The following is a 143,445-nucleotide window of genomic DNA, read 5'->3' on the forward strand; positions in this document are numbered from 1 at the left end:
TTGCCATGGCACAGGGGCAGGGAAAATGTATTGGCTGTGTGCAGCAGTGAATAGAGAAAGGCACTGCCCCAGGCAGCTGCTGCCATGTGGGCACAAGCTCTGCTGCCCAGGAGGGTCCCATAGTGCAGGGGTTTGCAGATGGACACGTAGCGGTCATAGCACATGATGGTGAAAAGGGAAACCTCTAATGACATGAAAAACACAAAAAAAAAAGAGCTGTGTAGCACATCCTGAGTAGGAGATGTCCCTGGTGTCCCAGAGTGAATTGTGCATGGCTTTGGGGACAGTGGTGCAGATGGAGCCCAGGTCACTGAGGGCCAGGTTGAGCAGGAAGAAGAACATGGGTGTGTGCAGGTGGTGGCCACAGGCTACGGCGCTGATGATGAGGCCATTGCCCAGGAGGGCAGCCAGGGAGATGCCCAGCAAGAGGCAGAAGTGCAGGAGCTGCAGCTGCCGTGTGTCTGCCAATGCCAGCAGGAGGAAGTGGCTGATGGAGCTGCTGTTGGACATTTGATTTCACTGGCCTTTGGGAGCTGTTCATGGAGAAAAGTCAGTGACCGGTTAGGAGAAACTTCTTCCAGCAAAATCAAAGCCTTTTTCAATAGACCCTTCTCCTGTAACACTCTGACACCCTTTTCAATTTCCAGAAGATTTTTCTTCAGCTCCAAGTTTGGATCCCTGGCTGGTGCTGCCTGACTGGGACTTCAGGTTCAGGGCAGGTACACACAGAGGTTTTTATAGTTCAGCCTTGCTGTGCAGATATAGGAGAGGGACAGGGAGCTGTCCTCATGTTCCTCTCTGAGTCTCTGTTAACACAGACAGCCCTGTCAGCATCTGCCCTCTCACTGCCAGAGAACAGGAATGGTAAAGTCTGTTTAAATGTACTAGTGTTATTTACAGCTTTTCTTCATCTCCCCTGCTGATTATTTTTGGATGACAGAAACTCTCTGCATTTCTGCTGCCCTCAGGGAGAACAGTGAGTTCTCTGAGGCAAGGTGGTAAGTGGAGAAGAAGGGGAGGACGTCTGTCACCCTGTCCTGTTCCAGGATTCTCTGGGCTTTCACCTTTCCCAGACAGAGGAGGATCACCCTCCCATGTTTCCCTTAAAAACCATCTTGACATTGCTGAGAGCAGATGGATCCCCACAGTCCACCAAATATCCATCCCCTTTTCAAGGTCTCAGCCCCACATTTGTACCCAGGACAGGGCTCATTTCACCAATCCAACAGCATTTTCTTATCATAGACCTTCTGTGTCTCACTGTGGGGGTTTTAGATAACACAGAGATGCTACAGGACAGGTTTGTATCCTGGAGGGAAGTTCAAAGCTTGGACGGAAATCTCAGGGAGATTCCAGGTGTCCTTATGATGGCATTGGATGAAGGGAGATGCAGCTCCTTCCCTGGCTGCACTGACAGCATTGCCCAGAGCCGGGCACTGGGGACAGCGTCACCCTGAGCCAGCTGTGCCCCCTCCAGAGCCCCCAGTGCTGGGCAGCTGCGCCCAGCCCTGTGCTCTGCAGAGGGAACTGGGCCCGGGGCTGCAGAGCTGCCCCACGGCTCTGCTGCAGCTCTGCCTGCACAGGAGGGGCTGCACGCCTTGGAGCCCCAGCCCTGAGGGCAGAGGCTGGGCTGGGGGACAGGAGGGAGGAGGCTTGTTCAGAGGGAGGGGCTGCACTGGAGGGGATCCTGTGGACATCTCTAAACTCTCCCTGCCACAGCATTGCTGGGTTTTGTTTTCTCTCATTCCCTGATCTTCTCTCTGCTTCCTGCAGATTTCCCTCCTGCAGGTGTTTCCCAGTGCCTGATCTCTCCCTGCCAGCACTCACAGACCCCAAATCTCTGTGCACTCTCCTTGGCCCTACAGCACCCTGCCTGTTTGCAGGGCACTGGCTGGGGCAGGTTCTGTTTGCAGATGGGACAAAGGACAGCTCAGATAGGTTCAGCAAAGGGGATGCTGGTGCTGTTCATGGGCAGAGTGGCTGAAAGTACATTAGGGATCTCCTGTGAATCTACAGAACACAAAAATAACAGTTCCAATGTCTCAGGAACTTTTAAAATTTTGTAATTAAAAATTCATAATCAATCTTTAATATTAATCCCCCCACTCCCTGCCATTCTCCGATATTAGGAATCTGAAGTCTTTGGAAATGTCCTAATTTTTAATGAAATCCTTGTATTGGAAATATTTTATGACTGACCAGCATTTCTCAGCATGTCAAAGCTTCATGAGCATTTCACCTCCCCTGCACCAGAAATACTCAGAGTTGTACTCACAGGGTCTGTAGACATTGAGATGTTCCAGGTGTAGGAGATCACTCCAGGAGCTGCAGCTGCACTGTCCTGCAGCCAGAGGTTCCTGTGGCAAATGCTGGCAGTGATTCTGCCCCAGGCACTTCTCAGCACCTTCCCAGCCCTGACTGATTGAAGCTCTCTGTGCCTCTGTGCTGTGCCCGGGGTGGCTGCAGGCAGTGCCCCAGCCCTGCTGGGCTGGGAGAGGAGCTGCTCCTCAGGAGAAATGTCTTTTTGAAGGTCTTCTTGGTTTGCCAGGAGCTGCTTCTGTGCCAGGAGCCCAGCCCAACTCAGCAGCACAGACACAGCACAAGGACTTTAATGAGCCTCTGGGGCTTTGGTGTTGTTTACATCAAACTCAGTCCCTGAGAGAGTGTTCCAAAAAGTTCTCAAGAATTCAAACTTAAATTGAAAGTCTGAAGTTTCTTGAAGGTTTTATGGTTCCCACTAAGGGACATGACTGAGAAAGTGTCCCCGGTTAGTTCCGGTTAGAGCAGAACACTGGAGGCAGTGATGGCAGCTGGGGACAAACAAGGCAAAGGTGTCTCTGGTGCTGAGCACACCTGGATGTGTTTGAGGAATGCCAAGGGCCGAGGCCTGAGCCCCAGCCCCTGGCCAGGCAGATCCTGTCCCTCCCTCCTTGCTCAGGGCTCTTCCCGGGATGGGCACTGGCATGTGGGGATGTGCAATGCCAGGGACAGGAGCATGGGGCGGCCCCTGCCAGGCTGCTGAGCAGGGACAAGGAGGCAATGAGGCCCCAGCCCTGCAAGGGTCACTTGTCCCCTCCTCGTGGCCTCAGGCCCAGGCCCAGCAGCCATGGCCAAAGTGCTGCCCAAGTTGGCTCTGGCAGGGCTGTCTTGCAGCTGCTGCCCATCCCTGTGCCCTGTGCAGCCCAGGCTGTCCCACGGTGTCCCTGCCCTGCGCCTCTGTCCCTGCAGGCTGTCGGCATCCCCCGGCTGCCCCACCTGGCTAGGCCCTTCCTTTGCTGACAGCTCTGCCTCCTGCCTGCCTCTGCCTGCCCACACAGAGCCTAGGGATGACCCAGACTCCTTCTGGGGGCCATGTTGCACCACAATCCTGCTCTGAGAGGGAAATTCCTTTCTCTTTGGGTCCTGTCTGGCCCTCCCTATCTGTCCTTTGCATTAATTCTTTCTTTCTCTGTCTGTTCTCTACTATGTAAAAAAGATCCACCACCTCTGAAACCACCGTTCAGTCCCTTCCAGGGCTCACCTCTGCTGTCCTCAGTCCCCATTCGACTGAGCACAGAGCTCCTCTGTCCCTGTACAGTGCTCATGTGCTTGAGGCCTCCAAACCCCACCTTGGGAGATATCTGGGCCCTGTCCAAGGTATTGGCAAATGAAATCATTCTGCTCATAGTCTAAGAAAATCACCTCAGGACAACACCAGTCAGACCTGTGTGTCCTGGCTACTTTTGCCTTGGAGCAATCCTTGGATAGATCGAATTTTTTAGGCCGAATTTCAGTTTTGCCCATGGGCACTTTGATGTGAACAACGATTCTCTTCCATTGGAAGGAAAACAGAGGCCCAGTGTTTCAGGGGCAGATGAGCAGCAGCCACCAAGGGCCAAGGTGAGCCAGACCTTTCTGGAATTGCAGCTTGTGCCTGAGAGAAATCCTTGGATACACATAATTTTGAAGGTAGAATACAACTTTTGGCCACTGGTCCCTTGATGAAAAGGCCATTTCTTTTCCATCTGAAGGAAAGCAGAGAGCCCCAGAGTTTGATGGTAGATGAGAAGCAGCCCCTGGGAGGCCAAGCCAGCCAAACTCATCTCTCCTGGCAGCTTTTGCTTGGGACCTATCCTTGGATATATGAAATTTAGGGGCCAAATCTCAAATTTGGCCACAGCCCCTGGACGAGGAGACTGTTCTACTTCCATCACAAGGAAGGCAGAGAGCCCCAGTGTTTCCGGGGTAGATGACAGGTGGCCATCAGAGCCCACAGTGCCAGAGAGAGCTGGCAGGTTTTGTCTGGGAGAAACCCTTCATATCGTGAATATTTTAGGAGGAGTAGCAATTTTGGCCGTTGAGGAATAAGAAGATTCTTTTCCATAGGAAGGAAAGCACAGAACCCCAGTGCTTCAGGGGCTGATGAACTGCAGGCACCAGAGACCAAGGCCAGCCAGACCTGTCTGTAATGGCAGCTTTTGTGTAGGAGCCATCATTGGACATAGGACTTTTGAAGGCGGAATCCCAATTTTGACCATGGGCACCTGGAGAAGAAGGATGGTTCTTTTCCCTTAGGATGGAAAGGGCAGAGCCCCAGTGTTTCAGGGCAGAATTCAGGCAACCACCAGAAGGCAAGGCCAGCACAACCTGTCTGTACTGGGAGATCTTGTCTGGGAGAAAAAACCCTTGAATGTAGGAATTTTGGAGGACAAGTACCAGTTTTGGCCATGGGTGCCTGTGCAGGAGGGACAGTTCTTTTCCATAGGAAGGAAAGCACAGAGCCTCACTGTTTGAAGGCAGGTGAGAGCCAGCCCTCAGGAAGACAAGGTCAGCCAGACGTGTTGGTAATGGAAGCTTTTATGTGGGAGAAATCCCTGGATATTGGGAAATTTGGAGGGGGAATCCCATTTTGGCCATAGATGCTTGAATGAGAAAGGCAGCTCTTTTCCAATTGAAGGAAAGCCCAGACCCCAGGGTTTCAGGGGTACATGAGAAGAGACCCTCGACATGCCAAGGGCAGTTGGACCAGTCAGGCCAAGCCAAGCAGGCCTGTTCCCTGTTCCCTGGGATCCATGGGGCCCTGCAGTGTCACAGTGGTGTTGTCATATTGGATCCTTGGTTCCATGAGGCCCAGATGTCTCACACTGGCCTCTTGTTTCCATGGGGCTCCAGTGTCACATGGTCCCTTGCTTCCATGAGGCCTTGCAGTGTCACAGGGGTCTCCTTGGTGCTGCAGTGTCACAATAGACATTTGGTTCCATGGGGACTCACAATGTCAGAAGGGTCTCCTTGGCTCCATGAGGCCCTGCAGAGCCCCTTGATCCAACAAGGCCTCCAAGTGTCATCATGGCCTCCAGGATTCCATGAGGCCCCGCAATGTCACAATGGACCTTTGGTTCCATGGGGTCCTGCACTGTTTATGGATCCTTAGTTCCATGGGGCCCTGCAGCGTCACAATGGTCTCCATGATCCCATAAGGCCTTGCAGTGTCACAACAGGCCATTGGTTTCATGGAGCCTCACAGTGTCACAGTGTTCCCTTGGCTCCACAAGGCTCTGAAGTGCCACAAAGGCCCTTTGGTTTCTCAAGGCCACCAATTTTAATAATGGCCTCCAGGTTCTATGAGGCCCTGCTGTGTCACAATGGCTCATGGTTCCATGAGGCCACACAGTTTAACAAGGGACCCTTGGTGTACATCAGGCCATCCTGTGTCACAATGGACTTCTGGTTCCATGAGCTCTCACGCTGCCAGCAGCAGTCTCCTTGGTTCTGCAGTGTGTGCTGGTTTGACCAGGAAGAAGTGGGAATTCTGGGATGCTGTGGTCAAACCAATGGGTGCTCAGATTTTGGTACTGGTACCTGATGTGGCCAGTGGGGTTTGGACACACCCCTGAGATCACACAGGGGTTAAAAACCAGAGCTTCGGCCCTGGGAGTTCTCTCTTGGGACTTTGAGGCAAAGAGGTCGGATCTCCCTCCTCCGTCCCGCTGCTGCTGCTGGGCGGGGGAGGGGCCTGGGCCTGGACAGAGGTGGGGGGTGAGGAGGCCCTTGAGGATGGAAGGGTGGAAGCACTAAGAGCCATTGAGCCACCCCACCCCCCCCAAGAGAGAGAGAGGGAGAGCCGGCGACAGAATGTGATAGCAGCCAGCCGAGGAGGAGAAGGAGGGAGTGCGGCAAGAAAGTGCCCGGCCAGAGCAAGGGCCAGAGCAGCGTGGGAGTGCCGGAGCTCTGGGACAGGCAGAGAAATTTTTAACCCTTTTCTTACATGATTGGGACCTTGCAAAAATGCTGATCCTCCTTGGAGCTGAATAAGAAGAGAGATAAGAGATAACGAGGACTAGGCCCGAGGAAAGTGGAGAAGATTGGCTGAGTGAGGGAAGAGATGGAGTGGCCTTTTGGCTGGACTTTCCATGTGTGGCCATAGACTGAACCATTTTTTATTCCTGTGACACAGAGACTGCATTTAGGGGGAGGCAGTGCCTCAGAACCGGGAGGGTTCATTGTGGGCACGCCTCGGCCCCAGGGGGTGAAAAAATGGGGGGGACAGATTTCCCGAAGGAGAGACTGTGCCTCTTTTGGAGTGAGACAAGGCATCCTTAAAAGACAACCCTAAAAGCAGCTCTGGTCCATGCACAGTGGTGAGAGCACTGGGCATGGAAGGAAAGATGTCATAATGGCAAAGTACTTTCCGGGCAGTGCTGAGCGACATGGAAGCACACGAGGTTTCAGCGTGTTTCCAGGGGAAGCCTATGGTGCAAGAAGGACTCCTCTCCTCTTCATGAACTGAAGATTGAGTATTCTGAAGGGTGCTGGACTGAGAGTTGGTGATTTGGGGGAATGTATTACATCAGAAAATTTGGTGGGGAGGAGGAGGAAAGTGCTTTTTGTAAGGTTTTCAATTTTCCCCTTGTAGTTTTTCCCTTCTTTTCTTGTAGTTTAGTTAATAAAGTTTTCTTTATTTCCAAGCTGGAGCCTGCTTTGCTTATTCCTGGTCACATCTCAGAGCAGACACCAGGGAGAGGGTATTCTCATGGGGCACTGGCTCTGTGCCAGGCTAAAATCATGACACAGTGTCACCATGGTCCCTTTGTTCCATGAGGTTCCACAGCAGAACACGGTCACCTTGGTTCCGTGAGGTTCTGCAGTGTCACAATGGACCCATGGTTCCACCAGGCCTTGCTGTGTCACAATGGCCCCTTGGTTCCAAGAGGTTTCTCAGGGTCACAATGGTCTCCTTGGATCTGCACTATCACAATGGAGCATTGGTTCAATGTGGTCCCAATGTGCCAAAATGGATTTTGGCCCCATGGGGTTCTACTGGGTCACCATGGACCCTTTGTTCCATGAGTTTGCACAGTGTCACAGCTGACTCCTTGGTTCTGTGAGGCCCTGCTGTCACCAAATCTCTGATATATCAGAATAAGGCTCCTTAACACTCATTTTCTATTTCAGAGAGAATCATTTATTCAGGCTTAAGGTCCAACAGGGGATAACTCCTAACCTTATGTGGACATGTAATTCTTCCAGTGTGTTGCTTTTATCCAGTCACTAAATGTGAATTACAATTTACCCATTTCCATAAAACCCACCCCAAGTTCCCAGATTCACTCCTTGTTTTCTCTATCCCTGCACCCTTGAGCCAGATGTCTTATCTTCCAACCATCCTTGCTGGCAAAGCAGCCCCTGCATGCCTTGTTCCTGCGCTGAAAAGATCACAGGCAGGGGAAAAATGGAATGAACCCTTTTGGTATCAGCCCCAGGCTCTGTGTGGGCAGGCAGGGGCAGGCAGGAGGCAGAGCTGTCAGCAAAGGAAGGGCCCAGCCGGGTGGAGCAGCCGGGGGATGCCAACAGCCTGCAGGGACAGAGGCGCAGGGCAGGGACACCGTGGGACAGCCTGGGCTGCACAGGGCACAGAGATGGGCAGCAGCTGCCAGACAGCCCTGACAGAGCCACCTTGGGCAGCACTTTGGCCATGGCTGCTGGGCCTGAGCCTGAGGCCACGATGGGACAAGTGACCCTTGCAGGCCTGGGGCCTCATTGCCTCCTTGTCCCTGCTCAGCAGCCTGGCAGGGGCCGCCCCATGCTCCTGCCCTTGCCATTGCACATCCCCACATGCCAGTGCCCATCCCGGGAAGAGCCCTGAGCAAGGAGGGAGGGACAGGATCTGCCTGGCCACGGGCTGGGGCTCAGGGCTTGGCCCTTTGCATTCCTCAAACACATCCAGGTGTGCTCAGCACCAGAGACACCTTGGCCTTGTTTATCCCCCCCTGGCATCACTGCCTCCAGTGTTCTGCTCTAACTGGAACCTGGGGACATTTTCTCAGTCGTGTCCCTCAATGGGACCCATTAAAACTTCAAGAAAATTTGGAGTCTAAATTTTACTTTGAGTGCTTGAGAAGTTTTTTGAAGATACTCTCAAGGACTGAGTCTGATGTAAACAACACCAAAGCCCTGAGAGGGTCATTAAAGTTTTCCTAGTCCAGTTATGCAGAAAGATTTCAAAGAGCAGTAATAAAAGATACATTCCTGTTTTAAAGGGTGTCTGTTATTAAATTTCCCTGTAGAACAGAGGTGATTGCAGCAGTCTGTGATTGATATTGACCCAGGGTCTCTCCTCAGCAGCTCTGGCCTGCTCACAGAAGCTGCACCTTGAGCTCTGACCCAGCGTGGACAACCTTGCTCCACATAGCCCAGCCCCATCCTGTCTGTCCTCACTCCCCTGGGCCCTGCTGTGCTTGCAGAGCTGGCTGCACCCAGCCTGAGGGGTTTTCCCTTTCTGTACTTTTTGCAGCCATCTCAAACTGCTGAGTTTCCCCAATGCAAACAGACACACTGCTCAGGTGTGTGCCAGCCCAGGTGCCACCAAAGGCACTGCAGAGCTGCCCTGGGCCAGCTGTAAGGGTGGATCATCAGCCCAAGCTGCACTGGGCCCCTGCAAGGGGCTGTGGCCATGGGCACTGCACTGACCCCACTGCTGGGTTTGGCTGCCACGGCCACCATGAGAAATTAAACTGTCCTTGGAAACACTGTGGAGGACTGGGACATACTGGGAACACTGGGAACGCTGTGGGAGACACTGGGACATACTGGGAGTGACACTGGGGAGGACTGGGACATACTGGGGACACTGGGATATTGCAGGGAAGACTGGGGACACTGGGGCATCGTATGGATGACACTGGGGGGAATTGGAAGGGACTGGGAGTAAACTCAGGGTTATTGGAAGGGACTGGGCTGTACTGGGAAGAGTCTGTAGGGGCACTGGGGTTGAACTGGGTTCTACTTGGGATGAACTGGTCTGTACTGGGGTTGTACTGGTCTGTACTGGGGATGAACAGGGCTGTACTGGGAGGGACTGGAGAGGTTGAATGGGCTGTTCCCGCCTCCGCCGCACCCCATTTGCCGAGACTCCCGCCCATCACCGCCTGAAGCCAATCAGCGCCAGAGATCGGAGACCCGGGGCCGGTGCCTATGGTAGCCACGACGCCCGTCATGCCCCGCGCTCCACAGAACCCCGGGATCCGCCCCCTCTTTGTCCCTTAAGTGTCCCCCAGACCCTCCAGGATCCCTCAGTGCCCCTTCAGCGCCCATTCGAGACCCCCTAAAAGCGTCCCCGGACCCCCTGAGTGCTCCCAACCCCACAGTTTCCCGGTACAGCCACTTCTGGGAGTTCATCTCCTCTCATCCTCCGCTGCCACAGAGCCCCTCAGAACAGTCCTGCGCCTAAAACTCCTGCCATGCCCCTGCCCTAAAGAGCCCGCTTAGTGCCCCTCACAAGTTCTCCCGAACCGTTTACGTTCCCCCGAGGACCTCAAGTCGCGGCTCGGACGCAGAACTGTTCCCCAGGAGCCTTCCCGGACCCCCAAACAAAGCGTTCGAGCCACTTCCGGGACTACAGCTCCCATCATGCTCCGCGGCGCACGTCCAGTGCTGTTCCAGTCGGGACTTCATCTCCCGTCATGCCCCACGCCCCACTGAGAGCCATTGCAGCTGTGCCTCGAAGTCCCGTGATGCCCCGTAGCCATGTTAAACTGGATAAGCCTCGCGCCTACAACTCCCATCACCCCCCGCGCCCCAGAGAGCCCAGTCAGAGCCCCCCAAGTGCCCGCCCAGACCCCGAAGGGCCACAAATTCCCCTCCCTGACCTCCAAGGGCCCCCCTGGACCCCCAAGTGCTGCCCCGGACCCCGAACTGTCCCTCGGAATCCCTGAGTGCCCCTCCAAGTGCCCACCTGGCTCCCCCAAGTGTCCTCCAGACCCTCAAGTTCTCTCTGAATTCCCTCCCCAGACCCAGAACTGCCCCAAATGTGCCCCAGAAAGTTCTCCAGGGACCCCGAAGTGACCCCTTTTACCCTGTCTGTGAAAATGATGAAAAAGATGACAAAAGGATTGAAAATAGGACTAATTAGCATAAAGAAGGGGAAATCAATAGCCACACTGCTCAATGAATTAATATTGGGAATTGTGTTACTTAGAACTAATGACCAATAAATTTGTTGCCTGCTAAAAAGGTATGGACTTTATAATATAAATATTAAAATTTGGTAATACAAATATAGAATAATTATTTTATAAATAAGAAAAATAATTATAAATGTAATTATTCGGTAAATTTCATTTTTAAGGGGAAGTGCATAATTATTTTTATGTTTTGGGATGTCAGTCTGTAAGAGACGGTCCAAAGATCCCTCATCTGCCTCACAACCGCCATCAAGGACGGAGATTGGAGCCCTCCCCAAGGACTGAGACTGAGACCCTTCAAATTCTAACCCAGGGGTGTTGGCCTGACTGGAGCGGGATGTCTGCCATGGGAAGCGGGATGTTTCCCATAGGAACCAGTCCTGAAACAACGGGCCCCGCTCACTGCTGGCACCAGTTTGTGCTGTTCAGAACTGGACTGTCTGTACCTGTTCCCAATGGATTTATTCTCCACTGTTCCCTCCATGTGTCATCCTGCTCCCCTCCTGGCGGTAGATTATAAAAGAGCCCTGAGTTAACCAAAGGCTTTGAGACTCTCCCCGACGTGACCAGATGGATCTATTGGCCGGACCACGAGGATTTCATCTCTCTGTTGGCAGCTATTCCCCCCCTCCTTTTCTCTGTCTCTCTATCCTTCATCTCCTTTCTAATCCTTCTTCTGCATCTGCTGTGGGCACTCAATAAAAGGTGCATTTGTTTTGGTTAGTACTGACAGTGCCCTGCTGTGTGTCTTTGCACCCTGAGATCAGTGAAATGAACCATCGTGACTGCCCTTGTACCAGGGGATGGTGACACGGCCTGATGGGGTTGCTGCCCACAGCGTGTGAATGTGATCTTCTTGGTGGGGACTGCACTGCTTCATCTGCTCTTGCTTTCTGGTCTGCCTATCCCAGAATCACCTTTGCCACCTGCTTTTCTTATATTGTGGTTCTCTGCAGTTCCTTCAATAGTCAGCCCTTCTTAAGTTCACTCTTGGAATAGGGGATCATCACCTCCCCAGCATATCGAGTGCATTTGAATGCACTGAATGCATTTTGCCTGCATTCAAAATATGGTCCCTGTTTTTGATTTACTGTGGAATCTCTGTTTGTATTTTCTACCTCTGTCGAGGCTGGGATTGAAGGTACATGAGATGATATTTCACGTTCAGATTCAGGTGGTTTTTGTTTCTTATCAGTGACACAGCCTCACAACCATGAGTTCTGCAGCCTTTCATCTAAGGCACAAAATGGCTCCCTCTCTCTTGTTACAAGGCCTGGATGGTGCCAAGGAGACCATGGTGACACCATGGACACTCATGGAACCATGGGCATTGTGACACAGCAGGGCTTCATGGAACCAAGGAGTCAATTGTGATTCTACCAAACCTCATGGAACCAAGGGCCCATTGTGGCACTGAAGAACTTCAGGGAACCAAGAGTCTCTTGTGACACAGGGGGTACTCATGAAACCATAGAAACCATTTTGAAACTTCAAGGCCTGATGGAACCAAAGGGTCATTCTGGCACTTCTGGGCCTTGGAAGCAAAGGGACCACAGTGACACAGTGGGGCTCTGTGGAACCAAGGGGCCGTGGTGACATTGTGGATGTGTCATTGAACCAACTGTCCATGGTGACACTGCAGGGCCTGATGGAATCATGGACACCATTGTGACACTGCAGGGCGTCATGCAAGCAAGGGGCCATTGTCACACTCTGGGGCCTCTTGGGATCCAAGGGCAGGTGTGATACCATGGAAATTATGGCAACTGTGGCACCATGAAACCAAGGAGAACATTGTGACCCTACAGGACCCCATGGAACTAAGGATTCATGGAACAATGCAGGACACATGGAGCCGAGGGGCCATTGTGAAGCTGTAGAACCAGAAGAGCCCATTGTGACACTGTGGGCCCTCATGGATCCAAAGGTCCATTTTGACATTTCAGGGCCTCATGGACTCCTGGAGACCACTGTGAAACTTTGGGGCCTTGTTGAATGAAGTGGCCCTGCAGGCCCTGATGGAACCAATGAGACCCCGTAGAACCATGGGTCCATTGTGACCCTGTGGTACCAAGGTGTTGTGGGTTGACCCAGGCCAAATGCCAGGCATCCATGTGGGCTGCTCACTCACTCCCCTCTGCAGCTGGACAAAGAGAATTTAATAAAGGGTTTGTGGGTTGAGATAAGGATTGGGCGAGATCACTCATCGAATATTGTCCTGGAGAAACAGGCTTAGCTTAGAGATGTGAAATTCATTTATTACTAACAAGGTCAAAGCAGGAAAAGGGGAAATAAAATAAGCCACTCACCTCCCTCCTTCCAGCTCTACCTCCTACCCCAGCAGTGCAGGGAGACAGGGAATGGGGTTTATGGTCAGTTCATCACCCATGGCTTCTGCCCCTGCTCAGGGAGAGGAGTGGTTCCCCTGCTGCACCATGGGTCCCTCCCAAGGGAGACAGTTCTGCAGGAGCTTCTCCAACATGAGTCCATTTCAGGGCAACAGCCCTCTGCAAACTGCTGCAGTGTGAGTCCATGCCAGGGACAACAGTCCTTCCCAAGCTGCTGCAGCATGGGTCACTCTTCCAGGGGGTGCATTCCTCCAGGGACAGGCTGCTCCAGCCTGGGAGCAGGGCCCCTCTCTCCATGGCTCTCCTGCAGGGTGCCTGGGTCTCCAGGGCCTGGAGCACCTCCTGCCCCTCCTTCTGCACTGACCTGGATGTCTGCAGAGTTGTTCTTCTCACATGTTCTCCCTCTGCTCTCCTCTGAGTGGAGTTAAAACTGCACCACAATCTCTATTTTGATTTATTTTTAAATGTGTTATCGCAGAGGCATTGCCACCATTTGTAACTGGCCCAGCCTTTGCCAGCAGCAGGTCCATCTTTGAAGCCACCAGGAATTGGCTGTGCCAGAGACGGTGGAAGCTTCCAGCAGCTTCTCACAGGAGCCATCCCTGTGCCCCCCTGTGAAATACAAAGCTGTGTTTCGTGTCAGGTACATACAGGTAACGTGTGTATTTGTGATTGTGATATGTGTGGAAACCGACCATGGGACAGTTATAAAGATGAATTCTAATAATTATTGAGGAAAGTAAAGTAAAGTAAAACCTATCCTTTGTTCATAATTAACCTTTATAAGTCTTAAGTTTATTTAGGAGCTTTTGAATTAAAGCTTTAAGGATGTTGCTTTTTGACAGGAACTTTCTGCTTGTAGCTAAGTCTTAAAGAGTTTTGCAATAATAACCTTTTGAAGTATAATTTTAGAATATTGCTTGTAGTAAGGATCTTTGAAACTATAGCTTTAGAATATATATAATGGAAACGTGCTTATCTCACACCTTAACAAAACAGTGAAAAGCAGCTTGAGAAAGGAAGATGAACATCAACTCAAGGATTATTAGTTTTGACCAAGGGAAGCTGGACATCACTGTTATGAGATTTATAGTCTCTGCAATTAAAAGGTGGACCCACATCTGGATTCTGGACCACACCATCTGGGAGATTTCTTCCTTCTTTTAGAAACCAAACCATCGGCGTCTGGGGATACTCATTTCTGGGATACATCCTGAGAAAAACTAAATCACAGTAGTGAATAGAATTGTGACATCAAAATTGTGAATAGAAACTGCTGATGAATAAAAATTGGGAACAGAAACTGCTGAGAAAGCTGATGAGTACCCCTATAAATACCTGTAAGCCTCAACTATCAGTGTGCAGTTGGAGGGAAAACTTCCCCCACTGTACCCAGCACTGTATTGCTCATACTTTACCATATTAATTAATGAATTGATTGCTGCTTGAATATTGGCCTAGTCTCATTTATAACAGAATTCACATCAGCCCAGGCCAGGGTGGGCAGTGGCCTCTCAGTTCCATGGACTGGACGCAGCTCTGGACACTTCCCTTGGAGCGATGGCAGGGAGAGAACACTGGGGCTGTCACCGTTGGGGTGTCACACACAGGGGACACTGGGGCTGTCACGACTGGGGTGTCACACACAGGGCAGTGCTGGGGCTGTCACTGCTGGGGTGTCACACACAGGGCAACAATGGGGCTGTCACTGCTGGGGTGTCACACACAGGGCAACAATGGGGCTGTCACTGCTGGGGTGTCACACACAGGAGACACTGGGGCTGTCACCGCTGGGGTGTCACACACAGACGGGGAATGCTGGGGCTGTCACCACTGGGGTGTCACACACAGGGCAACAATGGGGCTGTCACTGCTGGGGTGTCACACACAGGGCAACAATGGGGCTGTCACCGCTGGGGTGTCACACACAGGGGACACTGGGGCTGTCACCGCTGGGGTGTCACACACAGGGGACACTGGGGCTGTCACCGCTGGGGTGTCACACACAGGGGACACTGGGGCTGTCACCACTGGGGTGTCACACACAGGGGAACTCTGGGGCTGCCTCGCTCCTGCCGTGTCCCCAACAGCTCTGCCAGCACCTCGAGGGGACTCAAAGGCTGAGCCAAAGGGTGAGAATTGCAGGAGGGGCTGAGTAGGGAGGGACCCATTACAATCATTGAGTCACAGAATCACAGAATTACTGGGTTAGAAGAGACCTTCAAGATGATCAAGTCCAACCCAGCCCCAACACCAGCTCAACTAGACCATGGCACCCAGTGCCACATCCTGTCTTTTTTTAAACACATCCAGGGATGGTGACTCTACCATCTCCCCAGGCAAACCAATCTAATACTTTATCACCCTTTGTGTTGAAAACTTTTTCCTAATGTACAACCTAAATTTCCTTTGGCACAACTTAAAATTCTGTCCTCTTGTTCTGTCAGTTGTTACCTGGAGAAAGAGACCGACCGCCACTTGGCTACAACCACCTTTCAGGAAGTTGTAGAGAGGGATAAGGTCACCTCTGAGTCTCCTTTTCTCCAGGCTAATTAACCCCAGCTCCCCCAGCCACTCCTCACAGGACTTGTGCTCCAGACCCCTCACCAGCTTTGTTGCTCTTCTCTGGACACGCTCCAGCCCCTCAGTTTCCCTCCCAAATTGGGGGGCCCAGAACTGGACACAGCACTCAAGATACAATACAGGGGAAGAATGCCAGGTACACCAGTTCCAAGTGCAAGGGAAGAATGACCTCCCTGCTCCTGCTGGCCACACCATTCCTGATCCAGGCCAGGAGCCCTTGGCCTGCTTGGCCACCAGGGCACACTGCTGCCTCATGTTCAGCTGCTGTTGACCAGTACTCCAAGGTCCCTTTCTGCCTGGGCACTGTCCAGCCACACAGGCTGCAGCCTACATCTCTGCAGGGGGTTATTGTGGCCAAAATGCAGGACTTGACACTTGGACTGAATAAACTTCATCTTATTGGAATCTGCCCATCCATCCAACCATTCCAGGTCTCCCTGCAGAGCCCTCCTATCTTCTAGCAGACGGACACACGCTCTCAGCTTAGTGTCATCTGCAGATTTACAAATGAAGGGCTCAATCCCCTCATCCATGTCATCAATAAAAATATTGAACAGAGCTGGCCCCAGCACAGAGCCCTGGGGACACCCCTGGTGCCTGGCTGCCAGCTGGATGCAGCACTGCTCACCACCACTCTCTGGGCCCATCCAGCCAGTTCTGGGCCCAGCACAGAGTGCTCCTGTCCCAGCCCTGGGCTGCAGCTTGGAGGCTGCTGCTGAATTTTACTGCTCCAGAGGCTTGTTCAGCCTTCAGCTCTTCAGTGCAGGAATTCAGTGTCCCAGGGCTCATTAACATCCTGAACACCTCAACAAGCTAAGCCTGTGGGAATAATTTGATTTCAGTTTCCAAATAATCTGTGGTTAATTTGACAGATTTCGGAAGTGTGTTCAAACTGAATGTATACTATTTAAAAAGAGAGCGAGAAAAGATTTTTTAGGTCCTGTTTAGATTTCTTTTTCCTGTTAATTCAATTATATATGCAATCTCCAATTGACACTGAATCCAAGTACCTCCTCATGCAGTTTGAAGAGATAGGAAAATCAAGATCCTTCATGGCTGACAATCAATCAGACTCTGTCCCTACCCCCACCCCACCATTTCCCCCATCCAAGCCCTGGCACTCAGAGCAGCCTTGTGCAAATCTGAGCCCCCTCCAGCCCAGGCTGCACCTGCAGCTTTCAGCTCCTTGGCTCCAACTCCCACCTGCTTTCTTTGGAGAAGGAGCTGCCCGAGACACAGAGGGATGTTCATTTCTTGTCAGCCAACAAAGCCAAGGGAAAGCACAGCTCCATCAAATGCAAAAGTCATTCTTCTCCCGGGCCCTGCCCTGCCCTGATCTCCACACCTGTCCTGTTTCCTTTATCCCTCCTTTGTCAGGGACTTTGTGGGACAAGGGAGCTCTGCTCTGGCTATGGAGGGAGGTCCAAGTGCAGCCACTGGAGCGGGAGCCACAACTCATCAGGTTTGTGTCCTTTAAGGGACCAGGAACTGGTGAGACTCAGAGGCACAGAAAGGATTCTCTTCACGTCACACATAAAAAATGTGAAATGATTAGATTTAATAAACATCAAAACACTTCACTGAGCTCCTTGTGACATCCCAGCAACATCTGACATGTCCACCATCCACAAGAGATAGCCATACAGGAAGAATTTTAGACAAATACTTAAGAAGAGGTGATATATAAGGTAAAAGTAAAAGTAAAATGCTGACAAAGATTTTATTGAATCTTCTAAAAGATTTGGAAACTCCCTGAAGTCAAAGCATGAAGCCACTCATGGGAGACTCATTGCAATGACCAGAGAAAAGCTGAACCAGAGGAAATCTGGGAGGAGGGGGAAGGACATAGATCCAGCTGGTCTAAATAAAGACACATCCTGAGACACAGCCATTTAAACAGGAGAGCTGGAAACACCTGAAAGAAGAGGGTCATGAAATATTAGACTTAATGTTGGTGGGAATGGTAGAGAGGAAGATCAGTATTCTTCTCCTACCATCAGTAGAAGAATCCAGTACATGCAGAAATTCCTGTTCCTGCGGGAAAATTCCGTCATTTCTTGAAAGCACTCAAATGACCTAGGTAATAATGACTTGCTTATATATTATGAAACTACCAAGGATTAGCACCTAGGCCATTTCCAGGCAGACATCAGTTGTGTGCCCATTAACAGGCAGTGCCACTTGTGCCCTGAGGTGCCCAGCTGGGATTGGATCTCTCTGAGGGCACCTGAGGGAGAGCAGAGCACCTTGCAAGCTGCAGGTCCCTGACAGCCCCGCAGGGCTCCTGTCCCATCAGCATCTGCTCTGCTCCAGTCTGAAACAGGGCCCAGCATGGTGCCAGGATCATCAGAGAGCTGAGGTGTGTGCTGGAATTCAATGCCCTCCCCATCCCACAGCGGCCCTGCATCTCCCTCCTGCAGCCTTGGTCTCCAGCAGAGCCATGGAGGCTCTTTGGGCTCTGGACTGTTCCTGCAGCCCCCAAGGGCAGCTGAGCTCTGCCTTTGGCACAGTCAGGCCTGGCCAGCACAGGCCCTGCTCAGCAATTCCCTGTGTGTGCCTGGCCTTGCTGTCAGCCCCAGCAGTGGCTGCATGGCCCCTTTGTGGCCCTGTGCTGGCCCAGCCATGGTGGCCCAGCCCCTGTGCAGGCCCAGGCCAGGCCAGGAGCATTGCGGCTGGGAACGGCCCCTGTGCCATGGTGCCCACAGCAGCCGTGGGGCTCTGTGCCCCATGGCCTCCCTGCTGGGCAGCCTCTGCCAGCTCCTGCAGAGCCCAGGGCACCTGTGGGGGTGCACAGACAGCCCTGCCCCGGGCTCTGCCAGCCTCTGGGCCAGCAGAGAGGCAGCCAGGGCTGGCCATGGCCAGGAACAGGCCCTGAGCCCTGCAGGAGGATGGAGCTGGGCCACAGCCAAACTCAGCCCAGGCCAAAGCTGGGCTCAGCAGCCAGGGCTGCCAAGGGCTGGGCACAGAGGCTGGCACTGACAAATGTCCTGGGCCCCCTCCCTGCTCTGTCCATGCCACCAAGGGCACAGAGCAGCCTCCTCTCTGGGCCACTTGTCTGTTTGCAATGCCTTGCACAGGCGCTGGCCCTGCCCCACAAGGCCTGGGCTGAGTCCTGCCCCGGCACACTCAGCCAGGCTGAGATGGACACTGATGGTTTCTGGGCCAGCCTCTCTGAGCCCAGCCCAGCTCCCTGCAAGCTCTGCCAGCTGCCCTGAGCTCTGGGCAGCACCAAGGGCCTCTCCCCAGCCCAGCCCAGCCCAGCCAGCTCTGGCCCCACAGCTCTGCTCAGGCCAGGCTGCTCTGGGCACTGCCCCACGGCCTCAGCCCCTGGCAAGGGCACAGCAGCAGCTGCAGCTGCCACAGCAATGGGGGAAGCCCCATTCAGCCCCAGCCATGGGGGAAGGTGCTTGGCCAAGGCCAAAGGAGGCTCCCTGGCTGCCCTGGTCCCCTCGGGCTGAGGTGCTGAGAGCTCTGCAGCCCCTGCTGCCATCCCATCTGCCCAGGGCAGCACAAGAGCTCCGGCCTTGGGGCCCTCAAGAGCTGCTCCTGCTCCAGGCCCAGGGCCCATGCCAAAGCTGGGGCAGCCACAAAGCTGTGCCCATTTCTGTAAATTGCTGCTCTGATGGGGATGGATCCTCAGCCACTTGGAGGTTGATGATGAATTTTAATACTCTAGAGGCCTCTTCTTTCTTGAGATCTTCAGTTATGGAATTCAGTAAAAAAGGGTCATAAACGTTTGTTCTAAAACACCCGAAGAATAAAAGCCCCAAGGAGTAATCTAAATGTTCAATTCTACTGTGGTTAACTAAAAAAAATTCAGAAGTGTATTCAAAGTGAATATACACTATTGAGAACAATGCAAAGAGAACTGTTTTGTCCTCTTTATTTTCCTGTTTATAGATTGATATCAGCAATGTCCAATTGATATTGACCCCAGCACCTTCTAACACAGCCTGAAGAGATAGGAAAATCAAACTTCTTCATGGCTGACAATCAATCAGACTTTGTCCCTACCCCCGCTCCACCATTTCCCTCATCCAACCCCTGGCATTCCTATGGATCAAGAATAGTGTGGCCAGCAGGAGCAGGGCAGTGAATCTTCCCCTGTGCTCAGCACCTCGAGTGCTGTCCGATTCTAGGCCCCCTTGGGTGGGCAATAGAAAGAAATTTGTAGCAGGGAGAGTAAAGAAAGCAAAGCTGAAGCCAAGGAATTGCTCAGGGCAGGTTAGGGGTGGCTGCCAGGCAGCCCTGGCTCTGAGCAACAGCGTCTGCAGGGGCACAGGAAACTCCCAGCTGATGGGAACAAACTTTCTGGCTGACTGCAGAGGCCAGGACAAAGCTGAGTGGTTTCCCTGGTGTCCCCCAGCCCTTGCTGGCCCCAGGGGCTGATGGCATTTGTGCTCCCTCAGGTTCATGTCCCCACACCAACAGCATGGGGTGCTCCTGCCTGCTGTGTGCAATGCAAACAGAGGCTGCTGAGCCAGTGCTGCCGTGTCTGTGCCTGCAAGGATGGGGCACCTGAGTGAGCTGGGGGAGAGGCCAGGGCTGCAGAGAGGTGATGTGGTTGGCAGCTCTGTTGCCTTCTATTCCAAGGCAGGCGACCTGGTTCTGAGGTACAGCTCGACAGCCCTCTCTCTCTAGGGCCATTCGGGCCAATGACACACGCAGACACCAATGTGGTGGACGGTCAAATGGCGTTTATTACTTCTTCTTCTGGGATCTTATAGTCTTGGGGGTCTCTACGTCAAAAAGGGGTTTGTCTTTCTTATCTATGGTTAGTAGGGAATGGAAAAGTACTGGATAAGGAGTGGAAAAGTGCTGGGTAAGGGATAGAAAGTTGCTGACTTCAGTGGGACAGCGCTCTTATTGTTAGTTGGGGCCACATTCCTATTGTTAGTTTCTTATCTATGAGTACCTGGGGGTCTTATCTACGGGAAACCGAGGGTCCTGCCTTTCCGTCACATCCCGTCATCTTCCGCAGCGCCTCTTCCCTAGCTACCACACAGCTCCATCAGGATGCTCTGGGACGCTGCCCTGGGCTGTCCAGCGCACTGGGGATGGATCAGCCCCTGCTCTGCTGCTCCTTCCCGTCTGCCCCAGGGCCCTTGCAGAGCCCCAGCCATGCTGTTTATCCCCAGCCTGCCCACGGCCAGCCTGAGGCTGCTCATGGGGGTTTTCTGTGCTGAGCATTGGCCTGGCCGTGTTCTGGAGAGAGCCTGGGCAAGGAGCCTGGAGCCCCCAGGCCCTGGCCTGAGGCGTCAGCGCTGCCCCAGCAGTGCCCATGGCCTGTCCCTGCTGCAGCCCCGGCACTGCCACCCCCAGGGCTGTGCCCAGCCCTGAGAGCACTCAGGCCCTGCAGCAACACCAGGGCCACCAGGGCAGCGGGGCAGGGCCAGGGCAGCAGCACTGGCAACACCAAGTGCTGCTGCTGTTGGGCACAGGTGCTGGGCCAGCACTGATCTGCCCCCAGCTCTGCATACAGACATTGCTGCTGCAGCTTCAGAGAGGGCAACAAGAGGGGGAACTCTGGTTAAAACTTTGCTGGGAGATCCTTTATTTCCTTTAAAGCCACAAAGAGCGCAGTCCCTCATTGAGAAAGTCTGTGGCCACAGGAGAGGTGGAGGGAAGCAAAATGAGAAATGGCACAAAAAATGAGATATTTTTGTGGAGAAGATGAAGAAACTAAAACACAGAAAAAAACTTTCAAAATGAAAAAAACAAGAATTCACAAAGATAACTTCTATTACAAGTGATTTGTAGAAATTGGCCAGCAGTTTAATGTTTCTGATACCATCCAATCATCAGTCTCCTCACTGCAACCTTGAGCTCCTGGTTCCTCAGGCTGTAGATGAGGGGGTTAAGGGCTGGAGGCACCACTGAGTAAAGAACTGACAGGGCCAGATCCAGGGATGGGAAGGAGATAGAGGGAGGCTTCAGGTAGGCAAACACTGCTGTGCTGATGAACAGAGAGACGACAGCCAGGTGAGGGAGGCAGGTGGAAAAGGCTTTGTGCTGTCCCTGCTCAGAGGGGATCCTCAGCACAGCCCTGAAGATCTGCCCATACGAGAAAACAATGAACACAAAACAGCCAAATGCTAAACAGGCACTGACAGCAATGAGGCAAAGTTCCCTGAGGTTGGAGTGGGAGCAGGAGAGCTTGAGGATCTGGGGGATTTCACAAAAGAACTGGTCCAGGGCATTGCCATGGCACAGGGGCAGGGAAAATGTATTGGCTGTGTGCAGCAGTGAATAGAGAAAGGCACTGGCCCAGGCAGCTGCTGCCATGTGGGCACAAGCTCTGCTGCCCAGGAGGGTCCCGTAGTTTCTACGTGTCCATCTGCAGGGGTTTGCAGATGGACACGTAGCGGTCATAGCACATGATGGTCAAAAGGGAAAGCTCTGCTACAATAAAGAAGAGAAAGAAAAAGACCTGTGTAGCACATCCTGAGTAGGAGATGTTGCTGGTGTCCCAGAGGGAATTGTGCATGGCTTTGGGGACAGTGGTGCAGATGGAGCCCAGGTCGCTGAGGGCCAGGTTGAGCAGGAAGAAGAACATGGGTGTGTGGAGGTGGTGGCCGCAGGCTACGGCGCTGATGATGAGGCCGTTGCCCAGGAGGGCAGCCAGGGAGATGCCCAGCAAGATGCAGAAGTGCAGGAGCTGCAGCTGCCGCGTGTCTGCCAGTGCCAGCAGGAGGAAGTGACTGATGGAGCTGCTGTTGGACATTTGCAATGTCTTGGCATGGAGATCTGTAAGAAAATTAATCATGGAATAGCTGGGTTTGGACCTCAAATATCCCAGCACAGCTTGAGGGAACTTTCCCCTCACTGCCTGCCCAGGCCTCTGCTGCCTGGAACTGTCCTGCCAGCAGCTGCTTCCCTGTGCCCAGGGCTGGGCCCTGCCAGTGCTGCCAGAGCCCAGCCCAGCCCTGGGGGCTCAGCTCTGCCCTGCAGACCCCTCCCAGCTCTGGCACTGCCCAGGGACAGTGCTCTGGCTCTGCAGGCTCTGATGTCAAAGTCAGAGCAACCCTGAGGAGGCTGGAAAAGCAACAAAGATGCCGCCCTCTGAGGGGCCCTGTGCTGATTTCTGTCACTGCCTGGTTTATTCAGGTCTATAGGTTTTTTTTTTTTATTTATTCTTCACCTGAACTGAGAGATGAATATCTATATGCAATTTCCCATTCAGGCAAAACAGAGCAGTAGAATAAAAAACCAGGATTTTCCCATTTATGAAACCCCTGCCTATCTCTGCTCCCTGTATGATCTACTTGGAAATGTTCTGCAGTTAAATGCCATGCTGGGAGCAGTCCTGAACAATGCAACATCCGCACCACACAACGAGAACACTTCTGAGCCTTACCAGCTGTCTCCTCCCACCCAGATCTTGTCCCCCAGTGCTGGGAGCAGCTGCCAGGGCTGGCTGAGAGCTGTCCCTGGCAGGCAGCAGAGTCCCTGCCCCAGCACAGCACCCTGGGCTGCAGGACCCTGCTCTGCAGGACAGCCCTGGGCACTCCTGGCTGATCTGCCCAAGAGACAATCAGAGAATGTACTCACAGGGTCTGTAGGCATTGGGATGTTCCAGCTGTAGGAGATCACTCCAGGAGCTGCAGCTGCATTGTCCTGCAGCCAGAGGTTCCTGTGCCAAGGGTTGGCAGTGATTCTGCCCCAGGCACTTCTCAGCACCTTCCCAGCCCTGACTGAGTGAAACTCTCTGTGCCTCTGTGCTGTGCCCGGGGTGGCTGCAGGCAGTGCCCCAGCCCTGCTGGGCTGGCAGAAGAGCTGCTCATCAAGAGAAATGTGCTTTTGAATCTTTGCTTGGCTACCGGGAGCTGCCTCTGTGCCAGGTGCCCAGCCCATCTCATCAGCACAGACACAGCACAAGGACTTTAATGAGCCTCTGGGGCTTTGTGCTAAGGCCTGAACATCAGTCCCTGAGAGGGAGCTGAAGAAACCTCTCCAGAACTCCAAGTCAGAATCCAACTCCAAAGTTTCTTGGACTTTTAATGGGTCCCACTGAGGGACACCACTGAGGGACACCACTGAGAAAGTGTCCCCAGGCCCCAGGCAGAGCAGAGAACTGGAGGCAGTGATGACAGGTGGGGACAAAGAGAAGCCAAGTCTTGGTGCTCTGGGCCACAGCAGGGTCTGTGCCACCAAGGGCTGTGAGGAGACACCTTGTCCTGAGGCACTGGAGCCTCCTGGCACAGCCCCATCCAGGCTGGGCACTGTCAGCCCCTTGTCCTGCCCTCAGCATCACCCCCTAGCCCACACCCCAGGGGCCTCAAGGATCTGCTGGAAGGAGTCCCTGGGGAGCCTTGGTCAGGAATGGCCCTGGGGGCTCCTTCATGCTCCCTGCAGGGACTGCAGGTTTTTCAAAGGACTTTGGGTTTTGCTTTTGCCTTGGAGTCTCTGAGAGGTTTGTGTAATCATGGCCTCCAATTATCTGCTTTAATTAGTCCCTGGAGAGGCTTTGTCAGTAACAACACTTAGTGGGGCTCATTAATGCTTCAAGGTACTTCAGTTATTTTTGGTACTTGGTGTGAAGAAAGCGAAGGGAGATGACCCATCCTCTGATCAGCATCGAACTCCAATTTATTGATCCACCAGGCACATTTTATAACAGTGTTAATTAAGCTCATACATATTGCAAAACCCGAGCTCATCATAGGCTACAGATTAAACACTAATCCCTCCTTTTGTTTTCAATACCTGTAGTTTGTTATTGAAACCAAGATTTGCTTTCTCACCCTGATATGAATGGTTCTCAAGGCATCCCTGTCTGCCACTTTTACTTTCCCAAAACAGCCAAGGACGGAATGTTTACCTGTTATGAAAAAACAGCCTGAGAACCCTGCTGTTTATAAAAATGTGCCTGAGAACTTTGTTGTTTACAGAAACAGGCTGTGAGAATTTGCTCCTCACAGCTGCCTTTTACTTTTCCATCAGTTGTATATGATTATGGCATGTCTGAACAAAACTCTATAAGCCATTTCTGAGCAAAATTCTCCAACAAATTTCCCCTTTTTATTTTTATGGAGGTTAGTCTGCTAGGGTTTTTCTATTATTCTACTGACCATATCTTGAACACAATCAAAAGCACAAGGCAAAACAAGCAAAAGCATTTAAAAGCACACTCAGTATCTCTATAAGGTTCCCCAGCCACAGTCCGAGCAATGGTTTTTACCCCAAAGGGTTAAAACCACCCCCAACTGAACCATAATGTCCTCCCTTATCAGGCATTGCAAGGTAGGTGGTAATTGGACTAAGAAAAGAAGGCTGTTAGTTTTTGTCATTCATGGGAACCCGGAGAGGAGGCGAACAGCTAGGGCTAATAATGCTGGAATCAACCCCAGTGTCCAACAAGCTTGAAAATTATCCTTCTGCCCTTGAAATTCCACGTCCACCCTTTTCTTGGGTTTCTCAGAAAAGTTCAAAGTCAGTAAGGTAAGTCCTCCGGTGGATTCAAAGCCATTTCCCCCTCTCTTGTCCTTTTACAGTCTGTAATCCCTTAGTCATTTGGCTCAAATGAAGTGGGAGAAAAAGGGGTATATGCCATCACCATATGGTCCATATCAATGATGCCAGGCAAAACAAATAGTCCCAACAAATGCAGATCATAAAATAAACATTTAGCATAAATCCATCTAACATCACTCAAACCCAACAGCACCCAAACTTAAAGCACTTAAAATATTTAAACTTAACAGAACTCAACATCACCCAAACTTAACTTTAACAGAACTTAACTGACTTTAAATTCTACATAACTTAAACCAAATATAATTTGATCTGAACAGAATCTAACTTCACTTAAACTTAATAATACCTTATAGATAATTTAACTTAAGCTACTTAATAACAAATTAAACTTACTATAAAAATAGAATATAGCATTTACTATAACTTACTTACAGGCCTGATTCTAAAATACTAAGCTAAAACAACTTTTTTCACGTGTTTGCTGCAGCATTTATACCAAAAAGCACACTCATAACATCTCACTCATACAATCACTCCAACATCTTTAACATTTTTAAATTTTTCAAAGTACAGTTTTGGAGTCTGATGTTCTACCGACTGAGTTATTTGGGCTTCTGATATCTAAAGTCTCTGTTAATACAGGTGATTTTAAGACAGCATAACGAATGCTGAGCCAAATCGGCCGAAATTTGACCCACGCATTCACTGCTGATTTCTGTTTCACAGTCTCTGCTAGGAAGAACAAAAAGTCCCTCCAACCCAGGTGAGAGACGTCCCAACAGCAATGGTCTCTGGTGTCGCTTGTTCACCATCACTGGTCTCTTAATTGCAGTAGGGATCTTTTCTTTTTGTTGACAAGAATCACATTTATTGCGGCTGTTAGGTCTAAAACCGAAGATTTTTGCCAGCCGCGGGACGGAGGGAGAAACACCGGCGCTGGAAAAGCACTCCAATCCCGCGGCGCGTGTGTCGGAGCGGGCGAACATCCCCGCACTGGGCTCTTTGTTTTGCAAAACTCGCCGGCAGGCTGACTCACTGTGTGCACTGCACCCGTGGCTCCCCCCGCAGCGGCGTGGGTCGCTCCCCCTGCGGCGGCTCGGCTCCCGCCGCTGCAGCGCAGCATTTCAGGCGGTCGCTCGCCGCGGCTGCTCTCCATGGCGCAGCGCCCACGCCGAGTTCGGAGCGGCACAGCCCCGCAGATGCCCCGAGCTGCGGCTGCTGCCTTGCACTCAGAGACATGCTGAAGCAGTCTATTGTGCACTACCCGCCATAGCTTACTTAACTTCTTGGCAGTTTTATCACTCTCTAAAGTAGCCTCCCATAATAAATCACCGAATTCACGCCACTCTGTTAACTCGTAAACCCTATGGGGGTTAATAAAAACTCCCCTAGCATAGCGGTAAGTCCAAAGTCCTTGTAAATCCTTTTGCAAATCTACCCCCTTAACCTGCCTTTTTTGTAAATATGCTGTTGTGGTGTGCTGTAATGTCCCATTTTAGACTTCCAGGTCACTTCCCCAGGTGTGCCTATACCTCTCTCCCTTCCCCCTTGCCCCCATGCTGAGTGAGTCCTGTCAGTCAGGCTTAACATTCCAGCAAGGCGTCGTGTGGTTGGTCAAGTTCAAAGGATGCCCCTCAGGCCCAGGGGTCATTGGCCTGTCTGGGTGTCATCTTCCTCTGAGACCCTGCCCCTCTCACCTGGTTGGTGGCTCACCTGTACCTCCCCTCCCCCTGTCCCTGAGCTTAAAAAGATGAATCAGACCATGCGGCCGGGATTCTGTTGGAGCAGTTGCCCACATTCAGACCTCTGTAACCATGGAATAAACCTCTGGACATTAAACCCTCCAGCAGAATCCTCTCCTTTTTCTCTTCACCATCGCCTGAAATCTTTCTCCTGAGGTAAACGGAGTTCCTAACAAGCCTGTTGTTCAGTGCCCGGCTGCAATCTCCAGCAAGCCAAGGTATCTCTGGGGTGATACACCGCAGTTGGTGCCTTTGGCCCAGCAGCAAGGGTCAGACTGGCCCAGGCACAATCTAACTGGTAATATTGGGATTCATATTCCAATAATATGCTGCTTGCCTTTCCATACCTAAAATCGTCAGCGCTGATTGCAGCCTCTTCAAGGCCCGTGCAGCATGTATCAGTCGGGCTCGCCTGTATGACCCTCAAGGCATGACGCATATCAGCTTCTTTTTTATCCCTTTTGTCGCGTTTACTGCCGTCCCACTGCTAGGACCTGACCTGTTTCTTCGCTCCTTCGTTGTGCATTGCCGTATCACGATCAGGTGTCACCATTTGTAGAAAGCGAAGGGAGACGACCCATCCTCTGATCAGCATCGAACTCCAATTTATTGATCCACCAGGCACATTTTATAACAGTGTTAATTAAGCTCATACATATTGCAAAACCCGAGCTCATCATAGGCTACAGATTAAACACTAATCCCTCCTTTTGTTTTCAATGCCTGTAGTTTGTTATTGAAACCAAGATTTGCTTTCTCACCCTGATATGAATGGTTCTCAAGGCATCCCTGTCTGCCACTTTTACTTTCCCAAAACAGCCAAGGACAGAGAAAAACAGCCTGAGAACCCTGCTGTTTATAAAAATGTGCCTGAGAACTTTGTTGTTTACAGAAACAGGCTGTGAGAATTTGCTCCTCACAGCTGCCTTTTACTTTTCCATCAGTTGTATATGATTATGGCATGTCTGAACAAAACTCTATAAGCCATTTCTGAGCAAAATTCTCCAACATTGGTGTTTCTGTTTTGATAAAGACTCTATTAGATTTTTGTGCAATCATGATCCCAATTATCTTCTTTAATGAGTCCCTGGAGAGCTTTGTACTGACACTCAGTGGGGCTCATTAGTTCCTTGAGATACTCAAGGATTTTAAGGTATTTTATGGATTTAAGTATTCTTTTAGATAATTTAAGGATTTTCCTTTCCACACTGAGTCTCTGAGAGGTTTTTGTGCCATCCTGGCCTCCAGTTCTCTCCTCTAATGAGTCCATGAGGTGCCTGTGTTGGGTATCTTGCCCCTTTCTGTTTTGCAACAAAGATGGAACTGAAAGAATTTTGTAAGACTTTCTAAAACCATCCAGACAAATATGGGACAATTAACAATACAACAACCACCACTAAGAGAATTAATAGTCTGGTTTTAGTTAGACCTCATCCAGCCCTTTAGTCCTTTGGATTGGAAGAGTTTATTGACCCAGTCTTTGTGTTCCACTTGAGGCTTCTTGAACCCTTCCTTCAGTACCTGAATGCTCTTGTGGATTGACTCGCTGTGACTGGAGAGGTTCATGCAACACATGCCTCAGAGTCTACACAGCCATGTCCATGTGCCCAGAGTAAAAACTCTATCGCTGTTCTGCAAGGTGGCATGTCTGATGGACTCTATGTCTGAGAGCAGGCCACTCAATGTGAGGGAGGTAGCATTGGTTTGTTTACTTAACAGGCATCCAAGATGGTCTAATTGTCCTAAAGCTTTAGCTGCAGCCGCCCAAGGTAGTCCAAACTGGGGGTGCTACCATCCCATACCTGGATTAAAGCTTTCAAAGCCATCTCTTTCATATCATCCAATACTTCTTCAGGCATACCTGCTGCTTGGTCATCTGGTAGGCTGTGTTGTCCTTCTCCAGCTGGATGGTTGATGGTCAGTTCTGCCCTTGCCTCATTATTAGCATAGTCTGCTATTAATTAATTTAGTAAACACTTCCATCCCCCTTCGCACAGGGTGTATTCTGTAGTCAACTACAACATGGTCATAATACATTTAAATCATAGGGGGTTAAGACATGTGCTGTAAACATGGCCCTCATTAGGCCATTAAAACAAGGTAAGTCCTTCCTATGGTCTTTAGCTGCCCTACACAGCTCCTTGATTTCCCCGCAAACCAGTGGCCTATATCTGGGATTATGCCCCTTTCTTTCATAACAGGTGTAATTTCGAGACTATTTGCCAGTCTCCTTCCTTAACTGTTTCTTTTCGGATCCTTTCCAAGGGATCTTCTGGGGTTGAGGGGTGAGGTGGCTCTGGGGAATCCAAACTGTCTTCTGGGGAGGAAGAATAACTTGGAGCAGAAACATTTGGATTAGAAATAGTGTGACAGTTGGGCTTAATGTCTTTGATTATGGGGTGTATTGTTGACGGAGGGTGAGGCAAAGGGCACTGCCATTTTGTCAGGTGTTGGGGAGGAAGGGACTTTATCTAGGATGCCAGACTTCCAGGCTGGCCTTCTGGAGGCATGGCCCAGGATGGAGATGGAATGATTGAAAGGCGGGGCATGACCCGCAGTCGTGGGGTGGAGTCTGGAGCTTCATTCAGGGCAGAAGAGATAGTTGTGGTAGAAGGAAGTGGAGGAGCCAAGATGGAGGGAGGATGGTCAGGGTCAGGGGTATCTGGAAAATTTTTAATGATCCACTTCATGATTGATTTTAATTTGTTCTTTGAAGACATTTGGTCATGATCAGTGAGAATTAACTTAAAGCATCAATATACATACCTTTTTACTTTGGACCTCTGGCTGCCCATTTTTTTTCTCTCCTCCTTAGGTGGAACAGCCACTGGAATACCCCAAATCAGTTATGGGATGTGGAAGCATATTGTAAAAACACAGTGGCAAAATAGGCAATAATTGTCCTGTGCTTCCCCAAACCCACCTGCAATCCTACACAAGTGAAACTGTCGTTGTCCCTGTGGATCCTGGCTGAGGTCCCTTGAAGAAATGATGAATCTGCCAGCCTGGTACAATCCAAAATCCCGGGGAGCACTGGCCTATCCATCAGCTAACCCAGCTGACATGACTGAATGTCAGAGTCCCTGTTCAGGCCCCAATTGTCGCAATGAGGGTGGCTGTGACAAATCTTTCTGGTTCCCCAGCTTCAGGGCAAGGGTGGTGAAAATGAAAAGGAGCAGATGCTGGGAAAGATGAAACAGGAAAGCCTCATAAATATGATTGCCTGGCAAAAGATTTTGAGAATATGGAAACTATAAGTGAGATTGAAATGAAAGCAAGCTTTGAGACACCAAGTCTTAGTTACTGAACAAATGGAAAACAATGACTGGCTGAAGGTAATCCTCTTTTGATGAAACAATAACCTCTGCTTGCAGACAAGTCCAAGGGTCAGAGCAGACCCTACTAGCTTGGCAGAAGGGGTCCAAAGAGTAGTTTTTAGGGTTTAAAATGTAACACAGTATGTTAATGTAATGATTCTTATAGACTTTATATAAATGCTATAAGATTTGTATCTTGTGCTAGATTGGTTAGTGAAAATTAGAATATGCAGAACAGAGGAAGATTTATTGTATTGTAAAGGGAACTCCCCTCCTCTTTCAGGCATCCATTTTGGGTGCCTCTTTCAAGCTCCTCTTTCGGGCCTGCTCCAAGCTGTGGCTGGCAGTTTCAAACAAGGCCCCTGCACCCACACCCTTTGCAATAAACCACAAGTTCCAAGACCTGGCTTCAGACATCTCTTGTCTCTGTCCATCCCAACCATCCTAGCCCCCAGAGCTCCTACAAGCAGGATCAACGGAGTTGCCCAAAAAGAAGTTTAGTAACAGAGGGAAAACAATAAACATAGAAAAGTCGAGCACAGGATGAGGGGTAGGATTCAAAGACCTGAGACAAAGGCAAAGGAACAATATAGACACTTGCGGATGGAAAGCTAGAACAATAACCCTATAGGGGAAACAAGTAACCAGTAGGGGAGGAGAACTTGGACAACTTATCATAACAACACTAAAGGCTTATGGAGGAACTCTCAAACTCCCCCTAAGTTAAACAAATTATTCCAATGGCTTGAAACCTCATGCCCAGTTCTTCTGGGTAAAATCTGACTATGAGTTACAGCTGGGCTGACTCCCACATTGCTGCTTTGCTCTGGTCCCTTGGGACCATGTGGCCAAACAGAGCCACAATGGTGTCCTGGGTTCCATGAGGCTCCACAGTGTCACAATGGTGCCTTGGATCCATGGTGCTCTGCAGTGTCACAATGGCCCCTTCATTTCACAAGGCTCCCAAGTGTCACATTGGTCTCCATAGGAAGAAAACCATGGAGCCCCATGTTTCAGGAGCTGATGAACAGCTGCCACCAGAGGCCGAGGCAAGCCTGACCTGTCTGTCCTGGCATGTTTGCTTGAACCAATCCTTGGATATTTGAAATTATGAATGCAGAGTCCTAATTTGAAACATTTCTGCCTGGAGAAGAGGGATTATTTTTTTCCATAAAAAGAAAAGCACAGAGCCCTTTCCAGTGTTTGGAAAACAGGTGAGTGCTGGCACTCAGGAGTCAAAGACCAGCCAGACTTGTCTGTCCTGACAGCTTTTGTCTGGCAGCAATCCTTTAATACACAGAAATTTGGAGGTGGAATCCTAATTTTGGCCATGGATGACTGGAAAAGGTAGACCGTTCTTTTCCATACAAAGGAAAGCCCAGAGCCCCAGTGTTTCAGGGGCAGATGGGAGTGGCCTTCCACATTCCAAGATCAGCCAGACCTGTCAGGTGACTCCTGGGAGACCAAGGCAGCCACACCTATTTTGTGTTCCCTTGGTTCCACAGGGCCCTGCAGTGTCACAATGGTTCTCTTGCTTCCATGAGGCCTTGCAGTGCCACAATGATTCTCTTGCTTCCATGATGCCCTCAGGTGTCATAATGTCCCCTTGATTACACAAGTCCTTAAGGATCTTAATGGTCTCCATGGTTCCACAAGGCCCCACAGTGTCATAATGATCTATTTGTTCCATGAAGGCTTGCTATGTCCAATGGCCCCTTGGTTCCATTGGGGCCTAGTGGTGCAACAATGACTCCCTTGGTTCCACAAGTTGCCTTAGTGTCACAATGGACCCTTCCTTCCCCGAGGTAGGGTCACAATGGTCTCCCTGATTCCATGGGGCCTTGCAATGCCACAATGGTCTCTATGGATCCACGGCGCCTTGCAGGATCACAACGGCCCTTTGGCTCCACGAGGCCCTGAAATGCAGCAATGGCCTCTTGGTTTGACAAAGCCCTGCTGCTTCACACAGGCCCCTTGTGACCATGCAGCCCAACAGATCCACAAAGATGTTCTTGGTTCCACAAGGCCCCACAGTGTCACAGTGGCCCCTTGGATCCATGGTACCCTGCAGGGTGTCAATGTTCCTCTGTGATGGTGTTCACAGGAGTTTTTGGACTGGGGAAGAGACGAGGATCTGACTCAGGCTTGATTTGTTTTTTTATTATATATATTACATTAAAACTATACTAAAAAAACAAAAGAGAAGGTTTCATCAGAAGGCTGGCTAAGAATGGAATAGCAAAGAAAGTATAACAAAGGTTTGTGGCCTGCCTCTCTGTCCAAGCAAGCTGGGCTATGATTGGCCATTAATTACAAACGTCCAAGGTGGGCCAATCAAACATGCACCTGTTGCATTCCACAGCAGCAAATAACCATTGTTTGCATTTTGTTACTGAGGCCTCTCAGCTTGTCAGGAGGAAAAATCCTAAGGAAAGGATTTTTCATAAAAGATGTCTGCGACATGTCACCTTTTTTAATTTTAGTTACATTAAAAAGATAAGTGTTTGTAATTTTGTCTGCTGTACCCATGCAGAGGAAAATCTTGTTGCCAATCAAAACCTCAATCAAGTGCTGATGTGGAATGATCAGGGAAATTCTTCACCTGTAGAACATAAAATTCTATCATATCACTAAAGCAATCTTACAATATAAGAAAATGCAAAACAATGCAAAGAAAAGTCATTGCTCCAAGTCTAGACAGCTGAGTTTCAGGAGAAAGTCCATGGACTGAAGATGTTCCTCTTTGACATCTCTGGAAGTCTCTTTTGGTCCTGAAACAGGCTTGCAGAATCCTGAAACAAAGAACTGCTTAATAAAAATCATCAATGATTATCAAAAATCCATTGGCAGTTATCACACAGTTTTGAGAAAATTTCTAGAATGTCTTGGCCACAGCCCTTTATTGAACCACTTGAGCTAAGGCTTATCTTTGGCCCTTCAATGCTTTTGAGCTGCTACTAGCTCTTTCCACTCTTTTTATTTTATTTTATTTTTTTCCCCCGGAAAGAGTAGCAGCAGCAGCAGAGGAGCCTGAGAGGCCCTGGGGTTCCCTGGCCCACATGGAAGGATCAGGAACCCCAGACCTGGCCCACAGAACATCGGCCCAGATCCTGATGGGAGAAGCAAAGCCCCCAAACCCAACAGCCGGCCGGGCGGTGGCCCTGGCTCAGGGAACCGAGCCAAACAGCCCAGACCTGGCCCACCAAGCAGCCTCTGTGTTCTCACAACCCAGCACCCTGCTGCCAATGCCTGGGCAGCACAAGTGACCAAACGCTTCCTCCTCCCTTGACTACCAGAAGAGACCAGCACCTGTGGAAGAGAAGATTTCCCAAGAATCGTCATCTCAGATCTAGGGATGTTTTGTCCCCACAGCAAGCAAGCAATGGTCACTTTCTGCTGGTTCCCCTGCCTCTGCAATGCAAATGTCAGTGTTCCTGCTTCCTGCCCCTCGGCAGCACCTCAACCCCCTCTGGACTGGGGATCAGAGGAAGAACTCCGGGGAGTCACCTCCCCCTCGCCACTGGGGCATTGCAACCCCCAACCCCCACATACTTCATCCTATCAAACTCAGCAACATGTGTTGTCGCCCTGGTTTTCTAGGATTTCTAAGCCTTCTGATGTTGACATTCTTGTAGTAAACTTTCCCACACACTTACTGTAAACAACTCATTGTTTTTTCATTCCTTTTTGGAGGAGGAGAGATTTGATGGACTGTTGGTTTGACCTGTGGCATTGCAGAAGTGTCACTGTCACCTTCCAATCCACTGTCACCCTTGTAAAACTATAAATAGTGCAGTCAGAGAATAAAACTTCCCTTTTATCCTTTCACCTGAAAGCGGTGTGTGCTTGTGTCCTTTCGTGTCGGTTGGGCCCAATGTGTGACATCCATTTGCCAGGTCTCATTTGTACTCAACCCTCTTGTGTTAACTCCCAGACCTAACCTGCAGCCCCCATTATGATGACTACATATGGGACAGGTTTTGACTATTGCCCATGCCTCCTTCATAGATATCTGAAATTCTCTATGGAGACCTTTTGCATTTTGGTGAAACATGGAATGTGACTCTCTGGCCATAGTCTGTCTGGGAATTGGAGTCATTTGTGTGACTGAGACTAGTTTATCTGCTCATGCATTACCCTCTCGTAGACCAATATCCCATTTGTGACTTCTGATATGGATAACAGAAAAGGGATGTTTTCTCAGCTTAATCGCCCTCTGTAATTGAATAAACAGCTCATGTAACCTCCTGTTTTGAACATCTTTTATAGAGGCATCCTCTATTTGCTCACACACTCCTGCAACATACAAAGAATCTGTCACTATGTTGAGGGGCCCTGAAAAATGCATCATGGCCCATAGAACAGCCAATAGCTCCATTGTTTGTAAAGTATCCAACTCGGAAGCCTGGAGAATCTGATGGTGCCATTGTCCCTTTTCCTGCCAGGTCACTGCAGCAGTTCTTGATTTTCTTCCTGCATCCGTGTAGGCTGTTATAGCATCTGACAGGGGCTTCTGTGATCTTTTTGGGCATTGAATCCAACCCCACTGCCCTACCCAGTTCAATGGTATATTGGGAATATCACCAGTGGCAATCACGCTTCCAGCTCCCAGCAGCACCTCTTGTAACTCCATACTGTTTATCAGGTACCATGTCAACGTATCTTTCTTCATTGGTATCCATATCTGATCAGGCTCCTTTCCCGTAATCTGTAATGCCTGTTCACATCCCTTCTTTAGCAGGTCAGCAAAAATTTTGATTTTTTGAAGAAGGGTTTTATGCTGTTGAAGTGGAGGACATACCCATTCTAAGGCCCACGCCTCCCCCGTTTTTCTGTTTTTCTGAATAAATGAACCCAGTAAAAATTTAGTTCCACACCAAACTGTCAGCTGTATGGGGAGGTTAAGATCTCGTCTCCGGGCACTGCCCTGTGTCACACAGTCCAATATCTGCTGAAGTGTCTTAACCTACTCAGAGGTTATATGGACAGGTTGTGCTGGGTCAGTCCCTTTTAGTAAAGGTCGAAGTTCATCTAACAACTCATTTGGGATGCCCACAATAGGGTGCAGCCATTGCAGATCACCAAGTAACTTTTGAGCATCATGCAATGTATGTATTTTAATATTCAATTGCAATTTCTGGGGGGTAACAACCTGATCAGTAAGTGTCCATCCCAAATATTTCCAGGGTGCAGATAACTGGATTTTTTCAGGAGCTACAACCAAGCCATGTAGTTCCAGGGCCTTATGTATTTCTTGAATTTGTTGACCTGTGAAAGGTTGCGGCTGCGCAAATAAAAGATCATCCATGTAATGATAAATGGTCGTTTTGGCCCAGGCCTGTCGCAAAGGTTGTAAAGCATTGTCAACATACAGCTGACACAAGGAGGCGCTGTTGCGCATTACCTGTGGAAGAGTAAGCCATTCAAATCTCTTGTCTGAGTCTTCTTCCCTATTTAAAGCTGATAAGGTAAATGCAAACCTCCGAGTGTCTCGAGGGTGAAGAGCAATAGTAAAAAAGCAGTCCTTAAGATCCACAATTAACAGTGGCCAGTCCTTTGGCAACATGACTGGGTTAGGCAAACCTGTTTGTAAGGCACCCATAGGCTCCATTTGTTCATTTACAGCCTGTAAATCTTGTAGTAAACAATACTTTCCCGACTTCTTTTTAATAACAAAAATAGGGGTATTCCAGGGGCTTACTGACAACTGTAAATGACCCTGCTCATATTGTTCTTGTACTAGTACATGTGCTTGTTCCAGACTTTCCCTTTTTAATGGCCATTGCTTAACCCACACTGGTGTGTCCGTGTTCCAAATGAGTGGGATTGGGAAAGTCCATGCAATGGCCATTAGCCCAAAGGGTACTCATTTGTCAGCACTACCCCCATTTGAGCCAAAATGTCCCGATCAGTGAGGCACTGCACAGTAGGGGGCAAAGGCATGACTGAGAAAACACTCCGTAAAATTTTTCTGTTGATAATTTCTGATAACATGGGTGATTTTCTTCCAAGTGTTAAGCCTCCAACCCCGGTAACTGCTACTGTGGTTGGCTGTAACAGCCAGTTGTGGGGCCAGCAATCCGGGCTGATAATGCTGGAGTCTGCACCAGTATCTAATAAAGGTTTGCCTGTCACCGTGATACTCTATCAATACAGCACGTTTTGGCCGATTGTTTAAATTCATTGTTAACAGAGTAAGTCCTCCAGTGGAGCCAAAGCCCGTTCCCCTCTGGACTGTGATTGATGAGGGGGCAATGTTTTAGTCATTTGTTCCAATGGAACTAATTGAGCTATCCTCTGTCCTTTTTTGATTCGTATCGGTGGAAAAGGAGTATGTACCATAACAAAATTTCCCCAGTAAAATCAGCGTCTATTACCTCCGTTAAAACAAATAATCCCATCATGGTGGCTGGTGATCACCCCAGAACACAAGCTCCCACACGCTGTCCATCAATGATGATTGGTCCCTTTATTCCAGTCGGGACCTTTTCTGGTTTGGTGATCATCAATGTTACCGCTACTGAGGCTGCCACGTCGAGCCCGAGGCTCCCGACGGTGGCTGGTTGAAGGGGGGCTGGGCTGAGGTGTTGACAGCTGCTACTTGTGTCTGGGTGCGGTGGCTGTTTGCGCTGGGCCTCCCGGTTCCCGAGCGGCGTTGGCAGGCTCCGGTATTGTGGGTATCCGGGTGACAGCTGTGACACCAGATCCCAGCTGCTTGGCAGGCTCACCGGGTATGTCCCATGCCTCCGACCGGTAACATTTAAATTGGCCAGTAGATGAAGATCGTGGACTACTTGTGCTGCTACTTGTAGGGGTGCAAGGTTGGCAAGGACTTGACTCTGCGATGCCGCTGCCTGCTCCTTCAGTCCTGTCCCTAGCTCTTTAATAGCTTCTACTAACATCGCCTGAGTCCCTACAGGCACATTTGCCATGCGTTCTAAAGCTTCTTCTATAGTCCAATTAGCTCCTAGGCTATTTAACACACTTTTCGTAGCCTGGTTGCTATTTTGAAGCGAACACTGCTTCAATAGGGCCCCTTTCATAAAATCTGCCACTCCAGATCACTCGATAGCAGCGGCCACCTTATCTACAGAAGATCCAAACGATTCACCCCTTCCTTGCTTTATACCCATGTATGAGGGAACCCTGCCTGGTTCTTTTATCCTGTCTATAGCTAGCCTCACCAGTCGCATAGCCTCTCGGCATTTATCAGGACCGATTAACGCTTGTGCTTCTGTTTGAGCAAAAGCCCCTGTGCCAAATAATTCATCTAAGGTTATCCCCTGTAAAGGGTCACCTGGTTGCCGTACCACTGCTATGCACTCCTGGCAGAGTGCTTGCCAATGTGCATTAAACAGAAGCTGCTGATGTTGAGTAAAAATAAGAGTTGCTATTCCTCTACAATTGGCTGGCAATAACACCTGGGTCCCCCAAATATAGCCAAACATTTGCTTTGTGGGCTCAGGGGTCACCCCAAACTGACTAACTGTGGTCCGTAACTGTGACAACATTTTCCAATATAGGGCAGTAATTGCTGCCTGTAATCCACCCCCGTCCAGAGGAGTATACACCACGGGGCAAGCCACTTCCATAGCTGCTGCCATAGCCTCACTATCCCCCAAATCCGTGATCTCTTTTGCTACCGCTGCCCATGCCTTCCTCCGCTCTTGTGCAATGGCCCCCGCTAGGTCCCTCTCTGCCCCAGGGATCGGCTCATTGCTAGGAGAGGGAGTGGAGGGTCTGGCCAGGGCACAGGCAGTGCGGATGGTGCTGTTATGGGGGGTGAGTTGCTGCTTGAAGCAGGAGCCGATGTTGGTGGCAAGATAACTGTGGATGTGGCAGGGGGTAATGGGCAGATCTGACAATTCCCCATAACTTTTATTCTTACCATGAGCCGCAGTAGCTTGCTGTGCAGCCTTCTTTTCTACCTGATATTGTACTAACTCATTATGCACCACTCGCCATAACTTTCCTTAACTTCTTTGGAGTTTTATCATCATCTAAAACCACCTCCCACAGCTTATCTCCAAACTTTTGCCACTCACTTAATTTATGGACTGTATGAGGATTTTGAAAAAATCCCTGTGCATACCCGTAAGTTAATAACCCATGAAGCTCTTTCTGCAAATCTATGCCCTTAACCTGTTGCTTTTTTAAAAAGCAAGTAAATAAATCATATGCTGCTTGCCTTTCCATTTTAAACATCAGCGCTGTTGCAGCCCCACAAGGTCGAGGCAGCACGTATCGGCCGGGCTTTCCTTTGAAGTCACTCAGGGAGCGGCACCTCCCCCGTTTTCAGCGGTGCTTTTTCACCGTCCTTGCTGTGACAGGACCCAAACACCTTCACCGATCCCCCGTGGTCGCCGTTACCGATATCACGTCGTTGGGGTCACCATGTTGTTGCGGGAGAAATGCAGCACGCAATATGAGTGATCAGCAAATCTCAAACTTTATTGATAGGTACACATCTTTATGTTGGTGTTAATGAGGCTCATACATATTGCAAAGGCGAGCTCACTATTGGTTAGTTACTTATCAGCCAAGTACGCCTACTTCTGCGTTCTTGTGGATATTTTATTGAAACTTTTCTTCATATTTCTGCCAAAGCTGTTCTCCCCTATCCTGCTGTTGCACCAAGGGAACAATGTCCTTGCCTGTCATTGGACACTGACTACTGACTCCTATACGGCATGGAGACTGCTCCTGACCAGCACTGGACATTAGATTCAAGTACAGGAATCTGACAGAATGTATTTCTAACCTGCTGCCTATTAAAATCACCTCAGAAGAGAAAAGATGGATTCTAATTTTGAGATAATTCCTATATCAACCCACTGAAATTTGCATGTGGCAGAGAAGCATTTTAGTGGAGTGCAGACCCCTGCCCTCCTGCTAGCTCAATAAAAGGGCTTTTACAAGGCAATGCATTTGTCTGCTGATTTCTTTGAATTAGGGAGACCCCTCAGGACTGCTGAATCCTGAGGGAACGCTGGCCATCCCCTGTGTGTATCTGCAAAAGCTTCAAATCAGCTGCCCCAGCTTCCGGGGCCTCTCTTGGCCAGCATCCTGATGTGGATGCAGGGCTGCTGCCAGGCACTGCTGGGACCCAGTGGGTCAGGACCAGCTGTCTCGTGTCCACGGAGCAGTCCTGACACAGCCAGGGCCATCCCGAAAGCAGACAAATGCTCATGGGTCAGCAGAGAGGAACAAGGAGCACTGGGCTGCTCTCAGGGTATCTCAGCATGGTGCTCCAGTGGGAGGAGCAGGCTGGCCACCCACATTCAGGGCATCCCCTGCATCAAAAGGATGGGCATTTTGTCCTTTTCATCCCTCCAGCCCATAACCAGGCCTGACATCTCCTCTTCTGGGCTGGAGTTTTTCCAGTTACAGTCAAATTCCCACCAGTTAAACCATAAAGTTTCCTTCATTGTCTGCTCTTCATGATCTTGTTGACGTGCACAACAGTGGACCAAATATGGCAGGGCCTTAGACAGGACTTTGGTCCTGGCACACAGGCTCCTTGTCCCTCTGCTGGCCTTTAGTGTGCTCAACAAGATTGTGGAACTGCACAGTGCTGTGGAGCTGCGCCTTCAGCACAGGAACCTTTCCAGCCTGACCTGCCCTCGTTCCTCTGGGTCTGTGGGAGAGAATGGCAGCAGGGGCCAGTGTGTCCCAGGGCCCCGGATGTGCTTCAGCTCCGCAGGGATGCAGGCAAAGTGAAGAAGCCAAACTGTTTATTAATGGAAGGCGAAGCAAAGGGAGGAGTGGGGAGGGAAGAAAGGGGACGGGCAGGGTCTGAGGGCTGCGGGGAGGCACGGAGTTGTCAACAGGCAGGGAGAAGGCAGGAGCTATTGGAGCTTCCCATAGGCTCAGCTGTGCCAATCATCAGCTGTGCTTGAAGCTCCAGCTGGTCTATTCTGTCTCTTCTGGCCTCTCAAGTTGCTCTCCTCTTCCATGGTGTTTTTAGGACTTTTAGGAGCAATGGTCCTTCTGAGCCACCAGATAAACGTAGTTCTGCAGATCTCTCAGTGATTCTCTGCTGAACGACTATGTTCATTTGGGAAGGACTGTCATCTCTTCTCAGGCCTTGAAGGGCTGGAAGAGAGATGAGCAGAGGCACAGTCAGAATCTGGATCTGCAGGTAGCCAAGGAGGCCTTCCTGCCAGGGCCATACCTCCCACATCTTGCCATGGACAGGAGGCAGCAGGAGACAATGGGATCAGCCAGAAGGTGCTGGCCACAAATGTCCCCCACACAGGTCCTGTCCCTGAGATCTCTCTGTGCTTGTCCACACAGGGAGCTAAGCCTGTCGCAGCCAGGGCAGGACTTGCAGTTCCCCCAGTGGCAGCCCCCGCTGTCAGCCCGCTGCCCGCACTCACCCTCATTGAGGAGCTGGAGCTCTTCCTTCCAGCCCATCGTGACCATCCCGGCCATGCCTGTGAACACAGAGCCTGTCACGGCGCCAGCGGCACAGCTCCCTGCCAGCGGCGCTGCCGGCGCTGTGGCCACACGGGCTGCTGGCCAGGCAGGGCTCAGCCCGGGCCCTTGCCGCACGCTGCCGCCCCAGGGCACGGCTGCCAGAGGGCGGCAGCAGCAACGCCCAGGCCAGGCGGGGCTCCACGGCGCCGGGCCGGGCTGGCGCTGCCGGGGCAGCAGGCGGGGCCGGGGCCGAGCTGCGGCGGGCCGGGGAGGAGCCCGGCTCTGGACTCACCCGTGAACATGACGGCCGCCGCTCGCAGGGGCTCCTGTGGGCTATCCAGGAAGCGCAGGGCCCGGCGCAGGTGCTCGGCCGCTCGGCTCCTGTCCTCTGCCAGCTGGAGAGAGCGGCAGAAGGGAAGGGTTGGCGCGGGCTCGGCTCCTGGGCCGGGCGCTGCCTGCGCCCATCGCCAGCCTCGCCTGCCCGCACAGCCCTGAGGCGCGGCCAGCAGCCGCTGGCCAAGGGCTCCCGAAGGGAGGGGGCAGAGGGCCGGCTGCTGCCCGGGGAGCCGCGGTGCCGGCCCGCAGCCCCGCCGGGCCGGGGCTCCATGGGCACCCGACTCAGGCCCACGGGAGCCTGGAGAAGATCCCGCGCGGCCTCTGGGTGCAGCAGCGGGCACAACTGCCAGCCCCGCACCCTGAGCACCGCCCTCAGGGACCTTCTCCAGGCTGAGCCTGGGGCTTCCTGCCCTCCTTACCAGGACCTCGGTGAACTCTGACAGCTGCCCCTTCTTCACCAGCTGCTTGAGCTTCCTCCTCTTCAGGAACCTTGCCACACGAAGCAGCGTTTCCCAAGAGGCCTGGAGGGCAGCAGAGACCCAGAGATGGCCCCACAGGCCAAGGCACAGGACCCACATCCCTGTGCCAAGTCCTGCAGGAGGCTGCAGTCCATGAGGTGCCAGGGCAGGAGGCAGCCGAGCCCCCTCCCCGAGATCCACCAGCATCACACAAAACCTCACCTTTGCCACACACTGGTTCTCATCATGGCAGTGGAAGAAGAGTGGAAGGAGGCTTTGGCTCAAAATCTTTGCAAGGGGCTTTTTTCCCTCATCCACTACCAAGTCCATCACCCTGATGAAGAGCTGAAGGGAGAGCACTTGCACATAGCTGTTGTCCTGGAGGAATGGAAGAGGATGGGGCCTTTAGAACAATTACTCCAGGCTCACCTAGGCAAAGTTTCTGGGCAGCAGCCAGCGCCTGCAACTGGGGACACAGAGCCTTACATGGTCAAAGAGCAGCAGCAGTGCCTCAGCCAGTTTTGGGGCAGTGGTGCTGGATACCAGGATGTCTGCCTGGAGCACATTTGTGAACACATGGATGGACATGCTGACCACCTCTCCATCGGCATCACCCAGCAGCTCCAGAAGGCTCGGAGACAGACTGCACATTCTGCTGGCCTGTGTGGAACACAAGGCTGTGCTGCAAAGCCATGGAGGGCTGCACCGCCAACACTGCCCTGGCACTGCAAGCCCACCCTGCTGCTGCAGGGCCCACAAAGGCCTGACGCCAAGAACTGTGGCAGATGAGGCAGGAGAGCTGAGAGCAGCTGCCTCAGCTCCTGAAGCCCTGCACGCCCAAGGGGCTGCTTTCCCCAGCGCAGCTTCAGCCACAGCCCCCTTCTCACCATCGCGGGATCCTTGCTGAGCACCACGAGTCCTCTGAGTGCCAGGTGACACCGCTCCCTGCACTCCATCTCCAGACAACTTGACATGATCTTCACAAGAGTGTGAGCACATTCCCTCAAGTCCAGGCACTCAAGGACCTGAAAGGCACAGGGCAGTGACAGGGGAGCCATCCAGCAGGAGCACAGGGCCGGGCCCAGGCAGCAGCACAGGGCGTGGGCACCGTCCCAGGCAGCTGTGGCTGTGAGAGGGCACAGAGCTGGGAGGCAGATCAGCGAGGCAGCGCTGGCCGCCAGGCTCACCTCCACAAGGAATGCCAGCAAGGGCAGATCCCACCTTGGCTTTTCACTGCTGAGCAGCAGGAGAAAGCAATATGCGACATGGGAACACAGGGGTGTCAAGTCATAACGCATCTCCCTGGCAGGGGGAAAAAAGGAGACCCTGAGGTGGGGGGCAAACCTCTCCCAGGACTGACTCAGAGAGGTCTGGTCTTTCCCCCGCATCCCTGGAATGGAAGTGGGTGCTCTGGGAAGTGGCCCCTTCTGGGCACTCTCCTCTCCCAGCCTTTTTCAGGCTCCTTGGCCGTCCCTCAGTGACGAGGCTCCGTGGCCCATGACCGCAGGGACTGTGTGGAGCACAGGGCACAAATGCCGGGGGCAGTGGGGAGAAGGGGGTCTCACCTGGCCAGCAGACCCATGGCATAGTGCTGGGTGTCAGCACACAGCAGCGTGTCCCAGCCACACTTGCGCTCCATAGACATCACCACGTGGTCACACTGCAGCATGTAGAGCAGAACCTTCATGGCCTGCACTGCAAACCTGTGTGCAGAGCAAAGGCCAGGTCACACTGGGAGCGCTGGCACTGGCCACAAGGGCATGGAAAGGACAGGAGGACTGGGACCTGTTAAGCTTGATGGGAAGGTGGTGTTCCTCCTGGCATGCTCTCCAGAAGGTATCAACTTCCTCTGGTGGCATCTGCTGTGTAGTGATGACAATATGAAAGAGCAGTGCCACAAACAGTTGCTCAGAATAAGGGATCATGGCCTTTTTGCACTCAGGCACCTGGACAGTCACCCAGAGCACCAGAGCTGCCTGCAAAAGAAGCAGCCCAAGACAGCGCTCAGTGCCAAGGCATCCATGGGGCAGGGCCCAACGGCAGATGCAGGAGGGGCAGCAGGCTTGGTGCCCCCTGAGCCTGCCCCTAGACCAGGTTTCAGCCCAGTGACTCCGGCACCGAAAGGACTGAGAGCTACTGGAGAGGCGACCTGGGGGTGAGCATGGGCCCAGAAACTCACAGCCAGGGCAAAAACGTCGCTGTCGTCCCCATCAGAGGTGCATGCGCTGTGCAGTGGCCAATCCTCCATTACACGGACCAGTGTTGGACGCACTCTCTCCATTGTTAGTTGTGACGAGCCAATGGTTCTCCATATGATTGCAGCAGCCCTGTGGGATCAGATCTCTGTGTCAGGGGCATCTCAGTCACAGTACCTTGCCCTGTGCAGCTGTGGGAGTGCAGGTGAAAGAGCCCCGGTGCCCTGAGGGGCAGGGGGGGAGCATTGGCAGCAGGCTTGGGAAACAGAAGGGCCCGAGGGTCCTGGACCTCTGTGCCTGTCTGGCAGAGCCCATAGCACAGGCTGTGCAGGGCCATGGGCCGTAAAGGCTGGTGAGCCCTGAGCTCTCCAGGCACGTGGGCCCCGTACCTGTCACATGTTGGGGCACAGCGCAGGAGGGTGAGCACCACATCAGCAGGCTGTTCTTCTGCCAGCCTCACAATGTCCCTTTGCAGCCTGGCATCCACAGTGCCCTGGGACAGTAGAGTCTGGTGGATGTTTCTTACGATGGCTGGCACCTGGAGGAGGCATGGGGTAGATTTTGAGTGCTCTCCTTGGGAGCAACTTGCTCAGCTTCCCCCAAAAAGTGCTTCCCTTCCCGCCACACTGTGCTGGCCTCAAAGGCTGAGGGGGCCCAGTGACCATGACTTGAGGGGACACACAATCCTGGCAATCCTCCAGGCCTGGCCCCAGGCTGCTTACCTGCTGCTGAGAAGGAACAGCACTCTCCTCGAAAAAATCCTTAGTGGGAGCATGAATCCCAGTGAGAGTGGGCCTGGTGCCAGTATTTGAGATGTCCTCAGTCTCTGCAGTGTTGGTGTTTATGACGGCCACATCCTCAGTCACTGCCTTATCCGCCTTTGCGCTGTCCTCATTCATTGCAGCCTCAGAGTTTTGTGAGCACTCAGCCGAATCTGGGCTGACATCAGGCTCTGCCTGGAGCTCGGTCAGCCCTGAGTCAGGCTGGGCTGGGCCCTCAGCTGCTGTGGTGCCGCACTTTCTACGTCGTCGGATGCGCAGGAATTTCTGGAACACCTGCAGGAGAATAAAGGGCAGGGAAGCCAGGGATGCTCCGTGGCATGCTCCAAGCGTGGTGCTGGGCTGAGCAGGGACAGCAGGCCCAGCCCAGGTGGGGGTGGCTGCAGGTACCTTCAGGGTTTGGCGCAAGCAGCCACAGCTGGACTTCTGCTCTTGTGTCTTGTCCAGGGCTGCATCTGGCAAAGAGCGAGCGCAGCCAGAGCTGAGGGGCTGCAGGAGAGCCTGGAGAAGACAGCCCAGCCCTGCGCTCGCAGGCAGGGAGAGCCCCAGCATGACCCAGGGGATAGAGCACGGCCATTGTGGGGTGTCTGTCCTGCCCCTGTTTCATCCTGTCCATGGGCATTTCCCCAGGGGATGGGATGGGATGGGGCCAAACTGGCTGTACCCATCAGCCCTGTGGCCCAGCTCTGCTACCCACCATCTTGCAGTGTCTGGATCTGCTCTGGATCTTCAGGCTGTTGTGCTGCGGCAGCTCCAGGGCTTCTCTGTTTTTTTCCCCCTGAACACTTTCAACATGCCTGGGAATCTGGCTGCCATGTCAGAGTCTGTTCTTGAGGGCGCCTTAAAAAGAGATGCCTCAGGATATCGTCAAGTCCACAATTGCAGTTGTGCCCTCAAGGCACCTGCAACAGGGAAGCCTCAGGAAGGCTGCAGGACAGGAAGCCCTGCACTCTGGTCTTGAGGGCTCCTGCCACAATGACAGGAGGCTCCTCCTAAGTGATTCAGGTGGCCAAATCCCACAGTTGATGGCACTGGCCGCAGGAATGGCAGATGCCTCGGAAAAGCTCCGAGTCACAGAGTCCCGCAGTCTGGCCTCGAGCTCAGCTGCAGGAATTAATGCTGCAGAAATGCTCCGGGAGAGACAGAAACGAGTGTGCTGTGTGGGGGCTCCTCACAGCACTGCTCTGTCCTGGTCTGTCCCGTTGGCTGTTCTGAGCACCCGGGCAAGCTTCTATTTCCCACGTGTCACAAAGGTCCCTTGGACACCGGGTTCCATTCCATGCAACGGTGACTGTTCTGCAGCTTGCCACCCAGGGCTGTTGCACAACTGCCACCTGCCCTGGGGCCGCCCCCAGCCCAGCCAAAGTGGCCCAGGCTGGAAGGAATCCCTGGGCCCAGGTGTCTAAGGCAGCCCCACAGGATCTCTTGGAACTGCTCGAAACATCAGCAAATGCTGCCCTGCTCTGTGGGCTCAGGGCATTTAAGAATCCTCACTTCAGGAAAGCTTTACTTCCCATTGCTCAACTCAAGTAGTTCCAAAATTTGCAAACTTCTCCAATTAATAGCCATGGCCAGAGAATGGGAATGGTTTGGAAGTTTGTTCCCATCTCAAAGCAGCAACTCATTTGCCTTAACATTATCCACTGGAAGTCACTTTACAAAACATAACACTACACAGAGCCAAAAAGAAGGCCATTCTTTGATTTGCAAATGGATTTTGAAGAAGGGATTATAATCTCCTAATTCTCTTAAGGACTAAACACTGTCAAGGAATGAAAGACCACTCGGTGTTACAAGAGTAACCAGAACAAATGAGTAGATGGCAAAAGGGCTAATCCTCCCCAGTACAGATATCTAAGTGGCCAATAAAGTACAACTCTCCCTTCTTGTTCCCTGCAGGCTAAACAGCACCAGTAAAAAAAATGGTCACAGATATTCTTTCTGCCCTCCATGACCAAAGCTGTGCCAAAGCACAGATGCTGCCTTCAAACTGACTCAAATTCCAGGCCAGACCTCTCACTTTCCAGACAACTCTTTCCCCAACACGCCCCCCAACAACCACCCCTAAACGCCCCCACAGAAGCCCTCAACTCCCCACCAGGAGCCCCAGCTGTGCCCATCCCTCCGCAGAGCTTTCCCAGCCTCCAGCAGAGCCCCTGGTTCCCTGCATGTGCCGTGGGATGGCACTCAGGAGGATCTGCTCCAAGGCCTTCTCTGGCTTGGAGCAAAGCCAGGCTGCCAGGCCTGTAGTTCCTGGATCATCCTTGCCAGCGAGCCTTCCTGTGCACGGCTGCTCCATGGGCACATCTGCGCTCAGCTGGGACTTCTCCACTCAACCAGGGCTGCCGGGAAAGGATCCAGAGCAGCCTGGCAAGCTCTTTCTCCAGCTCTCTCTTCACTCTTGGGGGAGGTAGAACATCCCACAGGAAAGCAACTGGTGCCATAAGGAGTGGGTGCATCAGGCAGCTCAGGACTGATGAGATGCCCCTCAGGACTGCTGTATCCTGAGGGAACACTGCTGGCCATCCCCTGTGTGTATCTGCAAAAGCTTCAAATGAGCTGCCTCAGCTTCCAGGGCCTCTCTTGGCCAGCACCCTGACGTGGATGCAGGGCTGCTGCCAGGCACTGCTGGGACCCAGCAGGACAGGACTGGCTGTCTCGTGTCCATGGAGCAGCCCTGACACAGCCAGGGCCATCCCGAAAGCCGACAAATGCTCATGGGTCAGCAGAGAGGAACAAGGAGCACTGGGCTGCTCTCAGGGTGTCTCAGCTGGGCTCACTCCCCCACACGTCTCCATTTTAAGTCTGGCTGATGCCAAGCTGCCAGAAAGGTCTGCCTTGTTCTCTCCAAGATGCACAGGGAGACCCTATGAGCAGGAAATTTTGGGAGGCCTTTTCTGAGGGCAGGGACACACCAAGATCAGCCAAGACTCTCCACGCTGCCTGGCCCACACATCCCAGCTCTGTGCTGGCCCTGGGCCACAGCAGTTCCCACCAAGCAGGAGGCAAATGCATATTGCCAGGAGTTGAAACACAGCAGACAGGAAAGATGTGAAAGGTGTGTGTGTAAAGGCCTTTTAATTCACAGTTCTCACAGAGAGCTTTGGGGCTCATGGCTGGACAGAGATGCTCCTGCTCACACCTCTGTCCAAAGAGGGTAACACATCCTGCTGCAGGTGCTTGGGTTTATTTCCACAGGTCCAGGCAGATGCCAAACCTGCTCTTCATTGCCTTCTCCCTGCCCCTCTGCCAAGTGCAATGGGCCTCAAGGACTGAAAGGAGCACAGAGAGCCAAAGGGGGACACTCGCACTTGCCTCACTGGGAGCTCCCTGGGAGGCACTTTCCTTGAGAAGCAAGCCCCTTCCCTCCAAAGGTGTTTCCCAAAATGCGCAGCTTTCCTGGGGAACATCAACACACACTTAAGAAACACTGGCAAGGCTGAATGACTCCAGGTCCTTTCAGGACAGGCACTCCAGCTCTAGCTCCTATTCCCTCAAGTGAGTTTCCAGGGGCAGGTTCAGATGTGCAGCCCCAGGCCCTCTACAAACACAAGCTGCCTGCTGCCTCTTCACCTGCCTCAGCTCCTGCCTGCGCTCACAGCACCAAAACCAGGCTTTTCCTGGCCAGGGACCAGAGCCCTGTTCCTGCAGGATGCTCTTGCCAGTACCTTCCAGGACTCTGTGCTGTGCACACAGCGCTTTTCATGCCCGGTCCCAACAGGCTTTGGAACACAGAGCACAACTTGGCTGGCTCTGCCACCAGCACAGCCCAAACACAGGCGGAGGAAGAAGCAGCAGGGGCTGTTTTGTGGCCATGCCCCAGAGAGACTGGAAGGGTGCCCTCCCTCTGCTCTCCCTTGGCTGGCTTTCTGCCTGGGGCTGAGCCTGGGGCTGCCATTCCTCACTTGTGGGGGAGCAGAAGCACAGCCGGGATCCCGGCACTGCCTGACAGCGCTCTGGGCACTGGCTGTTGCAGTGAGGGTGGCTGTGACAAACCTTTGGGTCCCCTGACTTCAGGGTGAACGTGGTGCAAAATAGGAGAGAAGGAGGGGGAACCATGGAGTGCCCAACAAGGAAATGACTTTTAATGGGAAATAAAAATGGGAACTATGCTCAGGAACAGAACACAACATAGGGAGAAGCTCCGAGGGTCAGAAACAAGGAAGAGGTAACAGTATATAGTCTTGGAGATTAACATTCTAGAAACCATACTATATATGGAACATATGTAACCAGTAGGGGAGTGGAACTTGGACTAATTAACATAACTACTCCAAAGGTTCTTAGGAGGCGATCTGAGGCTTGCCCTGATTTAGATGAATGGTTCCCAGACCTTGAAGATCAAGCTTGGTTTGTTTGGTGTGAAATCAGCTGACCCTATGTCTTAGTTGGGTTGACTCCCACATCTTACTTTTTTCTTGTAAAGCTAGAAATAAAAGTGAAGGAATCTTGTAGAATAGACACTGCATTTCTTGCAGTTAGGAGAAAAAATTTGCAACTTTATGGTCTCATTTTTCAATGGAACACTTCTGAAAAAGATCCTTTGTTAATCACACAGTGGGTTTTTCTTCCTTATAGGTCTCCAAAAATCAATTTTTACAACCATGGAGATGACAACTGAAATCATAGTTAGAGCCAGAACGAGATTGCTAACTATGGCAGGCCAAGATTTTGTAATTATTTATTTACCTGTGAAAAGGGTTGATTGGGCTTTGCAAAATTTAGACTTGCAAATTGCATTGCTAAATTATTCAGGTGTTTCTTCTATTCATTACCCAGGCCACAAATTGTTACAAGCTAAATTAAGTTTTAGAGAAAAACCCATGCTAAGTGAAGAGCCTTTAAGTGCTATAACTCTCCTCACTGATGGAGCAGGGAAAACACACAAATCAGTAATAGTATGGCAAAATCAAACAACCAAAACACGGAAGTCAGATGTTCAAACAATAGAGGGCTCTCCTTAGATTGTTGAACTGGCTGCAGTAGTTTAGAGCGTTTCAGCTCTTTTCAGAACTTTTGAATTTAATTACAGATTTATCTTGTGTTGCTAGTATTGTTAAAAGAATAGAAGGATCCGTTTTAAAGGATGTTACAAATGATGTTGTTGGCTTTCATGTCTTTCTACAATTTTGACACTCAGAACTAACCAATATTTTGTCTCTCATATCAGGGCTCATTCCTCCCTAACAGGATTCATGGCAGAAGGAAATGTGAGAGCCGACAAACTGACAATGGTTTTTTCAAACACTTTGCCAAACATTTTGAAGAGGCAAAACTGAGTCATGCTTTTTTCCATCAAAATGCACAAGCACTGGTGCCCATGTTTGGCACAAGCATGATCAGCACAGATCAAAACTGCACCTTCTGGCAGCTGCAAAGGCACACGAGAGGCACAGACGTCAGGAATTTTCAATCTTGCCATTTACCTTCTAAATTCTCATGGAATAACGGCATTCCAGGCATTGGGAATTTTGAATGCTCCAGCTGCTCCCCCCAATTCCCATGGAATAATGGCTTTCTGGCCATGAGGAATTTTGAATGCTCCAGCTCTCCCTCCAGATTCCCATGGAATAATGGCATTCCAGGCATCAAACCCTGCAGTTCTCCTCAAAAATTCCCCCCAAAACTATGGAACAATGGCATTCCAGGCATTGGAAGTTTTGAATGCTCCAGCTGCCCTCCGAAATGCCCATGGAATAATGGCATTCAAACTGTTGGGAATTTCAAATCCTCCAACTCCTCTCCCAAATGCCCACCAAATTCCCGGAGTAACAGCATTCTGGGTGTCAGGAATTTCAAATTCTCCCATTCTCCTCCCAAGTTCTCATGGATTAACAGTATTGTGGGCGCCAGGAATTTCAACTCCTCCCATTCCCTTCCCAAATTCCCATGGATTAACAGTATTATGGATGTCAGAAAGTTTGAATCCTCCAGCTCCAATGTCATATTCCTACCAAAACTGTAGAATGGAATGACTGCATTCTGGGCACCAGGAATTGCAAATCCTCCAGCTCCCCTCCCAAATTCACATGGAAAAACGGCATTCTGGGCATCAGGAAGTTTCAATCCTTCAGTTCCCTTCCCCAATTCCCATGAAATAATTGCATTCCAGGCATTGGAAATTTCAAATCCTCCAGTTCCCATCCAAAATTCCCCCCAAACTATGGAATAATTGCCTTCTGGACATTGGGAATTTTGAATCCTGCAGGTCTCATCCCAAATTCCCATGAAATAATGGCATTCGGGGCATAGGGAATTTGGAATCCTTCAGTTCCCCTCCCAAATTCCCAATGAATAAGAGCATTCTGGGTGTTGGGAATTTAGAATGCTCCACTTCTCCTCCCAGATTCCCACCAAAACTATGGAATAACTGCATTCTGGGCATCAGGAATTTCGAATGCTTCAGCTCCCTTCTCAAATTCCCCATGGAACTCCCATGGAATACTGGCATTCCGGATGTTGGGAATTTGGAATCCTGCAGTGCCCCTCCAATATTCCCAAGGAATGAAAGCATTCCAGGCATTTAGAGTCTTTCAGTTCCCCTCTCAAATTCCCCTCAAATTCCCGTGGATTTCTCACCCTAGTGTACTGTTGCTACTGTGAATCCAGAAAAGGTGTCAGGAGAAACATGGACATATTTAAACGTCCCAAAGCTCGAAAAGTGTGTTACATCTGTTTGCCAGATGTCATTAGGTTTCAACCCTTGTGAGTTTGTACCTAACATTGGTGGCAAAGAAAGAGTCTGCTGACACTGTGAGCAAGAATTCACTACATCCCGTGCTTGGGGCAAAGTCAGATGGAATTGTTTTCCCAGTGCTCGGGCATTTTGCTGGTAGACATTATGAGAAAGTTTGGCCTACCCTAACTTTTGTGGTATAGTGACTGTCATGGCGAGGGCATCCGCCTTCACATCACCTTCCAGTGCAGGTCCAGGCAGAGGGGTGTGTGATCTAAAGTGCAGAAGGTTGTATTGCTGAGACCTGTGAAGGGAAAAGCTGTACAGAGAGATTAATAACAGAAAAAGAACTTTGTTAGAGCCTTCCTTCAGGAATGAGTGCTGAATTCTCTCAATGATTCCTGTAACATAAAGAGAATCACAAACAATGTTAATACAGCCCGGGGACATTGCAGGGACAGCCCAGGGCATTCCCAGCATCTTCCTGGGGGTCATTCCCAGGGATATCCCCGGGACAGCCCATGGACATTTTGAGGACATCCCTGGGACATCCCGAGGCATTCCCGGGGACATTCCCAGAGCCATTCCTGGTGACATTCCCGGGGACATCCTGGGGCATTCCCTGGATCAGTAAAATCAGGATCAGGAACAACAGGATCCAGAAAATCAGGATAAGTGGGATTGGGAAAAGTGGGATTGAGAAAATTGGGATCAGAAAAGTGGGATCAGGGGAAGTGGAGTCAGGGAAAGCGGGGTCAGGAAAAGCTGGATCAGAAAATTTGGGATTGGGAAGATCGAGATTGGGAAATTTGGGATAGGGAAAATTGGGCTCAGGAAATTCGGGACCAGGAATAGCGTGATCGGGAAAATCAGGCTCAGGAAAAGTGGGATTGGGAAATTTGGGATCGGGAAATTGGGAACAGGAAATTCGGGTTTGGGAAATTGGGGCTCAGGGAATCAGGAGATGCTCACAAAAGCCACGTCCTGGTGGGATTTGAGGATCCGCAGCTGATCCGTGAGCTGCCGTGGAGGCTGAGCCTCCTCCTGGATCCGCTGGAATTCCTCGGTGCTGATAATGAGCAAGGCTGGGGGTCGATCCCTGGGAATTCTTGGGGACATGGACCAGGATCAGGGGAAAAATATCCCAGATTTTGGGGGGAAAATTTTCAAATTTTGGGGAAAAATACCCTGAATTTCGGAGAAAATATCCCAGATTTTGGAGGGGAAAACCATCAGATTTTAAGAAAAAAATTCCTGTGTTTTTTTTTTTTTTTTTTTTTTTTGTGTTTAATATCCTAAATTTTGGAGGAAAAAACCCATGACTTTTCAATGAAAAAATCCTGAATTTTGGGGAAAAAAAATCCTGAATTTTGGGGGGAAATATCCTGAATCTTCAGTCAAAGAATCACGAATTTTGGGGCAAAAAATAATGGATTTGGGGGGGGGGGGGGGGGAATAGCAGATTTTGGGGGAGAAAAATTGCAGATGTTGGGGGAAAAATGTTAAATTTTGGGAGCCTCACATGAGCTCCTGGTTCAGGTCCCTGATGATGACTTGGATGGTTTTGGGGTTTGTCCCGGAGCGAGGGCAGCACTCCGGTGGTGACAGTGACATTGGTGACATCATGGAGCAGCACGATGGGGCTGGAGAAGCCCTCGGGCTGCAGGAAAGGATGGGGTGAGACTCCCAAATCCCCCCCAAATTCTCCCAAAATCCCACGAAAAACTCTCATAAAAATGGCCCCCAAAATACCATAAAAATACCCAGAAAATCCACCAAAATCAACACCAAATGTCCCCAAACTCCTCAACATCCTTATGCCCAAATTGCCCCAAAATTCCCCCAAATCATCCCTAAAGCCCCCAAAATCTTCTAAATCACCCCAATCCTCCAAATTCTGCACAAAATATCAAAATATCCTCTAAATCCCACAAATCACCCCAAACTCTCAAAAATCTGCCCAAAATTACCCCAAATGTCACCAGACTTCTCTAAAATCACCTCTGAATCACCCCCAAAATCCCTTAAAATCACCCCAAAACACCTCCTAATTTCCCCACCCTCCAAAAATCCCCCAAATGGTCCCCAAAATAATCCCAAATCACCTCAAAATGCCCTCCAAATCCCCCAAATCACCCTAAAATCTCCCCAAATCCTCCCAAAATTCCTCCGGTGCCCGGATCCCCCCTCCCCAGCCCTGCCCGGTTCCCCTCCCGGTGCCCCCTCGGTGCCCGACCCCGCACCCGGCGCTCCCCGGGCGGGCTCCGAGCCCCGGAGCTCCTGCGGAGCCTCCGCCGAGCCCGGGGGGGATCGGGAGGGACCGGGGGGGTCAGGGGGGACCGAGGTGTCCCCAGGAGCGTTTTGGGGGACACGGGACCCGCTGGGGTTGGGGACCCGGGACCCCGGGGTGTCCCCGAGGTGTCCCCGGGATGGAGGGAGGCGAATCCCGGGCAGGGGCGGCTGTCGCGTGTCGCCATTGGCCGATACGGATGTCGCGATTGTCGCCTGGCCCGGCCGTGGGCAGCGGCAGCGGCTGTCGCGAGATGTCCCCAACGGCCCCTGGCGCGAGCGGCGCTGTCCCCAACAGCCCCGGAGCTGCGGGGGGATGGGGGATCGGGGGGTCCTGGAAAGGACGGGGTGAGACCCCAAAATCCCCCCTCGGGACACACCGACACCGTCGGTCCCCGCGGCCCGGGACAGTCCCGGCTCTCGCAGTGCGATGGCAGCCGCGACCGGCGACAGTGACCCGAGGCCGGGACTCCGCTCCCGCAGTACCGGGGGCTCCTCCCCAGGGTCCCCGGTCCCCTCCGCCCTCCCGGTGCCCCCGGCCGGGGCTCCGCAGCAGCTCCGGGGCTCAGACGCCGCTCGAGGAGCGCCGGGTGCGGGGTTTGGGCACCGGGCGGGGATGGGCTGAGCTGGGGTGGGCCCGAGGGGCTCGGCAGCTGCCGGATCGGTGCCCGAGGTAACGGGGCGGCACCGCCACAGGTGCCGAGCCCTTGGCCGGTGTCACCGAGAGGGAACAAACAGGGAGCGGCAGCTCCTTCCCCGCTGCGGGGCAGCTGAGAGGGAACCAGTTTGGAAATGCAGCGATTGATCATTTTGTTCCTGTCCCCAAGGGACTGAGGGAGCCCCAAAAATCATGCAAATCCCACAAGGATCTGTTCAACAACCACCCGCCGGGCACGGGAGCACAGGATCCGGGGGGAGACACAGGGGGTGCCCTGGGGCAGGGACCCCCAGTGGCCCCAGTGCCCCCAGTGCTCCCAGTGTCACAGCACGCTCTCGTAGTCACGGGGGTCCCACTGTCCCTCGTAGGGTCCTGACAGCTCCACGTTGGTGACTTGTGGATCCCAAGGTCGGGCGGGGCTGGGGGACACCCGTGGGGACCCTGAGAGTGACACCGGTTGTGGGGACCTGGGTGGGAGTGACACCCGTGGGTGATGTGTCCTTGTCCCCCCCGAATTCTCCCACTGCCCACTCGGTGCCCATGGCGTGGGTGTTGAGCACAGTCCCCTCCTCCAGAGGGGATCCTGTGGGGATAAGGGGGGATCTCAGTAGTCTGGGAGGGGGAAAGCCTGAGCCCCCCACTCACCTGTCCTGGAGATTCCTGGTTTCTGCAAGGGAAAGGGGAGAGAGTGACCGAGGGGACACCGGGACCCCTGAACCTTCCTGCGACCTCAGAGTTTCAACCACCCACGGGACCCCCAAATCCCCACTGCAGCCCCGATTCCCACCATATCCCTGATTCTCCCCAGACACTCAGCACTCCTGAGACCTCCAGAACTTCTGCATCCCCACAGTGCCCCCAACCCCCCTGGTTCCCCCAACCCTCTGAGTCCCCAGAACCCCAAGCCTGGCAGGAAGGGGCACCCCCAAACTCCCCCAGGATCCAAAAAGATCCTCCAACATCATTGTACAGCCCTCCAGGACCTCCCCAAACCTTCCAGGAACTCCCAATGCACCACAATCTTGCTCAAAGCCCACCCAGGGAAGCCTGTGGAGCCCAAGCAAGACACTCCAAATTCCCCCCAAATCCCCCAGGACCCCCAGCCAAGGTCACTGCAGGCTCAGTGTCCTCCAGCTCAGGGGCCCTGAGTGCTGCTGATCTCTGCCCCCACTCTGGGGGCTTCCCGTCCTTGCAGAGTCCCCATCCCACCCCAATGTCACCCAGCCCTGCAGTGCCACCGATGACAGCCAGGAGCAGGAGCAGGAACAGGAGGGTCCTGCCGACATTCACAGCCACTGCAGGGGATGGAGGGGGACACACCGGGGTCACCCTGAGCCATGGGGGACCTGAACCCCCCAGAAACCCTGTGTGACCCCGCCTGTGACCCAGGGTGAGCCAGGTGTCACCTCCAGGGCCAGCTCAGGACTGAGGGTTTGGAACACGCGGTGCCCGTCCTGTCCCAGCTGGTTGGTGGCCATGCACTGGTAGGTGCCCCAATGTTGCACATCGATATTCCTGAGCTCCAGAGGGGACCCCGTGCCACCTCCTGCCCATTGTGCAGCCTGGAGAAGGTGACAGGGGCTGACCCCACCTGCACCAAGCAGCGCAGGGTAACGTTGTCACCTACACGCACCTGGTGTTACAGGGGACCAGAGGTGATGGTGACATGAGCCACGGGCACTGTGGGGACACAGACAGGGCTGAGGCGACAGGGAGGAGCTGGCAGCTGGTGTGGGGCGATAGGGATGGGGGGATGGGTGTGATGGGGGATGTTGGGGATGGGGTCAACACAGGGAGGGGCAAGGGGACAAGGGGAGTGATGGAAGGACACAAGAAAGGTGTTTGGAGGACATGGATGTGCCCAGGCAGGGGCACACAAGCAGGCTATGGGGGCTCCCTGTGCCCATCCCCGCAGTCACTGGGCACCGTGACGCAAAGCCGGGCACTGCTCTCTGCACGGCCCCCCACTTGGAGCACACCTGGCAGCTGTAATTCCCTGAGCGGGAGACCCCCACGTTGGGCACCAGCAGCTGCAGGGACCCCTGTGGGCCCCCCACCACCTGCCTGTCCCGGTAGAACACGTGCAGGAGGGGGGCTCGGGGCGGCAGGGGGCTGGGGGTGCTGACGCAGCTGAGAGTCAGGGGGGACCCCACAGTGGGCTCAGGGGGACCCTCCAGCACCTGCACCGAGAAGAGCTCAGGGAAGGAGAGGGGAGGTGAGGACTGTGACTCTGAGTGCACTGGGAAGTGGTTTTGGGGGTGTCAGGAGATTGGAGTTCCAGACGTGGGGATGCTCACCGAGCACTGTCACTGTCACTGCTGCTGACCGTGACATTAAGGACCTCACCAATCCCCCATAGCTGCTGGTGTGGTTCAGCTGCAGGGGGGACAGGGATAGTTCAATCACATTGACGGGCCCCTCAGATCCTTCTCGTTCTGGTAAAATCGCACCTCGGTGACCGTGTTGTTCCACTGCTCCCGGCAGTGCAGCGTCACCGTGTCCCTGTCCAGCAGTGCCTGTGCTGGCACCTGCAGCACCAGATAATCTGTGGGACAGGAGGATCCCATCCCACTGAGGGGTTGAGACAAGTCCAATGTAGGTCCCCATGGCACCAGGGACATCTGGGTGCACTGGGGTGGACTGGGATATCCAGGTGTCCTGGGGACAGACTCTCCCCACACAGGGGGTGTGAGGACACCCACGGAGTGAAGCCCACAAAGACCTGTCAGGGGCCACCCTGATCATTTAAGATCCCCCCATACCATTTGGGACTGTCACGGGGGAGCTGCACCCACTGCCGGGTCTGTCACACAGGTAGGTGACAGTGAAGTGGTCCTGTCTCTCCTGTCCCCAGCGCTGCCCATTCCTGTACCAGATGGTGCCACCAGCGGTCCCTGAGCCCTGGCAGGTCAGTGTCACCCGGTCCCAGAGCACCGCTGGCCTCCAGGGGGGCTCCACAGGGAGCTGGGTGGTCTGGGCACCTGTGGGTGACAGGGGACACCAGCCTGCCAGGGCCACCATGGGGCTGGGGACAGCGGGGTGGGACCATGGCATCCCCTGAGGACTGACCAGCAAGGCCGAGGGTCTGGGCTGCAAGAGAGAAGGGGCAGGGCTGGGTGGGGGTTGCATGGCAGGGACAGCAGCACAGGAGCAAGGGGTGTGGTGGCTGTCAACAAACTGTCTCCATAGGGGACAGCAGTTCTTGTGGGAATGTGTGTCTGAGTCGTCCCCAAAAGATTTGTCCTGGCAGGGGGACATGTCTGTCACAGCCATCTGTGCACCATATCTGTGTGACATGGATGCCTTGGGAAGAGGGACACCGAGGCCACGCTGGGCTGAGGCAGAACATGGGGACACTGTGGATACCCTGAGCATGAGGACACCACAGGCACATCCCATGCTGGCCCAGGTCAACACCCCCAGCTCATGATCCCATCCCCATGATCCCATCCCCATGGCCACATCCTCACCGTTCTTGTCCCCTTCTGTCCCTGCATCCCAGTTCCCTTGTCCCTATCCCCAGAACTACCTGAGCCCAAAGGTGCCAGTCCCCACATTCCTGTCCCCACATCCCCATCCCCAAATTCCTGCCCCCTCTTCCTGTCCCCAAAGCCACCCTACATACCCAGTCCCACCAAGGTCCACTGTGGGTAACATGGACTGGCTCTGCTGGCATTGGGGACCTCAGGGGACCCCACAGTCCCCCTGTGCCCCCTTCCCTCCCCATCCCCAGGGTGTCAGGCCCATGCCTGGAGCACTCACCCCACAGGAGCAGCACCACCTTCTTGGCCAGCCCAGTGTCCTCAGCCATGTGCACTGGCTGTCACTCGCTGCTGTGGCCACTGCTTCCCTGGCTGGTGGCTCTTCGGACGAAGGGGAAGGAAGCGAGGACACGTCTGTCCCCACGTGTAGGTGGCCTTTGGTGGGGGCAGGGTGGCCAGAAGTCTGGGATAGTCTGGGGCCATGGTGGCAGATGGTTTTGACAGGACTGGGGGGGCCCAGGGGATGTGGGGATCCAATGATGGGTGTCCAGGAGAATGGGGGCCCAGGGGAATCGGGGTCTGCATGCCTGGGGGCATTCAGGGATGGGGGTGCTGTGGGAACATGGTCCCCAGGGATTTGGGGTAATGGCATGTGGGTGTCAGGGTTGGGGGTGCAGGGGGAAAAGGGGGACCCTCTGGATTAGGGGTTCTGAGGGAAGAAGCAGCCCATGGGATGGGATCAAGGCAATGGTGGTGCTGGGCACTGGCAGTCCTGGGATGGGGGTCCCTGGGGAGGAGAGACCAAGGCAATGTTGGTCTCATGTTTGGGGTTCCCAGGAGAATGGGGATGTCAGGGATGGGGAATGGCTGGGTGGGCACAGAGGTCACAGATCCTTCCCTGGCTTCCTCAGATTGTGGGGTGGCTCAGAGCCCAGCACAGCCCCCACCCTGGGGCACCCCAGGGATGTGTTGGGATGCTCGAGGGCTCTGCCCCACTCACCCCTGGGTCAGGTCCCCCAGTTTCCTGACTCAGCCATCCCAGGCAACACCTGATGCCCTATTGGTTCAGAAAAATTTAAACATCTTAATAATAAAAGCAAAAATCTTTCCCACACAATTTTCCCCCTAATATAGAACATACTCAGCAAAAATCAAACCGACAAGGAATAAAATGTTCAGGTTTATAGAATTCTTTTAAAAGTTTCTCACCCAACAAGTCACTCACAGTAAAAACACAAAAAACTCACAATGAAATGAGTCTTTTTGGTTCCCTGTAGGGGCCCATTGGTGCATTTCCCAGCAGCATTTCCTTGTGGATAACACAGAGTGGGGAATCTCCCTGAGTGTCCAACAGCTCCATGTGATTGTTCCCTGCCTGCTGGGTAGCAACCCAGCCCTGAAGGAAGCCTTTTCTTGTGCCATCTTTAGGAATTCTCCCCATTTTTCTCATTCCCACCCTGAAACTGGAATGACTTCCCTTGAAGGAAGGGAGGAAGCTCTGTCCATCCTTGGGACAGTGCACAGGAATCTGTGGAAATGCCCCTGTGTGCCTCAGGGTCTGATTCCCTGGTAAATCCACTCCAGCCTGCCCTGAATTCCCCTGCCTGGGCACTCCCTGCTCCTGCTATGATACCCCTGCTCCCCAGCCCCTCATGTGCAGCTCCTGCTCAATATTTCCACACTTTTCCCTCTCTTCTGGTGCGCACATCCAGAACCCAAACATTATTTCCGGGAGGTTCCAAAGGGCTGCAGGTTTTGTTCAGGAAGGAGGGTCCAGGTCAGGTTGTTGAGCAGATTGCTGTGGGATTTGCAGTAGTTCTGGGGCTCTCTCAGTTCCTTGGGGAGAGGGACAAAATAATCAATTGCTGCATTTCTGGGCTGCTTCCCCCACAGCTGCCCCTGCAGGGGGTGTTTCCGGCCAGCCCTGCTCTGAAAACCATCAAAGGCCCTCGCAGAGCCACTGCTTGGGCTCCCTTTGGGTTTTGTCCGTCTTGCAGGGCTGAGCAAACCACAGGCAGGCCTGTTTCCCCCACAGAATTCTCACCTCTGCAGCAGCTCTAAAGCTGCCAGAATCAAAGCCAAGGGGGCAGGGGGGACCCTCAGGTCCTGGCTGCCCCCTGGGGCTGGGCAGAGCTGGGCTGGGCAATGGCCATCCCTGTGCAGTGGGGCTGGGCCATGGCTGGGCCCCAGCCTTGCATTGACAGGGGTCCCCAGGATGTGCCACCCCTGAGACAGGCACCCATCCAGGAATGTGCAGGGACATTTCTGGAACTGCCACCCCTGGGAACAGGACCCCCCAAATGCCAGGATGTGTCACCCCCTGGACTGGTTTCCCCCAGGTGAACTCCAGAACAGGGACCTTAGAGGACAAAACCCCCCTGGATGTGCCCCCAGATGACAGAACTCCCCCCTTTCCCATCTGACTCTCAGCACAAATGGCCTCTTCCTTCCTGTCCAGGAAAAAGAAAGTGAAAATGTTGAGGCAGCACTGCCCAACACCTCCATCCCCCAAAGCCTCCCCACCCTTCCCTGCACCCCCTACTCCCCATTTTCCCCGTCTCCTGGGTCCCTCAACCCATTCCCTGCTTAGGTGCACCCCAGGATTGCTGAGCCAGGAACTGGGGTTGAGGAGATATGGCAAAAAGAAAGGAGAATAAGGAAAAAAGAGAAATAAAGAGAGGAAAAAGTCAGGGGCAGGGGAGGACACAGAGGCAGAGCTACCTAGGACCCCCATGCAATGCCTGGCCAGGAAATGAGCATCCCAGGGGAGCAGTGCTGGACCCTGGGTCATGCCCAAAATCTGAGGCACCCAGGGAAAGGAGCTGTGATCCCTGTGCCCACCCAGAAATTGCCCATTCCCGGCACCCCCATTCCTCTGGGACCTCAACCTTGGGCCCCAATTTCCTTCTGTCTCCCCTTCCTTGGGACCCCTATCCCTGGACTGCAATTCCTATGATCTCCAACCCCAAGGAACCCCATCCTGGTAATTCCAGACCCTGGGACACCCCTTCCTTTGGGGACATTGATTCACCAGGACTCTCATTCGCACAGGGTCCCCCTATCCCCTGGCACCCCCATGCCATGGCCCCCATCCCATGATCACAAATCCCTGGAGGCCAAGTTGTTCATGGACCCTCATTCTCAAGTCTGAGTTCACCCAATCCTTGGGACCCCCATTCCCATGGGACTCCATCCCTGGGCATCCCATTCCCTCAGACACCCATCCCTGGCTCCCTACACCACCTCAAAATTGTGGCAACACCATGTCCCCACCATGTCGATCATCACCCCCATGTCCCACAAGATCCCCACCCTGCCCCATCCTGTCCCCACCCTGCCCCCACCAAGGGCCACCTACACATGGGGACAAGAGGTGACCTCGCTTCCTTCCCCTTCATCCAAAGAGCCGCCAGCCAGGGGAGCGGTGGCCACAGCAGCGAGTGACAGCCAGTGCACATGGCTGGGGACACCGGGATGGCCGGGAAGGTGGCACTGCTCCTGTGGGGTGAGTGCCCTGGGCACGGGCCTGACACGCCAGGGATGGGGAGGGGGCACAGGGGGGCTGTGGGGTCTCCTGAGGTCCTCAGTGCCAGCAGAGCCAGAGCAGGGCATGGAGCCCTGTGTGACCAGAGTTGTGGGGTGGCTGTGGAGACAGGAACAGGGGGATAGACATCTGGGGACAAGGATGTGGCAGAAGGAACCTTGGGGCTGGGGTAGCTGTGGGGACAGGAGAACAGGGATGCAGGGACAGGGAATAGGGCCAGGTACCATGCAGATGGGCCATGGGGACAGGTGCCATTGGAACAGGATCATGGGCACAGGACCATGGGGACTTGGCCGTGGGGACAGATGCTGTAGGGCTGGTGGAGGCGGTCAGTGCAAACATGGGATGTCCACAGTGTCCCCATGACCTTTACCGAGCCCTGTCCCTTCTCCCTTCCAGCCCAGACCCTCGGCCTCACTGGTGAGTCCTCAGGGGATGCCATGGCCCCACCCCACTGTCCCCAGCCCCATGGTGGCCCTGGCAGGCTGGTGTCCCCTGTCACCCACAGGTGCCCAGACCACCCAGCTCCTGGTGGAGCCCCCCTGGATGCCGGCAGTGCTGTGGGACCGGGTGACACTGACCTGCCAGGGCTTGGGGATCACTGGTGCCACCACCTGGTATAAGGATGGGCAGCGCTGGGGGCAGGAGGGAGGCGACCATTTCACTGTCACCAAGAGAATCACCTACATGTGTGACAGACCCGGCAGTAGGTGCAGCCTGCCCGTGAACGTCTCAGGTGGTGAGGGCGGTTTGTGTCCCCAGCTTGGCACCTGCAGGAGCCCCAAGGATGCTGGATGGGCTCTACTCCATGGGTCACCCTCTGGCGTGACCAGACATCCCGCAGAATCCCACTATGGGGGGACCCTTGTGTTGAAATTGAGGAAGCCTGGTGTGCTGGTGTTGACCCAATATGGGGTCTTGGTGACATCAGGACCCTCCAGACCCCTGTGATGTGACGGCACCCCTCTGTCCCACAGACTGACTGGTGCTGCAGGTGCCAGCACGGGCACTGCTGGAGGGGGAAACGTTGACACTGCGCTGCCGGTACAGGCGGGAGAAGTTGGCCACTTCGGTGGTGTTCTACTGAGAGGAAACAGAACTGAGAGGGCTCCACAATGGGACCGAGCTGTCCCTGTCCCCTCTGCAGCTGAACCACAGCAGCCACTACCACTGCAAGGCCTGGGTGAACTACAGGGTATCAGACAGATGGGAGGAGTCAGCGCAGTGACAGTGACAGTGCATGGTGAGCACCTCTCATCTGCTAACCTGACAGCCCCACAGCCCCTCGCCAGGGACTCGGGGTTACCATTCCCACAGTCCCCCATCTCCTGCCATAAGCTTGTCTGGGTGCCAGTGCTGGAGGGTCTCCCCAAACCCACCCAGGGGTCCCCCCTGACTCTCAGCTGCCTCAGCACCCCCAGCCCCCTGCGGCCCCAAGCCCCCCTCCTGCATGTGTTCTACCGGGACGGGCAGGTGGTAGGGGGCCCGCAGGGCCCCCGCAGCTGTTGGTGCCCGCCGTGGGGGTCTCCCCCTCAGGGAATTACAGCTGCCAGGTGCACTCCGCGTGGGGGGCCATGTGGAAGAGCAGCACTCAACTCTGCGTTACGGTGCGCAGTGAGAGCGGGGATGGGCACGGGGAGCCCCCACAGCCTCCTCGGGTGCGCTGCCTGGGTACCTCCATCTCACCTAGACATCTTTTTTGGGTTCCCCAGCCTCTGTCCTTTGTCCCGTCACCCCTCCATGGTGTGACTCCATCTATGACATCCCCCATCACACCCATCCCCTTCATCCCTATCCTCATACTGGCTGCCAGCACCTCCCTCCAGCCTCAGCCCTGTCTGCGTCTCCCCAGTGCCTGCGGCCAATGCCACCATCACCCTCAGTCCCCTGTCACACCAGCTGGACCCAGGTGACTCCATGACCCTGTGCTGCTCAGCGCAGGTGGGCTCAGCCCCTGTCACCTTCACCTAGCTGCACAATGGGCAGGAGGTGGCCTAGGGTCCCCTCCTGCAACTCAGGGCCTTTGATGAAAGACACTCAAGCACATACCAGTGTGTGTGACCACCAACCAGCTGGATAGGCACCAGGCACTCAGCCCAGAGCTGGCACTGAATGTGACAGCGTGTAGACACAGGGATACAGCTGAGGTTACACAGGGTCACCAGGGAGTGCAGGAGCCCTGGGGTGATGGGTGACACTGATGTGTCCCTCTCTGGTTCTTGCAGTGGCCGCAGGGGTCGGTGGGGCCTTTTTGCTCCTGCTCCTGCTTGTGGGTGTCATTGTGGCCTGGCACCGGTGGCACCGTGTGCGTGGGTGACAATGGGGGGACGGGGGTCCCAGGGAGCTGTGGAGGCCCCTAGAGTTGGGGGTCAATAGGGCAGCACCCACAGCCCCAGAAGTGTGACCTTGGCTGAGGGTCCTGTAGGGTTTGGGGAGTGCTGGAGAGTCCTGCATGGATGTTGGGGGTTCTTTCAGGGGCCCTGAGGGTTTCTGGGGGAGTCTGTGCCTGATGGGTTTTGGGTTCTGGATGCTGAGTTGGTTGGGAGCATTGGGGTGGTTCATGAATTCTGGGGATCTTCAGAGATGCTTGGGGGTTCCTGAGGGAAATTAAGGGTCCTGTAGGTGTCAGGAATCCTCAAAGTCATCAGGGCCCTGGGGACCCCACAGTCACCCCTCCCCTCTTTTGTTTGCAGCTGCCAGGAAGCAGCAGGAAAGGTGAGTGGGGGTGTCCAGCCATTACTCCCCCACCCCACATCTCTCCATCCCCTCCCACCCATCCCCCTTATCCCCACGGGCCCTCCCCAAGCCCCTGGCCCCTCCACAGGAGGGGGAGGTGCTGTACACCCACGTTGTGAGCAGCAAAAAGATGCAGTGTGAGTACAGTGGATGGGGGGGACAGTGACCCGTCACCCACTGGTGTCACCCCCCACCTTGGTCTCCACAACCAGTGTCTCTTGCAGGGCTCCCCAGCAGCACTGTCCATCAGGCACCTCCGGTGACCTACGCGGAGCTGCGGGGACCCCAGGGGTGACCATGGGAGTCCAGTGACATCAATGAGATTTTGCCATGACACTGGGGGGAACTGGAGGGCACTGAGGGTGCCCACCAATGGGGACCCACTTGTGTGTGTGCTGCCTCTAAAACTGCCCCTCACCCTCCCCATGGAGTCATAAAGATCCCAAAGAACTGAGAGAAGAACAATTTCCTGAAACAGCAACCAGAGGGAATAAACCCAACAGCAACAGCAACAAGGTTGAGAGTCCAGAGTCACAAAGGAATGGTTTCCAGGGAAAGCCCCTAAAACAGAGGCAAATCCCAGATGATTCCCCCAGTATGTTTCTTTCACCAGAGGAACCTGGCAGGGCCCTCGACCTTCCTTTCACTGATGGCGAAAGCAGCCTTCAGGAGTCTCTGGATTCCCTTGTCCCCTGTCCCAAACCCCTCCTCTGCCGTGTTCCCCACACCAGGATTTCACAAAGGCTCTGTGGGGGTTCTGGAGACTCCCCCTTTTCCAGGGCAGTCAGGATCCGGCCATGGCACAGGATGGGGTGTCAGAGACAGGAATTTTTGATGTCTGGAGACATTTTGGAACAGCTGTGTTTGGCAGGGGTGGGTCAGGCTCTGTTTTTGGTGAGACAGGGCCCTGTCTGTCAATTAGTCTGTCAGCCATGGCACATAGGGACAGTGTGATGCTTTGACAAAGCCAGCTCCTGAGTGGCCAGGTGACCAGAAGTGCCACCTGGAGAGAGGGCCCTTGGTGGCCCAACTGGCTTAAAAGGCAGAGCATGAGGTGGCCAAGTCCCTGACCCTGTCTTCTCTTGAGGTGTCTGCCTCCTCCACATTGGAACCCAGGAGTTGGGCACTCATTTAAAAGAGAATTATCTGCCTAGAAATGTGGGAATATTCCTGCAATGGAAAGAATACCCACTTCTACAACATTTTTTAATTTCAAAAATGATGTGGCTTCCAGGCCAAAGTGTAGGAAAAGGAATACACCTCTTTCCTAGGAAATTTATAGACCAGAACAGAACAAACAACACAAACCCAGAACTTTCCCTCCTGCTCAGTGCTGTTGGTTTTTGTGGCAGTTATAACTGCGGCCAGCAGGGGGTGCTGCAGGGAGCACCCCCGGCCAGCAGGGGGCGCCCCGGTCCAGCTCCATCCCCTCAGGGGCCGTGGCGGCCTCGGATGGGAGGGAGGAGGGGAAATCGCTCCTTTTGCAAACTCACGGGCACCAATCGCTCCCGGCACCACCACTGGCAGCAGGCAGAAGCCACCAAGGCAGCAGGTTGGATCCCAGTGCCCAGTGGCAGCGTAGCAGTGTTCCGTGGCCTGGTAAATGCCCTGCTCAATGCCCACGACTGCTCTCCATGATCCCAAATGGAAGGAAGGCAGCACCTGACCCCAGCATGTCTCGGGTTCACACCAGTCGCTCTGGTGACTGTACACCACAATTCCTGCAAACCCTCAGCCTTTCAGTCAAGTGAGGAGGGCAGGGGTGGAGCAGCTTTGGGGATGCCTGGAATCCAGACAGAGTCACTCCTCACAGCCCTACTACGGCCACAGGGCAGAAGCACTGCTTGGTATTCCCACACTTTTTCCTCTTCGCTTGCAGCCACAGCCCAAACCCAAACATTCCTTCCATGAGGTACCAGATGGCTGCTGATTTTGCTAAAGAAGGAGTGTCCAGGGCAGGTTGTTGAGCAGACTGTTTTTGTCTTTGCAGCAGTTCTGGGGCTCTCTCAGTCCCTTACCAAGAGGAGCAAATGATCAACTGGTGGACCGATTCCCTCATAGCTGCCCTTGCAGAGGGAGTTTCCAGCCAGCCCTGCTCTGAAAAACATCTAAGGCCCTCACAGAGCCATTGCTTGGGCTGACTTTGGGTTTTGTGCTTCTTGCAGGGCTGAGCAAACCACAGCCAGGCCTTTTTCCCCCACAGAATTCTCACCTCTGCAGCAGCTCTAAAGCTGCCACAGTCAAAGCCAAGTGGGTAAGGGGGACACTCAGGTGCTGGCTGCCACCTGGGGCTGGGCAGAGCAGGGCTGGGCAATGGCCATCCCTGTGCAGTGGGGCTGGGCCATGGCTGGGTGTCATGGTTTGACCCGGAAACAGGATTTCTGGGATGCTGTAGATAGGGCCAATGAGTGCTCAGATTTGAATATTGCCATCTGGCCAAACCACTGGGCATTGGATTCACCTCTGAGAACACAGGGTAGCAGGGCTCTTTCCCTGGCAGGCTCTCTTTGGATTTCCGGCAGGAAGGAGTTGGGTCTCTCCCCCGGCCCAGTTGCTGGCTGGGTGGGGGGAGGAAAAAAGCCATGCGGCCCGGCCCGGGAGAGGTAGGCCTGGCCCCCCCCCAAGGGTGGAAGGAAGAAGTAAAGAAATGCCGGGAAGCAATGGGCAGCCTGTTTCCCCTCCCCTTGGAGACAGTCAGAGAGAGAGTGCAGCCTGTGTTTGTGGCCGTTACCTTGAAATTTAGTAAACATGTGCTGGCAGCAGGCAGCCCGGCTGAGGAGATGGGGGGGGTGTGCAGCCAGGAGTCCAGCCGCTTGGAGGAGTTTTTAACCCTTCTTGGACAATGAAAACTTCACAGAACATTAACCCTTCCTAGATGAGTGATGAAGGTTCTGGACCAGAGAGAGAGAGAGTGAGAGATGTTGGAAAAATGGAGAAGATGGAGTGGCATTTTATGCTGGACTCTTTTGTGTAGCCATGGACAGAGCCATGTTTCCGTGTGATACAGAGACTGAGTCCAGGGGGAGAAATGTCCCAGCGCCAAAGAAGATTCAGTGTGGGTACCCCTCGGCCCCAGGGGGTATATAAAATATGGGGGGGACAGATGTCCCAAAGGTGAGAAGGTGAGATATTGTGCTTTTCTGGAACTGGAAAAAGCATCCTTAAAAAGACAACCCTGGAAGCAGCCCTGATTCTTGTTCGGTGGTGAGAGCACCGGAACAAGGACGGAAAAGGCCACCACAACACACGGAAGGACTCCCTCTCCTCTTGAGGAACTGAAAGTTGAGCATTCTAAAGGGGTGGTGCTGGATCCAGAATTGGTGATTTTGGAAGAAGTATTGTATTTGGAATTTGGGGGGGAGGAGGAGGAGAGTGTTTTTTATGAGGTTTTCATTTTCCTTGTGTTTTCTTTTCTTTTGTGTGTAGTTTAGTAATTGTTTTTGTAGTTTAGTTAATAAACTTTTCTTTTTTTTCAAGTGGGAGCCTGCTTTGTTTATTCCTGGTCAAAATCTCACAGCACACACCAGAGAAAGTGTATTTTCATGGGGGGGGCATTTGGCCTTGTGCCAGTGTCAAACCTTGACACTGGGCCCCACCCTTGGATGGCCACTGGCTTCAAGAAGGAGGAATTTGAGAGCTCCTTCCTGCCCAGGGCTCCATTCCTCAGCTTCTGTTGCCAAGTCAGATCCATCAGGGGACTAGCAAGAATGGAGAAGTTTGGATGCTCCTGGAGCTGCCATCCCCCAGGACAGGAGCCCCTTGTCCAGCATGTGTCCCCCCTGGGGCAGGATCCCCACAGGACAGGAGCCCCCTGGATGTGCCCTCCCAAGACAGAACCCACCCCCTGTGTTCAAAGGTGTCAAACGGCCTCTTCTTTCTGCTACAGGACACAGAAAGTGAAAGTGTTGGGAGAGGCACAGCCAGACACCTCCATCCCCCACAGCCTCCCCAGCCCTCCCTGCAGACCCCTAACCCCTGCTTCCCCCACCCTGGGCTTCCCCCAGCCTGTTCTCTCCTCAGGTTCCCCCAAGGACTATCAAGGCACAAACTGGGGGCTTGTGAAATTGAGGGGTAAAATGATGGAAATGGAAAAAAAGAGAGAAAAAAGACCCTGGCGGCTGGGGGGGCACAGACCCAGAGAACTGGGTAATCTGTCTGGGGTGATCCCCAGGCCGCTGGCACCTTGTGAGGGCTGTACTGGCTCTGGGTCACCCCAAAATCTGAAGCACCCAGGGAAGGAGCTGAGATCCACAGGTTCACAAAGTCACTGCTCATCCCTGGCACCCCCATTCCCCTGGGAACCCAACCATGGCACCCTCATTCCTTATGTCCCACCCTCTCTGCATCCTCCACCCCAGTACTCACATTTCCCAGGATCTCCATAGCCCAGCACTCCATTCCCAAGGAACCCTCTCCCGTTCATTCCAGCCATGCAATGCTCCTTCCCACAAGACCTTGATTCTCCCAGGACCTACCATTGCCCCATCCCATGACCCCAAATCCCTGTACCCCATGTTCCCTGGGGACTCCCATCCCTGAGTCCCCCCAGCTCTGGGGAAACCCATCCCCATGGCACCCCCATCCCTGGTGATTCCCCCTCCTCAGGACCCCCATCCCTGCCTCCCCAAACCCACCGAGCCCCCCACTCCTGGGAACCCCATGTCCCACTTTGTCCCACCCAGCCCATCCCCAACTTGTGGCCACCCTGCCCCCACCAAGGGTCATCTACACATGGGGAAGGACATGACCTCGCTTCCTTCCCCTTCATCCGAAGAGCCACCAGCCAGGGAAGCAGTGGCCACAGCAGCGAGTGACAGCCAGTGCACATGACTGGGGACACTGGGATGGCCAGGAAGGTGGTGCTGCTCCTTTGGGATGAGTGCCCCAAGAACGGGCCTGACACTACGGGGATAGGGAGGGGAGGGGGCACAGGGGGGCTGTGGGGTCCCCTTGGGTGCCCAATGCCAGCAGTGCCAGTCCATGTTACCCACAGTGAACCTGGGTGGGACTGGTGATGTAGGGTGGCTTTGGGGACAGGAACAGGGGTCAGGAATTTGGGGATGGGGATGTGGGGACAGGAATATGGGGACTGGCACCTTTGGGCTCAGGTAGCTCTGGGGAAAAAGACAAAAGAAGTGGGATGCAGGGACAGAAGGGGACAAGTACCATGAGGATGTAGCCATGGGGATGGGATCATGGTGGGGGTGACCTGGGCCGGCATGAGCTGTGTCTGTGATGTCCTCATGCCCAGAGTGTCCACAGTGTCCCCATGTTCTGTCTTAGCCCAGGGTGGCCTCTGAATCCCTGTTCCCAAGGTGGCCGTGCCACAGGGATGTGGTGCATGGGTGCCTGTGACACAGACATGTCTCCCTGCCTCTCCAAAACATTTGGGGACCGCCCTCATGCCTTTTCTCACAAGAACTGCTGTCCTCATGAAGACAGTTTGGAGACAGTCACAATACCTTGTATCCCAGGTTCTGCTGTCCCCACAGTGCCACCCTCACCCAGCCCTGTCCCTTCTCCCTTCCAGCCCAGACCCTCGGCCTTGCTGGTGAGTCCTCGGGGGATGCCATGGCCCCACCCCACTGTCCCCAGCCCCACACTGGCCTTGGCAGGCTGGTGTCCCCTGTCACCTGCAGGTGCCCAGACCACCCAGCTCCTGGTGGAGCCCCCTGGATGCCAGCAGTGCTGTGGGACCGGGTGACACTGACCTGCCAGGGCTCGGGGACCATTGGTGCCACCACCTGGTACAAGGACGGGAAGCAATGGGGGTAGCAGGGACACAATCACTTCAAGGTCACCACGAGAGGCAATTGCACGTGTGACAGACTGGGAGTGGGCTCAGCCCCCCTGTGAGAGTCTTAGATGGTGAGGAGAATTTGGTTGTCCCCAACCTGGCGCCTGCGGGGACCCCAAGGGATCTGGGTGGGCTCAGCTCCATGGGTCACCTCCTGGTGTGACCAGAGCCTGTCCCCTGCTCTGGGGACATCCCAGAGCATCTGATAGTGGAGGGATCCATGTGTTTGAATATGGGATCCCTCGTGCCCTAGGTGTGACCCACTGGGGGGATCCCAGGAAAATGAGACCCCACGCTGTGACAGGATGCCCCCCCTCCCCCCCACCCCGTGTTCCTCAGCCCAGCTGTTGTCACAGGTACTGGCATGGGTGCTGCTGGAGGGGGACACGGTGATACTGTGCTGCTGGGACCAGCAGGACAAGTCAGTCACTGGGGTGCGATTCTACCATGGAGACAAGGAGGTGGGGGGGGTCCCGCTATGGGACTGAGCTGTCCCTGTCCCCTCTGCAGCTGCACCAAATTGGTCGCTACCGCTACTGCTGCAAGGGTTGGGTGATACCTTGGCAGTCATCAGCAGCAGCAGTGACAGCGCATGGTGAACATCCCCCCGGCTGGAACTCCAATCTCCTGATAGCCCCAAAGCCTCTTCCCAGCAGCCTCAGAGTCACAGTCCTCACTTCCCCTCTCCTTTCCAGAAGTCTTCCCTTTGCTGGTGCTGGAGGGTTCCCCTGAGCCCACTGAGGGGTGCCCCCTGACTCTCAGCTGCCTCAGCAACCCCAGCCCCATGTGGCCCCGAGCACCCCTCCTACACGTGTTCTACCGGGACGGGCAGGTTGTGGGGGCCCACAGGTGTCCCCGCAGCTGCTGGTGCCCAACGTGGGGGTCTCCCCCTCGGGGAATTACAGCTGCCAGGTACACTCTGAGGGGGAGGGGGAGCTGTGCGGAAGAGCAGTGCTCAGCTCCATGTCACAGTGTGCAATGAGAGCAGGGATGGGCTCAGGGAGCCCCCACAGCCTCCTCAGGTACCCAGCCCTCCCTGGAGACCCCTAGCCCTCCCTGATGCCTGCCCTATGGCCCTCAGTCTTTCCTGGATTCATGCCTGGCTTTCCTCCACCTTTCTCGGGTCCCTTCCCGGCTCCCCCAGCTCTACATGAGAACCCCCATCCTTCCCTGACGCTTTTTCCATGTCCTATCACTGCTGCCCCAGGTTCCTCCCCAGGTCCCCCATTCCTGGCTTGTGTCCCCCCATCCCTGACCACATCCCCTCACCCCTCCCTAGAAACCCCCACCCCTCTCTGAGGTCTGTGCACGCTCCCCAGGTTGCACCTCCCCTGACAGGGTCCTTGGGTACCCTTCCTGGTGTTGCCCCCCTCCCTCTCTAGGTGTCCCCTCCCTGAACCCTCCATCCCCCCATGGGGTTCCGTTCAAAGCTCCCGCCATCTCTGCACCCCTTCTCCCTCACTGGGCTCCCCCTGCCCATCCCTGACACCTCTGGGTCCCTCCCTGTCACCTGCTGTCCTCCACCTGTAGGCGTCCCACCCTCGGGGGTGTCCCTGTCAGCACAGCCCCCGGGGGAACAGGTGGCACTCAGGGGCCGCCTGGTGCTGGGCTGCGCGGTGGCCATAGGGACAGGTCCCCTGTCCTTATCCTGGCACCGGGAGGGCTCAGGGGCATTGCTGGGCACTGGCCCCCGCCTGGAGCTGCTCCACATTGGGAACAAAGACAGCGGCCAGTACCAGTGCGGGAACAGCAATGGGGACAGTGCGGTGGAGAGTGTCCCCCTGAATGTCACCGTCCTGGGTGAGCAGGACCCTTGGGCTGGGGGTGACCACACTCACGGCATCGCTCATCCCACCTTGCCCTGTACCAGCCCCATCTGTGTCCCCACAGTGCCCGTGGACAATGCCACCATCACCCCTGGTCCCCTGTCACACCAGGTGCGAGCAGGTGACAACGTGACCCTGAGCTGCTCAGTGCAGGTGGGCTCAGCCCCTGTCACATTCACCTGGCTGCACAACGGGCAGGAGGTGGCCTAGGGTCCCCTCCTGGAGCTCAGGGCCATTGATGTGGGACATTTGGGCACCTACCAATGCGTGGCCACCAACCAGCTGGGACAGGACGGACACCGCGTGTTTTCTGGGCAGTCAGTCCTGAGCTGGTCCTAGAGGCTCACCCTGGCTCACAGGTGGTGTCAGACAGGGTCACCAGAGTGTTCAGGACCTCTGGGATTCAGGGTGACCCCAATGTGTCCCCTCTGTCCCCAGCAGTGGCTGTGAATGTCAGCAGGACCCTCCTGTTCCTGCTCCTGCTCCTGGCTGTCATCGGGGGCTGTCACTGGTGGCACCGCCGGGATGGGTGACAATGGGGTGGATGAGGGTCCTGGAGTGAGAGGGATCCCCCAGAGTGGGGGCAGAGATCGGCTACACCCAGGGCCCCTGAGCTGGGGGAAACTGAGCCTGCAGTGACCTCAGTTTGAGATCCCGGGGATTTGGGGGAATTTGCTGGGTCTTGATTGGGCTCCAGGGCCATCCCTGGATTTTGAGGAACATTAGGGTGGCACAGGGAGCTCCTGGAGGGTTTGGAGTGTTCTTGGAAGGCTGTGCAGGCATATTGGAGGATCTTTATTGGGGGAGTTTGGGGGGTGCCCCTCCTCGCTTGGGTTTCTGAGGGCTCAGAGGGTCTGGGATGTTGGAGATGTTTGGAGCCCTGCAGTGGTGCAGAAGTTCTGGGGAGTTCAGAGATGCTTGGAGAATACTGGGGGAATCAGGGGTCCGGTGGGAATCGGGGCTGCAGTGGGGATTTGGGGTTCCCATGGGTGGTTGGAGCTGCCAAGGTCCCAGGAAGGTTCAGGGGTCCCGGGGTCCCCACGGTCACCCCCTCGCCTTTCCCTTGTAGCCTCCAGGAAGCCCCAGCACAGGTGAGTGGGGGGCTCAGGCCAGGACTCCCCTTTCCCCCTCCCCAGACACCCCCCAGACGCCCCCTTAGCCTCACAGGATTCCCCGGAGTAAGGGGCAGTGCTGGACCCCAAGTCATGGGAATCGAATGAGTGGGGGGTGTGTAGGAGGGGGCCAAAGGGACACGTCACCCATGGGGGGCATCCCCCCACCCAGGTCCCCAAAACTGGTGTCTCTCACAGGGTCCCCCTGCGCCACATCCCCCCAGGTGACCAACACGGAGCTGTCGGGACCCCAAGGGTTACAGCAGGACCCCAGTGACATCTACAGGAATGTGCTGTGACACTGGGGGCTCTGGAGGTCCCTGACTAAGGGCAGCCCCCATGTGTCATCCTGCTCCCAGCTCCTGTGCGTCCCCACTGTGCCCGGGGATTGGCAATTAGTGGGGGACCCAAATGGCCTGCCCAGAGCTCCTGTTCCAGTGCTCCCAGTGCTCCCAGTACCCTCAGGGGCTCCGCATTCCCTCCTCCAGTGCCAGGGGGCACAGGATCCTTGTCCCTCTTATTGGACTCAAAATGCAGCTTTTTGATTAAACTGGGAGAAATGGTTTTTGTTTGTTCAGCTCTGCCTGGTCAGCTAGGGAAGGAGGAGGGTTCTGGTCAGGTTGTTGAGCAGATTGGTGTGGGATTTGCAGGATTTTTGAGGCTCCCTCAGTTACTTGGGGACAGGGATAGAATGATCAATTGCTGCATTTCCAAACTGGTTCCCTCACAGCTGCCCTGCAGAGGGGAAGGAGCTGCCGCTCCCTGTTTGTCCCCTCTCGGTGACACTGGCCAAGGGCTCAGGGATGTTCTGCGGTGCCGCCCCATTACCTCTGGTCCTGCCCCCTCAGCTGCCAAGCCCCTCAGGCCGAGGTGGAGCCCAGCAGCAGCAGCAGCTCCCTGAGGGCCATGAGAGCCCTGGGTTGCAGCTTGGGGAGGCCGGGGGTCTCCCCAGATGCCACCCTGATGCCTGCCCCATCTCCAGCCCTGCACGCTGCCCCTGGAGCCCAAACCCCACACCTGGTGCTCCCTGAGCAGTGTTTGAGGCCTGGAGCTGCTGCGGAGCCTCAGCCTGGCCTGGCCATTGGGCAGCCTGGAGTGCCAGGAGGAGCCAGGAGGGCAGAGGGGACTGGGAACCCTGGGGAGGAGTCCTGGGCACTGCAGGAACTGAATCCTGGCCTTGGGTCACTGTCACAGGTCGCGGCTGGCATTGCGCTGTGAGGGCCGGTGTCAGCATTGATAGAGACAGCATCCTGTAGTTTGCATGCATGAAGCCAGTTTATTGATTTGGAAAGCTCCGTTTATATACCTTTCAGCTATAGCTACAATTAGCAGCAATCACAATGTTTACATTTCTTGGTAATATCTCTTAATCATAGCTTTGCACAGGCTCACAGAGGCACGTACAGTCTTGCATGATTTCTCTCAAACGAAGAATACCAAGCACACCGTTATCTTTTGCTTCCTCCTTCAAGGTTCTGCTTTTTCTTGCCAAGGCTTGCGGCCTACAAGGGCTAAAACGTCCATGTCGGTTACAAGCTGAGCAGTACTTTCAGTCCTGCTTTCTGGCTGTATTCCCATATCTCCCCCTTTCTTTTCCACCAGTAAAATCTTTTTTATCAATTTATCAATTAGTCTTTGAACACATTGCAAAACACATGGCAAACAAATTACCATAAGCAACATTACGGCTAAAACATAAATTCCTATTTTAACTAAATTTTTAAGCCAGCCAGTAAGCCCTCATCCCTCAAGTATTTGTCCAAGAAAATCCCCATCGCTAATTTGCAATTTAGTTACACTCTGTTGAAGGGCTTGTATGCTAGCGTGGATAGAATGAGAGTGGTCTGACAGATTGATACAGCATAAGCCTTCAAAGCTTCACAGCCAGTAGTCCTGGAAGTCCTACTTCTGTTCTTGTCTTGCTTGAGAGCTGTGTGGCAATTAGGGAATTTTTCTTTTCTCTGGGCCTCATTCTCTTGGAGGCCATCGATATTTGTCCAGATGAGCAGGTAACTGTTTCGGACCTGTTGGTGATTAAAAACATGCCTATCTTCTCCCTAGGTTAGTAAATGAGTTAGACCTTCTCACTGTACACTCAATTGAAGATCTCTATATAGAAATTTTTAGAAATTGCCTCTGCACATGCAAATCTTCAAAGCAGTATCACTCTGCAAAAGATCAAATTTTATTTTATTTGCTTTCAAAATTTTTTGTGTAAATATTAGTGTAAACACTCTTGAGGAGCCATACTCTCCCATCTTTTGGTTTTAACAACATGTGTCTCTTGTTATGAACATGAAGGCAACATAAAAAAACAAAATATGCAGCAAAACAATAAACTTACACTAAGCAGAAGTAAATCAGATAATATGTACAATTACTAGTACATGAGAGACAGAAGGGTGATTTAAAACAATGCATTATCAATTCCCTAAATACTGTACCACCCCTAGGGTCTGCAGATACTGGCAAGCCTCATTTTAGAGTGAGGGCTTGGAGAACCATTCCTAGATAAGATTTCCAAGTTCACTCTGAAAGACATTCCAGCTAATATAGGTCCAAGTTTGGCAAGTCAGAATGACCTGAGTAAAGTTTTGGTGCAGAAAACCCCTGGGGATGGTGGGCACCAATGGGAGCTGGGGGCAGGGGCACTCACATGGGGAGTGTCCTTGGGCTGGAACCCCCAATGCTCCCATGCCCCAGTGTCACAGCACATTCTTGCAGATGTCACAGGGTCCCACTGTCATCCACGGGGTCCCGACAGTTCCACATTGGTCACCTGGGGGGCTGTGGCACAGAGGGGGCTCTGTGAGAGACACCAGGGTGACGTGTCCCTGACACCCCCCATACTCACCCCCTGCCCACTCGGTGCCTATGATATGGAGGTCCAGCACCACCCTCTCCTCCAGGAATATCCTGTGGGGATAAGGTGGGGGGTCTGGATGGTGTCTTAAGAGGGGGAAAAGGGAGTCCCAGCTCAAGTCCCCCACTCACCTGTCCTGGGGTTTCCAGGCAGTTGCAAGGAAAAGGGGAGGGGGTGACTGTGGGACCCTGGGACCCCTGAACCTTCCTGGGAACCTCGGCAGCCCCAACCACCCACAGGACCCCCAAATCCCCGCTGCAGCCCTTATTCCCACTGGACCCCTGATTACTCCAGGACTCTCCAAGCACCCCTGAACCCCCCAGAAATTCTGCACTACTGCAGGGCCCCCAACCCCTCTGGTGTCCCTGACCTCTGAGTCCCTAGAACCCCAAGCCTGGTAGAGAGAGGCACCCCTGAAACTCTCCCAGGACCCCAAAAAGATCCTCCAACATCCCTGCATGGCCCTCCAAGATCTCCCCAAACCCTCCAGGAGCCACCCCAAAGTTCCTCAAAGCCAACCCAAGAATGACCCTGGAGTGCAACCAAGACCCTGCAAATTCCCCCCAGGTTCCCCCATTGTCACCCATCCTGGTGGTGCCACCAGTGACAGCCCCCGATGACAGCCAGGAGCAGGAGCAGGAGGGTCCTGCTGACATTCACAGCCACTTCTGGGGACAGAGGGGACACATTGGGGTCACCACAAAACCCAATGGTCCTGAACACTCTGGCAACCCCGTGTTACTTCACCTATAACCCAGGGTGAGCCAGGGATTGCCAAAAGGGCCAGCTCTGGGCTGCGTGCCTGGAACATGTGGTGCCTGTCCAGCTGGTTGGTGCCCACACGCTGATAGGTGTCCAAATGACCCACATCAACAGCCCTGTGCTCCAGGAGGGGACCCCAGGCCACCTCCTGCTCGTCATGCAGCCACGTGAAGGTGAGAGGGGCTGAGCCCACCTGCACTGATCAGCTCAAGGTCACGTTGTCACCTGTGTGTACCTGGTGTGACAGGGGACTGGGGGTGATGGTGGCATTGGCCACAGGCACTGTGGGGACAGAGGGCTGAGGCCAGAGGGAGGGGCTGGCAGCACCAGCACTGTGAAGAGCTCTGGGAAGAAGAGGGGAGGTGAGGACTGTGGCTCTGAGTCCACTGGGAAGGGACTTTAGGAATTTTGGAGTTCCAGCCGCAGAGTGTTATGAGTAGAAAAACTGTCCATTTTTTTTAAAAGGTTGCAGGGTTCACAGGTTGGGCTAGTTGCTGCCAGGCTGGAGTTCCAACTGTTAGTTATTGTAATCGCCGGTCATTTCCATTGGCTACCTGTCGTTGATGTTTAAGAATTCCCCCTTTTGTCAAGTGACATCCTGCTGCTTCCTGGAGGATGGCACCCAGACAGTGAAGAGCTGTCACAGACAACTTTTATGAAAAATCCTTTCTTTAGGATTTTTCCTCCTGAGAAGCTGGAGGCCTCAGGAACAAAATGTAAACAATGATTGTCTGCTGCTGTGGAATGCCACAGGTGGATCTGTGATTGGTCTCATGTGGTTGTTTGTAATTAATGGCCAATCACAGCCCAGCTGGCTTGGACACAGAGCCCCGAGCCAGAAACCTTTGTTATCATTCCTTTCTATTCTTAGTTTAGCTAGCCTTCTGATGAAACCCTTTGTTCTATTCTTTTAGTATAGTTTTAATGTAATATGTATCATAAAATAATAAATCAAGCCTTCTGAAACATGGAGCCAGATCCTCGTCTTTTACCTCACCCAAGAACCCCTGTGAACACGGTCACAAAGAGGAAGGGACATCGAGTCGGCATGCAAATGAAGTCAGATCCAGCATGACACGGGAGAAACCCCCCCAACAAACCTAGCCAAAAACCCCTAAAAACAACAAGCCAACACAAAATTGATGAATCAAAGTGATGTCGAGACATGAGGAACAGAATCTAGTATCCGCTAAGACCCTTTTTACCCCTAACCTAAAAAGATATTGGCTAGACAGAAGACCTTGAATGTTGAACCAAAAAGCAGGGAATCTCCTGATGCTGTCATGAGGATGGAGCCCCCAGCTCTCCCTGCAGACGAGTGGGCAAAGCTACACTCTTTGTCCTCCTCCGTGGCACTCCTGGGAGCAGCGGCAGCGTGAGTGCGCACCCATCGGTTCTCCCCACCCAAGCTGATCACTTTTAATAAAGCCTTTAAAAAGGAGAAAGGTCTCCTGCCTGTGTTTATTTCACTGGGGAATCATCCGGGATAGCCACACCCAAAGAGGACACCAGGACTCGCCATCTTGGACACCCAGGACAGCTGGCTATCAGGACCAGAGAAGATGGGCTTGGGACCAGTGATGCGGAGGAGCATTGGATTGGTGAGAAGTATCTGGTGGCGAGAGTAGGGGGCGAGGGAGTGTGTGTGAGTGAGATGGGGACTGGCAGCTTGGATCCTCGGCACAAGTGTGGACCTCCTAGTACTGTGGTTCCGAACCCCTGCGAGGGGGCCAGCTGCAAATGGGGGGAAGCGAGTAGAATCAGTGTGAGTTGTCTCCTAAGGGGTAAAGAGGGCCCCCCCCTCTGGGCCTGCAGAGGAAATAGTGTATGAGTGGCACACACCTCAAAAGTACTGACAGACGGAAGTCAGGCAGATTGCAAGTCCCAAGAAGGATTCAGGCAAGCTCACAAGTCCTGCAGGCAAATTAAGTCCTGACAAAGAGGTCAGGCACGAATCCCGGCGAAGGAGGTCAGGGTCTCGTGTTTTTAAATCCTGATACATAATGTTTTGGGGAGAAAAGAAGAAACCTCACAACTTTGTAAAAGTTGTAAAGCTCGGTATGTTTATTACAGCGCTGGACGCATGCGGAGATTGCTCTCCTCAAAAAAGGACATGCATACCTCTGAGAACTTCAGGTCTCTTTTTATCTCTCTCTCAAATACATATGCATACAGTTTCACAATAGGTTCATACATATTCATTTTTATGGGTTTCGTGTGACTTTTACCACTAGTTCCTTTTTATCAGAAAGAATTCCGAGGTCAGGTCAACTTGCCCTTACAGCAGTCCCTGTCTCTCTCTATCATCTTCTGTCTCCTCCCCTTTATCTCTGTCCTTCGCTGAAGTAACTTCACTGAGCTTAGGCCTTGCAGTCTGGCTAAATAACTATGGTTTCTAACCAGTACTCAACTCAAAAATAACCATTTCACCTAAATTAAAATGGATTTCTATCCTGGAAAATTTTCACTTTGCCTCAGTAAGTCCTAGCATTTGGGGAAGTTAGGCAAACTAGAGATCAGGCAGTGGTTTTTGTGTAAAGTCCTAAGTGGTCAGGCAAATCTGAAGTGCGGTGGAGGAGGCTGGAACTCCTTAAATACGAATTTTTCTTGAGATTACCTGTCAGTACATTTTTTTTGAGTAAAGACACCTTTGTGATTTTTTTTTCTGTTGAGACCTGAAAAAATGGGAGGATGTAATAGTAAAAAGAGAGGTGAGAGATTGAAGAATATACCCCCCCACAGTCCCTTAGGTGAACTGCTAGAGAGATGGGATTCTGTAGAGGCCATGGAGTGATTAGATAAGGTTAAAGATGATTCACTACTGTGTAGAAGTCAGGCCAGCATTAGATGTGCAAGGAGGATGGCCATGATGAGGGAAAAAAGACAAGTGGATGTGTCAACAACTGAGTTACTATCTGACAGCTCGAGGAAATACTGATCCTGAGCAACTATTATATGCAGCTTGTTGGTTAAAGAGTGCTATTGTGGATGAAAGTTTGCAAATTTGTAAAGTGCAGAAGAAGAAAGAGGGGAATGAAGGAGGGGATGCTAGTGTTAGAGAGAGTAGTAAAAGGTGGGACCCCCTAGACTATTTGCCTCCTGATGCCCCTCCACCTTATCATCCTCTTCCTCAGGCACCTCAAATGGCAGATCCGGCTTTTCCCCTGGCTTCCACCCCATTACTGCCCCCTCTAATTCCTTCTACCTCTTTGCCTTCCTTTGTGGTAGACCCGGTATCTCCCCTGGTAGCCATTCCCTCACCACCCCCTTCGGCTCCTCCAGTTCCTTCTGCACTCCCACAAGTGCCTACTCCACCTGCTGCATTCTCCACCCCTTCTCCAGCTCCAATTAACACACACCCAGGCTCCTCTCCCTCTCCTATTGCTATCCCCTTACCTCCTCCTAGTTGGGACACAAGTGCCTCCTTACTTGGTAAACTCTTATCACCAAATACAGCTGTGGATCTACAGAAAGTCCAGGGTAATGCTAATACCTCTCAAATGAGTAGTTTTGTATCTGCAGGTGGGCCATACTGTGGTACCTGATCCAGGACCTCCAGAGCAGAGAGACTTTTTCCCCTCAGAGAAGTTCCTATGGCAGCAGTAGTGGGAGGTATTAGCTTTGTGTATGCTCCTCTAACTGCTTCTGAGGTGAGAGGATTCAAGAAAGAGTTAGGGAATTTAGTTGAGGACCCAGTGGGCATGGCCAATCAAGTGGATCAATTCTTAGGTCCAAATATCTACACTTGGGGGAGAGTGAATTCTATTTTAAATATAATATTTTCCTCAGAAGAGATCCGGATGATTAGAGCTGCTAGCATAAGAATTTGGGAGAAAAAGACCCGTCCAGGACCCCAAGTGCCATCAGGTGAACAGAAATTGCCACTAACAGATCCCAATTGGAACCCTAATCAGGAGGAAGGGAGGAAGACCATGAAAGAATATAGGTCTTAGATAATTCAGGGATCAGAGTCAGTTCCCAAAGGAACTAATACCAAATGGACATTTGAAGGTACACAAGAAAAGGATGAAACTCCTCCTACTTGGCTTAATTGCCTAAAGCGGAACTTCCAATTGTACTCTAAAATAGACCCAGACACCCCAGAAGGTCAAGTGCTAATAAAGGTCCAATTTGTTACCAAATCTTGGCCCGATATACGGAGAAAACTGGAAAAGATTGAAGATTGGCAAGAGAAGGACATTAATGAGTTATTGAGAGAAGCACTGAAAGAGTATTTAAGGAGGGAAGAAGAAAGAACACAGGCCAAGGCTAGGATCATGGTTGTGGTAGCTAGAGAAAGTGTGGGGGCAAGCAACTCTATCCCACAATCCAAGGTAACAAAAGAGTAGGCAGGTCCACCACCAGGAGGAGGCAAGGATAGGCCAGTACTGTCAGGTACAAGAGGGATGGAGAGACCTCAAGTCCCAGTAAGCGAAAGGCACTGCTATTATTATGGAGAAACTGGACACGTTAGGAGGGTTTGTAAAAAGCTCAGTCTCGATGAGGCAATAGCGAGGCAACAAGAAGCCTTAGAGAGGTTTCTTAGAAGTGACAATTAGGGGTGTCAGGGGCTTTACACTTTAGGGGACCCGATGCAACATGTAGAGGAGCCCTTGGTAAACTTTGAGGTGGGACCCCTAAATGAAGAATTTGAATTTTTGGTTGATACAGGAGCAGATAAGTCCTGTCTCAACAAAGTACCAGAAGGTATGGTAATTGGTAGAAAACTTTGTGAGGTATTAGGGGCTGACGGGAAACCATTTAGAGTCCCAATGATTGAAGATGAAAAAATAATTGGAAACTCAAGACAGTGTGAAGCTAATTTTAGTCACCTGTCTAAGCTAGAAAAGAGTTTGTTAGGAAGAGATTGGCAAGTTCATTTGAGGGTTGGGATTGTCCCAAGAGAAGGGAGGATGGTAGTACAAGTAATGAAGTTATCCCAAGGAGATGTCGCAGAGATAAACCCTGAAGTGTGGGCTGAAGGGGAAAGCGGAGCTTATTGGACATTCAACCGATAACAATAAAAATGCAAGATGGTACATCACCCATATGGGTTAAATAGTATCCGATTTCCCTAGACGGAAAGAAGGAGCTTGCCATAGTTATTGGACAACTGTTGCAAGAAGGAATTTTGGAACCCTGTATGTCACTGCACAATACCCCTATACTGGCAGTTAAGAAAGTTGAAGGGAAATATAGGCTTGTGCAAGATCTGAGGGAAGTCAATAAAAGGACCATTGCCAGACATCCAGTGGTGCCCAACCCGTATAGTCTCCTAAGCAGAATTCCAAGAGAACATGCTTGGTTCACTGTTATAGATTTGAAGGATGCTTTCTGGGTGTGTCCTCTGGCAACGGAATGTAGAGATTGGTTTGCCTTTGAATGGGAAGACCCAAGTACAAAAAGGAGACAACAGCTAAGGTGGAACAATTACCACAAGGGTTCACTGAATCCCCCAACTTCTTTGGACAAATCCTGGAGGGTTTGTTAGAACAGTTTGTTCCTGAACAGGAAGTACAGATTCTGCAATATGTTGATGACATGATGATGTCAGGGAAGAGAAAAGATCAGGTCAGAACAACTAGTATTAAGCTTTTAAATTTTGGGGGGGAAAAAGGACTAAAGTTTTCCCAAGAAAAGCCACAGTTCGTACAATTGGAAGTAACATACCTGGGGCATCGAGTTGTCATGGAAATGACATCGGATCCAGTATGCAACGGGAGAAACCCCCCCAACAAACCTAGCCAAAAACCCCTAAAAACAACAAGCCAACACAAAATTGATGAATCAAAGTGATGTCGAGACGTGAGGAACAGAATCTAGTATCCGCTAAGACCCTTTTTACCCCTAACCTAAAAAGATGTTGGCTAGACAGAAGACCTTGAATGTTGAACCAAAAAGCAGGGAATCTCCTGATGCTGTCATGAGGATGGAGCCCCCAGCTCTCCCTGCAGACCAGCGGGCAAAGCTGCACTCTTCCTCCTCCTCCGTGGCACTCCTGGGAGCAGCGGCAGCGTGAGTGCACACCCATCGGTTCTCCCCACCCAAGCTGATCACTTTTAATAAAGACAATTAAAAAGGGAAAAGGTCTTCTGCCCTATTTATTTCATGGGGGGAGTGGCGGGGGGGGGGGGTGCTGAAGCTATTTAGGGCTGGCCCCTCCCTCTCCTGCTCCCCATAATTCCCCCTATGGGGTTTATGTCCTGGGACTTGGGATGATTTGAGTTTGTTGGGTTTTGGGAGAAATCCTGTTCCAGACTTCTCCATTCTTGTTCATCCCCTGCAGGATCTGAGCCAGCAAGAGCAGCTTGGGAAGAGAGCCCCAGGCAGGAAGGAGCTCCCAAACTCCTGCTCCTTGAAGCCAGTGGTCATCCAAGGGTGGGGCCCAGCCATGGCCCAGCCCCACTGCACAGGGATGGCCATTGCCCAGCCCTGCTCTGGCCAGCCCCAGGTGGCAGCCAGCACCTGAGGGTCCTCCTCTGCCCCTTGGCATTGACTGCGGCAGCCTTAGAGCTGCTGCAGAGGTGAGAATTCTGTGGGGGAAAAAGGCCTGGCTGTGGTTTGCTCAGCCCTGCAAGAAGCACAAAACCCAAAGGCAGCCCAAGCAACGGCTCTGTGAGGGCCTTAGATGGTTTTCAGAGCAGGGCTGGCTGGAAGGGGCACCTGCAGGGGCACCTGCGAGGGAACCATTCCAGAAATGCAGCAATTGATCATTTTGTCCCTCTCGCCAAGGGACTGAGAGAGCCCCAGAACTACTGCAAGGACAACAACAATCTGCTCAACAACCTGCTCTGGACCCTCCTTCTTGAACAAAACCTGTAGCCTTCTGGAACCTTATGGAAGGAAGGTTTAGGTTCTGGCTTAGCTGCCAGAAGAGAGGGAAAAGTGTGGGAATATCGAGCTGGGGCTCTGCCCTGCAGCCATGGTGGGGCTATGAGGAGTGACCCTTTCTGGACTCCAGGTGGCCCCAGAGCTGCTCCATCCCTGCCCGCCTCACCTGCACAGGGCACAGGGAATAGACAGGGCTCTGCTCCACACCTGCTGCACCCCTTCCAGGGTACCCCTCCACTTCCCGGAGCTGTGGGGGCCTTACCCGGCAACACTCGGTCCCGACACATCGCGACAGTGGCTTTGGACACGCTGCCACAGTCGGTTCAGACACCCCGTGACCGTCCCGGCACTTGCAGCGCAATGGCAGCTGGGCCCCTTCCTGGTGCTCCAGGACCACCATTGCTGTCCCTCCTTTCCGCAGACCCCACCGCAGGGTCTCTGCTCCCCCCTGTCCCGGGGTCTCCCCTCCGCCGTTTCGCTCCCTCCACGCTCGGGGCTCCCCAGTGGGGTCCCGGTCCCTCCATCCCGGCCCCTCCCACCCGCTGCCCCCCGGCCCCTCCGGCCGCGCCCCCCGACAGCCCCGGGGCCGGCACCGGCAGAGGCTGCCGAGCTCCTGCAGGATGAGACGTTCCTGGGGCAGCGCCGGCTGAGCGGGGCCCGGCTCCCTCACACCGTCCTTGCCCGCAGCACTCAGGGTCCTACCTCGGCCCTGTGGAGACACAAGAAGCTTCCCTCAAAAGCTGTTATACCCCATTGGCTCTTTCCCTTGTTCCTATGTCCCTGAGCCACTCCCTCCCTATTTCCCCATTGGCCCCCATCTTTGTACTGCCCCGATACCACTGTTCAGCCTCTACCTCTCAAGACACACAAACCTGGACTCTCCCCGTGAGTCCTGCCTTTCCGCTATGAACATCTCACAACGTGGCTGAATTAAGCATCTGTTGATACTATGCAAAGGCCCTTTTTGCTTCCTTATCCTGCACTTCATTAGCAGCTATTTTGGCTGCCACACTGGGCTGATCCCTCTCTATGTGCCAACCGCTCCTGGAGTGCTGCCCTTGGTCAGGAATGAGCCCAGGAGCACCTGAATCATCCCAAAGGCCTGGACTGGGACCTCCTGTGAGGCTGTGCCTGAGCCCTGAGGGGTTTGGGAGCCGGAAGGGTGTCACTGCTCTGTCCCAAAATCTGGGGGGAGCAGGAATGGCAAGTGGTGTCCCACCATGGCAAGGCCTCGTGGGCCTCACCTGAGCACCCTGCATAATTCCTGGCATTCCTGCTCCACCTGCATGGCAGGTACTGTTTGTCTCAGACATTTTCTGAAAAATCCTTTGCTAGGATTTTTTCTCCTGAGAAAAAGAAAAACTTCTTTTCCTCTCCAGAGGAAAAGAAAAACAATAATTATCTGCTGCTGTGCAATGCAACAGGTGCATCTTTGATTGGTCTCATGTGGTTGTTTTTAATTAATGGCCAATCAAAGTTCAGCTGTCTCGGACTCTCTGGTCAGTCACCAGATTTTATTATCATTCCTTTCCTCTTCTTTCCTTGCTAGCCTTCTGACGGTCCTTTTTCTATTATTTTACTATAGCTTTAGTATATAATTTTCTTTTAATATAATCTATATAATAAAATAATAAATCAGCCTTCTGAAACATGGAGTCAAGATTCTCATCTCTTCCCTTATCCTGAGACCCCTGCAAACACCACCCCAGCTGTTCCTGTGGGCCATCTGCTCCAGACACTCCTGCCTCAGCTGCTGCTCCAGCTCGGCCTTCCTGCTCGGCCAGTGTGAAGCAGCAGCCACATGGCACAGGCACTGAATTGTCCCCAGCACCAGCAAAACCCACCAATAAATCTTCCTTGCAGCTAAAAAGCTCCTTCTGGGCAGAGCTAGGGGCATCTGACTCCCAAATTGTGTCCAATGCTGCCACAGCATCCCAAAATCCCCAGGAGAGGCAGCAGAGCTGTGTGTTTGTGCACAGTCTGAAGAATGCATATTATATGATTGGGTCTTCACGAGTATTAAAGTGAATACTATATGTGTTATGTTGGAAAGTTATGCAGTATTAATCCCTTTTAAGTAGTGTAGTAAATATCATTTTTAGGCTATAGCATAATATTAAAATAGAAACTATGTGATGTAAAATACTTTTTGTAACTAATTCAAGGAATGGAAAAGACAATAAAGAAATTCTTTGCAGAGATAACAGCAACAGGACACCAAGATTTCAAGAAAAGAATTATTGCCTCTTTATCAGGAAAACTCACACTTCAAGGAACCAAGAAAACTGATTTACAAGATGGGGGGGGGGGGGGAAGCTGAAATTAAGCAGAAACACCCTAGTTTGAAAGGAGTGTTTGAATAATGTATGAGATATATGAATACGCAATAGGCTATTGCTTTTAAGGAATAATCCTTTGTTAGCAAGGTGTGCTTTGTGGCAAAGTGTGAAGCACCTGGATGTCCATAATTCTTTGCTTTTTCTTGTCTCTCACTGCCCAATTATTACTATTTTTATTACTATTTTAATATTATTTAACTTCTACAATTTTAACACAATTGCATGGCGTTTTTCACAATTGGTGTCATGACCCGGATATAACAGCTCACTGCTGAAACCCCAGAGAATTCTGAGTGAGGAAGGGGTGCCCTGTCAAGTTTGGCGACCTTGCTCTGCTTCTTCTGGCATGATGGCAAATGCAGATTTTTGCCCAGTGTACAAAAAGAGACAATAAAACAAAGAAAAGGGAAAAGGCTCCCTAAAACCATGGTAATTGGCCTCCTAAGACTAGTAGTGTACCCAAAGACCCGGAAAGGAAAAAGGATTGGAAGTACTTTTGGGGGGCAGGCTATGGGGGGATGAATGTGTGTGTGAATTAAAGGTGGGCTGGTTACCCCAGACCTGCTAAGTGAGTGAGGAGTCTTCCTCTGCCGTTCTGTCTTCTCACGAGAAAAAATGCCAGTAAAGAGAGGAAGTGAGAGATAAAAGGAGTGAGAGAATCCTCCGGGGTAACTGGGACTGGGTCACAGAGAAGGGGTGGGGCTCCAGGGAGAGAGGGAGCCATGGGTTTTCCTGGCAAAATCCACTGGGAAAGCGGGATAAAAAGTACAGGAGGCCCCTAGAAATTTTGTTGGTTGAGGGTCTAAAACCACACAAGAGACTCAGAAGTGCTAAACTCTATAGCACCTAGGCTTAAAAATTGCTAGGCTGAAAGTGAAATAAACATGGGCAGGAGACTTTTCTCCTTTTTAATGCCTTTATTAAAAGTGATGAGCTCTGGGGGGAGAAACGATGGGTGCGTGCTCACGCTGCCGCTGCTCCCAAGAGTGACTCGTGTGAGGAATGAAATCCTGGAGATGAGAGCCCTTTTTCAGAGTAGTAATTGGTAGTTGATGTTAATGAAGTTGATAAGGTCTTAATTTGAAGTGTTGGTCTGTTGTTAAACATTGAATGTTAGAGTTCTAGGACTTGCCTTCAGTTGCCGCTGTTAGATGTTGCTCTTATACCCTGTATTTGTATCTCTCCCGGTCATGCTCTGCATTTGTTCCCCTTTCCATCTCACCCTGCATTTGTATCCATTCCCCTCGGGAACCACTTCCCCTACTCCCCTGCTCCCAGAAGGACTTGCACCCGGACTGAATTTAAATAAGAGGCTGTGGGAACTATATGAACCCTCTCAAAACAACAAATTAGCACACAAACTTTGACTTTAGCCCATCAGAACCAGAGTAAGTTGCCCACTCTTGGCCAGAGCTGGACTCCGTCCTGTCACCATAACTTTGATAGTACCCGGCTTGGAAGATATCCCTTGGCTGCGAGCCAATACTTGCCTTCTTAAAGATTCTCGTGCGGACGGAAGCGCCAGCTGTGCTGAGAGGCAAAGCAGCACTCCTCCTCCTCAGCGTCGTCCAGTGGGAGCAGTGGTGGTGTGCGCGACCCCTTGGGTTCCCCACCCAGAGCTGTCTTTAATAAAGGCCTTTTCGAAGGAGTTGGTCTCCTGGCCCTATTTACCACAACTCGGAGGAGGAGGAAGAGTGCAGCTTTGTCCGCTGCTCTCTGGGCAGAGCTGGGGATTCCGTCCTCATGAGAGCATGGGGAAAATCCCTTGTTCCCTTTTTAAGGTTTTACTCCTAGTGTCCTGCCTCTAGCCGAGGTCCTTCCGTGGCTAGAGCAAGGGGCAAAAAAGGGTCTCAGAGTCTCTGCAGGCTCTGGGCTTTGTTCCTCACGTCCAGACATCACTTTGATCTCTTAATTCTGTGTTGGCTCATTGTTTTTGGGGTCTTTTGGTAAGTTTGGTGGGGTGGCTTTCCCATGGCTTGCTGGTTCCGAGGTAATTTGCATGCCCTCCAATGTCATCCCCCCCCCTCCATGTCCCCTCCTTTCACTGTCCCAGGAGAGTCATCCACCTGGCAGCAGTCAGGGTGGTACTGACAAAGGGAGTAGTTAACGACTGGTGATTACAATAACAAACAGTTAGAACTCCACCCTGGCAGCAACTGTCCAACCTGTTCACTCTGCAATCTTAAAAAAAAAAAAAAAAAAAAAAAAAAGGTAACATTTTATTTACTCATAACAGAAAGTGGCAAACTCAAGAGCATCTAGGCTTAAAAGCTGCTAGGTTGAGAGTAGCAAACACTAGACACCCAGGGGTGTGGGATCCAAGAGCACCATGAAATGGCCAATAACATCTGACATTTTAACAAGTAATTTGAAAGTAAAAGGTACCTTATTGTTGTCTTGTTGTGTGTGTGTGAGAGTGGGTCACACACAAAATCAGCTTCAGCTTCCCGAGTGAGTGGGGGGTTGTGGCAAAAGGTGTGTGTGACTGTCATGGACATATTTTATGAAAAATCCTTTTGCTAGGATTTTTTCTCCTGAGAAGCCTCAGAAACAAAATGAAAACAATCATTATCTGCTGCTGTGGAGTGCAATGTGCATCTTTGATTGGTCTCATGTGGTTGTTTTTAATTAGTGGCCAAAATCCAGATGTCTCGGACTCTCTGGTCAGTCACGAGATTTTATTATAATTTCATTCCTTTTTTTCCTTGCTAGCCTTCTGATGAAAGCCTTTCTTCTATTCTTTTAGAATAGTTTTTAATATATAATTTTCTTTTAATATAATCTATATAATAAAATAATAAATCAGCCTTCTGAAACATGGAGTCAAGATTCTCATCTCTTCCTTCATCCTGGGACCCCTGCGAACACAACCACATGTGATCCACAAACAAGCCATTGTTCCCCCGGACATGTGGGGACTATGGGGAGAGAGAGTGAGTCACACGCAGACAACCTCACAGATGACCTGACACCAGAGGTGACCAGATTCGGGCTGGTGGCACTGAAGCCCAGAGAGGCTGACCGCAAGGCGAGGCGGGGCTACAGTATCACAGGACCTTTTAGCACTGCAGCTGCAAGAGGTAGTCATGTGGCCCATTCCCTCAAGGGTATGGGGGGTGGGAAGTCCATCTTGGGCAAGATGTGGAGGTCTGAACCCCTGACTCTGAGGCTATCTCTAGGGAAGAGGGGTAGCCAAACCTCAGGGGAGGTGGAAGGGCTCAGGGTGGGATGTTGCGGTGTGATTTCATGGTTTGCCTCAGAACTCTGGGTCCCTCCCCTGAAGATTCCCTCCCAGGTGTGTCAATCACGTCTCCTTTCCCCTCCCTGAGCCCTGTCGAGCACTGTCTGTCAATCCTGGAATTCCAGAAGGGCTTCAAGTGATTGCCAGAATCAAAGGATGCCCTCTACCCCCCGGGGGAGCACTGGGCCATCCGGGTGTCTTTTGTCCCTTAAGACTTCCTCTCTTACCTGGTTGGTGAGCTTCCTACCTCTTCCCTCCTCCTCTTCCCCTGGGTAAGTGGGCGGGCAACCACTCAGTCCGGGAGTTCTGTTGGAGCAGTTGCTAGATTCAGAGGCCTGTAGGCCAGAATAAAAGCTCTGGATCAACACCCTCCATCAGAACCAACTCCTTTCCTTCACCATTGCCTTAAAGCTTCTCCATCAGAGGAAAACCTGAGGAGTGGACCCTCCACGGAAGGAAACTCCATCCCACCACTACCGGAGTCCTAGCATGACTGGACTTGTCTTCACATGCCCAGCTGCAACACACAGCTAACCAAAATTGTCTCTGAGATCAAACACCACAGTTGCTGCTATTTGGTTCAACAGCAAGAGCCAGACAAGCCAAGGCACGTCCCATCTGCAATATTGGTAAATACCAATAGTGGGGGCCTACACAGACAGTGATTCTCTGGCAACAGGGATCCGCTTTGTATAATTCTAAGAGGTTTGCTAATGTTTCCTTCCTCTGCCCAATAAAGTAAAAGGGAAATTCTAGGGTGCTGAACTGAGGTCAGTTGAGAAACGTAAGGTTCTAGGGTGTAGAAAAAAAGGGTACCTTGTGTAGTCCGGGTGGGTGAGGTACAAGAACCAAAAACTTGGCTAAGCAGAAGTCAAGATGTATGAATGAACAGGCCTGATTTGTGAATGAATGGTGTGAATGAATGTGAGATAAGAGTATCTTTCCTTCAGAGTGTGTGTGTGACAAAGAGTAAGTGCTCCTTAGATAAGAACACCAGATAAGAGTGCCCAGGGGCACCAAAGCCCATTGCTGCAAGGAGAATTTTCTGCATAAATAGAAAGAGATAAGAAAGAGATCTTCTCTTACTTCAGTTTAAAAAAAGAGTAAAACAGAACTTTTAAAGGGCCAGTAACAGTAAGCAGTTTTATTTACCAGCCTGAAAGCTTATAGTAACTAAAAGTCAATAGGGGTCAGACCCACAGTAGATGAGGCGGGCAATCAAAGAAAAAGAATGAGAACATTCCTCCTGGAAGCCCCCTTGGTGATAGACTAGATGACTGGAATAAGTGGGAAACAGCTAAAAAGTTAGAGCAAGTAAAGATGGTTTATTATTGTGTGGAACATTGGCCAAAGAGGAAATTACAACAAAAATCCTTAAAATGGGCCTGGAAGTAGAGATAAGTGGTTATGTAATTAGTTATATCAGCAATTGTGTAAACAAGAAAGCCCTAATTCAGAAGAAGTAAAGTATGTTACTTGCTGGGTCAAATTCTTAAAAGGAGATTCTAAGGTATACAAACTAAAAAAAGATAAAGAGCAGAAATCATTGGAAAAGGGTACAAAACGCTCAGTCCTGAAAGAGTTGTGGGGATTGATTTGTGGAAGCAAACAAACTCCACAACTTTTGTGAAAGTTGTAAAGCCAGTATGTTTATTACAGCGCTGGACTCATGTGGGGATCGTTCCCCTTAAAATGACATGCGTACCTCTGGGAACTCCAGATCTTTTTTTATCTCCCTTTCTAGGAGACAGCTGAATCCTAAGGTATGAAATAACCCTAATGAATATTGAGAATCTAGAGATTGTCACCTCAAAATGTTTAAATCCTGCTCAAGTCTTAAGTGGGAAACCAATGGAAAACTTAGAGCATAATTGTATAGAGCTAATTGACATACAAACAAAAGTAAGAGAAGACCTATAAGAAGACCCTTTACCATATGGAAGAGTCCTGTATATAGATGGATCCTTTTGAATTGTAATGCGAAAAAGGGCATCAGGATATGCCATTATTGAAGCAGGGGAAATCAAAGAAAAAGGGAAATTACCCTCAAATTCGTCTGCACAAAGTTGTGAGATGTATGCCCCAAAGAGAGGTTTAGGTTTATTAGTAGACAATATAGGGACAATCTACACAGATTCTCAATATACCTTTGGAAAAATCTGGCAAGAGAGGGGATACCTTAAAAGGGAAAATCTAGCGCATGAAAGTCTGATCAGGGAAGTACTCGAATCCCTCAGAGGACCAAAAGAAATTGCCATAGTCCATATTAAAGGCCACCAAAAAGAGGATACCCCTGGAGTCCAGAGAAAGAAATTAGCAGACCTGGTGGCCAAAGAAGCAGCCTTAGAAATGGGGGATCCAGTCATAGTCCTAATGGTAAAAGACAACCAGGGGATAATAAGGGAAGAGGGGGTACCAATTTTCGATGACAATGAGCTAAAAGAAATAGAGAAAATGGGAGGGGTAAAAACAGAGGATGGAAAGTGGTGGACCCCAGATGGGTGACAAATATTCAACAGAATAATAACCAGGTGAGATGGAAGAGATACACCGATTAACTCACTGGGGGACACAAGGAATATATGATCATTTACTGAAATATTACATGGGGATAGGAATATATGAAATAGCCAGATCCATCAGAGGAGAATCTTTAACCTGTCAAAAAGTCAACAAAAATGTGATGCACAAAACCACTCCTGGATGGAGGAAATTAGCCATAAGACCTATCCAGAGTACTCAGGTTGATTTTATTGAATTAACTCCAGCCCAAGGGTATGAGCACCTATTGGTCATAGTTGACCATCTAACCCATTGGGTTAAAGCATTCCCCATGAGAAGGGAGACAGCCCAAACTGTGACAAAAGTTCTCTTGGAAGAAATTATTCCAAGATACGGGCTAGTGAATATTATTGATTCGGATCATGGCCCCCACTTTACAACCAGTGTGCTGCAATAAGAGCCCTGGGAATAAAGTGGGAGTTGCACACCCCTTGGCACCCTCAGAGTTCTGGGAGGGTTGAGAGGGTAAATCAAACCTTAAAGAATATTTTAACAAAATTCCCAATGGAATTGGGTCAAATGTTTACCACTAGCCCTATTACAAATAAGAATGAGACCCAGAACATATCTAGGGGTCTCTTCTTACAAAATGTTGTTTGGGCTGCCTTTCTTGCTTACCCCATACAGTATTGGGGAACATCTAGGCGGAGGGGGGGGGGGGGGGGGGGGAACGACAATGCAAAAATATATAGAAACAGGAACAACAACCCTAGAAGAATTAAGGAAAAAGGGCTACCTTCCCCATACTTCCCCACTGAACTGTAAAATACATGGTATTAATCCAGAAGACTGGGTATTGATTAAATCATGGAAGAACCCTCCTGCTTGCTTTGAAGGCCCCTTCTAGGTCATGCTTACAACAAACACTGCAGCAAGAACAAAGGAGTAGGGGTGGACTCGTGCAAGTTGAGTGAAGAGTCCAGTACAACCCCCAGCTGAGACAAGCAAATGGGCTATAGGCAGCAGAGATGATAAAGACTTTAAATTGGTCCTGAGGAAAACACTGAAAGAAGTGCAACCCTGAACACAACCCTGCCACAGGAAACATCTACATAGTTAACCTTATATCCTTAAAGTATGTTAATGTTTGTTATAGTTATAGTATAAGTTTAAGTTTTGTTTAGTCAAGAATTGACAATCAAAATAACATCTCACTTTCCAATACTGCTCCATAGAGCACTCTCCTTGCACCCCGAATTGGGACCAAATTGAGGGAAGGGAGTCAGTATGATAAGGGTCATGGCAGAATGTCTCCAGAAGAAAGGAAAACTAGAGGTGGGAGGTAAGATTGGATTGGGAACTACCTGCAGGAAATACTCTCTGGGCACCAAGAAAACCCCTGTGGTTTGAGAGGTGAGGAGGCCAGCCTGTACCAGACTCCTGCTCGAGGCAATGCTACTACTCATCCACTTGGGAGGAAGTGGAGGAAACACTTGTGAGAAGTGTTACTATCCCTTGTATAGAGGAGATACAGTAAGTGTATTGATCAGAGTACACACAAACATGAATCCTAAATGTATTGATCACTCCCAGTTAACAACCTGTAAAGAAGATAATAAAATATATTGGCTAGCTAAAAATATTGCAAATCCAAGCCAGAAGATGTCAGGAGATTGCCCTATGAAAGAAAGATGGGTATATTTCGAACAAGAAAGTGAAACAAACTTAGAGGATACATTCAAAGAGAATGAAATGCACTTGAAAAGACAAAGGCATAGAGAGGGACAAATATATGGTAAGAATATTTTCATCGATATGGTGGAAAAGATTACAAAGTAATTTAATTTGACTGATTGTTGGGGGGGACACACTTAAGTGAGATTTGGCCATGGGATGGTATCAGTTTAGGTTCCCTAGACATTTTTAAATGGATTACATCAAGACAAAGCATGGTAGGTCCAAAAAGAAGGGAAGGAGAGTGGAAGTTAAATCAACAATAATAGGGGAAGAGTGTTTATCAAGAAAAGGGACAATGTATACTATAGAAGTAGGAGAAATGCCAGTAAAAGATATCTAGCAGCAAATGACACACACACCAGGTGGATCCCAGAAACCCCCCATTCATATTTGGTCAATAGAAAAAACTGAAAGTAGATGTGTATACAGGGAAAAAGAAAAAATGTTTGAATACTTAGGAGATTATTTTAACCCATTCTGGGCAATAGAAACCCTATCTGGGCAATAGAAACCCTATCCAAATATTGGAAACATACAACAAATCAAGATTCTAATTTCTGGGATGCACCTAAAAATTTATTTAGGATCTGTGGTAACAGGGCATATGTGAAGTTAGTGGGAGGGTGGACTGAGAGTTACACAATTGGAGCAATAAAACCATCCTTTTTCTTACTGCCTTAGGATGCGAAATCAAACGTGAGAGTCCCAGTACATGATGATCTGGCCAGAAAGAAAAGAAATTTATTTGGCGGAACCCAAAATTGGAACAATGAAATTTGGACCCCACAAAAGATTATCAATACTTATGACCTGGCTACTGGGGCCCAAGATGGATCCTGGGGGTACAGAAGCCCAGTATATATGCTCAATTGAATCATCCATTTACAAACAGTACTTGAAATAATGTCCAATCAAACAACTCTGATTCATTGATCTCTTAAACCAGCAGCGACAACAAACACAATCAGTAATTTATCAGATCCAATTGGCAGTGGACTGCCTCCTTGCAGAGGAAGGAGGGATCTGTGGTAAATTCTGTGGTAAATTTAATACTTCAGAATGCTGCCTAGAGATTGATGACCAAAGTCATGTAATTAAAAACATTACTCAAAATATTAGAAAACTAACCTATGTTGGAACACAAAAATGGGCCCCCTTGTTTGGAGAATCCAATTGGTGGGACAGCTTGTTCACCTGGTAAATGGTAATGGAAGTCATCGTAATGGTAATGGAACGGTCAATGGTGGAAGAAGTTAGCCTTCTTTGTGGTGTGTGCACTAGCAAGTGTAATATTCCTACCATGTGCAATTCCATGTCTAGTCTGGATAGTAACCAGCTCTTCATCCAAAGAGCCGCCAGCCAGGGGAGCAGTGGGCACAGCAGCGAGTGACAGCCAGTGCACATGGCTGGGGACACCAAAATGGCCAAGAAGGTGGCGCTGCTCCTGAGGGGTGAGTGCCCTGGGCACGGGCCTGACACCCTGGGGATGGGACCTGATGAGGCACAGAGCAGTAGGGGGGGGGCACAGGGGGGCTGTGGGGTCTCCTGAGGTCCCCAGTGCCTGCAGTGCCAGTCCATGCTACCCACAGTGAACCCGGGTGGGACTGGGGATGTAGGGTGGCTTTGGGGACAGGAACAGGAGACAGGAATTGGGGGATGGGGATGTAGGGACAGGAATGTGGGGACTGGCACCTTTGGGCTCAGGTAGCTCTGGGGAAAGGGACAAGGGAACTGGGATGCAGGGACAGAAGGGGACAAGAACCATGAGGATGTGGGCATGGGGATGGGATGATGAGGATGGGATCATGAGCTGTTGGGGGTGACCTGGGCCAGCATGAGCTGTGTCTGTGTATCCTCATGCCCTGAGTATCCACTGTGTCCCCATGTTCTGTCTCAGCCCAGGGTGGCCTCAGTGTCCCTGTTCCCAAGGCGGCCATGCCACATGGATGTGGTGCATGGGTGCCTGTGACACAGACATGGCCCCCTGCCTCTACAAAACATTTGGAGACCACCCTCATGCATTTTCTCACAAGAACTGCTGTCCCCACGAAGACAGTTTGGAGACAGTCACAACACCTTGTATCCCAGGCGCTGCTGTGACTGCAGTGCCACCCTCACTGTGCCCTGTCCCTTCTCCCTTCCAGCCCAGACCATTGGCCTTGCTGGTGAGTCCTCGGGGGATGCCATGGCCCCACCCCGCTGTCCCCAGCCCCACACTGGCCCTGGCAGGCTGGTGTCCCGTCACCCACAGGTGCCCAGACCACCCAGCTCCTGGTGGAGCCCCCTGGATGCCGGCAGTGCTGTGGGACCGGGTGACACTGACCTGCCAGGGCTCCAGGACTGCTGGTGACACCACTTGGTACAAGGACGGGCAGCACTGGGGGCAGCAGGGATGCAACCACCTGGTCACCGTGAGTGGCAACTACACGTGTGATAGACCTGGCACTGGGCTCAGCCCTCCCATGAGCATTTCAGAGGGTGAGGGGGGTTTGGGTGTCCGTAACCTGGCACCTGTGGGGACTTCGAGGTTTCTGGGTGGGCTCCTCTCCATGGGTTACCACCTGGTGTGACCAGAGCCTGTTCCCTGGTCTGAGAACATCCCAGAGCATCTCAGTGGACTGGACTGTGACGAATTTGAACAAGGCCAGATTTTGAGAAGGAAAAAAGCTCTCGTTTATTAAAACAAACTACAGAGGACAGGGAGTTTGAGATAAGCCCAAACTCCCACGCAACAACCCAAAGATAACAACGTGTCCCAAACATGCTGGGTTCTCCCCGAAAAAGTAGGTCCCTCTGAAGGAGAAGAACCCTGAACCCAACTGAAACCCTCATTTTATAACCCCTCTCAGGTCCAGGGTTGGTGGGTTTTGGATCTGCATGTTGATTGGTCGTTTTTCGGTGTTCTCGTTGGTCCTTATCGGTACTTATTCTGGACCAATCAGTTTCTTGGCGTGTTGAATGATTTGTCAAGTCCCCTGTCCAGTCACTTCCCACCCCCCTTCAACTATCACCCCCACCAAACCCTGGACCTCCCTTCCCCAGGACCCACAACAAACACCCATCAACTCACCCCAAAACAACAATTCCCAACCCAGCTCCAATTCAACTCAAATTGAACACCATTTATAACAGAACTGCTGGTGAGCTGGATGTGACCCAATAGGGGGCCCTTGTGATGTGACAGGACCCACTTGTCCCCCAGACCCACTGGCGCTGAAGGTGCCTGTCGGAGAATGAGGCCTTTGTTGGGAATGAGCCATTTGTCGGTGAGGGGAGACTCGGACACTCAATATGAGTGATAAGCAAGTTCCGTTTATTGAAGAGAGCATCAGACACTTATACAGCAAGTAATAAGCTCATGAATATTCTGTAATTTACACTGTCCATTGGCCACACCACAACATCAGCTCTTCCCCATTCCTTAGGGGTTACATCTCTCTTTTCTCATGTCTCTTTCACTATTTGTTATCATACTACATATAGTAGTTATCATACTACATACTAGGCCCAAGGACACGCTATCTTGCAGGTGCAGGACTTGGAATTAGCCACGGTCTTGTACTTTTCCATTTTCTAGTCAGCTAAATTCCCAACAGGTGCCAGTGTAGGTGCTGCTGGAGGAGAACATGGTGACACTGCACTGCTGGGGCTGGTGGAACAGCATGATCACCTCGGTGTCATTCTACCATAAGGACAAGGAACTGGGAGTGTTGCCAAATGGGACTGAGCTGTCCCTGTCCCCTCTGCAGCTGAACCACAGTGACCACTACAGTTGCAGGGGCAGGTGAAATCCTGGGGGCTGCAGGAGTCCCTGCTGGTGACAGTGACAGTGCACAGTGAGCACCCACAGCCGCCACCCCGACACCCCCACAGCCCCTCCCCAGGGACTTGGGGTCACCGTCCCCACTGCTCCTAATCTCCTGCCCTGATCTCTTCCCTATACCGGTACTGGAGGGTCCCTCCAAGCCCACCAAGGAGTCCTCCCTGAATCTCAGCTGCCACAGCTCTCCCAGACCCCTGTGGCCCTGATTCCCCCTTCCTACACCTGTTCTACTGGGATGGGCCAGGTGTTGGGGGCCCACAAGGGTCCTCACAACTGCTGTTGTTCACTGTGGAGGTCTCCCACTCGGGGAATTACAGCTGCCAGGTGCGCTCTGAGTCAGGGATGCCGTGCGGAAGAGCAGCGCCCAGCTCCACGTCACAGTGCACAGTGAGTGCAATGATAGGCATGAGGCCTCACACCAAAATCTCTACCAGCCCTACCTGAAAGCCTCCTCACATTCTCTCCATTCTTTCCCCTGTGCCCTCGTTCAACCCTGAGGACCCCCCACACCTCTCTGAGCCCACCATGTCTCTCCCTGAATCCCTTCTGTCAGTTCTCTTGTTCCCTGTCACTGCCTGGGTCACCAAAGCCCTCCCTGGGATCCCTTCTCCCACACTGAGCTCCCATTTACTCCCCTCCTACCCCAACCTCCCCTGCATCTCCCTGTATCCTCCAATCATGTCATCTCCCCCTGCAGGGGTCCCATTCTCAGGGGTGTCCTTGTGGGTGAAGCCCCCCGGGGGACAGGTGGCACCGGGGGACTGCCTGGTGCTGAGCTGTGTGGTGGCTGCAGGGACATCGCCACTGTCCTTCTGGCACTGTGGCGGGGCTTGGAGGCACCACTGGGCACCAGCCCCTGCCTGGAGCTGTGCCACTTTGGGGACAATGACAGTAGCTGCTATCATTGCTAGGCCAGTGAAGGGGACAGTGTGGCCAAGAGTGTCCCCCTGAATGTTACCATCCCAGATGTCCAGGACCCACAGCTGCCCCCCATAGCAGCCATCCCACCCTCACCCCACAGATGACATTCCACTTTAAGTAATGGCCACTACCACCACAAGACATTCTGTGCAAACAGGACCTTCTGGTTCTGGGTGTCTTTCACCCACAGTCTCCCATATCTTCCCCATTCCATCCCATCCCTGTACCCCTACCCAACACTAGGTGCTAGCCCCTCCCTCCAGCCTCAGCCCCATCTCTCCCCCACAGTGCCCGTGGCCAATGCCACCATCTCTCCTGGTCCCCTGCCACACCAGGTGCGTGCAGGTGACCCCGTGAACCTGCACTGCTCAGTGCAGGTGGGCTCAGCCCCTGTCACCTTCACCTGGCTGTGAGACGGCCGGGACGTGGTCCGAGGTCCCCTCCTGGAGCTTGGGGACATCAACATGGGACATTCAGGCACCTACCAGTGCGTGGCCACCAACCAGCAGGAACAGGCACCATGTGTTCCAGGCCAGACCTGGCCCTGGAGATGACACCATTGGCACACATGGACACAGGTGGGGTCATGCGGGGTCACCAGGGCTGTAGGACCCCTGAGGTGACAGGTGACCCCAATGTGTCATGTGTCCCTCTCTGTTTCCAGCAGTAGCTGTGGGGATCAGCAGGACCCTCCTGTTCCTGCTCCTGCTCCTGCTCCTGGCTGTCATCACAGGTTGTCATTTGTGGCACCGCCGGGGTGGGTAACTGCAATAACTGTGAGTCTCTAGGCTTATTGTAATCCAGAGCTAGCTTGCTCAACACTAAAGTCCACACAGAATTGCATGAACAAGACAAAAGATGAAAAGTGCTCTCTGCCAACGTGGAGATGAGTATCCTGTTACAGGGCTTGCAAGCGTCTTCCAGGGTGAAGAGAGAGGTAAGAATCTTGACCTCATGTTCAGAAGGCTTGATGTATTATTTTATGATATATATCACATCATTACTATGCTAATAGGAATAGAAGGAAAGATCTCAGAATGCTAGCAAGCTAAGAATAGAAAAGGAACCAACAACAAAGTTCTGTGTCCAGGCAGAAAGCAAGAACAACTCCGCCGTGAGTGGTCAGCAAATCCAAACATTAACGGAAGACCAACCACGGATGCACCCGCTGCATTCCACAGCAGCAGACAACCACCGTCCACATCTGCTGCTGAGGCCACAGCCCCCCGGAAAGGAGAAAAATCCCAAAGAAAGGACCTTTCACAAAAGATGTCTGTGACAGTATCCAGTTTATTTGCTTGTCCAGGGACACTTCCGAGGTCAGTGACCACCAGGTAGCAAAGAGACGGAGCCTCACCTGCGGTAGGGTTTATGCCCCAGGTGATGAGGGTGGTGAAAGAGGACCGCGGCCAATGGGATAACATTGGGGAGGGGCGAGGGGAGGGACCACCCGTGGGGCAGACCACCAGGGATACAGAGACCAGGGGGGTGAGGGAGAAACCATGTGAGAAGGAATATACCATCCACGTGACCCAATAACATATTTCCCAACACCCAGTGCAAACAACTAAGTAACTATTTAGTGCAATACCACAGGGGCTGAGCCCTCAATAGTCTTTTCTCAGGGTCCTGGGGGACGTGGGGGCATTTTGGAGTGTTCTGGGGTGTCCCAGGAAGGGACACCCTTAAGGAATATTGGGCTGGCAATGGGAGATCCTGGGATCTTTGAGATCCCTGCTGTAGGATCATGCAGGAATGTTGGTGGGGGGGTCTTCAGGGATCCTGGGGGAGTTTCCCTCCCTGCCATGTTTGGGGTTACGGTGGGTTCGGTGGTGCTCAGAGGTCTTAAAGGGAATCAGGGGTACAGTGAGAGCTCAGGGGTCACTGGGGGGTCAGATGCCCTGGGGGTCCCACAGTCACAGCCCAATCTCCTTTTCCTTGCAGCCACCAGGAAATCCCAGGACAGGTGAGTAGGCAGTTCTGGCCTTTCCCTCCTCCCCAGACCATACCCCCAACCCTTTTTATCCCTGCAGGATCCCTTGCCCCCCCCCCCCCCCCCCCGCTCAAAGGAGGGGGAGGTGCTGGTGCTGGACACTGACATTGTGGGCACCGAGCAGGCAGAGGGTGGGTACAGGGAATGCAGGGGTGAACAAAGTCTCAGAGTGGTAGATGAGATATATCATAAACTCTGTAGCTGTAGCAGGAGCCGTAGGGCGTCCCACCAGGGCAGGGGGTGTGGGGACTACAGTGTAGCAAAGAAACCTTGGGGCAGTGGTAGAGAAAAAGCACCACTGGGCATCTGCAGCCCAGTGTAAGAGACGGTCTGAAGTTTCCCTCATTTGCCTCATGATCATCGCAAAGACAGAGACTAAGACCATGAAGACCCTGACTAGAGTTCTGGGCCTGGTCGAGGTGGATGCTTGCCAAGTGATTGTGTACAAGTGTGTTTGCTGTGCCACCATGGTACACTGCTTCAAGCAGGGCCTGGCCAGGAGTGACTTGCTCTGTAAGCTTACGCCTGCTTCACAAACCCCGCTCATCACAATAGCCTGTGAATTTTCCCACCTTTTGGCCAAATGATCTTTCTGGGGTAATTTTGGTGATCCCCCATGTAAAATTCCTCATCTGCCTCACAACCACTGTGACAGACGGAGATTGAAGCTCCCTCCCTAGGACTGAGACTGAGACCCCTATAATTCTAACACAGGGGATGCTGGCCTGATTGAAGCAGGATGTTTGCCAGGTGTTGCCTGCACGTGTGTTCACTGGACCAAGACTGCTTCCCATATAAACCAGTCCTGGAACAAAGGGTCCTGAACTGGACTGTCTGTACTTGTTCTCTACAGACTTATTCTCCATGGTCCTGTACCTGTTCCCCCTTTGGCAGAGGACTATAATAGACTCCTGAGTCAACCAAGACTTTGGGATTCTCCTCGATGTGACAAGACAGATCTATTGGCTGGACCACGAGGATTTCATCTCTCCATTGGTAGCTATATTCCCCTTCCCCTTCTTTCTCTCTCTCTCTATCCTTTATCTCCTTTCTAATCCTTCTACGCATTTGCTGTGGGCACTCAGTAAAAGGTGTAATTTGTTTTGATTAGTACTGAAATCCCCTTTGTGTTGTTTTTTGCACTCTGAGATCAGTTAAAAAACCATCACAACCCCCACTTGTACTAGCCGATCGGATCGGATCGTGACACCCAGCTCCAAACAGGCCAGGGGGAAGGCTCCCTGGGAGGGGAAAGTGCTTGGGTTTCCAGGGTGTGAGAAACGACTGCTCACTTTTAAAATTTCAAATGTTTATTAAACCTTAACAAAAAAGAGGGCTGAATAAGGAAAAAGTTTTCAGCACTGGGAGTCCCTGTGACCACCAGCCATGTGCTCCTCTACAGAATGGATGCTCTACCTTTCATATCTTTAGCTCTCCCCACCCCCTGTCATGCTGGCAGGTTGGGAAAGTTGCCTCGACTACTCGCCTCCACATTGAGCACTGTCTCTACTAAATGGCGACATTCGCCCTCACTCTAACACCGTGACTCTCAATCTGGCAACCCTCAGGTGCTCTCTGGCCCCTACAAATCCTTCAATTTCATGCATCCTGCTGGCCACAGGTTCCCTGCTTTCCTCTTCTGTACATCCTGCCTGCAGCTTCTCACTCCCTCTTTCACACACATCCCACCAGTGACAGGGTCCCCACTTTCTTCCCCCACCACACGTCCTTCTGTTCTTTTTCATCCGACCATCCAATTTCTTAAAGCTTCAACAGACCAGGACGGGTCCAATTTATTGTCTCAAGCTGACTTTTATACATCTGGATTATGGAAATTTCAATCTGGCTAAAAATATTTATGAGGATCTTCTAAGTCTCATACCCACCCCAAGCACACTACTTCACTCACACTTTAAGCATTACTCTTAGCTCTTACACGCACTAGTACTCACTTGATCTGATAAAATCAGCAGGGGTGTGCCATTCATTTGAAATCTCCTGGGCCATAAAAGAGATTTTATATCCCAGATGAGTGCCCCATTGTGAGAAACAACTGAACACTTTTAAAATTTAAAAGGTTTATTCCCCTCCAAGTGATTCTGTTGGAATGCCAGGGCTATCAGCCACTCTTTCCATGTGACTTGACTGCTGGCTGTTCATCTAGGAGTCACCCCCTTCCCACTCCCAGCACCTTCAGCATGACAATGGGAAAAAATTCACCGAGAACCCTAAACCCATAACATTACCCATCCTGAATTTTTTTCCCATATCAACATTGAACTTAAGACTTTTCAACTGTATACATACTTGCATTATTCAAATTATATATATATATACAAATCAAGATACAGCTACAGGTGCAGTGGCATCATGGACAGCTCACCCAAAGATAAGATCTCCTTGAGGGATACACCATGTTTCTCTGCCTTTTGTGTCACCAACCAGGTGCAACCTGGTCCTTGAGCAAAAACAATCTCATGAGTGGGTTTGTCATTTCCTGAGGCATGGTTAATCCAAACTGTTTTCCCTAACAGGCCTCTCAGCTGTACCACAGAGACTGTGAAAAATGCATATTTTATGATTGGCTTTTCGCAAATATTAAAATGAGTATTATATGTTTTGTGTTAGAAAGTAATGCTGTATTAATTCTGTTAAGTACTGTGTTAAATATAGTTTTAGGATATAACAAAATGTAAAAATAGAAACTATGCTACGTAGGATACATTTTTCCCAAAGAAAGAACTCTCACCAAGACAGCAGACACAGGACACCTAAATCTTTCAAAGAAAGAGAATTTATTGCTCCATTATCAGGAGAAACTAACTTCTGCCCACCTTGCTTGGGCAGGATGACACTGTTAGGATTATGAGGAAGAAGTTGACGATGACCAGACAGAATCCTGTATTTTAATGGAATTTATGCATCATGTATGAGATGTATGAATATGAAACAGGCTATTGTTTTTAAGGGTTAATCCTTTGTTAACGGGTGTCCTTTTTTGGACTTATGCTGCCCCGAAAAAGGTACCCAGACATCCGCAACTCTTTGTTTCTATTGTCTCATATTGTCCTAATTCAAACTGTCCAAATTATTATTATTCTAATTGTATTACTATTTTTATAACCATTTTATTACTATTAAACTTTTAAAGTTTAATAGTAATAAAAAAACAAGTGATTGGTGTTTTTCACAGGGACCTTATCTCCATCTGCAGTGTGAAGGGACTCTGGTGTTGACTGGCCATGTAGCCTTTGCTGAATGCTGATCCCAGTGCTCGAAGGTCTCCCGATGCAAGCTCTTTGAGTCGTTTTCAACCATCCATTACACTGTTCAACCTTCCCAGCAGATGGTGCATGGTAGGGGATGTGATACATCCACTCCACACTGTGCTTTTTTGCCCAGGTGGTAAATAAGCTATTCCTGAAATGAGTTCCACGATCTGACTCAATTAGCTCTGGGGTGCCATGTCACCACAGGACTTGTTTTTCCAAGCCCAGGATGGCGTGCTGGGCAGTAGTGTGAGGCACTGGGTGCACCTCCTGCCATGGTGGTTGCATCCACCATGGTGAGCACATAGCACTTACCTTGGCGGGTTTGTGGCACTGCAATGTAATCAAACTCCCAGGCCTTTCCCTACCTCTACTTATTCCAATGCCCACCATTCCTCAGAGGCTTTACTCTCTCAGCCTACTTAACGGCAGCACATCTCACACTCATGGGTAACTTGGGAGATGGCGTCCATGGTTAAATCCACCCCTTAGCCTTGTGCCCACTTAGAAGTGAAATCTCTGCCCTGATGACCTGAGGCCCATGGAGACAGAAACAACTCTCCCTTGTGCTGCCAGTCCAGATCAACCTGTGATGTTTTGACTGGGGGAACCTGGTCTGCCAGTTCGTTATTCCAATGTTCCTTGTTGACTTGACTCTTAGGCACGTGTGCATCTCCATGGTGGACTCTCACAATCGGCTTTTCCACCTGGATGGTGATGGCTTGCCACATTTCAGAAGCCCAGATGGGTTTCTCTTTACATTGTCAATTGGCCTCTTTCCATCTGTCCAGCCACCTCCACAGAGCATTGGCTGTCATCCATGAGTCAGTGCAGAGGGAGAGCTTTGGCCACTTCTCTCATTTGGTGATGTCCAGAACCAACTGGACAGTCTTGGCAAGGTGTTCAGTTGCTCAATTCCTTCTGTTTCCACAGCAGCAATTCCAAAAGCCCATCGACTTCCCTTTGGGTCTTCGAAGTACCTGTTCCTGGGGTAGTCAATGCTCGGGATCCATAGGGCATCTGGGCCACTTAGAATGCGGTGTTTCTGCCAGTCCTTCCTAGTCACAGAATACGCATAAATGTGCATAAAGCTGATGCAATATCAGGGGTATAAAAGATGGACCCATCATTTTTGTGCATGAGCCTCTGGCATTTTGCCATGCTCCCAAGCACAGTCTCTTTTGCTTTGCTGATTTTTTTTGTTCTCAGTAAAACTTCTATAACTCATTCCCACTTGGGGTCTGGATTGTTTATAACAGATGGTCAGCCAGAGCGATCACCCACTTCTTTTGTTAACTCACTCACCTGCCATCCATCCCTGGGGTATCACCCCCTCTTTCTTCCATCATCTTTCAGTTGACAAATGGCAAAAATCCACTACTAAGCCCAAACCTGTAACACAGCCCCAGAGTGGGACACGTGGGACAAGGAGCCTCAAGGCTCCTCCAGCCCTGAGGGCAGGTCCTCCCAAACAGCCCTGAGACCAGGGAAGGACAGAAAACACCATCTTCTCAGAAACACTGTTTATTGGAAAATTTAGTCAATGCAAATGGAGCCCCAAATCCGTGGGGAATTGGAGCTGGTTCCTGGTGGGGCTGGGCCTAGGAGGGGGCTCTGCTGGCTTGGCTCTGGGCTTTGCGCTCCACCTGGGCACAGTACTTTTCGGGCATTCCAGTGGCTCTGCAGAGGAAAGAATCCATCAGGTTCCCAATGGATCTGGGACTCTCGCCCCACAGCAGGTCCCATTTGCTGAGGATGCAGAGGGAGCTGGGAGGTGGCCCAGGCTGGGACACTAGGAAGGATTTGGGGAGCCCAAGGAGCCCAGGGAAGCAGCACTGGCAGCCCCTGACCTGAACTCCTGCAGCTTCTGCTGCCTGAACTGGGTGAGGCGCTGGCTGCGCTGCCGGACCTCCTGCTGCAGCCGCCGGCCCTCCTCAATGCCGGCCGCCCGCTCCCTCTGCCGCTGCTGCTGCAGCTCCTGGATCTGCCGCCGGAGATCTTCGGCATGGGCACGCTGCTGGAGCTCCCTTTGCTCCTGCTCCAGCTTCTCCCGCTCCAGCTGCTCCTGATGGGCCCTGTGGAAGAGCTGGGCTGGCTCAGGGACCCTGCCACAGCCCCTCACACCTGGCACAGCACCTGGGCTGGCACTGGAGCCCCTAGAGCAACTAGCTGAAACTGGGAGCCCCCTGGCCACCACCTCAGCCATCCCTCAGTCCCACGTGCCTCACCTGAGCACCCTCTGGAATTCCTGGCGGTCTTGCTGCACCTGCATGGCCAGGTACTGCTCCTTCTGGGCCACCTGCTCCAGCCGGTCCTGCTTCAGCTGCTGCTCCAGCTCGGCCTTCTTCCGCGCCTTCTCCAGCTCCCGCCGCCGCCATTCCCGGTCTGCGACCTCTTGGTTCCTCTTGGCTCTCAGAGCATCCTGCCCAAATAGGGGACAGTGCTGAGCTTCCCTCAGGGGCACCTTTGGAAGCCCTTGGCCGTGGCTTTGGCTCTGCTCCAGGATGTACCCTGGTTCCAGGGGCTGGTCCTAGAGACCCCCCACATCCAGGGGCGCTGCCCCTTCACCAGTCTGGGGACAGGGACGGTGGCAGGGGAGCACATCACCTGTTCCTGGGCCACTCACCTGCTCTGCCTGCCAGTCCTGGGCCCGTTCCTGTGTGGCCCTGAGCCGGGCCAGCTCCTTCTCCTTCTCCAGACGCAGTTGTTGCTGCTCCGCCTCCAAGGCGGCCTCACGCTCCTACAGGGGTCAGAGCCCCAGGGTGGGACAGAGCCCAGGATGAGACAGAGCCCAAGGACAGCTCCTGCAGCCCCTGCCCACCCCACCAGGAGCCCACTGCTCTTACAGCCTTCTGCCGCTGCTGCTCCAGCACCCGCTCATCCTCCAACCTCTCCTGCTCCCGCTGTTGATCCTTCAGCCTCTGGCTCTCCATGTTGAAACGTTTAATATCAGCATGGATTTGCTTTAGTCGCTCCTGTTTCTGCTCCCAGGCCTGGAAATGCCATGCAGGGCTGGAGATCACCAAGTCGAGTGCTCTTCCATCCTTGTCACCCAGGGCAGGAAGGCTTTGGATGTCACAATGTCCCCAAGGGACTAGAGCTCTGATCCTGCTGGCTGCTGTCCCCACTCCCTGAGTGTGGCTGATCTAGCTCTGCCAATCCCTTTCCAGCCACGTGGAAACCTCCCCGCAACTCCCTATTCCCTGCTCCCACCTTCCGATCCTCCCTCTTCATCTGCTCCAGTCGCTCCAGCTGCCTCTGGCCCTCCTGGTACAGCTCCTCAGCCCTCAATGCCCGCTCCTCTGCATTCTGCTCCATCTGTTTCACAATGCCCTGCCGGGCTCTGGGAATACAAGAGCAGAAGGGTTTCCTATGGCTTCATCCTGCTCCCCATCATGGGCATGCTGGCATGGACAGGGCTGGTGTGGTTGGAATGGGCCAGATGCCTCCATGGGGAAGAGGGAGCCTCCTGCTCACCTCATCAGCTCCTGCTTCCTCTGGCGCTCCAGCTCCTCCTGGACCTCCATGCCCTTCTCCTGCTCCATTTCCATCATCTTGTCCAGGCGCTTCTCTTCCTCTGCCAGTTCCTTGAGGATCATCTGCTTCTCCAGGACTTGCTTGTCCCGGATCATGTTGCACTTGGCATTGAGGAACAGCTGTAGGGACAAGAGGTGTCTGTGGCTCGGAGCCGCACTGGGACACAGGGAGCAGGGAGGGCCAGGGAAGGAGAGGAAGAGCCTGGGAGCACAAGGAGCAGGGGAGACTCAGCAATGCCAGGTGACAGAGGGGAGCGCCGGCCCTACCGCGTTCAGTTCCCGCACATCTTCCTCCTGCTCCAGCCTCATCCTCGTCGCCCGCTGCAGCAGCTTCTGCTCCTCCTGCTGCAGCTCCTCATCCACGTCTCTCCCGTGGTCTCTCTTGTCCTCCAGCTCTGCCTTTCTCTGCTCCTCGATCTGGGCCTTTTTTAGGGCTTCCTATGGGTACAGAGAGCGCTGCCCAATCCTGGGCACCTTCCCAAGGGCTCACAGGGGTCACACTTCAGGTGCTGCACTCCTGACACTCATGGCATATCCATGGGCACCCCTCCCCACACCTCTGGGCAGACACCCCATGCCCTTTGAAGGCTGGCAGTGCTGGGCACAATTTCAGGGATGCTGCCCAGCTCTCAGTGGAGCCCTGAGCCCTGCAGCCTACCCTGCGCCCCAAAATGTGGTGGACAGAGGGAGGACCCCCTGCGGGAGCCACCACCCCTCAAACCCAGCTGTGGAGCAGGAAAAGGGGGAAGCAGAAAGGGAAATGCCTACAAAAGCAGCGTCCTGTCTGGCTCTCAGCGTCTTCAGCCTGTCCCAACGCTCCACCTCAGTCAGGGCTCGAGCTGATTCCTTAAGTTTCTCATATTCCTTTTCTCCAATGATGAGACACGGCTGGGGCTTCTCCTGGGGAATGCTGGGGAGCACAGAGAGAGAGCTTAGTGGCATGGTGACCCCAACAGGTCCCTGTGCTCCCTGAGCTGCCCACTCAGCCACCATGTCAGCCCAGATCAATATGGGAAGTGCTGGGGAAGCCGTGGAGACCTGGCTCTCTTGTTTTGGGGTGAGGCAGGAAGGGAAAGTGTGGTGAAAGTGGCACCAGGCAGGGATGCAGGGGGCAGGATCCCCAGGGGTGGCCAGGGCACACTGCCAGTCCCTGCTCCCTAGAGATTGTGGGATGCTGCACTGACACCCATTCCCCCAAAACCCCTCAGGACTCGGGCACAGCCTTACACGAGGTCCCGGATCAGGTCCCTGGTGATGATTCTGGTGGTCTTTGGTTTGTATCTGACAGAGAGCTGTGATTCAGGCGGTTTGGGCACATCCTGAAGGATCACAATGGGGCTGCTGGAGCCCGTAACCTGTGGGAAAGGACGATGTGAGGGATCCGAAATCCCCGCACAGTGCTCCCTGGACGCCAACAGATCCTGGGAGGAGCTCTGGACCCTCAGTCGGGACGTGCCCTCAGGGGCACGACCGAAAGGGGCCGGAGGGGCTGGGGGTGAGGCGAAGACCGGGGGCAGACCTTGGGAAGGAGGGACTGAAATCCTGGTGGGCGAAGCTGCCGACGGCGCGGGAGGAGGGATCCCCGGGAGGAGTCTCCCGGACAGAGGGACTGAGATCCTGAGCCGGTAGTTGCGGCTGCCATGGCACTCTCATAGAGTGCGGGAGATGTGACAATGTCCTGGAGCCGACATTCCAATGTGATGGGACCAGCGGTTGGGATGTGTCTGAACCGATTGTGACAAAGAGCCCAAAGCCACTGTCGAGACATGTCGGGACCGACTGTTGCCATGGCAGCGCCCCCAACAGCTTCCGGGACTCACAGGATGTCCTAGAGCAGATGGGGGACGGGTATGTTGGTGTGAAAGCTCCGAGAGCTGGGAAGGGCAAATCCAAGGGGAGGCAGAGATGGAATTGCGGCAGCCAAGAGGAACCCGAGTGTTATAGATACATATTATGATATTGGCTTTTTGCAAATATTAAAATGGATTTTGTATGTGCGATGTGAAAGTAGCTTTGTTATAAAGATATCATTTTTATTTCTAGTATTAATTAATCTTAGACATAGTATTGAAATAGCTGATATAAGTATGCTTGTATTAAAATGCCTGCTTGGATTGCATAACATCCAATGAACACAGGATGAGGACACCTGCTACAGATATGCCAACTATCAACACCCATCCTCTGAAGACAGTGTGGACCAAGGCCCAAAACGGAAGACGATGATAAAAAAGGACTAAAAGAACAACCCAGGAATATGCATCCTCTAAAAAGGTGGATCCAAGGAGGAGATATGCTGAACAGTTCTTGGAACATGTAAACTAATTTGGGGGAAAAGTTTACTACGCGACAGGCTGATTGATATAAGGGAAAAGATATTTAAGGGGTATCCCCGAAGAGAACAGTGTGCTCTTGGCTGAGTGCCAACCTTTGCTCTAGGGTCCTTGTCTCCTATTGTCCTTTATTAAACTTTTTAAATTTTCACAGGAGAGTGAATGTGGTTTTCACTCCGAGGTTGCGAGAGGAACAGCCCTGCAGGAAGGAAGGAGGGGCATGAGGGTCTCCAGGGATTTGCCCAAAGCCTGTGGGGGTCCCCAGGAAGCAGACACCCTGCTGCAACGCTGCAGGAGCCCCGGCCAAGCAGAGGATGCCCGAAGGAAGCTGTGAGCTCGTGGGAAGCCCCTGCTTGAGCAGTTCCCGGGACACTGAGCATGGGCAAGGAAGGGCCTCAGCCTGGAGCAGCTGGGGCAGAGCTGCAGCCCGCAGGAAGGACTCCCGCTGCAGAAATCGCTGGAGAAGACTCCTGTGGAAGGCAGGAACCCCAGTTTGGTGGAGGAGGGCAAGGACTGCAACTACTCTGGCTGAGCAGCAGCAGAAACAACCTGTGCTGAACTGCCTGGGGCCTCCCTTCCCATCTCCCTGCGCTGCTGGAGGGAGGAGGGAGAGCCCAGGAAGGAGTTTGGGGTGGGGGGGAAGGTTTTTTGAAGGGTTTATTTGACTTTTCCTTATCCTGCTCTGATTTTGTCAGCAGATATTCAATTCATGTTGTTAATTCTGAGCCTGCATTTCCCGTGACAGGATTTGATGAGTGATCTCTCCTGGTCCTTGTCTCAAACCAGGAACCTTTTGTTCAATTTTCTCTCCCCATCCAGGTGTGGAGGGCAGTGAGAGAACGGCTGTGGTGGGTGCAGGGCATCTGGCAGGAAGGAGAAGGAGGGTCCAGGTCAGGTTGTTGAGCAGATTGTTGTGGGATTTCAGTAGTTTTGTGGTTCTCTCAGTCCCTTGGCAAGAGGGAACAAATGATCAATTGTTGCATTTCCAGACTGGTTCCCTCACAGCTGCCCTTGCATGGGGGCTTTCCATCCAGTCCTGCTCTGAAAACCATCAAAGGCCCTCACAGAGCCACTGCTTGGCCTCCCTTTGGGGTTTGTGCTTCTTGCAAGACTGAGCAAACAACACGCAGGCCATTTTCCCCCACAGAATTCTCACCCCTGCAGCAGCTCTAGAGCTGCCAGAATCAAAGCCAAGGGGGCAGGGGGGACCCTCAGGTGCTGGATGCCCCCTGGGGCTGGCCAGAGCAGGGCTGGGCAATGGCCATCCCTGTGCAGTGGGGCTGGGCCATGGCTGGGCCCCACCCTTGCACTGACAGGGGTCCCGAAGATATGCCATCTCTTCAACAGGTGGCACCACCACCCCCAGGGGCAGGACCCCCCATGCCATGATGTGTCAACCCCTGGACTGGTTTCCCCCAGGTGAACCCCAGAACAGGGACCTCCCAGGACAGGACTCCCCTAGATGTGCCTCCCAGGACAGAGTCTGCTCCCCTTTCCCATCTTACTCTCAGCACAAACAGCCTCTTCCTTCTTGTCCAGGAAAAAGAAATTGTTGAGAGGGCACAGCCAAACACGTCCATCCCCCATGGCCTCCCCACTCTTCTCTGCACCACCTCTCCCCATTTTCCCCCTCCCTTGTGTCCCCCCAGCCTGTTCCCTGCTCAGGTGCTCCCCAGGATTGCTGAGCCAGGAACTGGGGGTGAGGGAACATGCCACAAAAATGAGGAAAAATTAAAAAAAAAGAGAAAGAAAGAAAGAGAAGAAAAGGGCAGGGGAGGGCACAGAGGCAGAGCTACCCAGGACCCCCATGTGATGCATGCACAGGAAACAAGCACCCCAGGGAGGCAATGCTACGCCCTGGGTCATGCCCAAAATCTGAGGCACCCAGGGAAGAAGCTGTGACCCATGGGCCCACCCAGCCACTGCCCATCCCTGGCATCCCCATTCCCCTGGGAACCCAACCATGGAACCTCATTTCCTTCTGTCTCCCCTTCCCTGGGGCCCCCAATCCTGGACTGCAATTCCTCAGGATATCCATTCCCAAGGAACCCCATCCTGGTAATTCCAGACCCTGAGACACCCCTTCCCTTGATTCCCCCAGGACCCCCATTCTGACAGGGGTCCATCCTTTCCCCTGGCATCTCCATCCCTCAGCCCCCACCCCATAATCAGAAATCCCTGGAGGTCACGTTGTTCTGGGACCCTCATCCCCAAGTCTGAGTCCACCCAACCCTTGGGACCCCCATCCCTGGGTACCCCATTCCCCTGGACACCCATCGCTGGCTCCCCACACCACCTCAGCCTCCAAATTCAGGCAACACCATGTCCCCACCATGTACCACCATCACCCCATGTCCGACAAGGTCCTCACCCTGCCCTCACCAAGGGCCACCTACACGTGGGGACAAAAGAGGTGACCTTGCTTCCTTCCTCTTCATCTGAAGAGCCAGTGGAGCAGTGGCCACAGCAGCGAGTGACAGCCAGTGCACATGGCTGACGACACAGGGATGGTCGGGAAGGTGGCGCTGCTCCTGTCCCCTCTTAGCAGGGCCCTTAGCCCTCCTCAGCCACCAATGGCCATTTTGTGTCCCAGGTGGTTCAGTGTCATCCAAAGGGACAGAGGGTCAGAGAATGGCACAGGAAAAGACCTGATGGCAGAGAACATGTCCTGATCCACTGAAAGCTGGAGCCTGTCATGTGGATGGGGCTGTGGGTGGGTGTAGTTAAGCAGAGTAGTTAACTCTCCCAGTGCAGGGAGAGTTTCCCAACCTGTGCACCTGATTCTTCTAGAACTTAACCCTGATCCTCCTCCCTGCACTCCACCCTCAAGGCTTTACAAGCCCACCATGGACCTGGGCAGGCTGGTGGGTCACAGAACAGTATCAACAGGAAAAAGCAGCAGCTGTGACATCCTCCATCAAATCAGGTTTGTGGTGTCACCAGAGCAGTATCTGTCCCAAAGGGCAGGCAGCACCTTGAGGGGACCCTGAGATATGACACCCTGCAGAAAACTGCAGCAGGCAAATGGGTGCTGGAGGCAGCAGAGCCCCACAGACAGGCCCCTCTGGGCACTAACATGCTTCACTGCTCGGATTGCTGCAGCTGCAGAGGAGAGAGACGTTCTGCCTTCAAAGGGGTTGGACAAGGCAGTTTGGGACTTCTGGTTGTTCTTTTTTCTGTTTGCTTGTTTCTCCATTCAAACACAGAGGACACCTCACATCTGCTGCTGCAGCCACTGAATCCTTTGCCCAGAGGGCTGAAGCACGATGCAGGCAGCACCTCGCGGGGGACGGGCCATCCCAACCCAGATGCTCTTCTTGAGGGTTCCGGGGTGTCCTTTCCCGAGCTCTGGGCTGCTGCTGCTAGCATTGGACTCTGCTCAGTTCTTTTGCTCTTGGGGGTGTCATACTTCCTCTTGCTCGAGTACCAGAGCAGCAGAGGGACTCTGATGGAGGGCAGGGTCATCACACCAAATGCCGCCCAATTCAGCTAGAGGGAGAAATTGTTAAGAGAAAAGTCAAAACAATCCAGGCCAGGGGAGTCTTAAAGCAATGAGGTCAGAGGAGGAGAGGCAGGAGAGACCTCACACTCTCTGCAGCTTCCTCACATGGGGAAGCAGAGGGGCAGGTGCTGACGTCTGCCCTCAGTGACCAGTGACAGGACCCAAGGGAGCACCCGCAGCTGTGTCAGAACAGCCGACATTAAGGCTGGATAGTAAGAAAAGGCTCTTTCTCCCAGAGGATGCTCTCCCAGGCACTGCAAGAGGCTCCCCAGGAAAGTGGTCACAGCACCGAGCTTGACACGAGCTCAAGGAGTTTGGATAGGGCTGACAGGCACATGATTGCGATTCCTGGGGTTGTCCTCTGCAGAGCCAGGAGTTGGACTCCACAATCCTTGTGGGTCCCTTCCAGCCTAGGAGATTCTAAGAGTCTACTCTCAGATTTTCTGCCTCAAATGCCACAGTGCGGCTCCTTCACACAGGGAGCTGGGATGGAAACTAAGCCGCTGAGTGTGACAGTTCTCTGGAGAACTGACAGGAACCAACTCCAGCTCCCTCTGGAGCTCTCCAGGTGACTGCAGAGCAAGCCACAGACATGATGTGCAAGCAGGAAGCCACCACACTGGGCTGCAGCTGCCTGCTGCACTTTTCCACTGTCAATTGAAAGGTACTCACAAAGTGAGGTGAGAACCTCCTGTCGAAGTCACGCTAGGCCAGGATTCCTCCCTGCCCAGGAGCACTGGTGAAGCCAACCTGGAAAAGGCACGGAAAAGACAGGCTTTGCCACCTTTCCTGCTTGCTCCAGAACTGGCCAGGGTGAGAGCAACACAGACATGCATCGCTGCAACCATGCAGCTCTGGGAGCACGGTCAGGTGTGTCTGCAGGGATCCCATAAATTAGGCACTTACCACCACCTGGGCACCCTCCTGTGCCAGGTACGTGATGGTGGCAGAGGTGAAGTTGAAGTACCCAGCCTTTAGAGGCCGTAGAACCACGGTGTGGGACAGGTTGCTGGCTCTGGGAGCTGGACGTTAAGGAACACTGTTATATTTCAGCCCAGGAAGAAAAGTGAGGAGATGTGAACGAGCAACCAGGAGCCAGGTGAACAAGTCAGTGCTGCTAACAGATCTGAGTGCTCGTGGTCATAGACAGCCAGACCCACCCAAGCCTGACCCAGCTGCTCCTCCACAGGCAGAGGAACTACCCCGGGACCTGGTCCTGTCTGCAAGGAACTTTGTTTTTACACTGCACCATCCAGAAGAGGGGGGTTTGGATCTGGCACCCTGTCCAGGCTCTGGAAGGAATTTCAGGGACAGCAGATGAAGATAGGATGAAGCTGCAGGATACTCAGGGGCAAGAAAGAGAGTGGGAAGAAATTTCAAAGCATGAAAAGATATGGAGCAATTCTGTCCCACTTGACCTTGAGCATGCCAGAGACAATGCCACAATCTTCTGGGGGGAAAAAATCATCCGACAGCTCCACGTCTAGGGCAGCACTGAACACAACAAAGAGAAGGATGAGACAGGAATCTTATGCTTTGCCATCTGCTCATAGGCTCTGCAGCAAAGTGCACTCACACTTCCATCTTGACCAAATCGAAGAATTGGTTTTTCAGAGATAAAATGTCACCAGTAGAAGACAGGGAGGAGAGTTGAGGTATCTTACAGGGAGACTGCAGAGGGAGGAAGGCAAAGCTGAGAGAAACAAACACAAGGACAGGAAAACCACCATTTTTCCACAACACAATTTGGCAGTTTGCTGAACTTCAGATACCATCCCATGGATACACATGCTGGCCTAAATAATAACCAAATCCCACATATAAAATTACAGGATCTCATTAGTGTTGTATCAATTCAACATTACAGCACCATATATTCTTCTATTAGCAGTACTGCACTCAGTATGCATTATTCTGCCTTAAAAAAAAATATCAAAAACCAAAATCTCAAAGCCCTTTAATAGTGTCCTGCATTTTTTCAGTCAGCTTTTCATTCTGCAAATGACGCTTTTTACCAGCATGGTGGAAGTTCTGTTTTATCTTTGACAGGTCCTGAGTTAATCCTAATAGCAAAAAGGAATTTTCATTAAAAAGAATAAATGTGAAAAACAGCTTACAAAGCCAAGAAAGAGAGCTGCATGCGTGGGGAACACAGTGTCACAGGACACCACAGGAACTATATCATGCTGGACTGACAGCTTCAGCAGCCATGAGGTGAAAGCAGGGAAGAGGAAGGAATAGGAAAATTTCAGGGTCAATCCTTCAGGCAGTGCTCGAAAGCTCAGAGTTAGAGGGAGCAAAAAGCAATAGCACATCATGGAGCTCAGAAATTGCCTTGCCAACCCTGCAGCCACACAGAGAACATTTGCTCGTGGTCAGTACTGAAGCCTGGACAGAGCTTACCTGGAGCCAACATTGTAGATGCTGTACTGCAAAGTCAAGTCCTTGCCCTCCACTGCATATCTGTTTAACAGGGATTTGGAGGCCAGGAGCCTGGCACCATCCTCACAGTGAGCCACAGACACCAGAGCAAACACAGCAAGAAGCGGGAGCTTCATCTAGAAACACAAAGAAATGGAATGTCACTGATCATTTGAAATCTCTGAACACTTGCTTGTGAGACACAGCACTGTCCCAAATCTACAGCCATGGAAGAAAAGTTCACGATCTTGTCCCCTTTCAAAGCCCTGCCAGTACCACTCCCTTTGACAGAATCATGAAACATCCTGAGTTGAAAGGCACCCAAAAGCATCATCAAGTCCAAGCCCTGTCCCTGCACATCTCAATAACGGGCAAAGCTTTCCAATCGCTAAGCCTCTTCTAGTAACTTCCAGAGCAAAAGCTTTCATCAGTTACTACTTTCATCAGTTTTAGCAACTAACAGTTAATTGCCCTTGGAAAGCCTGGCAACTTTCCAGTGCTGTCTTACACAACAGAATTAGTTTTTAGAAAGCACAGCTCCTCACTTCCAACATTATTCTTCCCTATTTCCAGCCACTGAGAACCACCAATTCCCTCCAGTGGCTTTTATGATCCTCTGCACATGTCCCTGCTTCAGGCCACGTGGTCTGACTTATCCAAACACATTGTCTCTGCAGCCACTCTGCTGAGAGGACAAGGAGAAAACGGGAACACTACAGATGTGACCAGTGAGGACACTTGATAGGGCTTTCAAAAATTGTGAAGCAAAAACTGCTTCAATATCAGGGCCTCTGCCTTCCACAGTCACAGGGTGGCTGGGATTGGACAGGACTGTAAAGACCATGCAATTGCATCCCCCTGTCATGGGCAAGGACACCTTCCACTAGCCCAGGCTGCTCCAAGCCCCATCCAACCTGGCCTTCGATGCTTCCACAGATGGGGCAGCCACAGCTTCTCTGGACAACTTGTGCCAGTGACTCACCTCCCTCACAGGCACCAATTTCTTCCCAATATCCCATCTAACTCTGCCGTCTGGCAGTGGGAAGCCTTGCTTTGTCACTCCAGGCCCTTGTCCAAAGTCCCTCTCCAACTCTCTTGGAAGCCCTGTAGGCCCTGGAAGGGGCTCTAGGGTCCCCCTGGAATCCTCTCCAGACTCAACACCCCCAGCTCTCCCAGCCTGTGTCCAGAGCAGAGGGGCTGCAGCCCCTGGATCATCTCTGTGGCCTCCCCTGGGCTCACTGCAGCAGCTCATTGTCCTCCCTATGCTGGGGAGCCCAGAGCTGGAGGCAGCTCTGCAGGGCAGGGTCTCAGCAGAGCAGAGGGGCAGAATCCCCCCCTCACACGCTGCCCACGCTGTTGGGGATGTGCCCAGGACAGTGTTGGCTTTCTGGGCTCCCAATGCACGTTGCCACAGCGTGCTGAGCTTCTTGTCAATGTCCCATGCCCCCACATCCTTCCCAGGGCTGCTCTCCATCCATTCTCCCCCAGCCTGTTTGTGTTTCGGGTTGCCCTAATGCAGGTGCAACACCTGCCCTTGGCCTCGCTGAACCTCCCGGGCTTGGCACGGACCCGCCTGCCCAGCCCGTCCCAGCGCGGGTGCCAGAAGCCCCTTCCTTCCCCCCAGTCGTGCCCTGCTGCAGCCGCACAGCAGCGCATGCAGCCCAGGTTGCTCCTGCCCACTCACGAAGCCCAGGGGCCCAGAGGGGCTCAAGGACACCTCCCAACAGGAAATCGTCGGGTTTCACCCACACTGCCCGCGGAAGACCCCGGCTCTGACGTTCCAGCTCCAGAAACCGGCCGGTCCTTCCTGGCCCCTCAGAGCTCACGAGCGATTCTCTCCTACTGAGTCGTCCCGAGGACCGAGGACACAGACTCCAGCTGCCCCGAGCCTCCCGCCCCTCACCGTCTCTCCCGCCGCCAACGCTGCAAAGACGAATCAGCGCAACCGCGGCGGAAATAACGCACACAAATGGCGTCACAGGAAAGCCCTATGCCCCCTGGGAAACGGAGTCTAGGCTCGTGAACACGAAGGGACTCCGCGCCTGCGCAGGGCACGTTTCCTACGCTGCCCATTGCCCGCGGTGGCGGAAGTAGTGGCGGGCGGCGCGCCGTGCTGCGCTGGGCCGGGCTTTCGTGGGAAGGCTCTGTAGAAGAGCAGCAGATGTATCTTGGCACGACAAGTAGCTCTGGCCACACGAGCAGCCTGCCCAGGTCCGCGGGGAATGTGTAGAGTAGTGAGGAAGGAGTGAAGGAGAAGGAATAGGGCTAAATTCCTCAAGAATCGGGTGCACAGAGCCCCAGGGTCTCCTTTCCTGCAATCAGTACTCCCTGCTTGACTCACTGCCCGAAGACAATCTGCAGTCTTCTGCTGCCGCCGAACAAGAGGTGTCCCGACCTCCCTAGTGCAAAGCCAGCAGCATAAGAAACCTTTTGGTGTTTGCAGCCCTGCAGGAATCCCCGAGAGTTCCCCTGTGCCTGTATCTATCAAGCGGATTACCTCAAGTGGGAGAAAGGCCTCAGGATCCCCCTCTGTACAGATTTTGCTCCTCACATGTGGAACTGGGGGTATATGACTTCATTACCTGAACCTGTATTTGGAGGATTAACCACTGATATATAAATAGATCAAACTTATATCTGTTGAAAAGTTTTTGGCTGTCCTCAATTTTAGATGTAGCCCCTTGGGGAGGCTTCATCTGCCCTTAATGTATGTGAAGACCCTTCGATAAATATATAAATTTCTATTCCCTTTATTCTGTCTGCCCTCTAATTTTAGTTTTGCAGAAATCCAGCAAAGTTTGTGAAATTTTTCACCTTGCAGCCTGTTACCAGCCAGTGTGAGTGGTCACAAACAGAGGCCATTTTACTTCTGGGAAAAAGTCATTTCCCCAGGGTCTAGATATCACTTCAAAGGTAGCATGTGGGGCTCTAAGGAAATGCTTGCTCCTAGTTCCTGTAAGCTTTAATTTTGGAAAAATCCAGAAAAGTTAGCAAATTTTAAGGTTGGCACTCTACTATCAGCCAGTGCAAGCATTCACAAACAGAGGCCATTTTCCATGGGAAAAAGAAGTAATTTCCCCAGGGTATGGGGGTCAGATAAGAGGTGGTGTTTGGGGCTCTAAGGACTTGCAGGGTCCTGGTTCCCGGTAGCTTTAGTTTTGGAGAAATCTAGTAATGTTTGCAAATTTCTAGCTTGGCACCCCATTATCTGCCAGGGCGACTGGCAACAAACAGAGGCCATTTTCCAGTGGAAAATGAAGTCATTTCACCAGGGTCTGTGTACCAGATAAGAGCTGGCATTTGGGGCTCTAAGGACTTGCAGTGTCCTAGTTGCTGACAGCTTTAGTTTTGGAGCAATCTAATAAAATTTGCAAATTTCTCCTGGCACCACATGATCTGCAAGTCCAAGTGACTGCAAATGAAGTCCATATTCCATGGAAAAAGAAGTCCTTTCCCCAAGGTCTGTGAAATAAACAGGGCAGGAGACATTTTCTCCTTTTGATGCTTTTATTTCAAGTGATCAGCTCAGGATTGGGCAGCTTGGACGGGTCTGCAGCTTCCCGTTGTCTCGGTCAGGGTGATGAGGAGGAGGAGGATATGCACAGCTTTGTCCACTAGGAGCAGAGCTGGGGGTCTGGTCCTCGTGGCAGCCTTCAGAGCGTGGTGACCGCTTCGGATGTCACACCTGCCGCCTCTCTTGGCCCACTCCCGGTGTCGGGACGACTCCCATGCTCAGGGTGAGAGGGACTACAAAGGTGTTCAGCATCTCTGCAGGCTCAGCACTCCGTTCCTGACGTCCAGACATCACTCTAATCTCTCAGCTCTTAGTTGGCTCGTTGTTTTGGGGTCTTTTTTAGCAAGCTAGAAGCAGTAGTTTCTCATGGCATGCTGGTCTTGGAGTTATTTTGCATATTCTCCCCCCCCCCCCCCAAGTCTCTTCCCCTCACTGTTTGGGGAGGTCCCACCCTTCACTGTCTATTAACGACAACGACCCATAATTACCATAACACACAAGCAGCACCCCAGCAGCAACAGTGGTAACCTTTTTCTCACAAAAAAATTAGCAGAATTTTTGTTCAACCAGTCTGAGTATCAGATTAAAGGTGGCCTTTGCGGCTCTAAGGACTTGCAGGGTCCTTGTTGCTGGCTGCTTTAGTTTTGGAGAAATCCTGCAAAGTTTGCAAATTTCTAGCTTGGCCCCAGATGGTCTGCCTGTGGAGTGGCTGCAAGCGGAGGCCATTTTCCATGGGAAAAAGAAGTCATTTGCCTAGTGTTGCAGCATGTCAGCTACTAGTATCTCTGAGCGACCTGCACTTCATTAGCCCAGAGTACTCTGGCTTAAACTGCTGAGGAATGAGGCAAGAGTCCAAGAGTCGAGTCTTTGTGTGGAACTCCAAATGCTGTTAATTGCACTTGAGGGGGTTTGGGGAAAGAGACAGAATGGGGCTAAGAACACTGGCTTCTTTATGGGGGAAAAAGGGGCAGAGCAATCCACTAAGCCAGGACAAATAGGGGACAAGAGGGGGGAGTACATATAAGGTAATAACTGCAGTTGAACTGGGTGTATCCACTGTGCACCCAGTTTTGTTCTGCACCAACAAAACCTACTGCATCAACATGAGTCTGCAAATGCCCATGGGCAAGACCGTTACATTCAGACAGTTGTCTCTTTTTGCCCTGAGGTTTAAGTTCCAACAGTAGGCCCCTGGGCCTCCACAACTCCCCTCTTTTTGTTTTCTAAAAAAGAAGGCTTCTGCTCTAGTTTATTGCAGAAATTTAACAAAAATGGATAAAATAACCAACGCAATGAATGCATTAAACCAAGTCTACGAAACAGTTTTAACCAAAGATGAAAGCCAGCCTTTCATCCCCCAGTCTTTGAAAAGTCCAGTGAGCTAGTCGTTGCCTTCCGTCTTGATCTTATTTACTCAGTCTTTTAGCAGGTGGTTGCTCTGTTGTAATCACTCGCTTTGCAACAACAGGCTGGAAAAACACATGCCTTCAAATGTCTGACAGCCGTAGACATGGCCGTGGGCAAGAAATTGTGGCTTGGCTGTGGAACCACCCAGTTGAAGGCATGCAGCACAGTGAGGAGTGTACAGATTCCTGCTGCAGTGGCAACAAACGACGACATGCTTTGACTGTAGCTAATTTAGTATCGGGAGGCTTGGGTGGCCTAAAAGTAAACAAATAAAGAGATTAAAAGGTGAAACTTAAATTCTGGTCCCACTAAACTTTCTCTTTTGTAAGCCAAGGGTTTGAATACAGCTTATTAGAAGAAACGTATCAATGCTAAAACATAGTTTTTACAAATGCTAAGTCATGTATCTTGGTTAGTGATGTCTGAGCTATCTTGGTCTTGGTCTGTGTGGTCCATGCTGCTTAGGAGATCTTGTTCTGTCCTTCTCCTTCTTCTTTTCCAGGCTGCTGCTGTCTCTCTTAGGCTTTCATTCTGTTCTTCTGATTGATGCTCTGGTGTTTACCTTGCTGTTCCCAGAAATGTTTTTATGTTTTTTGCTGGAATCCATCTTGGGCCTGCTGCTGTAGAGACACAAGCATATCCTCTTCCCCAAGTAATTAATAGGAAAGGGCCCATAATTTGTTTAGATTCAGGCTCTTCGATCAACACAGGTGGCTTTTAATTGGGCTGCAGTAGAATTAGTAAAATGCCTGATGACTGGGGGAGTTGGCTCCATAAATGAGTTATTAAAAAAGTTGAACACATAAAGGGCCTTGGCCAGTCTCTCAATGAGAGATAATATCTGGACTCCCCCTTTCTGTTGATCAAGGATCCTTTTGATGGAATGGTGGGCTGTCTCGACGATGGACTGTCCTGTGGCAGAGTGTGGTATGCCTGTGACATGTTTTATACCCTACTGGTCAGAAAATTGTTGGAATCGTTGGGAGGTATAAGCAGACCCATTATCAGTTTTAATTTCCTGTGGAACTCCTAAGGTGAAAAAGGCTAAAAAGTAATGTTTTATAGTATCTTTTAATTTTTTGCCAGCATGGGCAGAGGCAAAAACTGCACCAGAAAAGGTGTCGATGAGACATGGATGTATTTTAGTCCCCCAAAAGGAGCATAGTATGTGATGTCTGACTGCCAGACCTGGAGACTCTGTAGTCCTCTTGGATTGACTCCAGCTATGACAGAAGAAGGGCATGTTCCTGACAATTTGGGCAGGTGGCTACAATGGATCTTGCCTGGTCTCAGGTAATTTTAAACATCCTGACTAGTGCAGGAACATTTTGATGGTAGAATTGGCTGCTGATCCTAGCCTGTTCAAAAACATTAGGTAGGGTGTTTTGGACAACCATCACTAGGGCATCTGCTCTAGCATTCCCATCTGGTATAAATCCAGCAAGGGTGGTATGAGGTCTTGTGTGCATGATATAGTACGGGTGTTGTCTGTGGGACAAAAGATAAATTAAATGGGAAAGTAAATCATATAGTTGGGGATTAGAAATGTCTCTTAAAATTGAATTTTCGGCCCGCTGTACTACACCATAGACATATGCCGAATCAGTAATCAAATTAATAGGTTCTTTGAATTTGGAGAAGGCCCTAATGACTGCAGCGACTTCAGCAATTTGGGGAGACCCATAAACCAGTTCAATATCTGAGTTGCATTTTTGGGTTGTGGGGTCTTTCCATGTAGAGACAGATTTGTGTGAGTTCCCAGAGCCATCTGTGAAAACAGCTAGGGCCTTGGCTTTTTAGAGGTCTGGGGACTAAATTGAGAGATGAAATAAACAGTTTGTGTTTTGGGAAATGACTAGAAGTGAGAGTCAGTAAACTCATTAGAACTTCATGTGATTGACAAGATTTGTGGCTTTTCAAATACTACAGCAGCATGTTCAGTAATTTATGTAAGCAATGTTGGGCATCTTCAGGTGGGGTTTGGGTTCATGCAGCTTCAAGCCCATGACAGTTTCCAACTGGATAAAAAACAGCACAAGGATTTCTCAAAAGATCACCTATCACAGTTCTAATTTGTGTCCATACATTTTGGTTTTAGCAGCTACTGGCAACTGTGCATTTTGACATAATTGCTTACCAGTATGTCTTTTCTCCAGTTACATAAAATCTTTCACTTGAGAATCACAGTGTTCCCAAATCTCCCTGTTTTCTTTCTGATTAAAGTATATACTTTAATATATAATACTTTATTTCTAGGCTATAGACATTTAGACAAAGATGGATTAATTGCAAACATCACTGAGAGAAAGATCATAGAGGGAACAGAAGCTGGTAGATTCTAGTTCCAGTCACCTGAATTCAAGTTCACTTACCTGGGGAGATGGACTGAGCACTGTCATGATAGCTGTGACCCAAATTATTTCTAGAGTTAGATAATTCAGTGGAACACATGCAATGAATGGACACTTCCTTTTGCCCTCAGTGTAACTCAGTCATGTCCAGTTTATTCCAGAATTTCCCTATTGACTTCTCATGTGCATGACAGGCTTTTCTGGTGGGATCAGGAATGCAGGAGTGAACTTGCTGTCTGCATGCCACCCTGTATGATGGCTGCGTAGAATGTCACAGAGCATTACATGGATCTTTTGAAGACCAGATGGAGGGTCCTGTTTATCTCATCTGTCTCTCATGAGAAGAATCTGAAGCTTGGTGAAGCAGCCCAGAGCAGCCTGAAGGAATGCTAAAATGACTGTCAAGGGAAGCCATGAAGGAGAGCTACCATCTATGTATTTCACTGGTCAGTAACAAAAATGCTGTTGAGCATCCTAAACAATAAGAAAAGCCATAGTTAGTTTCAACAAGTACGTATTGGCACATTTAAAAAGTTCTATTAGTGAATTGTACACTAAATATGTAAGTATTTATAGAATTTTCAGTGTAAGTGTAGGTTTTGATTTGGATTTTAAAGTTCTGGTAATTTATTTTACAGTCAGTAATCAATAAATGTTGGCCCTCATGACACTGAAACACCATGCTATCAAATGCTCTGCTGAATGCAATGCTATAATGAACAATACAGTACTTTATGACCTTTTCAGTAGACAGCAAGCTGGTACAATACTCAAAACTGCTGTTGGATCATTGGATTTTAGGGATAATACTGTGGTAAATAGGTATGATTTGTGCTGATAAAATTGAAAGAATAATCAATATTGATACAGTAATTAATATTTGGGAATAATAAAACAGTTAAAAGTTGTAATGCCAAAGAAGAAAGGGAGAGGAGGGGCTCCATCCCCCCTCCCGGCAGATGTTCAAGGACAGGAGGAAGAAGCCGAAGATGTGGTTACTAAAAGTGAACAGAAAGAAGGAACAATCTGGTTGGGTCCCAGGAAAATGCTAATTATAAGGGATGTATTGCCTTGATATTTAGATGTAGTAATATGTTAGTCTTGGCTTACATTGTACTGGCTTGAAGCGCACATGTAACCCAAAGGTGAATTAAAGGACAAAGAGGAAGACTACAAATCTTCATCAATGACGACCCCCAAAGACTTGTGCGACCACCAAAACGAGTGTTGGTGCATGCGTGGTAAAGGTGGTGTCGAGGGCGGAGGTAGAGGTGTGACGAATTGAAAATGGGAGGAGATGACATTGACACATGGCATATAAGGGGGGAATCTTCACTTGGCAAGCTTGTACATGAGGTGGCACGGGTCCAAGAACCCTGCACTCCGTACCTCACGGTTATCTTTTCCTTATGCGCTATTATTGGAACCAACTTAACCCTTATTTTAATCAAATGATATTGTATCCAATTTTATATTTTTTTTTATTTTAACTATTCAATTAAAATTGCTACTACCTTTAATATTGTTTGTTTTTTTAATGATGGGATAATTGGGCGTACATAACAATACCAAACTGGATTATGCACATGCATACTCACGCACATCTATATATAGGCCAGAATATTTCCAGGCCCTTGCTGGCACTGAGTGATTTGGGCAGGCCTGAGTTCCCTTCCAGTGCCATGCAGGGCACTTGGAGCTCTAATGAGGGCTCAGGTTCTTTTGTGTCATCCCTGAACCCACCATGGCATTCCTGACAAGCCACACAAGGACAGCACATCTTGGAGCACAAGTAATCCCAGAGGGAAATGCATCTAATATTGAAACAGGGATGAGTTTAAAATCCACTCCCATTCCTTGGCCAGTCTCAAGCACTTCACTCAAGCCTTTGGGATTCAGGAAGTGAAAAATCTGTAAAAATTCTTAAGTAAAAATCTGTACACACAATCACATACATGCACATCCTATAAAAATCAACATTTAAAAAGCATTTAGGACATCTACTAAAAAAGGTTTGAGTAGTTCATATTAGGAACAGCAGATACCTGCAAGTGTCAGGTTTGACCTACCAAAACTAGTGTAAGAATGATTGTGCCAGCTATGTATAAAAGAAGAGAAGGTCTGCAGGTTTTATGCAGGTAGCTGTGTATTTTTCTGTCCTTCCTCCTGAAAAGATAGCTCAAGTTCATATTCTCCAATTTTTGCAGCCACTGCAGATGAGCAGATAGAACCCAAGCAAGCAGTCTGGAGCCCGATAAAATCTGACAGGAATGACGAGTGCAATTCACGAAAGAAAGATGACATTTCAGACCTTTCCTGCAATCCAGTGACTATCCTGAAAAAATCTTAGTCCACAGGCTGCTGAAAAATTCAGAGACATACAGAACTGGCATAAATCATTGTTTGGGTTTTGAAAGAAAATGCTGTGCTATGCAGGAGATACAAGGAGATGCAGACCCTCTAACAGGTGATAGTAAAAATGAAAAGTATATTGTATTTAATGCAAAGCTTTTCATTATTTGAGCAATAAATTACAGCAAATAAAATGCTTTATTTTATATAATAAGGACCTTGTTCCAGAAATAAACCCCTTTAAATGAAAACTTCTAGGTGAATAATTATCAAAAATTAACTACAAAGATATATATGTTGACCTGAAGTTTCTTCGTGATAATCACTTAATGTACTTTTACACACATTTGCATTATTTGCTTGAGGAATAACACATTTTCTGTATTTTCCCTGCTTTATTTAATACAGTCTTTTCACTAAATTATTGCCTTGACTATTAATATTTGTCAAAGTCAAATAATAATAATTTTCTTAATTTTAAATCCAGGCATATCATTGTCATTATATTTTTAAAAATATTCCTGTGTTGATCAGAAATTTTCTCAAAACTAATTTTTTTTCCTAGCATCCCCTGAAATATCAGTACTAACATGAAAATATCACAGTAATTCTGACAATCTAGTTCACCAAGAAGTATAGCACCTTATATGAATGATATACAGACTATCTCAATTTTAAAGTTTTCATCTTCAACTGTTTTTTCTTTGCTTAACATCCACTGAAATCTATTCATAGGTTGTGGCTCCTTCCATATGACATTCAGGCTCTTCATCTTAATTTTCTCTGCTTTTTCTAACAGGCCTAGATCACCATTTGCATGCACTGCACATTGTCAGTTTAATCTCTGCAGTTTGAACTAGGTAAAAAATCAAAATTTGCATAGCTTGCACTGGGCATGAATGACAAACAAGAATGATGGGTAATTGAGGACCTAACCCTATATTTCTGTCTTCATTTTCTGTTATTCTTTTCTTTTCATGGTGATCTCCCTGTCTCATGGGATAGACTAGTGAGGGTAAGAATTAACCAATTCTGCCCAAGCAATCACTTCATTTTCCATGGTTCCCAGTCATTATTAAAATGGTGAACCCTATGAAATCCAGTCCTTATATTATTTTTTTCTGGGTAAATCTCTCTTAGGAACAGGCTTTTCACCATTACCCTGATAACTTTCCTCATATTGTCTCCTCTCCCTTTTCTCACTGCCCACTACCTAAACAAATGGCTGCTTCTCAACATTTAAGAAAAGATAACAATTACTATATATACACAAATATTTATATCTAAAAACCAGAATCTGTAAGAAGCTGTCCAAGCCTATACAATTCTTCTATAAACTGTTCCTTCTTTTCTTGTAATTTGTACAATTTTGTATGACTTCAAGTTTGAGGACTCTGAGTACAGATTGTAGTTTTTCATTAATTCTGCACAATTATCATCCTGTAGCAGTAACAGCGGGCTTCATACTTTTGCGGTGATCCTATAAATGCATCTTAGAAACAGAGAATCATGTGAAGGAAGGATCCTAAGCCAGCTTCCCTAGCAGCCTTGTGAAATTACAGAGCAGAATAATTCAGGCTATTGCTGCATTACTTTTCCCAAGATTTGTATCCCTTCTCCTCTTTCCTACATCAGGAGACCTGAAAGGGATCTTTGTGTGTCTGTAATACAAATGACTTGAAAAGCCAAGGCATGGTCAGAAGCTGATAGGAAATAGAGCATGCTAATGTGCCAACAGATGCTGAGGTGGGAGTGCATCCTGGACTCCTGAATCTCTTTGTATCTGTGAGATCTGTAGACATTTGTGATGTATAAATTCACCTGTGGCACAGAGAGAAGGTGGCTTGAGCTAAATGTTGCTCTGTTTTTCTGCTGTAACTGCAGGAGTAGACTATAAATAGCCCAACCCAGTTACCTTTTCCAGAACTTGGGGGATGGTTGATCCCCCAAACAGATTAATTACATAACTCTGTTCTCTAAACATCCTCATTCACTCTGCACATTGGGTTCTTTGCCCACCACTTTAAAATTAGTGCATCCCTCTGGTTTATGCTCAGCACCTGCTGGAGCAGCTGTTAGGTTGACATCAACTCAGAGGAGCAAATGAACCAGCATGCTTTATTCAGTTGGATCTCGAAAATCTGCAAAGAAAAAAATCCTGGAAGCTCTTTGGGCAACATGGTTAATTACCTTTGAGTGAAACACTTTTTTCCTTAATCAGAATCTCCCATACTTCAAGCAGCAGTGATCTTTCCTGCCACTCCATGCCCAGCCATTGCTATGGCAAGTTGAGTATCTTGCACTAGTCCAGCCCAAGCTGTGATTGTACAGAACCACTGTACAATGTTTGACCTGAAGCTTCTGGGCTCATCCTTGAAGTGAAGGGAAAAACCATGTGAAAGACATGCAGACAACTCAGATCACAGTTTTTACCATGTCTCTGAAGCAATTGTTGGTTTTTTTAAAGGATTCTAGGCTGAGGTAGTTACTTAGCAGCTCCCAATGAGAAATAAAAAGCAAGGGGGAAATAAAGCAAATATCATGTTTAAAGATATATAGAGTGAGGTTGATTGAAAATAATAAAGTTTTAGCTGTACAAAGGAAACTGAATTAGGCATTTCAAATGCAACCTAATTATAAGCCAAGTGATGCAGTAACTAGGGAAGGAAACTGTGGAAGCGGCTAACAGCGGGCCTGTTGGCTAAAGGGGCGAGAAGAAGCTGAGAAGCAAGAAGAAGCTGATAAGGAGCTCTCTACAAGGCTGTAACCAAGGAGACCAAGAGAAGCGAGGAATTGAAGAAAGATAAGAAGAGAACTTTGCAGCTGGACGAGGTATTTTTAGAAAGTTAGTTGAAGCCACTGTAACTTTTCACCAATAGTGTTATATTGATTTATTGCGGCCAATAGTTAGGGTAGAAGAAGCATAAACAATTGGAAAGTGTATAAAAGGTCAGCCATGTTCAATAATAAAGAGTTGCCAACTGAGACTGCTTGTGGTCTCTGCTTTCTGTCATGACCGCGTCAACAACGACAAGAAACAAGTTATGTAAGGTCGGTAGAGGATCTTCAGCATTCAGTTTTGTTTACACTAAGCAAACCATTGAATAGAAATAGCCTCTGTTCCAGGGAACAGTGAGCAGATTGTATCTCTCATTGAAAAAGACTCTTTGGGTAATCTGGTGTATTATACAACACTAAGATTTTCTTAGGTACATTGGTTGCCTGAATAATTAAAATGGAAACTACTGCAAGAATAACCAAAATAAACAAAGAAGTTCCTGCCTCACTAATCTCTCAGAATTATTTGAACATGCTAATAAGTGGTAGACAGAAAAGATGGATCTTGAATATGACCTGATTTAGAAATTTCTATATTTCTAAGAGTATCACAGGTCAAGAGATATCATGAACCCGTGCATGAGTTTCCCACAAGGATTTTGTCCCCTCACTTTCTGTTTTCACCAGAAAAGGAATCCAGACATGGAAAGAAAAATTATGTGAAAGTGTTTATGTAAAGAACACTTGGGTGTTTAAACAGCTTTTCCATTAATGTTTTTTACCTCATTTAGGATTTTTAGCATATTTTACTTTGGCTGTAAGTTGGCTTCGGCAAGTTTCATAGAAAACTATTGCAGCTCAAGGAGTTTCAGTAAGCACTGGCAAAACATTTGAATACAAAAGCTTTTGAAGGTCTGATGTATTTGCAGCATCTCAAGAACAAGTGTTCCATTATCATTAAAATGATGCCATTAGTCATGAATATTTACAATCAAAGGTGGATCTGCTGAGGTGGAGGTATCACAAAGGTAATTTTTTGCCTACCATGCACTTTTCTTACCTCATCTTATCATTACATCTGTACATCTAATTGATTTTTCCAGATATCTGTTTCACAACTAGAAAAACAAAGCAAAAGTACAAAAGATTATGCGGGAGAAGGTGTAGTTTGAATTTATCACACCAAATCACACATGCAACAAGGGGAAGACCTGTAATGCTTCTCTCTTTGCTCAGTGTATGCACATGGTGCCTGAAATGTTGAATAATTAGGTTTGCTGACCCAAACCAACTGTGACAACACCTCCAAGAGTTCAGTGGCAGTGGCTTCCTTCAGTGTGAATTCAACGGACCAAATTTTCCTGGATGGTTCTTGAAACCAAAGTGCCAGGATGTTGGGGTTTTTTATTGGTACAGTTTTAAACAGACTCTTGTGTGAGGTTCCGCTGCTCCCACAAGCCAAACGTTCTTGCTGGGAAAAGAAATGTTCTCTGTGCCAGTGATCTCAGAAGGAGAATCTGGCCTACAGATCAAATTCCCCAGCTCCCAGCTTTCTTTTGTTTTGAGAGGCAAGCAGGCATTCCCTAGTAAAGACAGTTCTTTAAGTACTGGAGAGGCAGGGGTGCACAGCAGGAAGTTCAGCCTCAGCAAAGGAAGTTTTTCATTAAATCCTGATATCTGATGTGAGTGTATTGATGTCATCAATGGACTCACATTGTTCAAAACCACACAAGTTTAAATTTAATAAAAGGTCTGTACATTGTGTCCCTCAAGATCTGGTGACATTTTAGAGAGACCATGGGTTTCTAAGAAACTTCCTCTAACTCATAGATATCAATTCTGGAACTTAGGGTTTAACTGATGTTTGGCATAGGGACCTTCTTTTTGATGATTGTTTCTTTTGATGACATCCACAATAAAAGTTATAAGAATCCTGTGTACTACCAAAAAGGACAGGGGCTTATTTGCTGGGGAAATGAGAAAGAATGGTAAGAATCTTGAGGGGAAATTGCTTATCAGCTTTACATGGATATTCTTCAATTCTTGAATATATTAGAAAGATATTTTTCTATTACTGCTGCCCTCTCCTGGGCATCGGGGACCAGCAGGTGCACAAGTAATGGGTTTGCTTCTGCTACTGAAACTAGTAATACTGGGTTCCTTATTGATGTCATTGAGAAACAAATCTCTCCCATTTGTGAGTAGAAAACAGATAACCCAAACCCCTATTCCTAAGAAAAAAAGAATTTGAACAATTTGCTCAAATAATACAGAATTTGGAATTATAGAATCATAATATGGATTGGGTTGGAAGGGACTTTTAAAGGTCTCTAATACAAGAACCCAGCCAAGGACAGTGACACTTTCTGCTATTACAGGTTGCTCTGTGTCCCATCCAACCTGTCCCTGAGCACTTCCAAGGATGGGGCAGCACCAGCTTCTCTGGGCAACCTGTGCCAGTGCCTCACCATCTTCACAAGAAGGAATTTCTTCCTAATACCCAATCAAAACCTGCCTTTTTTTGGTTTGAAGCCATTCCCTGTGTCCTGTAAATATTTTTTCCCCATCTTTCTTGCAGGCTCCCTTCAGGTACTGGCATGTTGCAAGGAGATCCCCCCCCAAAGCCTTCTCTTCTCCAGACTATACAAGCCTAATTGTCTCAGCCTTTCCTCACAGGAGAGATGCTCCATCTCTCTGACAGCCTTGGAGGCATCTCTCTGGACTGGTTCCAGCAGGTACATGTCCCTGCAGTGCTGGGACCCCAGAGCTGGATGCAGCCATGCTGCCCTCGCTGCCTCTGGTGCAGCCCAGGTGTGACAGAACCTTTCCACAGTCACTGTGACAACAAAGAGAAACCGGGCCAAGTTCACACTGCAGGAATCCTGATGGAGCCAATGAGTTGTGGTTGCACAAAGGCTCGATCTGGACTGAGATGTGGCTAATTTCTTGCTCAATTGAAAGTTTGACAGGTGAACTCCTACAGATTTAGAAAGAGGAGTCATCTCTGTCCCTGACACCCGACAACCCTTGGAATGCAGACGCGGACCTGTGTGTCACTTCAGCAGACACACTAAGAAGCCCTTGTCACTTTGAAAGGGCAGCTGTTGTTTCACTGTTGCATTTCTTGGCTCGGTAAAGCCCCTCCTGTGCGCACTACAGACTGTGCTTGAAGACACAAAAGTACCATCCTGGAGGAAAGGCATGGAAAGCTTGACAAAGGCTGAAGGGAGCACTCTGATTTCCCTTTTTCCCAAGAGGTTGCTTTAGCTGAAGTTGCTGACAAGGATCAGACTTGACATGCTGCAATGGGTTTGTCGTTGTTTTATTTCTCGCGTCCTCAGTCCATTTGGTAAGTGGACAGAGGCTCCGGCAAGGCATCAAAAATGCCTGCCCTGCATCCAAGGGTGGAGCAAGATCTCCTCCAGCTCTGGCCTGTCCGCAGAGTGCTTGGCCAAATGCCAGCGGATCAGATGCTGGCACTCTAGGGAGAGAGGGCAGACAGCGCTGGTCACTGGCACAAGGCTCCTGCCCAGCTGCCCCCAGTGCCCGCGGGACCCGAGCCACGCTGTGTGTGCTCGGGGCTGCGCCGGCCTTCCGACCAACTCTGGCCTGTGCAGGAGAGTGGCATGGTGGGACATGGCCGCATCCTTCGGCTGCGCGTGCCACACTGACCCCATCCGCACGGGCCACCTCCTGCAGCCAGCCTTGGGGGCAGATTGATGTTGCGTGGAGCTGTGTGAGGGCCACGCCTGGCTGCACGCTGCCATCTGCCAAAGCCCACCAACCTGGAGAGACCTGCTGACAGAAGAAGAGGTGCCCTAGCACGATGTCATGGTCGTCCTTGAAGGGGAGGTTCCCACAAACCATGACATACAGCAGCACACCCAGGGACCAGATGGTCACTGCATGGTCGTGGCAGCAGCCAAGACAGATCCATTCAGGCAGGCTGTATGCGTGCGTTCCTAGGGAAGACAGGCAGTGCTGTCCAGATTACAGCAACCTGAGGCCTTGCACTCTGCTGCTAGAGGAAAGGAGAAAAATGCCTTTGTGATATCAGTAGTGTTATACCACTTCACTGCCTTGGACTCCAGCTACTACTGGAGATCCATCATGTCCAACGCAGCAGTGTTCAACTGTGGAGTGACTTCGTTCAAGGCACGATAGTCCACAGTCAATCTCCATTCCCTTCAGATTTGCTAACACGCCAGATGGGGCTGTTGAAGGGTGAGTTGGACTTGCTGACCACCCCTTGGCTCTCCAGCTCCGGGATCTTCTTATGGATGGGAGTTACAGCATCTCCATTTGTTCAGTACTGACAGCGTTGCACTGTCAAGGGGGCAATTGCCACTTGTTGCTTTTTCCCCTTCAGAAGTCCTACTGCAGACAGGTTCTCTGATAGTCCAGGCAAGGCGTTCAATTGCTTAATGCCCTCTGTCTAACAGCAACTATCCTAAATGCCCTCCTGAGTTCTTCTGGGTCTTTGAAATATCCACTTCAAAGGAAGTCTATGCCTAGAATGCATGGGGCCTCTGGGCCAGTCACAATGGCATGTTTCTTCCATTCATTTCTAGTCAGACTCACCCCAGCTTCCAACAGGGTCAACAGCTGTGATCCCACTGTCACCCCACCAACAGAAACAGGTTCTGCCCCCACGTCTTGATGGGATTAGCACTGCGCACCAGTGTTGACCAAGGCCTTGTATTTTTGTGGTTCTACTGTGCAGGCCAACGAATCCACAGTGTCCAAAAGATGCGGTTTTCCATGGCCTCTACCTAGGCAGACGCAGAGCCCCCCTAGTCTTGGTTATCCTTCTCTCCCTGGACATACATTCTAGAGGTTTCTCCAAGGGGATGTCATCTTATTTTGCTGTGAGAAATGGATTTGTAAAGGGTTCTCAAAACCTGAGAGAAAGTTCACACAGTCTTGTACACCTGTATGCAAACTCAGAGATGAGGTGTCGTGCCTTAGGAAGGCCATGGAATAGTGAGGACTTTGTTGAGAAAGAGATTGAACTAAAAACAAGTTTCAAATGATGGCCTTGCAAAAAGACCAGATATTTTGGAGAATTAGAACTGTGAAAGATGCATTGTAGCAAAATCACATGGGGTTAAATAATAAGTGATTGGTGTTAGAAGTATTAGTAGCATTGTGCAGCAAAAGCTAATAGGCTGAAAAAACATTTATAAGGTATTTGTCCTGGTTCAGAGCAAATTTTGGAGACAACCCCCAAAGGGTCTCCTCTAGGAAAGCAGATTCATTTGGCCCCTCCCCACAACCGGTCCAGGAGAAAATACCTCCTTGGAAAAAAGTGGAAAAAACCCTGTTTATTAAAAAATAAAACCTAAACAATATTAAACAATAAACCCCCTTGCTGCTCCAAGAGATGACAAACTGAGAAAGTTCCCTCCCCGGGTTGCAGTTCAGCTCACTCAGGCTCTTATCAGTCCCTCTGGTGCTGGAAATGTCCCGGGCCAGGCCCGGCCTAGTGGGCCACAGGTGCTAGCTGCCGGTGCTCTTCTGGGTGTTCAGTCCAGGGCAGGTTTCAAGAGGTCCAAAGAAAAGGGGAAAAAGAAAAAAAACCCACAGTCCAGGGAACTTCTTTGCCTCAGCAAGCTAAAACTAACTAAAAGCAAAGGAGAACTCTGTCCCGCTGTCTGTTCATCCACAGACAACACAGTCCAGATGCAGGAATGTGGAGGAGTGAGTGCAGTGTCTAAAACAAATTGCATGCTTCTTCTCTCCCCCCTTCACTCTCTGCAACAAGCCTTAAAGGTGCAAAACGTATTATTCAGCATAAACAGAACAAGACGTTTGCAGATAAAAACATCATATAGTCAACCAAGGACAACTTGCTCTCTCTTTCTCCCTCCCTTTTCTATTCTTTTCCTCTCCCTAATTCCTTTCACACATTTGCTGTGGTCATTCTATAAAGGTGCATTTGTTTTGATTGGTACTACAATCCCCTTTCTGTGTTGTCTGTTTAACTCCGACGTCAGTTAACAAACCATCACCACCCCCGTTGGTATGAGCAGATTGTGACATTAAATTGGTGTCATAGACAGGATTCTGATAGACAGAGGGGTCTGCAGGGTTGTTTGTAGTCTGTAACAGGGGAAGGATGGTTTGCTTCAGCCACACCTAGCCCCTCATCCGGAAAGGGTTGAACGAAGCTGGAAAGCAAGGAAAGCTCTTTGAATCTCCTGCAAACTGCACACGTCCAGGTGAAATACACCCTCATACTCTACTGAGGGTTTTGTCTTTAGAATTTCCCAAAAGATCTCTTAGTGCAAAAGGGGAAACTGTTTTTGTCTATATGTGAATTTGGACTGTCTGGGAAGGAAGGGACAACTTGAAGGAACTAAGCAGAGCCTCCTAGGCAGATTTTGTCTCTTCACCCAGCCATGGAAACAAAGGGGAACATAGCAAAGGCTGTGAGATTGTCTAACTTCAGTTTGCACCTCCATGTCGTGGGTTTGGTCCCTTCATAAAATGACTGAAAACTCTAGCGCAGAAGTTAAAGCTGAATTTTCTGCTCTGCTTGCTAAATACAATGCCAAGCCTTCGCCAAGGGGGGAGGTTTGGGCAGAGAACAACTGGTTTAATTTAGGATATGTTATAGATAGAATTTGTTCTTTACAACATGAAGCAGAAGTTAAACTGGCAAAAATACGACCATCCAATGCTCAGTTTTGGGAGCTTGTCTCACAGCAGCCATAGAAATCTATTTTAAGTGAAGAAATGAGGAAATAGCAAGAATAGATTCCCTTCAAAACCTAGTTGAAATTTTGCAAAAAGAATTAAAGGAAGATAGAAATAAGATCTATATGTTGCGAGCTGCCCTTAGAGAGGAACTTGCTTAGAATTCACATCATACTGATTCCTCTACAGAGGCAGAGGAAAAGGAAACTCCTCACATTAAACAAATCTATCCCCATAAGGAACTTGAGGCAGTAAAAAATTGGGGAGAATACTGCTGTCCTCGCTTGAGACCCTTGGTTCAAACAGAATAGAACTAAATTAATGGTGAGGATCTTGACCCACATATCACAACTAAACGAATACCATTCAGTGCTACCGAATTAGCTAAGCTGAAAAAAGAATTTGGGCACCTCCCACAAGAATTGGAGACAGATTATGTCTTCTGAGTGTCCTTCAGTGGTGGAGATCAAATTAAATTAACTGAACAGGAGGCCAGTGGGTACTGGGGACATGGAGTCTTCTTAACAGCAGGAGATAAGCGTGACGCATGGTCCCTGACACAGTGCACGGCATTTTGGGCCGGGGGAATTAATCCTTTGGAAAGGGGTGACCCCCTGGCAATTGTTGGCACCCCTGACCAGCTCTTAGAAAGTGTCTTCAAAGCCGCCTTCCTGCAAATGATTCATGAAAAGAAATTACTTCCTGGTTTTGAATGCCCAATGCAATTACCTGCAAAGCCAGAACTAATGAGCAATTGAATTAGTGAGCTTCCAGAAACGCTTAAACCTACAGCAATGACTGTACAGAAAACCATAACGGCTTTGAATCCTGTAGAAAGACTGGATTCCTCAGGAACTCCACTGACCAAAGTGGATCTAGAGATCCTGGCTTCACTCTGGACTCTTTACCCACACAGCCCTCAGCTTCTCTATCTGATTCACCTGCCAGTAGCCATAAAGTTTGGACATCAGGTGAAATTGCAGTAGATATGATTAATTATTGTAGACAATATGGACCTATAAAAACTCTGGAGGAGAAATCAGAAAAAACAAAAGGTGTTTGGTTTATTGGGGCTCCTCAAAGTGAAAATATAGAGAAGGGAAAACAGATCTCTAACCGCCACCATTGGTGGTTGTTGGGAATTAAAAAGGGCGTCCCCAAAGATGTTATGGATGGTTTGCCCCTTGATAAATTGCAGAAAATAATAAATAATTGGCACCAGCGAAAACCGAATCTATCGGCTCAAGCAGTGCACCCCTCCCTTCTCAGGAACCAAAACTAACCCTCCCCCAGCATCTCTCACAGAACAGAGGCAGTGAACAAAAACCAGCAGGGTTTTCGGGAAACAAATCTCTCCGCCGCTTACAGGTGGGCAAAGGGGCGGAGCTTGGGTTTATTTATGAATGCTCACTAAAAATAAGTCAGGAGATATATTAATCCTAGCTGTCACGGGCCTCAAAAGGCTACTAGTAACCTTTTTGATTGACACTGGGGCTCAAATCTCTGCACTAACAAAAAAGGATGCCCAGAGGTGTGGAATTGTTCCAACTAAGAGACAATGCTGTGTTCTTAATGCTCTGGGAACTACAGAATCTATGAATGTTGCCTTAGTCAAACTGACACTCCCTGGAGATGAGCATCAACTAGTCATCAAAATGGTAATTGGGAACATTCCAAATAATTGATTAGGAATGGATGTCCTTGCTGGGAGGCAGTGGGAAGACTCTGAGGGATTTCTGTGGTCTTTTGGCACACTGTTACTTAACATTAGGCTGCTTCAAACCATACCCTCCCTATCCTTTAATAAAACAACTAATGTAAAACAATACCCTCTACCTTCTGGTGCCAGAGAAGGTAACAAAGAGGTTCTACAGGACTTGAGAAACCAAGGGGTAATAATTCACACACATTCTCCTTTTAATTCACCGGTATGGCCAGTCTGAAAAGCCAATGGAAAGTGGAGATTAACAGTAGATTTTCGCAGGCTTAATGACAACACAGACCCTCTTACAGCAGTGGTCCCAAACTTAGCTGAATTAATAACATCAATTCAAGAAAAGGCTCAATTAATCATGGCAATTATAGATGTCAAAGACATCTCCTTTATGATACCTATACAGCCAGAGGATATGGACCATTTTGCCTTCACATGGGAAAGGACAGCAATACACTTTTGCTAGACTTCCCCAAGGCTACAAATACTCCCCCACTTTGGCCCACCATGCTATAGCCCAGGAATTAGAAAAAATACCCAAACCTGACCCTGTAGCTGATAATCACTACATTGATGACATTCTGGTGGGGGCGGGGGTTGGGGGGGGGGGGGGAGATGAAATAGAGGTAGTAGGGAAACATCAGCAGAAAATAATCTCTCACTCAGAAAGTCATGATTTGCACATGCCCCCAGAGAAAATTCAGAATCCTTCTCAGGAAATGAAGTTTTTGGGAATTTAGTAGAAAGGAGGTATGACGTATTCTACCTGATACCCTAACCTCTTTAGATCAGATTCAAATGCCTGAACCCAGGAAAGACCTCCAGCAAGCTCTAGGGCTATTAGTGTTCTGGAGAAAACACATTCATGATTTCTCAATAATTGCTAGGCCACTTTATGACTTGCTGAGGAAAAGGATGAAATGGGATTGGACTCCTTCTCAGGAAGAAGCATTGCAATTACTGACTTTTGAGGCAACAGCTCACCAAGCACTAGACCCTATCCATCCCACAGATCCCTTTCAGGTGGAATGGGGATTTGCCTCCTCAGGGCTATCAGTACACATTTGGCAGTGGAGTCCCGAGGGTCCAATGGGGCCTCTTGGTTTTTATTCCTGTGGTTTCAAAGATGCTGAGAAAAGATACACTACCTGGGAAAAGGGGTTGCTTGTGGTTAGCTTAGCTCTCCTAGAAGAGGAAAAAAATGCACGACAACAGCTTATAGTATTAAGAGGCCCTTTCAAAGTTATCAAAATTTTTACTAATAGGACCCCCCTCCACCTGATGGGGTAGCCCAAAGGGCGTCAGCTGGAAAATGGTATGCTCAGATGGAAGCCTACTGTAATACCGTCTCAGTAACGGAAGATGCTGCTAAAAATCTAGCAATCCAAGACAGTGAGAGCCTGGCTAGCAGCCAAGATAAATCTGCCTCTGTAATTAAAGCTGCCCTTCCTTTCTCCCCCGAACTAGCAGCAAGTTATTGGTTCACAGATGGCCTCTGCAAAACAGGAAGGGAAGGTATGGAGATATAGAGCAGCTGCCTTACACATTTCATCTGGTGAAAGAATCATTACCGAAGGGGAAGGCAGCACTCAGGCTGGGGAACTCATAGCTGTTTGGAGTGTTTTCCAACATGAGGCACAGAACATTTCTCTTGTCTGCACCTACACTGACTCTTATGCAGTGTACAAAGGTTGTACTGAGTGGCTTCCTTTTTGGCAGCAAAATGATTGGGAAGTTCACAGAATTCCAATGTGCCCAAAGGAAAAGTGTCAAGAAATTTTAGATGTCACAAGTCAAGGAAATTTTGCTGTTGATTGGGTAGCTTCTCACCAAACAGATGGAAATCTAGCAGGAGAGTGGAATAATAGAGCTGATGAACTAGCAAGGCTCAGCCCCCTGAAAAAGGAACTAATTACTGAGGACTGGGATCAACTATTAGAATGGCTGCATGTAAAAAGGCAGCACACAGGTGCGAAAGATTTGTACAAAGAAGCTCATGCTCGTGGTTGGCCGGTTACCAGTGAAAAGTGTATCAGTCTGCAAGCAATGTCGCAGGTGACTGGAGAGACATCCTTTAGAAGATGACCCTCTGCATTTAAGAAAGGGTAAAGGCTTATGGGATGTGTGGCAGGTAGACCATATCGTCCCTTTTAAGAAGTCAGAAGTCAGTTGGTTCAAGTTGATGCTTTTAGAAGAGCTACAGGTGATAATAGGGTTAAAGCTTTGCAGGGCTGGTTTGGAACTTTCCCAAAGCCACAGGAAATTCAATCTGATAACAGTTCCCACTTCACTGCTAGAGGTGTACAGCATCGGGCAAAAGGTCAAGGAATTAAGTGGGCTTTCCACATCCCTTCCTACCCTCAAGCTAACGGGATCTTAGAAAGGACCAATTGGGTTTTGAAAGGACTTCTGAAGCCACAGGAAGGAAATTGGGACATTCATTTATGGGAAGCTGTTAGAAGAGTGAACAGTAGATGGGGGTGAATGGATGTCCCAAAATCACTGCCTTTTGCCCAAAAGCTCCAAGCATCATTCCCTCACTGCAAGGACCTGACGATTCAAAAAATCCAGCACATTACCCTGGACAACCCATTCTGGTGGACCTCCCTACTGTAGGGGAAGTAGCACTAGTGCTGAAAACCCCTCTGAATAAATATGCATGGGTAGCCTCTGATGCTCTAGGGAAAGAGCATTGGATAAATACACTCTGGATAATCCCATCATTTTAACTCTTTTCTGCCTCTCAGTTGCAGGATTTCTGTTGTTTTTACTTTTACAGAAGAACACCCTGAGGGACATGAGAATCATCTGAACCATGATAATACTGGTAATACTTTTCTGCATCCTACCATAATTCCATGGACAGGATCCTGCTGAGTGGTTGTGGTCTGAAGCCACCTTTCATCACACTAATGTTCTAGGAGTGTATCCCAAGGGTGGCCACCCAAACCTAGAACCTATAGTGCTGCATGACTCTGAGGTATATCATCCAAGTGAGTGGGGATGGGATCAGAAGGCCTGGACTAGAACCCTAACTGGAACAATTGTTGAGTTGATTGTGGAAGCATGCAGAAAAATGGAGGGATCTCTCTATGAGAAAGCCACCTCCATTACAGTTGCAGAAAATTTTATGGAACCAGTTGGGAAAAATGATCTGGATATCTCTCAGCAAGACTGTGTCCTACAAACAAGTGGGAATGTGCCAAACAAATTCCCCTTACTCTGTGTTGCCGCCAGTAGTATGTTGGTAATTACACTCTAGGTCCCAAAACGAACAATGTTGCAAGTACAAAACATTGTAAAAGTGAACCAATTGATTGCTGTCATAATTTTACTTTAGCTAAACTGACTTATGTGACATGCCACAGGCAAAATGACTTGACCTACCTGTTAGGTTGAAAAGGCTTAGTTCATAAATTTAAGATAGACACTATAACAAAACCCACACTGAGTACAGTAGTTACATCCCCGTGGATAGAAGGGACTGAGACTACAAAGCCCACATGGGAGTGGCCTCAGAATAACATCTGCTAACACCCTTGAGACCTGTGGCTCCATCTCAGTGGGGCCTGTGCACTTCATGGAATATGTACCAATTCAGTGACTGTGCCCATAAAAGTTTACATGGGATAACAGGACGTATTAACAGCTTTAGTTTCGGAGAGCTCCATATCTTCTTCTTTAGCGTCTCTTGTCACCTACATCTTAGCAAAAAACTTTTCCACTATGTCTGGCAAGGAGAAACTGTGCCAGTACAGAAAACATCTCTGATAGTGTTCTAGAGGTTGCATGCAGGTCTGCAGAGTGTTTTGCAAGAAGCAAAAGAAGGTTGTCCAAAACACCTTCCATTTGAATGTTCATGTGATTGGAAAAGGCAGGAGAGTGGAAAGGTACTGTTTTCTATCAGTTTGCAAGCTGTGCACATAATCCCAGTGTTGTGTGGCTTCGTTCTTCGCCTTTCGGAAGCTGCCGCTCTCTCTGGCTCTTTTGATGCAACTCTTAACCAAACCATATCTCTGGGAAAATTTGCAGTGGCACAAATCAAGCCCTTCCTGGGAAATGTATGAAATGGTTCAGAAGTGATTCCCATTCACTGTTGCTAACCTCTGCTGTCTAGCTGTCAGATATATTTGGGACCATGTTGAAAGAATTCTAGATAATGTAGTGATGCTAAACTATTGAGTAAATATAGGTCTTTTCCATAGGTGTCAGGGAGAATTATTCCTATTGGTAAAAATGATAGAAAACAATGCCAGCCTGGCAGGAAAAAAATTACAATTGAATGAAGATGCCCAGAATTCTTCTTTTGAAGTTACACAGAATCAATATTTTCTAAAGAAGGTTGTGAAACTTATTGAGAAGTAGGAGTACATTCCACGTGATTGGTGCACAAGTTCATATTTCCAACTTACAAAAAACATATTATTAAAAGAAAAATGTTCTGCCTTGTAGAAAAGTAACCCGTTAGTATTTTTATCAAAGGTAGAATTAGATCTAGTATTCCTACGAGACAGTAGTAGTACTACGAAAAGCCTTTTAGCGTCTATTGAACTACAGGAAACTTGAGAAAGCAGAAGAGTGTCTTTCCCTCCTGCAGGCTGTACTTCCTATTTACTAAGTACTGCTTCAACATTGTCTAAAGAAAACTTGTCAAAATAAGACTATTGCATACAAACAACTGTAACTATCCATTCCGTTCCAGCTAATTTAACCTAGCAAGTATGAGTCACATACTCTAGTGGAATATTCTAATGCATAGATGGAGTATACCATCACTAATAAATGGGGACTCTGGACAAAGGAGCAAATGCAGATGAATTTCAGGGAAGGAAATTATTGGAGAGCTAACTGCAGTCCCTCAGCTTCACAAGAAATGATGTCTGGTAATCCAAACCAGAAACAAATAGAACTCCATTTTCAAATGGGTTGCATCTATGCTCCTCTGTTCTTCCTATATGAAGAAACTGTGTTTTCAATCAACCTTTAAAATGGGATGGCTAAAGACCTTAGATGCCTCCAGTATTTTTTTCCAGAAACAACTGTCTCTAAAACTCTCTAAAGCTAAGTTTTTCCCTTAAGATGCCATCATTTAAAAGAGCACCTTTTCATTTAACAGGGTATTTCAAACATCATTTACGCATTTAGACTAAAAGTAACACTTTTCCTAGTAATCTTTCATTTTTTGCAGCTCAGGACTAACATAGGCAGCAAAGAAGAGAACGGACCACAGCTATTTCTGGAGCATCTTGAACAAATGCCCTTGCTTATGTTCTAATCATTCACTTCACCAAAATACCTAACGATGAAGAAAAGTTTGTGAAAGCATTACTAGTAGTGTGTGCGTTCAGGGGCCTGTGGCTGGAGAGGCCGGTGGGCTCCTGAAATTCGGCACTACACAGGATAGTTCCCAGACTCAAACTGATACCACTTCCGTTTCAGCCTGGTTTGACAGTGCCAAGTGGCTCCTGCAATCTGCTACCAAGAACCGGGACAGGTGAGTTTCATTTGCCAGGGAAAAGGTCCGAGTTTTGTGTTCGGAGTCTTGTGGCTGGAGTGGTTGGCTGGCTCTGGAAATTCTGCAATACGCAGGATGGATCCCAGACCCAAGCTCGCACCACTTGGACCTTTGGCTGGTTTGACAGTGCCAAGCGGCTCCTGCAAACTGCCATCAAGAACCGGGGCTGGTGAATTTTGTTTACCCAGGAAAAGGAGCGAGGTTTCTGTTTGTGGGCCTGTGGCAAGGAAGGCCGACTGGCTCCTGAAATTCTGCAATACGCAGGATGGTCCCAAGACCTAACCTGGCACCAGTGCCAACTCAGGCTGGTTTGACAGTGCAAAGTAGCTCCAGAAATCTGCCATCAAGAACCGGAGCAGTTGAGTTTGGTTTACGAGAGAAAAGGGCAAAGGTTTTTGTTCGGGCAACTGTGGCCGGGAGTGGCCAGCTGGCTCCAGAAAATCCACGATACACAGGAGGGTTCCAAGACCCAAGCTGGCACCAAAGTCAAGTCAGGCTGCTTTGACAGTACCAAGTAGCTCCTGCAATCTGCCATCCAGAGGCGGGGCAGGTGACTTTTGTTTGCCAGGGAAAAGGGCCGAGGATTGTGTCCGGGGGCCTATGCCCGAGAGTACCCTGGTAGCTCCTAACATTGCACGATACGCAGGATGGTTCCCAGACCCAAGGTGGCACCAGTGCCAAGTTGGGCTGGTTTGACAGTGCCAAGTGGATCCTGCAATCTGCCATCCAGAAGTGGGGCTTGTGAGTTTTGTTTGCCAGGGAAAAGGGCTGACGTTTGTGTTCAGGAGCCTTCGGCCGGTAGTGACCGACTTGATCCTGAAAATCCTTGATACACAGGATGGTTCCCACACCCATGCTGGCATCAGAGCCAAGTCAGGCTGGTTTGACAGTGCCAAGTGGCTCCTGCAATCTGCCATCCAGAAGCGCGGCAGGTGAGTTTTGTTTGCCAGGGAAAAAGGCTGAGGTTTGTGTTTGGGACTCTGCGGCTGGGAGTGGCCAGCTGTCTCCTGAAATTCCAGGATACGCAGGAATTTTCCCAGACCCAAGCTGCCACCAGTGCCAAGTTGGGCTGGTTTGACAGTCCCTAGTGGATCCTGCAATCTGCCATCCAGAAGTGCGGCAGGTGAGATTTGTTTACCAGGGACAAGGTCCGAGGTTTGTGTTCAGGATCCTATAGCTAGGAGTGGCCAGCTGGCTCTTGAAATTCCACGATAGGCAGGATGGTTCCCATACCCAAGCTGGCACCAGTGCCAAATCGGGGTGGTTTGAGAGTTTCAAGTGTCCCCTGCAATTTGCCATCCTGAAGCAGGGAAGGTGAGTTTTATTTGCCAGGGGAAAGGCCTGAGGTTTGTGTTCCTGGGCCTGTGACTGGGAGTAGCCTGGTAGCTCCTGAAATTCCACAATACGCAGGATGGTTCTCAGACCCAACCTGCCACCTCTGCCAAGTTGGACTGGTTTGAGGGTGTCAAGTGGCTCCTGCAATCTGCCATCCAGAAGCGGGGCACGTGAGTTTTGTTTGCCAGGGAAAAGGGCCGAGGATTGTGTTCAGGACCCTGTGGCCGGGAGTGTCTGGCTTGCTCCTGAAATTCCATGATACGCAGGAAGGTTCCCAGACCCAAGCTGGCTCCAGTGCCAATTGGGCTGGATTGACAGTGCCAAGTGGCTCCTGCAATCTACCATCCAGATGTGGAGCAGGTGAGTTTTGTTTGCCAGGGAAAAAGGCTGAGGTTTTTTGTTCGGGACCCTGTGGCTGGGAGTGGCCGACTGGCTCCTGAAATTCCATGATACGCAGGATGGTTTCCAGACCCAAGCTGGCACCAGTGCCATGTCAGGCTGGTTTGACAGTGCCGAGTGGCTCCTGCAATCTGCTATCCAGAAGTGGGGCAGGTGAGTTTTGTTTACCAGGGACAAGGTCTGAGGTTTGTGTTCGGGACCCTGTGGCCGGGAGTGGCCGACTGGCTCCTGAAATTCCATGATACGCAGGATGGTTCCCACACCCAAGCTGGCACCAGTGCCAAGTCAGGCTGGTTTGACAGTGCCAAGTGGCTCATGCAATCTGCCACCCAGAAGCGGGGCCATTGAGTTTTGCTTGCCAGGGAAAAGGGCCGAGGATTGTGTTTGGGGGCTGTTGCCCGGGTGTGACGGTTCACTCCTGAAATTCCATGATACGCAGGATGGTCCCCAGACCCAAGCTGGCTCAAGTGCCAAGTCAATCTGGTTTGAGAGTTCCAAGTGGCTCCTGTAATCTGCCACCCAGAAGTGGGGCAGCTGAGTTTTCTTTGCCAGGGAGAAGGGCCGAGGTTTGTGTTTGGGTGCCAGTGGCCAGGAGTGGTCGGCTGGCTCCGCAAATTCCACGATACACAGGATGGTTCCTCAAGCCAAGCTGGCACCAGTTCCAAGTCGGGCTGGTTTGACAGTGCCAAGTAGCTCCTGCAATCTGCCACACAGAAGCGGGACCATTATGTTTTGCTTGCCAGGGAAAAGGGCTGAGGATTGTGTTTTGGGGCTGTTGGCCGGGTGTGACGGTTCGCTCCTGAAATTCCATGATACGCAGGATGGTTCCCGGAGCCAAGCTGGCACCATTGCCGTGTCGGGTGGTTTGACATTGCCAAGTGTCTCCTTCATTACTCAGTTCAAAGACATCTTGTGTTCAAAGGCATCAATGTTCTCACAGAAGACTGTAAAAACCTGTCTATTTTTGTGGATTTGTTTTATCCATTAACTCTAACTTCTACTTCTGTCCACTGTAGGAGAACATTGACGATAAGGTTGGATGACCTCGTGTAACCTTCCAGAAGTTAAGAAAGAGAAGCCAGTAAAGAAAGGCAA

The 143,445-nt window shown here is 50.8% G+C and overlaps 1 protein-coding gene and 4 pseudogenes across 1 annotated transcript; 1 reads left to right on the forward strand and 4 right to left on the reverse strand.

Moving 5' to 3' along the window:
• The window catches only part of LOC131569312 (olfactory receptor 14J1-like), a 766-nt pseudogene extending 424 nt beyond the window's left edge, over positions 1–342 (reverse strand).
• Positions 343–21,145: 20,803 nt separating this feature from the next.
• Positions 21,146–26,086, reverse strand: LOC131569313 (olfactory receptor 14A16-like; annotated as a pseudogene).
• Positions 26,087–60,672: 34,586 nt separating this feature from the next.
• Positions 60,673–74,279, forward strand: LOC131569314 (Fc receptor-like protein 2; annotated as a pseudogene).
• A 29,816-nt stretch (positions 74,280–104,095) lies between these two features.
• LOC131569413 (cilia- and flagella-associated protein 45-like) lies at positions 104,096–107,672 on the reverse strand. The gene is given in 12 exon segments (XM_058821618.1): positions 104,096–104,174; positions 104,345–104,569; positions 104,723–104,916; positions 105,121–105,234; positions 105,341–105,487; positions 105,708–105,837; positions 105,972–106,150; positions 106,298–106,468; positions 106,799–106,940; positions 107,258–107,406; positions 107,408–107,519; positions 107,521–107,672. Coding segments are annotated over 12 exon segments (1,794 nt in total).
• Positions 107,673–110,651: 2,979 nt separating this feature from the next.
• Positions 110,652–116,219, reverse strand: LOC131569414 (translocon-associated protein subunit beta-like; annotated as a pseudogene).
• Positions 116,220–143,445: the final 27,226 nt, after the last annotated feature.

This window comes from Ammospiza caudacuta, chromosome 30 (assembly GCF_027887145.1).
Source record: "Ammospiza caudacuta isolate bAmmCau1 chromosome 30, bAmmCau1.pri, whole genome shotgun sequence".
Lineage (NCBI taxonomy): Eukaryota > Metazoa > Chordata > Aves > Passeriformes > Passerellidae > Ammospiza > Ammospiza caudacuta.